We start from the raw sequence: 144,179 nt of genomic DNA on the forward strand, positions 1-144,179 counted from the left end.
AACGTCGGTCGAAGAACCCGAGACAGAAGCAAATAAGCAGTTTGTCAGTGTGATACTAATTTGTAAACATAGACAGTTATGCTACAAACTTTAATGAATGGGCAGGCGGATAAATGGCAACAGTAAATGCAAGACTTACGTGTGTATATTCATGGAGAGACGAGCAGAGGACAACCAAATACCGTCGTGCACACTATATAACATAGTTGGGAGTAACTGAGTATCTTTTTGGATCAATGTATGAACAATTAGATAATTGAAGGAAATAAGTACTCAGAGGAAATACCGCAGGAGGGGGAGACATTTTTGGATCGGAATAAAGTCTTCAGCTTCAGATGATGGCTCCCACAGTCGAACGCTTACGGTTTTATCCGAATCTGACGCGTTAAGTTACCAGAGTGCTTTTTACCTAAGTACACCGTTGCGTAGCGCTTCGTAGACAGACATTTCTACAAATGAAAAATGGACGTGTCAAATAGATGCTCTTTTGGCTTTATTATTTTGATGGTGTGACTAAATTCTGCTATTGGAGACCATGTAGTACAAAAGAGTGGCGCCCTGTGACGTCACCCTAAAATTCGGTGACACCTAATACAGCAGGATGTCGACAAATGCGAGGAATGGTGACAGCTCAGAAGTTCATGGGATGATATTACGTTGGCACCAAATATCCCCATAAGTCTACCAATCTCCACCATAGTCGTGTCACATGTTGGTAAGGCGGTCGCACCCCCTCTTGCCCAAATTTCACACCGTCTTCTGAGACCTCTATGATGCAGGTCAGACCGCGATATCCACTGTTGAAATCACGTAGTTTTCGTATGGGTGGCAGAGGAAAATGTTTCAGACACAGCGCCGTCCAAAATCTACAAGAAACGACACGAGATAGCGCGATAAAGGGCGTAAATGGAATCATCCCTTCACTTGGCGCGTTGGTTGCCACATTTTTCGCTGTCGGAAACGACAGTTCGCCGTGCAATGAGCAGCAGGACAAAGTTCTTGACAAATTTGCACACTGATGCCACTCCCTGTGCGTTTCAGTTCATCTCTTAGGACATAGCGGGTGGCAGCCTGAAGGTGATATAACCCCTTTAGAGTGTACCGTCAGAACAATTTTTGTAGTGACATAACAGATGGAAACACCAGGGACGATTCAAAACCATCTGACGAAATGTGAACGTCATCCGAAGCAGTAAAGCCTTTTCGTGTGTTTTCAGCAATCTTTTTTCTCACCATCCTGTGGCGTAATCACGGAAGTGTTCGACTTTGACACGTGCGTGAATAAAATGGCGATGTGTCTCTGTAAGACCACGAAGTTCGGCAATGTCATCTACGGCATAAGAAGGGTGGGTAGGCCACGTGGGGTAGTCGTGCAGTCTATGGGCGTCTAGCCACGGTTCGCGCCGGAAGTCCGAGTCCTTCCTCGGGCATGGGTGTGTGTTGTCCTTAGCGTAAGTTAGTTTCAGATTAAGTAATGCGTCGTTTCTGAAAGTATTTGTATGAAGTGTAGCCATGTATGGAAGTGAAACGTGGACGATAAACAGTTTAGACAAGAAGAGAATAGAAGCTTTCGAAATGTGGTGCTAGAGAAGAATGCTGAAGATTAAATGGGTGGATCACGTAACTAGTGAGGAGGTATTGAATAGAATTGGAGAGAAGAGAGATTTGTGGCACAACTTGACTAGGAGAAGGGATCGGTTGGTGGAGCATATTCAGAGGCATCAAGGGATCACCAATTTAGTATTGGAGGTCAGCATGGAGGGTAAAAATCGGAGAGGGAGACCAAGAGATGCATACACTAAACAGATTCAGAACAATGGAGGTTGCAGTAGGTACTGGGAGATGAAGAAGCTTGCACATGATAGAGTAGCATGGAGAGCTGCATCAAACCAGTCTCAGGATTGAAGATCACTACAACAACAATGTGTAAGCCAGGGAGCTGATGATCTCAGCACTTTGATCCCACAGGAAATTACCACAAATTTCAGAAAATTTCCAATGTGGGTAAGAGGGGGTGTGACGACCTTTCCCTCCTACGACATGCCATTGGTGGCAATGAGTAGAACTGTTGTGGAATTGCCTACCTTCAGGTTCACACGGACTTCTGAGCTACGACCCTTTCTCCATCTGTGTGGACACCTTGGCGTTTGAAGCGCCGCTGAGCCGGGTGGTAATCTCACAGGACACAACGCTTTCGTACAATTACAGTGGTTGTAAGCACGTTTAAGTCAAATTTCAGACTTATCCGTCGCAATGGAAAACGTTTAAGGGGGGTTTCGCAAAAGTGATCCTTCAGATTTGTTGCGGAGTGTACCTGCAGGAAGTTGATCCATCATCAGTATTGGAATCCCGCGTTGTTGCTGTGTATTTTGGGTACATATCAGCAATGTTGACTGGAACAATATTCAGGACAAATATTACCGTAAATAAGGCCAGCGTAAACGGATATGGGAGTGTTCTGTTGCTCGAGGACGTGTTTGACGTCGTTGGCTTCTAGCACATGACGTGTGTGTGAGTGAGTGTGTGTACGCCCAGCGCACGCAGGCGTTGCTGGGGTCCCACATACGCACTGTGCGTCGTGGGTCGCCAAAGGGAAGGCGGAGCGCGATAAGCGCGGAGCGCACAATGGCACGTGCTGCCGAGGCGGCGCCACCGGCTTATCTGCACCACGTGCCGCGCACGTGTCTGGTGTCTGCGCCAGCCGTCTCCGGGGACTCCTTCCACCCCCACATCCTCCCCTCCGATCGCTAGCCAACCCTCCGATGACCGCTGTCGCCGATGGGCAACCGGCTACTGATACCGCCGCATCCACCACTCCGGAAAACACCACAGATCCTATGATCACAGCAATTCTAGTAGACGTGACTAAGTCTCGTAGCATAGGTTTTTTTTTTCCTTTATTGAATTTCGATTTTCCCCGAAGGGGGTGGGCTGACAGCAGGGGTTACTACGCTGCTCTGCAGCCTACAGACTTTTTAAAACGTAAGAAGAAGAGGAGAAACAATAAAAGCAGGCGATAAAACGTTAAAACATAAAGCAAAGGGTTGGCAATGCTAATGAAATACACAGGAATCAGGCAAGTAACATAGCATACAGACAAAAAACATGGCGACAGTCTGGTTTCTGTTCGCAAGAGATATAAAAAGCACACCCAGTAACAGTATAATGTCCGTTCGAAAAGACACACAACACTGCACGAAAATGTCGGCACAAAGATAACACACCCTAGCCAAGGGCAGATGGGGGGGAGGCGGGAACTGGGATAGATGGGGGGGGGGGGAAACAAGGAGGGAGGGGAGGAAAAACGAAAGGGGGGGAACCAAGGGAGGGAGAGGACTCCTAAGGGGGGGAGAGGGGTAGGGCAGACGCGAGAGAGAATGTGAAAAGACAGAGGAGAGAAATGCAAAAGGACTCAGGGGAGGGAAGCGGGGGGCGGGGGGGGGGGCAGAGAGAGGGTAGGTGAGTAAAGAAGAGGATGAAAGGGGGTGGGAGAGGGAGCCCAGGAAAAGGACAGAGGAAAGGAGAGGGAGTGAGGATCAGAGTTGATAGGTGGGATAAATGGAGGGACAGAGGGCATCATCCTGGAGGGGGAGTTGACGGAAGCCACCTTGGGTAAGGAGATGAAGGGTATAGAGATGGAGGGTAGGGGGGCACAACAGTGAACACGTGGCAGGGGGGCGGGGAGTAGAACAGGTAGTCGCTTTTCTATATTTCACAGAGGGTGCCTCCAAGATGCTTTGATAATTATTTTTTGCGTTTCTTGTACGTGCCATAGAGATAACAATTTATTAAGTAGGTAGTACATCACACATTAAAAAAAGAAAAAAGTATCAGTAACTTCCTCAGTCCTAATGTACCATATACAGGGTGAAGCTCAATAAAACCGACAAATTGCAATGACGAATTTCTGACTGGAAATGGAGGAAAAATATTCTATGAACGTGTGTTCGGAAATTTATCGTTGCAACGCCAGATGGCGCTGCCGAATGAAAGTTCCTCTTAGCACGCGCTCAGTGTTCCTTGTGTGGTGCGGGCTGTGCGATTGGCGCAGTGTACTGTGGGCAGCAGAGTGGTCCAGTATTCGTGTCCAGAACAAGCCGAGACGGTGTTCGTGTACGGCCAAGCAGATGGAAACTGTCGAGAGGTAGCCCTGCTGTCTGTACCAAATCAGGTTCCCTCGCAGACACCAACCACATCACACAACATTTCAAGTACTTTTTGGGCGTTTATGTCTTTTCAGAGAGACGAACGTGCACAGAAGCAGCGGACTGCGCGCGTATACGAGATTTGGAGCGCAGGGTTCTACAGGATATTGAGACGAACCCTAGCACAAGCTCCAGGCAAGTGACCCGCCAACATGGTGTGAGCTAAAGTGAGATTATGTGTATCCTGAATGACAGCCGCTACTGACCCTCTCACCTGCAATACCATCGAGGCCAGTTTGAACATCTTTTGTGAGGTGGTTGCGATGCAGCTCTGTACTGTGTTCACTGACGATTTGATGTCATTGCACGCACATCATCCATTTACGGACACACGTTCGTAGAACCTTTTTCCCTTCATTTGTAGTCAGAGATCCGTCAGTGTAGTTTGCCGGTTTTATTAACCCTCTAACGGTAAGGTGAAGTTTGGTTCAAATGGCTCTGAGCACTATGGGACTTAACATCTATGGTCATCAGTCCCCCAGAACTTAGAACTAGTTAAACCTAACTAACCTAAGGACAGCACACAACACCCAGTCATCACGAGGCAGAGAAAATCCCTGACCCCGCCGGGAATCGAACCCGGGCGTGGGAAGCGAGAACGCTACCGCACGACCACGAGCTGCGGACTAAGGTGAAGTTTCCTGACATAAACGGTGAGGTGGGGTTGCATCAGACCCCACCCTCCAAATATCGATTTTTCGGGTTACAATATAAAATGAGTAATGGGAAAAAGTTTTAATATCAATTAAATACATGTAATGTTTTTTTTTATTTTTATAGTCAATAACTAAGAATATAAAGTACTTTGGAAAAAATAGGAACTTGAATACAAAAATATAACGTTGTAGATATATTCTATACAATATTATTGAAAACATAGTAAAAACCAATAGATTCAGCCGTCAACTAGGAACATGAGTGCTTCAGAAATTCTAAAGATAGGAACTAAATGAGAAACATCTCTTACTAATTGAAGAAAATAATTTTAGTGTGAGCAGTTTCTAAATATAAACTTCTCAATAATAAATGTCTTTGTACACATAATGTAACAGGAACAAACAATAGATGTATAGTGTTATCCTGGAAACGATCACATACAGCCCTGAAAATACATATTCGGCACAATTTATATCTCAGTTTCTTTACAGCCTGGGCATATAATAACTTTATGCTCCCCACATACAGAACGATTACACTTACTACAAAAAGTATTCCGCTTCCTATCTTTTGATCTGTCACAAAAATCACATTTTTTCTTTAGTGGCTGTGCTTGAGTAGGCGTGTCTAATTATATTGTTTCTTTTCCTGAAAGTTTTCTAATAGACGAACGGAGCTCACGGGGAAGATTTGTGTTATTTATTCTCTTTCCCATAAGTGGTTTTGTCAGAGAGAGCGCAAGATTTTTGAGAAATGATTTCTCGAGTCATTTTAAAAGCTGTCCATTTTGCTATTGCTTTTGTAAATGATAAAACTATTCATAGCAGCGATGTCTAAAATAGCATAAAAGTAACGCATGGGCCATCTCCTCGATTTTCTTTTTGTGGTCCTGCTGTGGCAAAGAATATCTAATACATCGACCCCTCCTTTAGTTAGATTGTAGACTTCCACAATTTCAGGCTTATTTGATTTTTCATTTGTCTTCTCCAAAGAAGTGTATAGACGATATCTGTAAAACATTTTTCTTTTTCTTTGGGGTTAATGACACCAAAGTTTTGTCGTCCTGATACATAAATGTTGAAGAGCGTACTGAGGCGGAAAGTATCATTGATGGTGGTATTTGCGGTTTGTTCCTCCTCAATGTACCTACAAATGTGAGTTTCTTTTGGAAGTGGGCGTTAGTCACCTCCGGTGAGGAGAACCAATTGTCCGCTGTAATGTTTCTATTAGAACCCATGATAGATTCCGTCAGGCGCAAAACATACTGGGCAGGTTTAGGCAAATCTCCAGGTCTCCTCTTTATTCTGTTGTCTTTGCTAGTGTATGAAATGCCACGGAAAAAATAGAGTGTTCTTGCGTCGCATAGTGACATTATTTTTAACCCAACTTTGTTGGGTTTCGATGGGATATACGTTTTGAATGGACAGGCACCCCGAAAACTCAGTAGAGTCTCATCTACTGTTACATATTCAGATGGACTATAATTTTTTTAACTGTTAGATTTAAACATGTCCCACACTTCTCTGAAAGCCGCAAATATGTGGTTGATTTTTCTGGCCTCTCTGGTGGCTTTATCATCGAAGCGAAGATTTTCTAGAAGAAATGCAAACCTTTTCTTGCACATAGTGCAACGGAATACCGGAGGTCCATAGGTTGCTGAGAACATGTCATTTACACAGAGGATAGAATTTTTTAGAACACCACTCATGAAGAGAGGGCCCATCAATCCTTTTATTTCATCGCTCTCTGTTGGTGAATGAAACCATTGGAACGTATTGTACTTTTGCCTAGAATTCTCGATTTCAAGATTTGTGTACAAAACAATTTTCCTATAATTTTCGAATCTATAAATAATAAAAATATTTCCGATTCACTAGTGACCCCCCTTGCTTCCCCACGTGGACCAGGGAGATGAGTTATAATATTTGACGCTGGTGTCCTAGAAAACTTTGAATGGATGGGTTTGTTGGTCCATATTGTCTCTAAGTCTTTACCTAGCTCAAAATTTCTCTCATCATCTAAGTCTGACTGAGAATTATGAAACTCGACTACTCCTGCGTCACAATGAAATACATCATCCTCGTCATCAGTATTAGATAATACATCATCCTCGTCATCAATATTAGACAGTACACCATCCTCGGTTTCTGAACAGTTTTCTGCATCGACATTGTCGCCATCCTCTGGCTCAGCCTCCGGTTGGAGAAACTGGTTGTATATCTCCTCAGGAGTTCTAAGGAGTTGATGCGCAATTTTAGTAAGATACTAGAAGAGAAAACAAAACTAAGATGTAATATAAACATCAATATGGGGTTGAATCCTCCCCACAAAAAACTAATAAGTGAGACGTAAACAGTAAGGTGGGGTCGGATCCAACCCTAGCGCGGGTAATGTAGGTTTCGGATAGAGAGGGTAGCTGCAGGTCACTCAGCAGACTGACGTGGCCTCATCGCCGTTCTCAGGACGACTGGCTGGTAGGGTAGCTGGAACCACAGCGCTCTCAGAAAACGGAGTGGGGAGTTATAAACAAAACAGACTCTCTGGGGTCGGATCGAACCCCACCCTTACCGTTAGAGGGTTAATGTTCACCCTGTCTGCTTCATTCAATTTTATTTCTTTGCAGTTCAGGGAATAAGCTCACTGTGCCTGAATGTGACATTCATTTTATACCATGTAAACGTGTTTTCGTTTCTGCATGGTCCCAGGAACTAGCAGTTCCCCCTTAAAAAAGCTGTTTCGCAGTGTCAGCGTGTCTTCGAGAAATAACCATAATTTGTGCTTGTTCTTAATAATTTTGAACCAGAATGCGTTTCTAACTCGCTATAAATGATAACATGCCGTACACCAGTGTTTCCCAATCTTTTTTTGTAATGGCACCCACAGTGTCTCTGTGAAAATTTTCGCTACCGAATGTACACGGGGTGTCAACTAAGAGTTATCAGGCGCAGATAGTTGTATTTCATAATGAGATTTTCACTCTGCAGCGGAATGTGCGCTGATATGAAACTTCCTGGCAGATTGAAACTGTGTGCCGGACCGAGACTCGAACTCGGGACCTTTGCGTTTCGCGGTCAAGTGCTCTACAACTGAGCTACCCAAGCACGACTCATTTTTGCATTGTGATACTCGATTCAGCTCTGGCAAATAGTGATCATCGGCTCCTTCGTGTGACGTCCATTATAGACGAAAAGCTTCGGTTAGCTTCCCGTTACAAACAAATGGCTTTAAAGCGTAACTTTACATGCTCTTTCCATAGAGCAGTCGCACATGACTCTAGTCTGCTATTTTTCTTTTAATCGACGCATACTGTCAGCCATGGGCGTACCCAGCGGGGGGCAGGGGGTGGGAGGCCACCCCCCCTCAGAAGATATTCGCAGTTTTTCACTAGTTTACTGTTTTATTTAATAAGAAATGCTGCATGTTTTCTCGGATTGTACAAGTGCATTCTTGTATTTAAAATTTTTATTGTAAGCAGTTTTTCACTAGTTTACTGCTTTATGTAATAAGAAGTGCTGTATGTTGTCTCGAGTCCTTGTTTTCTGAGACTAGTATGGCCTGCTCCCCCATCCCACCCTCTCTAGTTCAGATCCTGGGATCCTGGGTACGGCCTTGCTGTCAGCGACAGCAAAGTATGAACAATATCCAGTACTCTAGCAGCGACAGTACCACCTTGACCCACGCTGACCGCTTGTAACGTCGCGAGTCAATTCACAGTAGTCTTTTGATGCAGTACGGGCTCGTAGCTGTGCAGCGGGTGGCGGTGACAGCCGCTTGTGCCTCGGCGTGATTCGCTCTCACCTGTCGCTAGCACGGCCGGTGGAAGTGCTACTTGAGTCAGTTCCAGCGACAAAATATTCAAGCCCCTAAGAATCTAAATAAACGACACTAAATATTATTCAATTGTGATAAAACTTAATATGTTTTGTCGTGAAAAAGAAGCTGCTTGCAAAATCTCACATTTCTCGCTGGGGTATTTTCAAAATTAGAGAAAATTACCTAAAATACCAAAAACCTACACTTAGGGAATTAAGTTCAGTTAGGAACTATAATAGTTTGCCTTTTGGTATTATTTGAAAACATAAATAGTACTCTGTGTGCAGAATTAAATAATTGAGATATTCATACTAAATTTTAATTTTCGTTTTCGTAATATAAAATTCAGACAAAATTATTGTGTCTTATGTCGTTGTGGGAGCAAATGGCCGGCCGGGGTGCCCGAATGTTTCTAGGCATTACAGTCTGGAACCGCGTGACCGCCACGGTCGCAGGTTCGAATCCTGCCTCGGGCATGTGTGTGTGTAGCTTAGTTAGGTTTAAGAAGTTCTACGTTCTAGGGGACTGATGACCTCAGATCAGTCCCAAAGTGCTCAGAGCCATTTGAACCATTTTTTTTGAACCTGCGACCGTAGCGGTCGCGCTGTTCCAGACTGAAGCGCCTAGAACCGCTGGGCTACTTCGGCCGGCAATTAATTTTCGTTTAATTTCAGTTAATGAACATTATTGTGATAATTTGCTTGTCGAAGTGATGCCAATGAATCTGATGGATTAGACGAGAATATGATCTTGAAATATTCATCTGTTCATTTGATCAACCAATCAGAGTGAAGTCTTCCTTGCTCTCTATCAAGTAATATATGCACTGTGAGCAACGGCATTGAGAGAGCCGTGGACTACCTTTTCAGACGCGAAGGTCATGTTAAATGTGTCCGTCCGTAAAATGTGTAAGGTGAAGAAATGTTCGGTCCTTTGCGTTCAGATGGATTTGTAATGGTAGCTTTTCTTTGTGGAAGAAATCCGCTGAATGACTTATGTAAGAAATCAACGTTCTGTGTTGACAGTGACTGTATAGTCGCGAGATTATTCTCGGAATGGACTTAAGAGCATTTTGGCTGCTTTACGTGTGACATAAACTGGTAAATTATAATAGCAGTTTTGCGTACTAAATGTGGGCTCATGACACATGTTTAAGCAAAGAAAATAAAACCTACTGTTACCAGATTTCCGAACTTTCGATGAAGATCTGGACTCCGTTTTCCACCCGAAAATTTATTATGGATATTTACAGGAACAATCATAACGAGATTTACTCGCCCTAGTAATTAAAGATATTAGGAGCTGTTTTCATCAACGCTGGTTTTTATCACCTTGTAAGTATCTACGTTGCAGAGTGAAGGGACACTGAGCAGACGCCGATCTGAGGTAGGTGATTATCAATTAGCAGCTTGCTTCAGTGACAGTGAAACTCAAAAGGCCCCCACACACGATACTGCATGCTTGACAATCACGCTTGCACAAGCGTGCTTGCTCAAGCGTGCACAAATCCCTCGCGCCTCCACACAACTCAAGCACACACGTACAAGCATCAATTTGTTTACATTGGAAAATGTCGAGCACTACTCCGATGAGCTTGCTGTTGCAGCCTTTTTGATTGTTTTACGGAAAAAACAAAAGAGGAAACGCGATATGTGGAGTAAAGAGTAGCTTAAAAAACGAAAATCGTATTCTCATATAAATTTACTGAGTTAATTGAGGATATATCCTCATGATTGGCATAATTACCTCATGATGAATTGTATTTGAACCTTTGGTCCCTCGTAACGCCTTTGATCAAGAAGCAGGATACCTCTATTCCTTGTAAATTACTCGAAGAGCATATCGGTGTCTCCTGTTCATTTAAAAAGCTGAAAAGATCAAAGTACCACAGAACTGGTCTGCAAACTTCGTCTGCCGCAGCCCCTGATTTGTAAGTGCTGTCACGTTTCCTTTTTCTCGTCTGTAATTCGTTCTTAATGTATCTTTAGTTGCTGATGGCTCTATTTCTTTGTAATTTGTGAGAAGCACCTCATATGCCGCGCCTCCTTTCATTTTATCGTGCCATTCTTTACTTTTAATATTCCATAAACATGGGTGTCTTTCGTAGAACTTAATAAATTCCTCCAACACTTCCCAGTCCGACATCAGAACGAAGAAGGAATCAAAACAAAATCTAAATAAACGAGCCCTCTCCACAGTCTGTGTCCGAATGACAGATGCGTGCTTGTTCAAGCCTCCCTACTCTAGGCACACACGAGCAAGCACGGACACGCTTGGAGGCTTGCACAAGCACGCATAATCGAAATTCGGTCAAGCTGTTTGTGCAAGCCTGATGCTTGTGCTAATTTACCCTGTACACGGTCAAGCAAGCTTGCACAAGCATGCTTGCGCAAGCGTGATTGTCAAGCATGCAGTAGCGTGTGTGGGGGCCTAAAGACAGTTCCGTCGCACACTGCCGCCAAGCATGCAGAGCTACTGAGTCGCTGCTGGACTGCTGTTTGTTCTTCGTGTTTTAGTGTCCGTGTAATATATGTTGTTGTTGTGGTTTTCAGTCCTGAGACAGATTTGATGCAGCTCTCCATGCTACTCTATCCTGTGCAAGCCTCTTCTTCTAAAAAAAAAAAAATGGTTCATATGCCTCTGAGCACTATGGGACTTAACTTCTAAGGTCATCATTCCCCTAGAACTTAGAACTACTTAAACCTAAGGACATCACACACATCCATGCCCGAGGCAGGATTCGAAACAGCGACCATAGCGGTCGCGCGGTTCCAGACTGTAGCGCCTAGAACCGCTCAGCCACCTCGGCCGGCCCCTTCATCTCCCAGTACCTACTGCAGCCTACACCCTTCTGAATCTACTTAGTGTTTTTATCTCTTGGTCTCCCTCTACGATTTTTACCCTCTACGCTGCCCTCCAGTACTACATTGGTGATCCCTTGATGCCTCAGAACATGTCCTACCAACCGATCCCTTCATCTAGTGAAGTTGGGCCACAAACTCCTCCTCAATTCTATTCCTCCTCATTAGTTATGTGATCTGCCCGTCTAATGTTCAGCATTATTCTGTAGCACCACATTTCGAAAGCTTCTATTTCCTTCTTGTCTAAACTATTTATTGTCCATGTTTCACTTCCGTACATGGCTATACTCCATACAAATACTTTGAGAAACTACTTCCTGACACTTAAATCTATACTAGATGTTAACAAATTTCTCTTCTTCAGAAACGCTTTCCTTGCCATTGCCAGTCTATATTTTATATCCTCTTTACTTCGACCATCATCAGTTATTTTGGTACCCAAATAGCAAAACTCCTTTACTACTTTAAATGTCTCATTTCCTAATCTAATTCCCTCAGCATCACTCGACTTAATTCGACTACATTCCATTATACTCGTTTTGCTTTTGTTCATGTTCATATTATACCCTCCTTTCAAGACACTGTCCATTCCGTTCAACTGCTCTTCCAAGTCCTTTGCTGTCTCTGACAGAATTACAATGTCATCGGTGAACGTCAAAGTTTATATTCCTTCTCCATGGATTTTAATCCATGTAATAGATATCAATAAAAAAATATCGGACTAGACGATTTTTGCAGTGGTCTGTCGAAGAAGCACATAATATCACGATTAAAAAGAAATATTAGCAATGGGAAAAAACTGACACTATCAGGTGAGGCATAGCGTCTCAATAAAGACGTGACGAGCAGTAATTATGTGAGCTGACTTCACTACACGATGCAGAAACGGCGTTGCAAATATCTGCTGAAACACCAAATAGATTGCGCCTAACGACTGATAGGAAAGACAGCTGGTATACTATTTCAGCGACTTCATCGACTACACACCAATTAATAGTATTATAAAAATTATACTGAAAAACCAAAGAAACTGGTACACCCGCCTAATATCGTGTAGGGCCGCCGCGAGCACGCAAAAGCGCCGCAACACGACGGTGCCTGGATTCGACTAATATCTGAAGAAGTACTGCAGGGAACTGGCACCGGTAATCCTGAAGGGATGTCCATAAATCCATAAGAGTACAAGAGGGTGGAGATCTCTTCTGAACAGCACGTTGCAAGGCATTCCAGATACGCTCAATAATGTTTATGTATGGGTGTATGGGGAGATTCATGGCCAGCGGAAGTGTTTAAGATCATAAATGTGTTCCTGGGCCACCCCGTAGCAATTCTGGACTAGTGGGTGTCGCACTGTTCTGCTGGAATTGCCGAAGTCCGTCGGAGTCCCCAATGGACATGAATGAATGCAGGTGACCAGACAGGATGCTACGTACGCCTCACCTCTCAGAGTCACGTCTAGACGTATCAGCGGTCCCATATCACTCCAACTGCAGACGCCCACACAATTACAGAGCCTCCGCAACTTGAACAGTCCGCTGCTCACATGTAGTGACCATGGGTTCGTGAGAGTGTCTACATACCCGCATACGTCCATCCGCTCGAGACTACTGCGACCAGGAAACATGTTTCCAGTCATCATCAGTCCCATGTTGGTGTTTTCGGGCCCAGACAAGGCGTGAAGCTTTGTGTCGAGCAGTCATCAAAGGTAAACGAGTGTGCCTTCGACTCCGAAAGCCTATATCGTTGAATGGTTCGCACGCTGACACTTGTTGTTGGCCCAGCACTGAAATCTGCATCAATCTGCGGAAGGGTTGCACTTCTGTCCGTTGGACGACTCTATTCAGTCGTCGTTGGTCCCGTTCTTGCAGGATCTTTTTCCCAGCTGCAGCGATGTCGGAGATTTGATGTTCTACCGGATTCCTGATGTTCACGGTACACTCTTGAAATGGTCCAACGGGAAAATCTCCACCTCAGCGATAGCTCGATGTTGGTGCGTCCCGTCGCTCGTGAGGCCGACTATAACACCACGTTCTAACTCATTTCAATCGTGATAACCTCCTATCGTAGCAGCAGTAACCGATATAATAACTGCCCCAGACGCTTATACTCCTTGCCGACAGCAGCGTCGTATGTTGACTGTTTACACAACTCTGTATTTGCATTCGCATGCATGCCTATACCAATTGATTTGGCGATTCAGTGTATATGTAGTACGAAATTAAGATAATGATTATATGTGCACATTCTTTTCTAAACTACGCGGGGTAGCCGCGTGGTCTCAGATGCTCTGCCACGGTTCGCGCGGCTATCACCTTCGGAGGTTCGACTCCTCCCTCGAGCATGGGCGTGTGTGTTGTCCTTAGCGCATGTTAGTTTAAGTTAGGTTAAATATTGTGTAAGCCTAGGGACCGATGACCTCAGCAGTTTGGTCTCATAAGAACTTACAACAAATTTCCAAAAATTTCTTTGCCGAATAAATATTTTGAAAATGGGGAAGGGAACATTATTAAAGAAAATAAGCAATATTTTGTAAAACAAGAAATTTATTTTATACAAATCAAATGCTAAATTCAACGAGATTTGTGTATTGTTTAGACTTGATTGTAATGTTACTTTCTATATTTGGATTGAAACTTGTTAGTTTTAGGCGTGAGACGTTCTCCATGAGAAGATTTTATAAACATATACCAAACTAGAAAATGCACGCTCACATAAGTAACTAGTTGTGAATCCTATTAATTCCTTCAAAGCTATATTTGCAAGTACTCATTACTCGCCCCACATTTTGATCCAAAAATAAATTAGGCTCATGTGTTTAAAGAAAGTTTTCAAAGAAGATTCAAACGATAGTTCCTTCAGGGCGTCGTCCTCAGATGCTGAGAATTGTAGATTTTTAAAATTGTCCATTACAAATGGATTTCTTATCCATAACAACTCATCAGAAATTCTTAGAAGGTAACTCTTGAAACAAGAACAAAATTTAAGTAATATTCTTGCATAAACAAACAACCTTCAATACCCCTAACCTAAAAGTATCACCTCTACGAACATTAAACTTACTACATTAGCCCTTAACCATTATCTCATAGTCAGAGAGAGAGTAAATCAACTAAATGTTACTCATCTGGCACTTGTCGCATGTCGAAGGGGACGCGCCGTTGCCATATCGCAATTACAAAGGAATACTGTTACTGCACTATTTTCATAGAGTCCTCATCATGTTATTACCCCCTTACGTACCTTGCTTAGAATGGGTTTTTTACATCATTTTTTAGATTATAAAACTTTCCTCTTGAAATAGACTTTCATATTTTTTCCAGTTTGTAGACTATTTTGTTCATAAAACGACTCCGAATGATAAGAACGCACTGAGTATACAGGCTGGTCAGAAAAGGTCTGAAAAGCTTGTTAGGTGTTCCAGGGCAGGTTGTGGTGACAAAGATTAACAAAAGAATTCGATACATCGCACGGTTTCCGTGTTGGTTAGCCCTAAAGTTAGCCTGTCCGGTCGTTGCGAGCGTAAATTGAAGTGGCCTGCCAGATAAAAATTAATGTCAGTTTTTCTCATTGCGTAGATGATTGCTCACGCAAATGCTCAGCCCTGGGCTCGAGTTAGATCCTTAATACTGCCGCATATCCAACTTTAGTATCGCTCCCTTGTTCGGCTTTTGGAAATCAAAGAAGAACACGTTTAGAAACGTCGTCTCTGGGGGGCCTCTTGAATCTGCACGTGAAACGGCCTGATTGGATAACAGCAATGTTAATTAGCTAGGAAATGGTGTAATGTATCCAATTTTTTCTTAACAACTGTTTCCCAGCACAACCTGCCCTTCTATACCATTACAAGCCTTTCAGTTCGTCACTTCTGTTCGTATCATTGCGCATTTCTTTTGGTTACCTTTTGTTTTGTACTACAGCAGTACTTTATATATACGATCCACGTTACATTTAAGTTGCACACCAGTGTATTTCGAACATGTCTATTATATCTGATGACATATTCATCAGTATTTTCCATAGCAATACACGCTCAAATGGGAGTACTGCCTCTGTGTCGTCTGGTTGATACAGTTTTATGTATGTATAAAAGATGTACACTACTGGCCATTAAAATTGCTACACCAAGAAGAAACGCAGATAATAAAGGGGTTTTCATTGGACAAATATTACACTAGAACTGACATGTGGTTACATTTTCACTTAATTTGGGTGCATAGATCCTGAGAAATCAGTACCCAGAACAACCACCACTGGCCGTAATAACGGCCTTGATACGTCTCAGCATTGAGTCAAACAGAGCTTGGATGGCGGGTACAGGTACAGCTGCCCATGCAGCTTCAACACGATACCACAGTTCATCAGGAGTAGTGACTGGCGTATTCTGACGAGCTAGTTGCTCGGCCACCATTGACCAGACGTCTTGAATTGGTGGGAGATCTGGATAATGTGCTGGCCAGGACAGCAGTCGAACATTTTCTGTATCCAGAAAGGACCGTACAGGACCTGCAACATGCGGTCGTGCTTTATCCTGCTAAACGGTAGGGTTTCGCAGGGATCGAATGAAGGGTAGAGCCAATGGTCGTAACACATCTGAAATCTAACGTCCACTGTTCAGAGTGCCGTCGATGCGAACAAGAGGTGACCGAGACGTATAACCAATAGCACCCCATACCACCACACTGGTTGATACGCCGGTATGGCGATGACGAATACAAGCTTCCAATGTGCGTTCACCGCCATGTCGCCAAACACGGATGGAACCATCATGATGCTGTGAACAAAACCTGGATTCATTCGAAAATCTGACGTTTTCCCATTCGTGCATCCAGGTTCGTCGTTGAGTACACCATCGCAGGAGCTCCTGTCTGTGATGAAGCGTCAAGGATAACCGCAGCCATGGTCTCAGAGCTGATAGTCCATGCTGCTGCAAACGTCGTCGAACTGTTCGTGCAGATGGTTGTTTTCTTGCAAACGTCCCCAACTGTTGACTCAGGGATCGAGACGTGACTGCACGATCCGTTACAGCTATGCGGACAAGATGGGTGTCATCTCGACTGCTAGTGATACGAGGCCGTTGGGATCCAGCACGGCGTTCCCGTATTACCGTCCTGAACCCACCGACTCCATATTCTATCAGTCATTGGATCTCGACCAACGCGAGCAGCAATGTCGCGATAAGATAAAAAGCAATCGTGATAGGCATCAATCCCACCTTTATCAGTCGGAAACGTGATGGTACGCATTTCTCCTCCTTACACGAGACATCACAACAACGTTTCACCAGGTAACGCCAGTCAACTACTGTTTGTGTATGAGAAATAGGTTGGAAACTTTCCTCGTGTTAGCACGTTGTAGGTGTTGCTACCGGCGCCAACCTCGTGTGAATGCTCTGAAAAGCTAATCATTTGCATATCACAGTATCTTCTTCCCGTCGGTTAAATTTTGCGTCTGTAGCACGTCATCTTCGTGGTGTAGCAATTTGAATGGCCAATATTGTAGTTTCATTTGATTAAAGCACCTACGCCCGGGTTTCAGGCAGGATTCCCCATTTCGTTCGATGCGAATAAACCTCGAGAGCCTCTGCAATGCTATATGAGCTTACGGGAACACCAAGTGGGCTAAGGCGTGCCACTGTACCAGGGTGGCGTAGTTGTTAGCGCATCTGCCTGGTGAGCAGGATACCGGGGTTCGAACCCTGACCAACGTACAAATTTTCACGCCCACGTCCTGTGACTGCACGAAAAGCATTATTCGACATTGTGACGTTGCTGTCAGGATTCCTCCGAGCCATAATCCGTAGGCAGCGGTAATCCACTGCAGTAGTAGCCCTTGGGCGGCCTGAACGAGGAATACCATGTGATCAAAAGTATCCGGACACCTAGCTAAAAATGACAAGTTCGTGGCGCCCTGCATCGGTATTGCTGGATGATGTTGACCGACCTTTAGCCTTGATGACAGCTTCCACTCTCGCTAGCATACGATCAGTCATGTGCTGGAAGGTTTCTTTGGGAATGGCAACCCTTTCTTCACGGAGTGCTGCACTGAGGAGAAGTGTCGATGTCGGTCGATGAGGCCTGACATGAAGTCGGCTTTTCAAAACATCCCAAACGTCTTCTATAGGATTCAGCTCAGGACTCTGTGTTGGCCAGTCCATTACAGGGATGTTATTGTCGTTAACCACTCCGCCACAGGCCGTGTATGATGAACAGGTGCTCGATCGTGTTGAAAGATGCAATCGCCATCTTCAACAGTCGGAATCAAGAAGGTGCTTAAAACATCAATGTAGGTCTGTGCTGTGATAGTGACACCAAAACAACAAGGGGTGCAAGCCCCCTCCATGAAAAACACGACGACACCATAACACCACCGCTTCCGAATTTTACTATTGGCACTACACAAGCTGACAGATGATGTTCGGGGACATTCGCCATACCCACACCCTGACATCGGATCTCCACATTTTGTACCGTGATTGGTCACTCCACGCAACGTCTTTCGACTATTCAGTCTTCCAATGTTTACGCTGCTTGCAACAAGCGAGGCGTGATGTGTGGCTTATGAGCAGCCGCTCGGTCATGAAATCCAAGTTTTCCCACCTCCCCTCACTGTCATAGTACTTGCAGTGGATCATGATGCAGTTTGGAATTCCTGTGTGATGGTCTGGATAGATGTCTGCTATTACACATTACGAACATCTTCAACTGTGGGCGGTCTCTGTCACTCAACGGACGAGATCAGCCTGTACGATTTTGTGCTGTAAGTGTCCCTTCACGTTTCCACTTCACTATCACATCAGAAACAGTAGACCTAGGGATGTTTAGGAGTGTGGAAATCTCGCGTACAGACGTATGACACAAAAGACACGCAATCACCCGACCATGTTCCGCGGAGCGCCCCATTCTGGTCTCTAATGACGTCTAATGACTGCTGACGTCGCTGATATGAAGTACCTGGCAGTGGGTGGCAGCGAAATGTACCTAATATGAAAAACGTATGTTTTTGGGGGTATCCGGATACTTTTGATCACATAGTGTATCTAGTCGACAGTTCATGTATCTCTGCATCTCCTTGTCCGAACAATATCGCTTTGGTTCACTTCGAGACTAATGGACACTTCCCTTCTTAAGAGCCCTTCCTGACATGCGGACGCGATCGAACGCGGTACTGACCATCCAGGCATGGTTGAACTACGGACAACAGGAGCCGTGTACTTCCTTCCTGGTGGAATGACTGGGACTGACCGGCTGGCGGATCCCCTCCGTCTAGTAGGCGCTGCTCATGCATGGTTGTTTACATCTTTGGGAGGGTTTAGTGACGTCTCTGAACAGTCAAAGTGACTGTGTCTGTGATGCAATATCGACAGTCAATGTCTATCTTCAGGAGTTCTGGAAACTGGAGTGATGCAAAACTTTTTTTGATGTAATGTACCCATAAGTGATCGATGTCGCACACGCCGGGGACAGTGGCTAATAGATGCAAACACTCTGAGATCAGGAGTAGAAAGCTGCAGGTACTGTCTCTCAGGCTGACGCTGTGTTCATTGTCTTCCACAGTGCCACCTAATGAACAAAATACGCACTTACAGAATGTCAGACCAGGTGTATGAGTGGATTGAAGAGTTTCTACCGAACAGAACATAGCAGGTCATTGCGAACGAAGAAAAGTCTTCAGATGTAGAAGAAACTCCAGCGTACTCTAAGCCTGTGCTGTAGGACTATTACTTTTCACAAGGTATATAAATGAGCTGTCGGACAGCGGCACAGTCTCTATAAGAAAATGGTTCAAAAGGCTCTGAGCACTATGGGACTTAACATCTATGGTCATCAGTCCCCTAGAACTTAGGACTAATAAACCTAACTAACCTAAGGACAGCACACAACACCCAGTCATCGCGTCTCTGTAAGACTTTTCTCGGATGCTGCTAGTGTATACTGATAAAACTGTAGCGGATTGCAAGGAGCAGAGGATCGACACTTGGTGCGGGGACTATGCGTATAAACAGGTTACTCTGCTGCCGCGCGGGATTAGGTCAGCGGTCTGGGACGCTGCAGTCATCGCCTGTGCGACTGGTCCCGGCGGAGGTTCGAGTCCTCCCTCGGGCATGGGTGTGTGCGTTTGTCCTTAGGATAATTTAGGTTAAGTAGTGTGTCAGCTTAGGGACTGATGACTTTAGCAGTTAAATCCCGTAAGATTTTCACACACATTTGAACATCTTGACGTATTTTTGAGAAAACTTAAATCTGTCAGAGCAAGATATTTCCAAGCAACATTTATAAATTTCGTAGTAAGCATACCTTGATCTACTCATAGTCAATAGAGAAAATACCTTTTTTGGAAAACGATTAAATGTAAAAGAACGTCTAGTCACAATCATATTCATCATTTAGTTCTTAGATGTATGTTCTTCACATCATACTGAATTATCAAAGAATTCTTAGATGTACGTTCTTCACAACATTCTGAATTATCCAAAAATGAGAACACACAGTTTCCTAATCTTATATATTTGAGTGGCTTCCCAAAACCACTCCGAGCACAGCCAATTACCTCCGCTACTTCTGACGCAGTCCGAGCTTATGCCCCGTCTCAGATGACTACGATGGCCACGGATCGTTAAACTTTAATTTGTCTTCCTTCGGTAACTATTTCTTTATTGTTATCTATGTGACCTGGGGTATGAAGTTCATTTAAATCGCATATATCCTTCTTGGTGACTAGTATTAATTCTCTAATATGGTGGATAATACGTGGAAGTGACGACACATTGGTAGCTGGTTGAAATTTATGACAGTACGTGACATAGCGAGACGTTTTTATTACCCTCCACTGCTGTTTCCGAGGAGAGAGATTAAAATGCTCAACCAACCACCCAGGTTTAGGTTTCTGTGCTTTCATTCCACGGTTTGTCGATAAGGTTCTCAATATTGGCGAGGCTTTGTGTTTCTCTGCTTAGAGAGATAAGACTGATGCCATGCATGCACTGCGGGAAGAGCGAGGGGACCCAACGGGACCGATTCTGGGATAACGCGCTGAGGAACCACGTGCTTTCACCGTGGACGACTCTTCTGACAAGCAGCACTGCGCACAGTGCCATACTGTCAAGAGACGGAGTAACATTTCATACAAGGCGATTCAGTGATGATGTTACTAATTTTCAGGCATGATGGAGAACTTGTACCGGAACAGCCGAGCTGAAAATTATAAACGAAAATCGTTCTGATACCTCTGACATTAGTATACACGTCTCGGTATTGTTGCTGCTAATATTTTAGGGTAGGAAACTTTCAGAGGTGGTGCCATGGACCAACAAAGGTCTGATAAACATCAGCTCTAAAATGCATACCTTAAGAGCTATGGACCCTTATTTAATAGAAGAGATGCGTTCCACAGCATCGAAGACGAAAAAATGCTCACAGTACTCAGGATATGCATTTCAGCGCCCTTATTTACTCGACACTTTTTCTTGTTCTGGTCCTTACTACCTCCTGCAGTGAAACCGAAGAGTTTGGTGTGTTTCACAGTACCGAAGATGAACAAATTCTCATAGCTCTTAAGGTACACATTTTGAAGCCCATGTTTACTGCACATTTTTCTCTGGTTTTGGTCCATTCTATCACCTCTGAAAGTCGCTTACCCAACAGTCATAGTAACAACATGCCGATACATGTATTCTACTGTCGTCCATACGAAATGGATTTTCGCTTGTTAACTTTCGACGCGGTTGTTTCCGAACCAGGGTTCCTTACCTCAAATTGATACATTTACCGTCCTCCATCGTCCCTGAAAATTTATAATATCATAGCGGAATCACCTTGTAAAGTATTTGCTCATTTGCGGTGGGAAAAACTGCAGTGATCAAAACAACCTGGGAGAACTTACTATTCGACTCGGAAAGAGAGAGTCACAAGGCTGAATAAAGTTGTCTAGACATTTCAATAGCGTGTGGAAACGAATCTAAGGACGCACGCGTAATACCACATTTTACATTTACATTCTGTAAGTACTTCACATTCTGTGTCTGTTAATTAGTTACTTGCGTATTCCGTGGGTCACGGTTGCGAACTTTTGACACGGTACGGAACGAGTAAAATTTCCATTTGTCGTTCATCTTCTCAACGAAAAAGGTGGCAAAATGCTGAACATTTATCTTTCCTGCATTGGCTTTTACTTAATTATGTTCAGTCTCTCTCTCCCTCTCTCTCTCTCTCTGTCTCTCACTTTCTCTCACTGTCTATCTCTCTCTCTCTCCCAAAAACACACACACACACACACACACACACACACACACACCGTGCGACTTCCCATTTTGAAATTCTTTGGCGAAGTACGAGGAGTTATTAATGTGTCACGTCGGTTTGTGTTTGAGGTTAATATTAATATTTATTAAATTCATTACATACTGGGTAGATCGTCAAACATTTTTACAGTTCAAATGGCTCTGAGCACTATGGGACTTAACTTCTGAGGTCATCAGTCCCCTATAACTTAGAACTACTTGTTTGTTGTTGCGGTCTTCAGTCCTGAGACTGGTTTGATGCAGCTCTCCATGCTACTCTATCCTGTGCAAGCTTCTTCATCTCCCAGTACCTACTGTAACCTACATCCTTCTGAATCTGCTTAGTATATTCATCTCTTGGTCTTCCTCTACGAACTACTTAAACCTAACTAACCGAAGGACATCACACACATCCATGCCCCAGGCAGGATTCGAACCTGCGACCGTAGCGGTCGCGGTGTTCCAGACTGTAGCGCCTAGAAGCGCTCGGCCACCCGGGCCGGCAAACATTTTTATGGCTGAAGAGCTCTTGCCTTCCTCTGTCACCCCGAGGCAAAGTGATGAGTAATTTAAATGATTTCTCCTTTTAGCGTTATACAGTGCTCTGAAAAACTTTAGAATGAGACAGATAAAGTTACATAACAGGTCGGTAGAAATCAGTGTGTGCGGGAGCGTGGTATTGGAGGTCTCCGAGTCGCGCACAGAATGCTGGACGTCAAATGGCGCGAGATCAGCGTGACTGTAGGTCGAAGGGAGGCTGAGCACGCAATACGACGCACTTGATGGAACGGGGAAAGACGCTGTGAGTGACAGCGAGAAGTCATTGTCGTGCTCTTCATTACAACATGACGCGAAGACAATATCTGATTGACTCCATGTGGGGTACAATCATCGGGGAACTGGAAGAACAACCAAGTGTGACGAATGTAGCCGCTGTTACTTAATTAGTTAGTTCCTCGTTCCATGGATCATTTTGCACTATAAACCGCAATACAGTGGAATGAGGCATTTTACAATTGTATTGGAATTAATCTGCAAAATATGGCTGAATATGCTGAACATTTATAACCTTGCACCATCACAATAAAAGAAATTCTACTGCGGAATAGGAGTTGTCAAGGAGAAAATGTTTCAGTTTGTTTCAAAATTTTACTTTGGTATCTGTCAGATATTTTTTATCACTGGATAAGTGACTTGAAATTTTAGTTACAGCATTGTGCACCCCTTTTTGTGCCAAAGACAACCTTAATGTGAAGTAATGAAGGCCATATTTCTTTCTGGTATTGTAATTATGGACATCACTGTTTGTTTTGAATTGTAGTGTATTATTTACAACAAACTTCACTAGAGAATAATTTTGGAAATTCGTGGTAAGTTCGTATAGGACCAAACTGCTGAGGTCATCGGTCCCTGGGCTTACACATCACTTAATCTAACTTAAACTAACTGACACTATGGACGATATACACGCACCCATGCCCGAGGGAGGACTCGAACCTCCGACGGGGACAGCCGAGCGAACCGTGGCAAGGCACCTGAGACCACGAGGCACGAGAGAATAAACATACTGTGAAGCAGTAGTCAGAATCCACAACTCCTTCAATAGACGTTTACGGGAAGAAAGTGAGTGAGCATCGTATATGACTGAGTTTGGTATTGTTTACAGCATTGTTCGACGTGAATGAGGAGCTTTCTGAACCTCAGGCACCGTTAGCCGAAGATGAAGAGGTGCTTAGCCAACTACAGCACAACAACGCTAGATCGTTCAAGAGGCAGGAAGGGGCCCACGCCACACAACAGCGCCTCCACGAACTGCGGCCACATGCAACAGGAACGTATGTCACACTCCGCATTGGCACGGCGACTGCATCGAGGCGGTGTCTTTGCCTGACGACCAGTGCTATGTGTTTCGTTGACACCCGCACACCGATGGCAGTGTTGGTGCCAAGAGCGCAGGGACTGGAACACCGAGGAATTGGGATCGGGTGCTCCTCTGGGATAAGAGCAGATTCCGTCTGAGTGGAGATTGATGGTCCAGATATTTTGGTGTGGGGAGGTAAAATATTTCATTTGATTACTGACCTTCAAGTCTTCGAACACAGTACACTCATCGGTAACATTGTGATACTGTACTTCTTCCCTGTGTGCGTCTTTTCAGGACAGCATTCGGCGCTGGCTTCATTTTTATGGATGACAATGCGCGACCACATCGACCACCGCTGGCGGGAGAGCTCTTGGAAAGAGTGGAGTGTTCGTGATGCGTTGGGGAGACGCACTGCAGAACGAATACATGCGCCAGAGACCATCCAGCAATTGTGGAGGAATGAACACCCTACCACAAGGAGTCCCTACCAGGTTTGCCACCGTGGGAGCACGTCACGGTGCATCCACGCCCTACTAAAAATCATGTGCTGCCTTTCGTAATGTCCAGGGGACAATCGCAAATAACGGCTATTTCAATGTACTGAATTTCTTTGAAGAAAAGTGCCATTTTTCATTTCTGTTCGTCTCTTAGCGTATTTCTTTTGGTTACCGTACGTACATCAGATCATTCTATGAACGGTCCAGGTGCCATCGAGCTACACTATTTGTCGGTGACACTTTGTGGGCCGGCCGCGCTGGTCTCGCGGTTCTAGGCGCGCAGTCCGGAACCGCGCGACTGCTACGGCCGCAGGTTCGAATCCTTCCTCGGGCATCGATGTGTGTGATGTCCTTAGGTTAGTTAGGTTTAAGTAGTTCTAAGTTCTAGAGGACTGATGACCACAGCTGTTAAGTCCCATAGTGCTCAGAGCCATTTTTGAACACGTTGTGGGAAAGTTGCTTTCGTCCTTAAGTTTTGCACCCCCCCCCCCCAAGTATATTTGCGAATGTTATTGTTGTTTTGATTAATAAAATTCTTTTCCGGGCTATTATGCCGTGGTCTGATGGATTTCGCATTGTAACCCAACGTTTCGTCCCCATCTGATAAAGTTCTTAGAACGGTTACGCGGTTAATTAAGAAGTCCTCTATCGAACAGAACGTTCAGAAAAGTCTGTTCAATTCAGTTGCGCTGCCATCAAGACTCTATGGCTTGCCGAAGGTTCATAAACAACTTGTTCCTCTGAGACCTATAGTGAGTGCCATTGGTTCGCCCACCTATTCTATTGCCAAGTTTTTGACAACGCTATTACGGCCGCATGTGGGACGATCGGACTCCTATATCAAGAATTCTGCACATTTCATCAGTAAATTAAGCGGCATAGTGGTCCAGCCGGAGGACATGTTAGTCAGTTTCGATGTGGCATCGCTATTTACTATGGCTCCTCTCAATGAGGTGTTGCAACAGCTGAATAGAATTTTTCCTCCCGACATTGCAGAACTATTTAAATGTTGCCTTACGACCACATATTTCAAATGGAACGATGAGTTCTACGAACAGACTGATGGCGTGGCAATGGGGAGCCCCTTAAGCCCGGTCATAGCTAACTTTTTCATGGAAAAATTCGAGGCGCAGGCTCTAGAAACTGCCAACAAAAAACCGAATATCTGGTTCCGCTACGTAGATGATACGTTTGTGTTGTGGAGGCATGGCAGAGAGGAACTAGGCCGTTTTCACAAACATCTAAACGGTATTAATCCGAAGATTCAGTTTACCATGGAGGAGGAGGCAGAAGGGAGACTAAATTTTCTGGATATGCTAGTTTACAAGAAACAGGATGGTAGCTTAGGCCATACAGTTTACCGGAAACCCACGCACACGGATCGTTATCTACACCGGGATTCGAACCACCACCCACAACAAAAGCGAGGCATAATAAAAACGTTGGCGGATAGAGCGAGGAACATCTGTGAACCTGGGCTACTGGATACGGAACTGGAACACCTCACTGATACATTACTGACTCGGCTGCTGAGATAAAAAGAGCGTTAAGACCGCCGCGTGAAAATCATAGCAATGCACAAGCGCTTGCAAAATCGAAAGTTTTCCTGCCTTTTATTGAGGATGTCACTGACCGCATAGGGAAAATATTGAAAAAACGGAATATCGCGGTGATTTACAAACCTACCCGGAAGATACAAGAACACCTGAGATTGGCTAAGGATGCTCGTAAACCGCTGGAAAAAGCAGCAATTTACAGGATCCCGTGTAGTTGTGGGGAGGTATATGTGGGTACCACAAAAAGAACGGTCAAAAAACGACTAGAAGAGCACAAGGGCAATTGTAGAAGGGGAGAGATTGATAGATCAGCTGTTGCGGAACACGCTTTGCAGTCAGGAGACCACCACATTTATTTTGATAGAACTCAAGTACTGGCAGCCACAAGCGGATATCATGAAAGGCTTTACAGAGAGGCTATAGAGATTATGAAACACCCCAGGAATTTTAATAGGAAGGAGGAGGGCGTGAAATTGAATGACATCTGGATGCCGGTGCTGAAGAAGATGTGTACCAGTCTTCCGCCATGGGGTGATAGCAACAGCGGACGGCGGCAACCGACAACGGCCAATTGCGCTCGCGTATTCAAAACATGTGACGTCACGCCTATGCGCGGGAGCACGCGAAAACAAAAATTTGCTGCAGTCAGTAGTGAGACAGTGTGTGTTTCGGAAGTTAACAGAAGCCACGAACCCCCTTGAAGATGTCCTCCGCAGATGGGGACGAAACGTTGGGTTACAAAGCGAAATCCATCAGACCACGGCATAATAGCCCGGAAAAGAATTTTATTAATCATGACAGTTCCGGCCGTGAAAGTTTACATTTTACAATATTGTTGTTTTGAAACTAAGATAGACTGTCGACAACAAACATCATCGGGGGTAAGTGCAGTGTGAGGCTGTTGTCAGTATAAAGAGCTGTGTGCAAGAGGTTAAGGGTGACAGGAACGTGTCATCGTCATTAGATGCTTCTATGCAACAAGAAGTTTTCTGATCAGTGACGAGAATGTGATACCACGAGACGTCTGTGAATGAAACTGAGAACTATTACAAGTCACATTTTTGGTATGTTCACATCCCTCCCAAATATGGTGCCATCTGTAACCCAAAACTTGCACAGCATTGAAATTTAGGAAGATCCATAACCTGCGACTTCCATTTTCAGGTCATTATGAAATTAACTACTTAAGAATTTAGAATTGAGCCGTTAGTGGCCCATGTTCGTCCGTGTTTCACTTGATATCCTCTTTGTACTGTACTACCACCTCGTTATGTTAATTTCAATTACTGGTGTCACTGAGTTGCCGCCTCGCCTGCCTGTGAGCGGCAGCTGCGGCGCTTATCTATATAAGCCCTCGCGTATTATATTTGCTGCTATTACTTTCCGGTTGTCGTCTGTGGGGAGTTAGTGGGGATCTGCCAGTGGGTTAGAAGGTGCCTGCAGTTAGTTCGGACCTGAGAGTGTTTCAGTTAGTACCTGGCAGAAGTTCAGTTGGGGCGTGGCAGGAGTCAGGTCCAGACAGCCATGACTCGCTCGACGGCTCTCGACACATATGACTTGAGTAAGGACCACCTTGGTTAGTCGTCGGTCGGTCGTCTGGTGTATTTTGGGCGGCGATCGGTTATGGGTTGGCTGTGTGTGTGCCAACTCGTGATTCATCCGTGTTATTGGAGTGCCACTGCCGTTAGCATTGCCTAGCCCTTCGAGCAAGTGTTCGTCAAACTGTGTATAGTTTATGTGATTTCGACTGACAAGTTATTTCAGATGCTGTCGGCGTACTGGTGTCGGAGTGGATGGGAGCTGTTCCGATTGCTACGGGGTTCGTGGCTTACCGATCCAAGACATCACAGTTGAGTGGTGATTTAATTACCGAAGCCAGTCTGTTCACATTGTGCCTTTGGTTTTCATGGTTGACTGTTGGGGGTATTCCCGAGAGCAACAGCAAGTGTTCGAGTTCGTGAAAGTTTGGCCACCATCCGGTGGAGTTTAACAATATTTTGGTTATTTGACCTCCAAGTGCACCAGCGGAATTTTCTGCCGTTAGCGTTCCGGTTACCTGCCCTGGACGCTGATGTAAAATTCAGGCAGTATCTTTTCCTCGCCGAGTTGTCGCTGTCCAAGACGTGTGTGTAGTTTTGATAGCTTATGCATAGTTGGTTGTGGGCGGCTACGCCTTATATGCTTTGGCTTTGTGGTTCCTTGTGCACTGGTTGGGTGGAAACCAAGTCGTCTTGTCGGTGGGTCTGTCGACTGTCTCTTGGTTGGGTTGCCGGAGGATCGGATATAGTTGGGCCGACTACATGTCTCTCCTAAGCGAACGTTAATATTTCAACTGCAGACTGACGAACAAAAATAGCATCACCAAGAAGGAGTTGTATAACATAAATGACAGTTGGCGGGCTTTTTTCCACATCGGAAGATATCTATAGCGCCAATATGAAGTTGAAAATCAGGTTTGCTTCAAGCACACGCTGTAACAGTCGTGAGCAGCAGTTACTTTTGAGATTGGACGTGGGGAGTTGCTGTTAGTCAAGAATATCTTTAAGAGGACAAAGACGCCATTATCGGCACCTCACTGAGTTTGAACGACATCATCTAATGGGGCTACGAGAAGTTGAATGTTCCTTCTGCAATGTTGCAGAAAGGCTTGGCAGGAATGTAGCCACTGTACTTGACTGCTGGCAGCAGTGGTCACGAGAATGTAAGGTCGCAAGAAGACTGGGCTCTGCACGGCCACGTGGCCATCAAATGTCCAAAATTTTCAAACGGGTGTGAATTCGTAAGGAACCAAATTGCTGAGGTTATCGGTTCCTCGACTTACACACTAATTAGACTGACTTATGCTAAGAACAATACATACACCCATGCCCAAGGGAGGATTCCAACCTCCGGCTGGAGAGTTCATGCAAAGGGGAGACCATCATGTTCAGCGTATGGCTCTGGTTTGCCATACTGCATCTCCAGCAACAATTTGAGCAGCGGTTGGTACCACACCGACACTACAAGCTATTACAAATCGGTTACTTCAAGGATACCTCCAAGCCAAACATCGTGTAGTGTGCGTTCCACTGACCCCAAATCGCCGCCAATTGCGACTTCGGTGGTGTCGAGCGACAGCTCAGTAGAGGGGAGGAGCGAGGTCTGAAGGAAGACGGTACTGCCTCAGTGCCAATGGTGGCTGCGTGTTGGTAAGACGGAGGCCAGTTGATAGCAAGCAACCAATCTGTGTGTGTGGGGCGCGATTTCGTATGGCTGCAGGCCTACTCTCACTGTTATCCCACACACCGTCACAGCAAAATTTGTACTTTAGTCTGGTGATTCAACCGATTTTGCTGCCACTCATGATTAGCATTCCAGGGGGGCGTTTTCCAACAGAACAAATCTCGCTCACATACCGCTGTTGTAACCCAGCACGTTCTACAGAGTGTCGACATGTTGCATTGGCCTGCTCAATCATCAGGTCTGTTTCCAGTCGACCATGTATGGGACATCATCTGGCGACAACTTCAGCGTCATCCACAAACAGCATTAACCGTTCCTGGTTGACAGGGTTGGGATGTTTGGAGGAAGAGATCAAACAGCGAGGTCATCGCTCTCATCGGTTTAGGAAAGGAACTCGGCCGTGCCCTTTCCAAGGAACCATCCTAGCGTTTGCCTGGAGCGATTTAGGGAAATCACGGAAAACCTAAATCAGGATGACCGGACACGGGTTTGAACCGTAGTCCTTCCAAATGCGGGTCCAGTGTGTTAACCACTGCGCCACCTCGATCGGTCCTGGCTGACAGACCAGGTGCAACAGGCACGAACTCCGTCGCATAATAAGGCATCCGGCACCGTTACAACACAATGCATGCACGTTTTCCTGCTTGCATTCAACCTTCTGGCAGTTACACCGGTTGTTATTGTACCAGCATTTCACATTCGCGACGGCTAATCTCTAGCTTACATTAACCTGTGATCTAGCAATTTTAATCACATTATTATGTTACCTAGATAAATGTATTCAGAAATTTTAATACTTTGCATTAATCATTTTTTGGTGTTGCAACTTTTTTCCGTCAGAGTAGTAACACTTTTTGTGGTGTAAGAGCAGTAAATTATCAGTTGCGTCATTCCTTAGTGGCTTTGAAGCCGAAGGTAAATTAGAATTCTGCCCGTCCGACAGGTAAACGTATTTCCAGAGATTACCGACTGCGCGGCGGAATTGCACTCGCCGTTCCGTCTGTCAGCCCTCCTTTTGCGGTTTACTTTCAGGCGGGAACTCGTGTTAGAGAATGACGAGTGTGTCTGTCTCTGTACAGCTCGCGAATGTGCGGGCAGGCGTGTTTTGCAAAATATATTACGCAGTCGTGGGCAACAGTCGCAGCCAGCAGTAATGAGACGGGGTCAGGTGAGGGGGTGCTTTGTGTGAGACGTGCACGTGTGTGTGTGTGTGTGTGTGTGTGTGTGTGAGAGAGAGAGAGAGAGAGAGAGAGAGAGAGAGAGAGAGAGAGAGAGAGAAGAAGAGGGGGAAGGCGCGGCTTTCAGGAAAAGCGGAAAGTCCGGGAAATGAGGCGGGCCGCCTTGATGTCGACGCCACAACACCGCTGGTGGCGGGGAAGGGGGGGACGTCATTTGGGCTGCGGGGTGGCGCAGAGAGCAGCAGAACGTGGCGGAATACCGAGCGGCCAACACGTGGCGTTTCCCTCTGCCTCTTCTGTGGGGACGGAGGGGGGGGGGATGATGCACAAAACTGCGTTCCTGGCCTTTCAGACTTTATGAGTACGCTGGAAAAGAATGTTGACATGTAGAATGTGGAAATGGCGTTGTCCGACTTGACGAGATTGGAGTATGCTCCGCATACATGTTTTGCATGCAAGGTCTTTTGTAGACAAACTACATTTTCCAGAGTCCTGCCATTTGGACTTGCAACGACTCAGCTTGGATGGTTGTTCACTTCACATTTCTACACAGTGCTGCCCGTAAATATTCGTATCAAGCGACTTACCCTAGTTGTAACTCATCAGTACTCTAGTGAAACATTACAACGGTTTTACTGTTCATGTCACATTTCGTACATCAGGAGTTAGTTACCAGTGTCAGCAACATATCGAAATTATTTTTCGTCTGCAGTCCAAGGACTGGTTTCACACAATTTTACATCTGTTGTATCCTGTGCAAGCCTCTTCATATGTACATAGCCATTGCAAACTACATCCATTTGAACCTCCTTGCTGTATTCGAGACGTGGCCTCCGTCTATAAAATTTACTCTCGATGCTTTGCTTCACTACTGAACTAATAATTAAAGCCTCAGTGTATGTCCTATGAACTGATCCCTTCCTCTTCCCACATTCTGCCATAAATTCCTTAGTTCTGCAGTTAAATTCAGTACCACTTCGTTAGTTACTCGCTCTACCAATTTAATCTTCAGTATTACTATGTCACCATATTTCAAAACATTCTGTTCTCTTCTTTTCTGAACTATTTATAAAACATTACAGTCGAAGCAGATGCCGGCCGCTGTGGCCGAGCGGTTCTAGGCCCTTCAGTCCGGAATCGCGCCTCGGGCATGGATGTGTGTGATGTCCTTAGGTTAGTTAGGTTTAAGTAGTTATAAGTTATAGGGGACTGATGACCTCAGATGTTAAGTCCCATAGGGCTCAGAGTCATTTCAACCCCCCCCCTTTTTTTTTTCGAAGCAGATACTTTCAAAACAGACTTCCTAACACTTAAATTTACATTAGCTGCTAAATATTTCTTTTTTTTTTATAAATATGTTCCTTGTTATTCCCAGTCTCCATTTATGTCTTCTCCACTTGCACAACATTACTTATTTTTCAACAGAAATATAACAACATGTCTACTGTTTATAATATTTGACTATCTAATGTACTCCATTGTTGTCGTTTTACTTCTGTTGATGTTCACGTAACATCTCCTTCCAAGACATTATCTACCTCATTCAAGTACTTTACATGTCTCTGAATGAACTGCAGTGTCATCATCAAACCTTAAAATTTTTGTGTCCTCTCCCTTTCTTAATTTCTGGTTGGTTTCCTTTACTGCTGGCTCAAAGCTGAGAATGAATAACTTCGAGGTCAGGTTACAACTATGTCTCACTGCCTTGTCCACGTCTACCTCTCGTTCATGTCCTTTGACTCGTACAAGTGCAGTCTGGTTTCTGTACAGGTTGTAGATAATCTTTTCCTTTCTGTGGTCTGTTATTGGTACCTTCAGAATTTCAAAGAGTATATCCCTGTCGTTTTTGTCAAATGCTTTCTCCAAATATACAAAAGAAACGTAGGTCTGCGTTTTTCCAACCTGCCTAAGATAAGTCGTAAGGTGAGTACGGTACTACCTCGCTTTTCAGTAACAATTGTTAATGCTTAGTGAACGTACAAATGAATTTATGCGGAAGAGTGTGTACTTTAGTCCATTACTCATAAATATTCACCTGTCCTGGGAGGGAAGCAGCGCCATCTGTAGGAAAGGCATCGGGCCATCCTCGATCACTAACAATGCCACATGCAGAATGATATGCTGACCCCCCTGGCGACATGGGATAAGACGAGAAAAATAAATAAATAAATAAAAGAAATTTAGGACCGAAAATGGCAGATTCACAATGGGGTAAATACTAACAAACAATCTGTTTCATAAGTCTCAAAAGCATACTTCTGAATGTTCAGCTAGGTTCCATGACGTTTAGATATCCTATCCAGTCGTATTCTTCGGGTAATACGAGGTGTATTATTAGGAGCACCTTCTGCGTGGACGTCAACCACACGCTCTGGTCGTACGACATTGCAGTGCCTGTGTTGTTAGAATTAGTACCATGCAGTGTTCCTTCTGACACGGATGTATGTCCGAAGTAACACTGCACAGCACTTCTCAAGAACACAGGCTCTGCAGTATCAAATTTATCCGCGGATACCAGGCACCGACTGATATAAAAATGTCCTTCCCCTGCAAGAGAATTTCGTATGTATGTACGAGTACAGTCTCTGACACATGAACGACGACACCTGGAAGTTTGGTTCTGGCCGTGAGTTGTGCACGGATAGCCGAAGCTGTTAAGGCGACCACTCTCGTAAAGCGGGAAATTCGGTTTCGAGTCCCGATCCGACGACTCACGCCCGGTACTCACAGCTTTACTTCTGCCAGTATCTCGTCTCCCACCTCCCAAACTTTACAGAAGCTCTCCTGCGAACCATGCAGAACTAGCACTCCTGAAAGAAAGGATATTGCGGAGACATGGCTTAGCCACAGCCTGGGGGATGTTTCCAGAATGAGATTTTCACTCTGCAGCGGAGTGTGCGCTGATATGAAACTTCCTGGCAGATTAAAACTGTGCGTTTGAAGATCACTTTTGTACCTTTTTTTGAATATCTCGAAAACCGTGGTCTCCCAGAATTTAACTCTGCGCGTAGCGAGGGGGAAAGATTGTGAATGCCTTGCGCTTTGTTTCTGAAGGCAAATTATGTCACTGCGGGCTGCATAAAACGACGTCTGCAGGGGCAGCTGAATCACGTTGTGTGTGCGGCGTAATAGTGCAAGCAATAGATTTCAATGCATAATCTGAGACAACTCGAGCCTGTTATGTTTGTGTGCATTTGCCATCCGTGCTGATTAGACCATGTGTCTGAACAGTGATCTATATAACAAACAATAACTGTGAGAATGCTGTCCTATGTATTTACGCTGAGCGTGAAAGTTACATTGCGGTAATTAATAACTAATTAAGTGCATAAAATGTTCTTCAGTTAAAATTCCAAGCTTTGTTGATGATAGAAGCAATCATAGAAATATCCGAATTTGACTTGTCAAATAAACCGAGAACTTTTTAGGCAATGAATCCGTAGCGAAAAACTCCTTAGTGAAACTAATTAAATGGTTATCGCCCTTCGTAGAAGTAGATAATGCACGAGAGAAAGCGATCGATAGACTTGTGTAATTTTACTGTAAAAGTAATTCTGATTTCTGTGCGAGAATAGTGCATTAACAGTACGGCTCTGCGAAAGAACAATTTTCAGAATAGACTTAATACTAAAATTTTGTCGGATAAATACATATTTAGAGACCGAAGCTGTTATATGAAATAAACTGTCGATGGGCTAGAGCGGCCAGTCACCAACTGGTTTTAGGTAACTTTTTAAAACATCTACCGTTGCCATTTTAGAGGATATACAATTCCTCACCAGACGGTTTCATGGCTTCCTCAAAACATACGATACACTGGGTTACTGGCGAGTTACCCGATGATAACCAATAATTCACAGTTACGAGCGTGTAATAAGGATATTTGCGGTACAGGCTTGTGACCTAATGCGACTTACGTGAAACATGCATCTACAGTTTCCAAAATTGTCTTCCAGCGAGTTCTATCCGTATTGTTGTAGCCATTTTGCATTATTTAACACTTTCGTTTGGTCACAAAACGAATTTCCAATGAGCACCACATGTCTTGATTAACAACTCACTATAATACATTGAAGCGCAAAAGAAGCTGGAATAGTCATGTGTATTCAAATACAGAGACTGTAAACAGACAGGATACGGCGCTGCGGTCGGCAACGCTTATATAAGACAACAAGTGTCTGCTGCAGTGCTTAGATCAGATACTACTGCTACAGTGGCACGTTATCAAGTTTTAAATGAGTTTGAACGTCGTGCTATAGACGGCGCACGATCGATGGGACATAGCATCTCCGAAGCTACCATTTCACGAGTGTACCGTGAATATCAGGAATCCGACATCGCTGCGGTCGGAAAAAGATCCTGTAAGAACGGGACCAACGACAACTGAAGAGAATCGTTCAAAGTGACAGAAGTGCAACCCTTCCTCAAATTGCTACAGGTTTCAATGCTGTGCCGTCATCAAGGGCCAGCGTGCGAACCATTCAACGAAACATCTTCGATATTGGCTTTCGGAGCCGGAGGCCCACTCGTGTACCCTATATGACTGCACGACGCAAAGCTTTACGCCTCACCTGGGCCCGTCAACACCGACATTCTTGATGACAGGAAACATGTTGCCTTGTCGGACCAGCCCCGTTTCAAACTGTGTCGAGTGGCTGGACGCGTACGGCTGTGGAGACTACCCCATGACTCTATGGACCCTGCATGTCAGCAGGGGACTGTTCGAGCTCATGGAGGCCCTGCCCTGGTGCAGGTCGTGTGCTGTTGTAGTGATATGGGATCCCATGATACGTCTAGACACGTCCGGAGTGACTCGAGGAAAAACTCCTGACTTGGAACCCTTCTGCTGGCCTCCAGACTCCCCAGATATGGAGCAAATCTGGGATGCGTTGAAAAATGCTGTTTTGAAGGGATCTCCATTTCCTCGTACTCTTACGGATTTTTGGACAGTCCTGTAGCATTCATGGTGTCAGTTCCCTCCAGAACTACTTCAGATAATTGTCGAATCCATTCCATGTCGTGTTGCGGCACTTCTGCGAGCTCACAGGGGCCGTACACCATATTAGGGAAGTATACCAGTCTGTTTAGCTCTTCAGCGTAAATATAGAGTTTACAAAGCACATGAATGTCACAATTACTGCTATACAATGACATGTTACAAAAATGTGGTATTTTGGTAAAGAGAAAGAAGTTATTCTTAGGCTAAACTGATAAAGTATTTTACGTTAGATGCAGGTCATTAAATACACACAATGGAACGGACGTTTCTAAATTACAGGGTCAAAACTTATTTTACAAAGTGACAGAGAAATAAAATGCAGGTAAGAAGTTATGTATAATTCTTAGGTGCTATTTGAACAGTGATTACTATAGTACATCAAGATTTATTCATATTTAGTGCCTCGAAAATTATTGACTATTGAAGATACATACAACATTATAAGATTTGTTACTGCAAGTAACTATAGAAACATTCAAACTGAGGTGCGAATGTACTTACTGGTAGTTATTCAGGGAAGGAGCGTTAGCAAACTCTTCTCATTAATCTGGTATATCCAGGTTTCTGTTGCTTTGAATCGGGTAATAGCAACCATTCCCTCTGTGCCGAACATTTGCACTGTGTTGGGACATTTCAGCATTTCTATGAACACCAGACCACCGTTCCGTCGCCAAAAGAACTTTCTTTTCGTCTACGTGAACAGTGTCCAGACGAAATGAAACGGGAAAAAGTGCTTAAAATAACAGCAGCAGGAGGAAATTTCTCCACTATTCGTCCAGCCATGACGGTAACGGGGTGACAGCTTATGATGTCTCATCCGGTTTTCCGTAACATCAGATTTACTCTCAGTGTAAGTAGTAAACTAGGTTTTTTTACAAATTTCAGTATATGGGGTAATACCTGCATTCATTTACTTATTCGTATTTCCCAAACCTGTGGAGTCGAAGGTGCATCGGCAGCTTGCGTGCGCTGACCAAAAATCCTGCTACGATTTTGGTGTGATCAAAATCATCTGTTCAATCGACCAGTGATCGCACTGACAGCGAAATGTAAGGTGACGAAATACTTAATTCGGCCTTTATGCATCAGAATCGAAATAGAGGTTCTGTATTCACTCTCGCCATGATGAAATAACTGCACCATTTCACATATAGTGTTCGAATGACCTTGCTCCCCTTTGGGGAGCATTTTATTACCTATCGATAGAGGGATGAGGGGTTCCAGAACATTGGAAAGAAGCTGAGACCGTTCCCGTTCTCAACAGCAGTTGTCACACAGACGCATGAAATTCTGTTCCTTTGTCGTTGACGCCAGTCTGCTCTAAAAGAATGAATGCGTTCTACGCTCACATATTGTGACCATGGAGAATGAAAATCGTGCGTATGCCCCGAAGTGACGAAAGTCACAGGATAGCGCTATTCACATGTACAGATGGCGGTGGTATCGCGTACAAAGGGCACTGCACTATTTGTACTCAGGTGATAAATGTGAAAAGGTAGCCGCCGAGATTACGGCCGCACGACCGGAATTGACTGACTTTGAACGTGGAGTGGTAGTTGGTGCTAGACAATTGGGACATTTCATTTCGGTAATCGTTAGGGAATTCATTATTCCCAGATCCACAGTGTCAAAATGTTGCCGAGAATATCACATTTCAGGCATTACTTCTCATGACGGATCACGCAGCAGTTGACGGCCTTCACTAACGACCGAGAACAGTGAAGTTTGCGGAGGGGCGTCAGTGCAAGCAGACAAGCAACGCTGGGTGCAATAACGGCAAAAATCAATGTGGGCCGTACGACGAACGTATGCATTAGGCATGGCGTGGCTCCATAATGCTGTGCGCCTTATTTACAGGGAACGGCTGCCTGGAGACGTCATGTTCCAAAACAATGTGGAAATGTTATGGATGACAATTCATAAATTCCAATTGCGGCCCTGTGACATTAAGGATGACAATCCACAATCTCACTTGGCCACAATTGTTATTATCTTGAAGAATATTCTGGACAATTCAAGCGAATCGTTTGCCCAGCCAGACCCCACATCTATCCCATCGCCCATTTATGGAACATAATCGAGAGGTCAGTTCGAGATCAAACTTTCGCAGGTATGGACGTGTATATAGACAGCATGGCTCAATATTTCAGCAGGGGACTTCAAAGACTTGCTGAGTCCATGTCACGTTGAATTCTCCATCTACATCTACATCTATACTGCTAAAGCCATCTGACGGTGAGTGGAGGATCAGCACCTCTATCAGTTCTCCCTTCTATTCCAGTCTCGTATTGATCGTGGAAAGAAAGATTGTCGGCATGCCTCTGTGTCGGCTCTAATCTCTCTGATATTACCCTCGTGGTCTCTTCGTGAGGAGGTACTAATACTCTGCTTGACTCCTCGGCGAAGGTATGTTCTGGAAACTTCAACAAAAGCCCGTACCGAGCTACTGAGCGTCTCTCTTGCAGAGTCTTCCATTGGAGTTTATCTATCATTTCCGTAACGCTTTCGCCGTTACTAAATGATTCTGTAGCGAAGTGCGCTGCTCTCCGTTGGATCTTCTCTATCTCTTCTATCAACCCTACCTGGTACGAATCCCACACCGGCGAGCAGTATTCAAGCAGTGGGCGAACAAGTGTACTGTAACCTATTGCTTTGTGTTCGGACTGCATTTCCTTAGGATTCTTGCAATGAATGTCAGTCTGGCATCTGCTTTACCAACGATTACTTTTGTATAGTCACTCCACTTTAGATCACTCCTAATGCCTAGTCCCAGATAATTTATTTAATTAAGGGCGGGGGGGGGGGGGGGGGGGTAGGACGTCAAACGGGCCGACTTGGAGAACGAAAGGCACCACATGACATTTTAATTTCCACTGTCTATACTTTTACAAATAAATTCATAAAACTTTGTCAGCATCGCCAGGAAGGATTGAGGACTCACACTCATAGCAGTGGAAGTTCAAAAACATAGCAAAATACCTTTTTTTTACATGTGACATTTCATCATATTTTCACTTACTGCTGGCTTCATTTGTTTCTGTAGGTACACTTTTCTTCCTACATAAGAGAGGTTCCTCGATGAATTTTGCATAGCATACAAGCAGTTCTTACACGTGTATGAAACGCTAGAAGTTTCCAAATCTATTAAAAACTGTGGTAAAAATTGAGATAATTAACTATAAAATTTGAGTTTTTTCTAAACAAGAAGTTTAAAACGTAACAGTTCATTCATTTTTCATAAATTACATAAACTCTAGAGTTTCATACACATGAAACTATAGTTTGTATGCTGTGCAAAATTCATCGAAGAATCTCTCTTACTTAGGAAGAAAAGTGTACCTATAGCAACACATGCAGCCAGTAGTAAGTGAAAAAATGGTGGAATTTCACATGCAGAAAATGTATTTCGTTACGTTTTTGAGCTTCCACTATTATGAGATTGAATCCTGAATCCTTCCTGACCATGCTTTCAAAGTTTTATGAATTTATTTGTAAACGTATAGACAGTGGAAATTAAAATGTCCTGTTGTGCCTCTCCTGCTCCAAGTCGGACCGTTTGACGTCTTATCCCCTTTAACTGCTTCCAGTTGCTGACCTGCTATATTGTAGCTAGATGATAATGGATCTTACTTTCTATATATTCGCTGTACATTACATTTGTCTACATTGAGATTTAATTGCCATTCCCTGCACCATGCGTCAATTCGTTGCAGATCCTCCTGCGTTTCAGTACAATTTTCCATTGTTACAACCTCTCGATATACTACAGCATCATCCGCAAAAGCCTCAGTGAACTTCCGATGTTATCTACAAGGTGATTTATATATATGTATATATTGTGAATAGCAACGGTCCTACGACACTCCCCTGCGGCACACCTGAAATCACTCTTACTTCGGAAGACTTCTCTCCATTGAGAATGACATGCTGCGTTCTGTTATCTATGGCCTCTTGAATCTAATCACACAACTGGTCTGATAGTCCAAATGCTCTTACTTTGTTCATTAAACGACTGTGGGGAATCGTACCAAACGCCTTGCAGAAGTCAAGAAACACGTCACCTACCTGGGAACCCGTGTCTATGGCCCTCTGAGTCTCGTGGACGAATAGGGCGAGCTGAGTTGTTGCACTACGCCGCGCAAAAGGAGCTCCGACGCGGTTCAGGAGGTAACCCATGGCGTTTGTCATCTCAGTGTACGCTGTCCGGTGAAAAGTATCACTCAACTACGATTTTATTGCACATGGCTGTTGTCGGAACAATAACTACAGTAAGCAAGCACATTATTTGGCTCCAGCTCTTGGCTGATACACATCTATAGAGCGGCAAGTTAGGTGTTCGTATTTTCACGTGTTTTCTTTGTAATGTATTTACTAGGTCTCGTTTGTGTTTTTGGTGACTTTCTGTTGGAGAGGTTTAATTTCGGTTTTTTGTGGATGCGGCGGTTGTCATTTGTTTTCGAGCCAAGCACCCGTTCGTTTTGTAAGCCAGTGAGTGAGACTCAAGCTCTCGGCTGACACACATCCGAAGAGTGGCAGGTAGGGTGTTTATCTCTTCCTGTCTCTTCCCTGCAGTGTGATTCCGTGTTTCCGTTTAAGACGACTAAGCTTGCATTTTGCATGACAATTCGAGCAGTCTGTAGCGTACTTCTCATTTCTTCTGAACAGCCAGCTACATATCTAACTGAGACATCAGCGTCTATTGGTGACACATCAGGAGGGCAGCAAGTTGCATTTCTAGGATTGAGTCCTTATCTACAGTTCTTCAATTAGTCCTTCTAGGTTGCATAGAATGTGTGCGCGCTTAGTGGGGATGCATGAGCAGCTGGCAGCAGTTTGAAAACAGCTGAAGGTGCTCTTGACTATGGGCAGTCGCCTTCAGGCTACTTCCTGCGGGTGTAGCGGTGGCGGGGAATCCAGCATGTTGCGTCAGACACTTCAGGTGTTTTCTTCGCTCAAGGGCTCTCCTACCGAGGCACCTCCTACCGTACCCAACGTGATGGATCTGTCCTCACAATAGAGTGAGTGGTGAGTGATAACGCGTCCGCATCATTCGAGTTGGAGGCCAATGTGGAGACTGCGAACCCTGCAGAAGAGCTTCTGTATAGTTCGGAAGGTAGGAGACGAGCTACTGGCAGACATGAAGCTGTGAGGACTGGTCGTGAGTCGTACTTGGTTAGCTCAGATGGTAGAGCAGTTCCCTGCGAAAGGTCCCGAGTTCGAGTCTCGGTACGGCACGCAGTTTTAATCTGCCAGGAAGTTTCATTTTAGTAAGGGAACCGTGTCGGCACCGGCACCAGTAGTATCTCTGACACGAGTACGATCGATTTCATAGTACAGAGGTTTGTCGTGCGGGCTTGTGGCAGCTCGAATTACACTACTGGCCATTAAAATTGCTACACCACGAAGATGACGTGCTAAAGACGCGAAATTTAACTGACAGGAAGAAGATGCTGTGATATGCAAATGATTAGCTTTTCGGAGAATTCACACAAAGATGGCGCCGGTGGCGTAACCTACAGCAGTTGACCGGCGTTGCCTGATGAAACGTTGTGATACCTCGTGTAAGGAGGAGAAATGCGTACCATCACGTTTCCGACTTTGATAAAGGTGGGATTGTAGCCTATCGCGATTGCGGTTTATCGTACCGCGACATTGCTGCTCGCGTTGGTCGAGATCCAATGACTGTTAGCAGAATATGGGATCGGTGAGTTCAGGAGGGTAATACGTAACGCCGTGCTGGATCCCAACGTCCTCGTATCACTAGCAGTCGAGATGACAGGCATCTTATCCGCATGGCTGTAACGGATCGTGCAGCCCCGTCTCGATCCCTGACTCAACAGATGGGGACGTTTGCAAGACAACAACCATTTCCACCAACAGTTCTACGACGTTTGCAGCAGCATGGAATATCTATCAGCTGCGAGACCGTGGCTGCGGTTATCCTTGACGCTGCATCACAGACAGCAGCGCCTGCGATGCTGTACTCAACGACGAACCTGGGTGCACGAATGGAGCAATGTCATTTTTTCGGATGAATCCAGGTTCCGTTTACAGCATCATGATGGTCGCATCCGTGTTTGGCGACATCGTGCTGAACGCACATTTGAAGCGTGTATTCGTCTTTGCCATACTGGCGTATCACCCGGCGTGGTGGTACGGGGTGCCATTGGATACACGTCTTGGTCACCTCTTGTTCGCATTGACGGCACTTTGAACAGTGCACGTTACATTTCAAAAGTGCTACTACCGCTGTCCTACTCTTCATTCGATCCCTACGAAACCCTACATTTCAGTAGGATCATGCACAACGCATGTTGCAGGTCCTGTACGGTCCTTTCTGGATACAGAAAATGTTCCACTGCTGCCCTGGCCAGCACATTCTCCAGATCTCTCACCAACTGAAAATGTCTGGTCAATGGTGGCCGAGCAACTGGCTCGTCACAATACGCCAGTCACTACTCTTGATGAACTGCGGTCTCGTGTTGGAGCTGCATGGGCAGCTGTACCTGTGCACGCCATCCAAACTCTGTTTGACTCAATGCCCAGGCGTATCAAGGCCGTTATTACGGCCAGAGGTGGTTGTTCTGGGTACTGATTTCTCAGGATCTATGCACCCAAATTGCTTGAAAATGTAATCACATGTGACTTCTAGTATAATATATTTGTCCAATGAATACCCGTTCATCATCTGCATTTGTTCTTTGTGTAGCAATTTTAATGGCCAGTAGTGTATAAGCAAGTTGCGATCGAGAGTAGCGAAAAATAAAGCTTTGTGAACGGAAGGCGGCGGTGCACGAGTCGGTGATTGGTTGGCGGGCAGAAGTGAAGACGGTGTGTCTGAGGATGACGGAGGTTATCACGCGATTATACTGGAAGCGATGGGTGTTGATCGGCGATGTGCGTTCTCCGGCAGCTTCGTGAGCTGTGAATGTGCCCGCTTCCTTGGAGGGACACGCTGTTAAGGTCTTGCGCCCCAGCATCAAGACACCCAGTTAAGTACTCTAATTACTAAGAGCGCTTAGTTAACTGTGATTGTGGTCGCTCTTGGTACATTAAGACGTTGCCGGACGCGTGATGTTATGTGTGTTCGATTTCATTTGATCCCTCTTACTAAGCATGTGCTCTGCTTCCGCATAATATTGATGTATTTGAAGAATGTTAGCTCATTACGTATACTTAGCAAGTGTTTCATTTGCTTACGATATCGGTTAATCCATGCCAACATGTTCTCTGCGGGCAATTTGCGTTTTTATTTCTGAAGGTTACCGTGTTGAGCTTTGCAGGTCCGCTTAAGGTGGCCAATGTGTGTGTCATTAAGTTCTAGTGAGTGTCGGTTCTCGTGAGCCAGTTCATTTCCCACTCTTAGCGTTTGCTTATCAGGTACTGTGTCACTTAAAGAAAGGACTTGCGACTGATATTAGTTTTTGTTTAGTCTTGATATTATGGTGTTAATTTAGTGGTCAATCGTGAATGTTAATGCTAAGAAAAGTTCTTTGGTCTCCTGTTGTCGGGGTTCGTCTCTGTTTCAGTGATCTGAGGCAGCGGGCAACCGAAGCGCAGGGCTTCCCTTTAGATTACAAGTTTGGCTTATGGTTGGTGGACTTCGCCTGAGCTCGTGTGTTCCTCCTCGGCAGCGTTTGCTGGGTTCACATTTCGGTGGCCTACTCCTTGTTGGGTTGCAAACGGAGCCACGCCTTGGTTCGAAGTTAAGTATTACTTCCCTCAGTAGGTTCCGCCATTTGTGGTTGAACTTCGGCCTTACAAGCTTGGACCTTACTTCTGTTGTTACACATTTATGATTGTAGAAAGTTGTAACCTTCTATGCCCTGAAAGCCCATCTTACAAGCCAATAGGGATTTGAATAATTTCGTGGTTCGCTCTGCAAGGCTCTCTAGTCTAGTAATTTGTAAAATTGCCCAAGTTACGTTTTAATAAATATGTTCTAAGTATTCGTGTAAAACTTGAGGCTGTGTGTCCACTGTTATTTTACATGTAATGTAAAGTATTGGAATTGAAAGGGCCTTAAATAACGTGTCTTGAGTTGTTTTGTTAATGTTATGGTCAGATTCAGCCTTAGTGGCTTCTGTCAATTTTAATATGATATGGTTGCTAATGTTTATTAGTTTATTAATGATTTTATTCAATGAGAGAGTTTCTTAAGTACCTGTATTTTGCCTGAGAGGTGTTTCTCAGTGTTTATGGGAGATCGTCGGCTAATGGTTAACCTGCTTATGATTTTATGTAATGAGTGTTTCGTAAATAATCTTGCCTCGGTGGTATCTGTCAGTTTTTATATGAGATTGTTTTTGGTAGTTAATAAACACATTTGAATTGAAATGTTCACTTTATTGGGTCAGCCCTTCCCCTTCCTTTAGATTTAAAGGTTAAATGAAGCACGTGTTAAGTATAAACGTTCGAGTAAGTAGCCAAAGTTCAAAATGCAAAGTGTAACCAATGTTTATAAGTGGTAGTGTACTGTATGCCACGTTTGTGGTGTGTTCTACAAAGAAATGTCAATTGTGAGGTTAATGGCCGCTCTTTCCTATAGCTATACGAGCACTTGTGGGAGTGCGACGAGCTTCAAAGCAGCTTAAGTGACACCAGTAAGTTGACAGGCAACACAACAATGGGAATTTTCTGCTGGCTAGCACGCAGCCCAACACAGGAGAGCTTTACGTCAAGGTCACATACAATATACACCACTCAGAGCTCTCACAATGTCACAATGGTTCCTAAAGTATGCAGACAAAGTACAATTTCCTAAATGCAACGTAATTCCACTAAGTAATTACCTAAACACACGTCAGATACACAGCAAAAATGTTTATTTCTCTCTGTTATATGACCAGATAGCTGGGTAATTCTTTGCTAGAGTGGTACCTATGTATCAAACTGTATAAGCAAATACCATATTAATAGGGCTCCTTGCACTTGCCACATGCATGTTACACAAAGTAGGTGTACCCCCGTGAGGGATAATGTAATTATACCTCAGATCTTACAGAGGAAAACTTCTAAATAAAATGTATCACCGGAAACCTTCTCTGTATCATTGTAGTTCAAAAATATTTCTTAAAATATTCCAAGTACAAAAAGTAACCATTCAAATGCTTACCAAATACCTTTATACTGTACTTCTTGCTTGAAGAAAATTTCTGTCAATGCTTAACGCAAAAATGTGTAAAGTGTCGTAGTCCATAAGCAAAATTCTCTAAAAATCGATATACTTACCTTGTCATGCACAAAAGTAAAGTGCTACGCATATAAATGTCATAGTTATTATGTTCATTGCCGTGACCTTGAAAGTACTGTATTGTAACGTATTCATGTGAGACGGTGCAGACATAAAACAGATATAGCGTAAAAGCAATAATGAAAACTGTCTTACTCATAAGTAGCATCGTAATATAATCATTTAGCTGTCAAACAAACCAAATACTGTGTCCTCTGTGACCTCTCAGAAACTACTTTAAATAAAAAATGTTTCTTTTTAAGTAAACCAAAATGTTGCAGTAAAACCTCATTAGCAGTATATTTTCCAAGAATGTGAACCTTATGGCCATGATGTAATCGTGCAATTAACAAGCAAAAATGTACACACAATAAGAGTGTGTCGTCTGTTCCCTATAAAAGTGAACTCATAAAATAAGTTCCATAGGTTCTGGACTAGATAGTTAACTTCAAAACATCGCTGCATGCTAACCGTGATAAAGCGTAATAATATTGTCTGAAGCGATATTTTGTATGCTCACAAAGACCAACTTTATACTGAAATCCTTTTATTCTTCCTGTTTTGGGAGTAAAAACTGTGGGCTGAGCCTGTAAGATGTCAAAAAGGTCCTGCCTATCAGTGTCATTACAGTTCTCAGTTGTTTGAATTTTTCTTGAATTAAAATGTTAGCATGTAATACGTCATCAATTTCATCCCTGTCAGTACTTGCAAAGTGATTATTAGTGTCGAATCCCATCGACAGTTCCAAACCGTGATCTGACAAAAGGCGAAGCTGATTAATTTCCTCGTCATGGTTTGAATGCCAGTCTTCAAATTTCAAAGCTTTGACTTACCTTCTTTCTCTAAACTTATTTCAGTGTCGTCAAAGTTTAAAATTGCTTTATGCTCATTCAGAAAGTCTACACCTAATATAATCTCCGCTGACAATAATGGAATAAGCGTTCGACAGTAGAAAATGGTGCAAGCTGTTCGAGATACTCCAAAACGTAGGGGTAAGCTATAGGGAGAGATGGGTCATATGCAATATGTGCAACAACCAAGAGGGAATAATAAAAGTGGACGATCAAGAACGAAGTGGTTATATTAAGAAGGGTGTAAGACAAGGCTGTAGCCTTTCGCCCCTACTTTTCAATCTGTACATCGAGGAAGCAATAGAGGAAATCAAAGAAAGGTTCAGGAGTGGAATTAAAATACAAGGCGAAAGGATGTCAGTGATACGATTCGCTGATGACATTGCTATCCTGAGTGAAAGTGAAGAAGAATTAAATGATCTGCTGAACGGAATGAACAGTCTAATGAGTACACAGTAAGGTTTGAGAGTAAATCGGAGAAAGACGAAGGTAATGAGAAGTAGTAGAAATGAGGACAGCGAGAAACTTAACATTAGGATTGATGGTCACGAAGTCAATGAAGTTAAGGAATTCTGCTACCTTGGCAGTAAAATCACCAATGACGGACGGAGCAAGGAAGACATCAAAAGCAGACTCGCTATGGCTAAAGCATTTCTGGCCGAGAGAAGTCTACTAATACCAAATACCGGCCTTAATTTGAGGAAGAAATTTCTGAGGATGTACGTCTGGAGTACAGAATTGTATGGTAGTGAAACATGGACTGTTGGAAAACCGGAACAGAAGAGAATCAAAGCATTTGAGATGTGGTGCTATAGACGAATGTTGAAAATTAGGTGGACTGATAAGGTAAGGAATGAGGAGGTTCTACGCAGAATTGGAGAGGAAAGGAATATGTGGAAAACACTGATAAGGAGAAGGGACAGGATGATAGGACATCTGCTAAAACATGAGGGAATGACTTCCATGGCACTAGAGGGAGCTGTAGAGGGCAAAAACTGTAGAGGAAGACAGAGATTGGAATACGTAAAGCAAATAATTGAGGACGCAGGTTAGCACAGGAAGAGGTTAGCACAGTAAAGGAATTCGTGGCGGGCCGCATCAAACCAGTCAGTAGAGTGATGACCAAAAAAAAAAATAAATAAATAAATAAATAAATAAATAAAAAATAAATAAATAAATTCATAATCAAGATGAGGCTTTGACATAAGAATTCTACGTTAGTTTGTTGGTGTACATCTACACTTTTTTCAAAAATTAGACTTAGTAATTTAATCTTACGTATAGGAAGTGTGGGGAAATCGTTCGATTTGCTGCATTTACTGAAAGCTGTTTCACTAATTACTGCCAAAATCAAGTACTGCTTCAAATTTTATGTCATTTGTTGTGATGTGAATTAGAGGATATGCAATATTGTTCTGTTTCATGTCATGTTCCTGTCCCTAATATCTTCCATTTTCACATGATTGATAGTCACGGCAGCTACGTCGTCAGCTAAGTACGTTTTGTGGCTGCCTGCGGTGCAAGTCGTTATCTATTATCTCTTTGTTGTCGTACGTCGTTACTGGGATTTGGAGAACTAATTTCTAAAATTTCAACTTGTTGAGAGGACCCTCCCGTATTTGAATCAAGCCAGTTCTGATTAAATTCAGGTCTGTTGTCATGACTATAGAGTCTGTCGTCGGTAGTTTCTGTAATATCTTTCTTGTCGGTTAAGTTGTAGAGAATTTCTCCCAGAATCATATTTGCGAGGTGGACTGTTGCGTCTGAACTTATCTTGTCTCCCTCGATAATAATTATTCTGGTTCCCATATTGTCTATTTCTACGGTTGTCTCTGTAACTATTGTTATTGTGCCAATGGTTGTCATACGTGTGATATCTCTTTTGATTACGATTTGCGCTATAACAGTAGCCTTGTCGTGCTCGGTTATCTTTCCTGTGGTCACGGAATTGTGATGGATGTGACCTGTAACTGTTGTTGTTTTCCTGTTTTCGCATCACGCAATTGTCTGTGTCGATTTAAAATTCTTGCAAAAGTCTCTGAAAAGCTTCGATATCATCTTTACAACAACCAGCCAAAATAATGTGTATTAATTAAGCAAATCATCATAATGTGTCTTAATTAAGCAAATGCGAATGTTTTCCGAGGGGCCGTATGCGTCTGACAAATACTGATTCTTGTGTAACATATCTTCAAAATATATTATCGGGCAGGGAATGTCAGACTGTTCGAAATGCTTCATCATCATAATATTGTATTTTACTCGATCTTGAGTAGCCTGAGACAAATATTCAGAAAGGAAGGCATGTTAAAAATCTCCTTCAATATGGCAGAAGCGAATAACCGATCGCATTCTTACAGCTGATTCATTTTCTAAATAGTCACACATAAATTCTAATCTACGTTCTAATGACCAATTAGGGAGAATATAATGAGAAAATTGATGAAGCCAAGCTTATGAGTGTATGTCATAACTAGATTTCCTGAATGTTTTAAATTTAGACGTTGTGATGAAGAGCTTATAGTCAAAGCCATCCTGACGCCGAGTCACAAATCGGTCGTTCTTACGTCGTGTCGGCTTTCCCGTCTCAAGAATCGGTGTACCCTGCCGACTCCTTTCAAAATCTCCAAAATATCATGTATTGTTACTTTGTGACTTTTCCGTATTTCTAAATCTCTCTTCCCGTGTCGGAGCGCGAGTATCGTCTGAAATATGTAATTCGTGTATAACCTGTGCCAACTGATTTTGTACTTCCCGAATTTCTCTGTTGTATTGTGTATTAATTTGCTTCTGACTTTGTTTGAATTTCCTAATTTCCTCGTACTTCTCTGTATCAGTAAAGGCTACCGGTCTTGTATCATTCAAGTCATCTATCTTTGTAGATAAATTTGTTAACTGATCCGAAAGTTCGGCTACTTTTTCCGATAATGTGCTGATTTCCTCCATGTGTTTTTCTGAACCAAGTTTTAGAGTGTCCATTTGTGTCTTAATCGTACCTACTGTGTCCTTCAAGTTTTCCTGATTTTCTACAAGCTGGGTGACCGTATCGGTAGATGCAACTGAGCCAGTTTTAGCCTGCAAGGTGTCGTGATCTTCGTGTACAATGATCTGCCGTTCCTTTATGACTGCTTCATGGTTCTGTAAAGTGTTTTCATGTCGTGAAAAAACAGGCTTAAAATGCTCACAAATTTGTGTTTATACATTTTCAAGGATTTTGTGATATTCCAGTTCGATTTTGAGTAGCTCTCCTGCGAACCTTGCAGAACTAGCACTCCTGAAAGAAAGGATATTGCGGAGACATGGTTTAGCCACAGCCTGGGAGATGTTTCCAGAATGAGATTTTCACTCTGCAGCGGAGTGTGCGCTGATATGAAACTTTCTGGCAGATTAAAAATGTGTGCCCGACCGAGACTCGAACTCGGGACCTGTGCCTTCGCGGGCAAGTGCACTACCATCTCTTTTTTATGTATTTATTTTCCATAAAGATCACTCTGTTAAAAGGATCATTTCATGCTATAGTATGTGCATTACATATGGAGCGGTGAGAAAAGCGTGAGGTTCATTATCAGCTGTCAAATATGCACACCGACTGCACCCTGCACATCCCAACTGCGTGGGGGGGGGGGGGGGGAGGGTCGAGGAAGATTGCCTGAAGATAGTTGGAAAAGGTTTTCCGATAGTGTGACCATCTATGAACCTCATTGTGGTCTTGCTGCAAGAAATACCAAAAGTCGGGTCGCGACTTGGCAGCATCCCCATAGAGGTACGCGATCGTCCAACGTTTGACCCAGATGATCGAGTGTGATTTAGTGGCCGGAAAGTAGTCAGTCTCCGGATGTAAGAAGGAAGCAGGTGTAATATGTTGCGGGGTCACACGGAGGTAGCAAGCCACCATCTGTCTTCCTAGGAGCCATACGTCTTCCACCGCCATACAAGTTAAGCGGTGAGGGTCGTCATTCACTTGGCGACATTTCGGGCATAGTGGACTGTCCACTAGTCCAATTGCATGGAGTCGTTGGTTGGTGTTGAACTTGCCACACGTGATAGGGAACCACAGTGCCTGAACGAAGGTTGGAAGGAATTTTTGGTGCACATGTCTCCAAATCTTCGGCCAGTGCAACTTGGGGTGTTTGAGTTCAATGACATCCGTCGTAGCAGCAAAACATAAAAATCCTTCGCGAATGGCGGTCTCGTGCGCGGAAGCTCGTCTCTGATATAACTAAATGCCACGATAAATGTTGATACATGCGCAAAATGTGGCGTAATGTTGCCCACCGCCACCGGAGGTGTGAGGGACGCTGGAACTAGGAGATCCAGTAGGGAATCATGCCCGCTACGCCATTGCTTGTACATCGTGGCTAGAAGGAGCGCCGTCGCTCGGCAGGGAAAATTCGTAAGTCCGAGTTCCCACTTGTCCGTAGGGAGCGTGAGCGTTGCGTATCGCACCTTGAGGGGCGACCCAATCATCACAAAATAGTCTAGTGCTGATTGAAGTCGACGTCCGAGAGTGAGTGGTAGGGGCAGGATCTGCGAAATATGCACCACTCGAGAAACCACATAAGTGTTCAGATATTCGACTCGCTGCAAAGGATCAAGGCGCCATAGGAGATGTTGTCGGACCATGGTACGGGTTTTCTGTACAATATGTCGGTAGTTAACTGGCGCTGTATGTTTTACAGATGAGGTAAAGTCTATGCCGAGATAGCGGAATCGTTGCACATAAGGAAATGGACTGATTTCTTCCGGCGTAAGGCCCCTTTCAACGGGCATTGCCGCCGATTTGTTCGTGTTCACTGCACTACCCGCCGTCACACTGAGGTCCAACAACAGTTCAAGGACCGTCTTCACCTCTTCCTCAGAACGAACGAGCAGCAGGACGTCGTCCGCACAGGCACAACATTTGAAGGTGTAGCCCCGCAGTTCCATCCCAGAAAGAGAATTTGTTAGCCTCCCAATCAATGGTTCCAACGCTATCGCGAACAGCAGCATCGAAAGAGGGCAGCCCTGGCGAATGGATCGTCGAATTTCAATGGGCCCTGCTATACGCCCATTAACCTGTACCAAGGATTGTGCGCCCCCATAAATCCTCCTAATGAGACCAGTAAAACGGTCTGGAAATCTCATTTGTTCCAGTACAGCGTACAGATAGTTGTGGCGCACCTTAGCAAAAGCACTGCCAAAATCAAACGCCACCATCGCCGCTTTAAGCCGGCACTCCTCCGCCAGCGCTATCACATCACGGCATACGCCAGTAGCTGTTTGCACATTCACCGATCCACCCGGTGTCGTCTGTTCTGGAGAGAGAACGCTACGAATTAACATAAGACATCGGGACGCTAGCAACCGTGCAAAGATCTTGGCATTAAGCAGGGTGATGGGGCGATAATGAGTGACCGTAAGTCCTGGCTTCGGTTTATGTACTGGCACCAAGAGGCCTTCCATAAAAGCCGGTGGAATAGGCGCATCGGAATTTAACATCTCGTTGTACAATTCCGTCCATCGCGGTCCCATTTCGTTGCCAAATTCTCGATAAAATTCAGCAGGAAGTCCATCAAAGCCTGGGGACCGATTCAACGCACCCTTTGCGATCGCATCATGTACTTCCTCACGGCTAATTGCTTCCAGTAAGGTTCCCGCGGCTTCCACCGTCAGTGTACGGGAGACGGACGTGGCTATACGTTCGAGGTCATCGACAGCGGCTGCTTCTTCCCGATAGTTGTGTTGGTAATGGTCGACGAATTCAGAGACAATGTCCGCTTGACGCGTGACTCTTCGGTCTTTGCGGGTAATTAAATCCCGTACCAAAACGCGTCGTCGGTGCTTTCGTTCATTCACGACGTGGTGCATGGAAGGAATCTCGTGCCTTTTCGTATCGTGACATCTGGCGCTCACCATGATTCCTTGAAGATGTTTCCGAGCTAAAGCCACTAGTTTAGCTTTTATCCTTTTGCGTTCGATCCAGACGTCCTGTCACGGCGGACCATCGTCCAGGTCGCGCAGCGCTGCAAGATAGAAGTCGGTCGTACGGCGGCGTCATTGTGCCATCTCCCTGCTATATGAGATGAACGTACGGCGAAGCGCCGGTTTAGCACAAGGCAGCCACCAATCAAGCTTCGTCGCACACCTTCCAACCCTTCGCTCGCACATCGTCCATATCTCAAGGATCCGTTGGCGGCATTCATAATCATGTAGATGTTGAATGTTTAATTTCCACGGGGCCTTACTGTTCCACACCTCTCTACGGGGAAGAAGCACCGTACAGATGTAAGCGCTGTGATCGTAAAATGCCAATGGCCAGCGTTCCGCGTCCTGGACATCGTTGGAATGAGCCCGTGAGATGTAAATGCGATCTAATCTGCTCGCCGAATGACTTGTCACATAGGTGTATCCCGGTGCATCTCCATGTCGTAATTCCCACGTGTCACTAAGTACAAGGTCGTGGACAACGATTCGCAACTCTTGGCTGATGTTTGCTTGCGGCCATTGGTCTTTCTGTCTGAGAACACAGTTGAAATCTCCACCAATTATTACACATTCATAACGTCCATGGAAAAGTGGGGCAATGTCTTCTGCATAAAATCGCGCCCTTTCCCGCCGCCGATTGTTTCCCGACGGTGCATAAAGATTGATGATGCGTGCACTAAACGTCGTGAAAGCCATTCCCCTGGCCGACGGAAGGTAACACACGTTTTCCACTGGGAAGCCATCTCGCACGTAAACTGCCACCCCACTCCCATTGTGATCTCCATGTGATGAATTGGATTGGTAGCCTGCGATGTATGGGAGTGCAGCTATGTGGACTTCCTGCATCAAAGCAATATCCACTTCAGATGCCCAAATCGTTTCCTTCAGTAGGTGTATTTTGGGCAGTGAACGCACGTCATTTATATTTAATGTCGCAATACTATTCGCATGGCGTTGAATCCCACTCTGTCGAGGCGCAACAACATATCCCGGCATCGGCGCTGGAGGCAGAGTTAGAAGACTTCTCTCGCCCCTCTCCCTTCACCTTCAGCAATTATTAGGCCGTCTTCGTGAGAGCCGGCTGCCTCTTTATGACGTCCGGCGCCTCCTCAATATCGTCATACCACATCTTTGCAGGCAGTGATATATTCGTGTCCATAGCCACAGCATCTGCGCCTGGAGAGCCAACTGGTTGTGATTCCTCTTCAGCATCACCACGTCCCGGTACCGTCAATGTGACAGACCGCTGCGGGGCTGATCGAACAGTTTCCATTGCCTCATCCTGTTTCGTAGAGGCTGCGTGTCGTCTTGGTCCACAGGCACATCGTCGTCGGGACAAGGGGAGTCATCCCGAGGAGATATCGTGCGACGACGCCGTTTCCTCCTTTTCGGGGAACGTTGTTTGCGTGATCTTCCTTCCGTGTCCTCAGATTGTAGGGAATCACGGCTGCCCCACAGAAAAGCATCCGTAGGAACTGGAAGTGTTTCGAGTCCCATCGTTGTACTTGGCGGGAGTTCTGTCGAAACTGATGCTGTCGTCACAGAGTGCGTTCCAGACAGAACAGCATCCGTAGTGGCTGGAACTGCTTCGTGTACTATCGTTGTGCTTGGTGGGAGTTCGGTCTCATCTGATTTTGTCGCCGTAGATTGTATGCTCGATGGAGCAGCATCCTCTGTCATCCCGACGACTGCTACAAGGGTTCGGAGAGTGCCATCTTGATCTTCCACCGGGGCTGTGTCCTTTCGGTCATCAGCTGACGCAGTGAGGGCTTTGGCATAGGTGATCGGCTCCCGCACATCTGAGGGCACTTGCGTAATCCGCCGTTGCATACAGTTCGACCTGAGGTGACCCTCCTGGCCACAACCAGAACATGTACGTGGTTGACCATCGTAAATCACCACCGCCCGACAACCACCAATTGTCAGATAGGACGGTACATATTTCTGAAGATCAATAGTGATCTGTCGCACTCCGTTAAGAACGGGGTACGTGGTGAATTGTGTCCAGCGTTCTGCTGTGTGACCATGTACCATGCCGTATGGCTTAAAAGCCTAGATAACTTCGTCAGCCGGGAGCTCAAATGGCAGCTCAAAAACACGTATTGTCCGTACACCCGGACCAGTATGTTCTACAGTTACAGTGCCGACATTCCCGTCACTATGGCAAAATCGGAGACCTGATTTCGTCGCCTGTAGAATTCTCTCACACGCCGCGTCATTCACCATCTTAACATACACCGTAGGACTAACGATGGACAGGTTAATTCCGACAATATTGTTTGCCGGTATCTTGACGTCCTCTCGAATGTCTCGTTCCACTGCTAAAGCCTTTGGTCGTTCGTAGTCTTTGCAGAAATTGAACCGTAATGTAGTTTTCCTGTACTTGTTCGCCATGATTGTTGTTACTAGCCCGCGCGCAGACTTAAGTCCACAAGTAAACAAACACTCGCACACGCCGCACAGGCGGAAGTATTGGACCTCCACTTCGCACGGCCGCTAGCGCCGAATTTAGCCACAGACTGGGGGATGTTTCCGGAATGAGATTTTCACTCTGCAGCGGAGTGTGCGCTGATATGAAACTTTCTGCCAGATTAAAACTGTGTGCCCGACCGAGACTCGAACTCGGGACTTGTGCCTTCGCCGGCAAGTGAACTACCATCTGAGCTACCGAAGCACGTCTCACGCCCAGTCCTCACAGCTTTACTTCGGCGAGCGTCTCGTCTCCTACCTTCCAAACTTTACAGAAGCTCACCTAGGAGACGAGATACTGGCAGAAGTAAAGCTGTGAGGACCGACCGTGTGTCGTGCTTCGGTAGCTCAGATGGTAGAGCACTTGCACGCGAAGGCAAAGGTCCCGAATTCGAGTCTCGGTCGGGCACACACTTTTAATCTGGCAGGAAGTTTCATATCAGCGCACACTCCGCTGCAGAGTGAAAATCTCATCCAGGAGTTCCCTTTTCACTGACTGTTTCAATTTCCACCCCGTGATTTACTGCCCTATGCACTATTACCACATTATTGTCTTGAACATTTGTAAATTCGTTACTAGGTGCTGCTAATAAGCTACGCTCGTCGTCACTGTCATTTCTCACTCTGCTTCGCAGCCCAGTTTTACGCCTTTCACTCGGCATGATTATCACACTGTTTCACACAATAACACACAAGAAAACAATTTGAAAAGCAAGAATAGGAAGACACACTATAATAGCACTGAAAATAATATCTAATTAGTTACAAAAGCGACTGCGAGATACTTAAGTGCAAATCCACATGCATGCCGCAACAACATTGCTCATTACAATACAGCACAACAATACTAAACTACAACTGCAAAGGAAATTCTATGTATACATTTACGCGCTAGCAGTAAACAGTACCTAATTTCCAGTGATGCAATAATTATTCAAACTACAAGAAAATCAGATTACAGTGAAGTATCCTCGGCTAAGGATCGACAGGTGAAACTTCTTTGTTTGTTTGTCTACTGAAATAATGCAGTAGGTGAAACCACTGAATGCAGCTGAACCTACTGTCTCGTTACTTGTTTTTATCATTACAACACTGAAACACTGACCTACAGATTTTTCTCTGACAAGGACTATCCAAACTTAACCTATTCACTTATTACCCACAATATACAAGCCCAACGCAATTTGACTGCTGCTAAATGACAACCTGTCTTCACATAATTAACGCAAGAGACATTACTTGGAAGAAACCGTAACAATAACCTGCACTTTTTCAGAAGTGACTTACCTCACAGAAAATCTTCATAAAACGAACTACAGCAATTACAACAAGCAGCAACTACAGCCAGCTGAATAAAAGTATTCTAACGATTATAGGCTCTAGCTACTAGTTGGCATATGGTTAGCGAAAGAAAGATTTTGTTGAAGAGCAAACAATGTATTTAGCAGATTTTATCTTAAACATGTGACATCCAGTTCCAAAAAATATATAATCATCATTAATTCCACTGCCCAAACATTAGCAAATACATCAATCGTCATTTTACAATGCATGTTCTACCAACATTAAATCTCCATGTAGGACACATGTCTACATCTAGATATACATTCCACTAGCCACCAAGCTGTGTGTGGCGGAGGGCACAATTCGCGCCAAAGTCATATTTGTCCCCCTGTTCGACTTGCGGATCGCGCGAGGGAAAAACGACTGTGTGAACAGCCTCAGAAAGAGCTCTAATTTCCCTTATCTATGAATGGTGATCATTGAGGAATTTGAAAGTTGGCGGTAATAATATATGCTCTACATCGTTGGCGAAGATCGGATTTCGGAATTAAGTGAGCAACCCCTTCCGTTTAGTGCGTCGTCTGTCTGCAAGTTTGTCCCACTTCAAACTTTCTATGAGATTTGTAACGCTCTCGCGATGGCTAAATGTGCCAGTCACGAATCTTGCCGCTCTTCTTTGGACCTTCTCAAGCCCTTGAATCAGACCCAACTGGTAAGGGTCTCGTAGAGACGAACAATACTTTAAGAATGGACGAACTAACGTATTGTAAGCAATTTCTTTTGTTGAAGGATTGCATCGCTTCAGGATTCTACCTATTAACTCTTATCTAGAGTTCGCCTTGCCCGTAATCTGATCATTCCGTTTGAGATTATTTCCAATAGTCACACCCATATACTTGACGGATGTTCCCGCTTCCAAAGACTGGGCATTTATTTTGTACTCGTACATTAATGGGGATTTTCGCCTTGTTATACGCAGTAGGTTACACTTACTACTATTAAGAGATAACTGCCAGTCATTACACCACGCATTTATTTTCTGCAGATCCTCATTGATCTGTTCACAATTTTCGTGTGATACTACTTTCCCGTAGACTACAGCATCTTCCGCAAACAGTTTAATGCTGCTCTCAATACCATCAACCAGATTGTTTATGTAAATCGTAAAAAGCAGCGGACCTATTACGCTGCCCTGAGGCACACCTGAAGTTACGCTTGTTTCTGCTGAAGTCACCCCTTTCAGGATTACATACTGCTCTCTGTCTCTTAGAAAACTTTCTATCCAACCGCATATGTCATCAGATAGACCGTAAGCGCGCACTTTTTGGAGCAATCGACAGTGCGGAACTGACTCGAACGCCTTTCGAAAGTCGAGAAATATGGCATCAACCTGGGAGCCGTTATCTGGAGCCTGTTGTATATTATGCACAAAGAGGGCCAGCTGTGTCTCACATGACCGCTGTTTTCTAAAACAGCGCTGCTTTCCGTAGTTGATCTTCTCAGAGTCTAGAAAGGTTATTATGTCTGTACACAAAATATGTTCCATTGTTCTACAACAAATCAATGTTAGTGAAACTGGCCGGTAATTATGTGCATCCGATATTTTCTCCTTTTTATAGATTACTATGACCTGGGCCTGCTTCCACTCACGTGGAACTTTCCGCTGTTTCAATGATGTCTGATAGATGATGGATAAGAATGGTGCTATATTTGTATAATGTTACGGGGATACCTTATGGGCCTGATGCTTTCCTGGCGTCTAAGGATCTTAACTGTTTTACAATTCCAGATACACTAAACACTATGCCAGTCATCCTTCCGTTTGTTCTATAAATGAGAGGAGGAAACCGTAAACGAGTTTTTGAAAGTTAGGTTTAGAATTTTGGCCTTCTGTTTATCATCATCCATTACATTAACCGCACTGTCAGCAAGAGAAGGTATTGAATTATTTTGAATTATTTGTAGCTTTCACAGATTTTACGCACGACCAAAATTTTTTGGGGTTATTTTTAAAATCTGCAGATAAAATATTGCTTTCAAATGCGTTAAAACAATATCTCATTGACCTTTTGACAGCTGCCTTCATTTCGCATAATTTCTGTTATTCAGCGGGGCGTTTAAAACGACTGTGCAAAATTCTCTGCTTTCTGAACTACTTCCTAATATGTTTGTTGTACCAAGGTGAATTCTTTCACTCCCCTATAGTTTTGCTAGCACGTGGTGGACAATACCTTTAAATTCCGACCAAAGATGCTCAATATCTTCGTGTCCAGCGGTGAATGCCTGGAGCTGACTATGAAGATATTCATTAGTGATACTTTTATTTGCTTTCCCAAACAAGGAAAGTCTAGACTGGTTTTATTATTATTATTATTACGACGTTATGGTCGTTGATATCAAACCGTCCGCTCGCTAACAGCTAACCACCAACTGCTAACTGCGAGTCCGTCCAACCACAGAGCCTCTTACCAAGGGCGCAGAGCGCTGTCAGTGATATTAATACAGTCTACAGTGCTGCCAACATACAAACATATGAACAGCCTACTTACACCAGTGATGGTGCGGGGTATCTTCCGCCACATGCCGTTATCTGGCTCGCACTTCTTGTAGTAAATCAGTTTAGTAGTCATTTGAAAAAACCTGTGGAAGAGAAATTGAGACAGGGAAAACAGAACTTGCTGTTATTCGGGGAAGACTTAGTTCACAATTGCAACCTCCTGATGTCTCTATATAAAGCATTTAAAGAGCATGGGAGAGAGGAATGGAACAAATGGATGATGTATGAAACCCAACAAAAATTCAAGCCGGAGGGCGGTTTAAAAAATCAAATGGCTCCGAGCGCTATGGGACAACATCTGAGGTCATCAGTCCCCTAAACTTAAACCTAACCTAAGGACATCACATACATCGATGCCCGAGGCAGGATTCGAACCTGCGACCGTAGCAGCAGCGCGGTTCTGGACTGAAGTGCCTAGAACCGCTTGGCCACAATGGCCGGCAGGGCGCTTTAAAACGACCTACAATCAAACGTGTCAGTGGATTAAACAGTCGTCGCCTAGAGTGAGAGAAGACGTTATTGTGAAATCGTTCTAGGAGTGCGGCATAAGTAACGCTCTTAATGGCAGTGAAGCCGATTTTATATATGAAGAAGAGAACGATGACGATCAAGAGGAAGAAGAAGAAGAAGAAAGTTCAAATGACGATTTCCGGGGATTTTAAGAATCAGTTCGGGTTGATAAACTAAGATTTTTTTTTAGTCTTGCTTTGCAATCTAATAATAAAATTGGTAAAAATGTCATTTTTTAAAAATAAATTGCTTAAAAGTAGAGGTGCGTCTTATAGTCCGTATCGCCTTATAGTATGTAAAATACGGTAAATAGATTTTAAAATTGTTATTAGACCATATGGCAGAAGTTCAAAAGCGCAAAATGTGGAAAATATCATCTATTGTAAAATGTTAGTGGCAGTAAAACAATTAACTGAAAGAACGGGGCTTGCGATGGCATCGACAGGAAATAGTTTAAATTGCATGAAAACATACAATTTAGGGATGTAAAACCAGATTTTACTGTAATTGTACTGTGCACTGTAAAAACCAATAGAAGAAAATGGAGAGACGATAAGAATTCCTTGCTGTTTCTAAATCACGTGTACGGGGAAACGTTATCCCCTACAGCCATGAAAAACCGCGGGCGCCCCGGTTTCCTCAACGTGTTGCCAATATTATTTCCGTTGTAGTCTAATATTGCTCTGAGACAAGCGAGTTGCTGCCTTAAGCACGCCACTTCACACATTCTCTGTAGGGGTTCACTACTCTGCTAACTTGTAAGTTAGACACAAAAACGCGATAAATATGTTTAAATGCTACATGGGAAAGTCGGAGACCTGCCAGGTTAGCCGAGCGCGTTAACATGCTGCATCCTGGACTTACGGGGGCGCGCCGGCACGAGATGGAATCCAACCGTCGGATTAACGACGGGAGCCGGTATGCCGGTCGGCCTGGATGTGGTTTTTTCGTGGATTACACTAGTCGCAGATAGTTAGGCTACACAAATTCCTTCCCGGGAGGTATGGGGTGGCGGCAGGGAGGGCATCAGGCCACCCCTTCAACTAGCATTGCCACATTGGATTAACCAGGCCGACCCCGCGTATCCGCGGGAGAAACGGCACAAGCACAAGCAGAAGAGCTACATGGGAAAAGTCGGAATCTCCGTGGCGCCATTGTCTATTCGAGGGTAGCAACACCAGAAGTCTAGTGAAATGTAGAAAGGCCCACAGAGGCGTTTAATATTGTGTTACATGCAAGAGATCGATTACACTGTTGGCTAAATACGACAGTGTCCGCCTGTTTAGCTCAGTGCCAACGCACTTGCCTCCTATGCACTGAGCCCGGCTTCGATTCCCGGCCGGGTCTGAGTTTTTCTCCGCTCGTGGACTGGGTGTTGTGTTGTCCTCATCGTCATTTCATCCTCATCATCGGCCGCAAGTCGCCCAATGTGGCACCGACTGAAATAAGACTTGGCTGCCGAAGCCGGCTGGGACATCGCGGCCATCAACGCCATATGATCATTTCATTTAATTTACTGGAAACAGCAACAGCCCTAAAATATTGTGAAGTAACACTAAACTTGAGATTCCCTGTCGACTGCACTCATTACATTGAGCGAATAAAGAGGCAGTTGTGCTTCACAACAACGATTTTTTCTGAGTCTGTGCCTACATCCCCAGACAGTGATTGAAGACAACCTTGTAGGTGGGGCAGCCACAGCTATGACTAATTGTCTTGGGTATAAGTAACCGATTCAGTTGCATTTACTCCTTTTATTACTGGATCACTATCGGTTTCGTGGTACTAAAAGCCACATATTCAGACGAATATTAGTATAACAACAAATCCAGAACCCTGAGATATACACTGCTACGGTAGATTCTAAGATTTTATAAAGGTTTTTTAAATGTATTATAAACCTAGTTTTTCGTTCTGGCCCAAAATTAGGTCTTAATAGTTTTCTGTTATTTTCTCGTTACCAATTGGTCACTATGGTACAATTCGTTTAGGACGCTTCCACTATATTGGAACCCGGCTCTTCGGACAACGAATGTTGGGTAGAAAGATTCCGAGCTTTTCCGCTGTAATGTCTTAGTCTTGTCTTGTGAGTACTAACATTTCAATATCCTTATGTGAAAGTTTTTAATATATTTTTTTTTTAAATTATCAATCTTAGAATTTGCCATACCAGTGTATATATCAGGGTTGTTATTCATTCTGGATTTATTGTTATACAGATGTTCACCTAAAGATGCGTCTTTTAGTGTCACGAAACCGATAGTGATCCAGTAATAAAGGACTAAGTATAGATGGAGCGGGCATTGATACCCGAGAGTGATGGCAGAACACCCATTATTTCGATGTTTTGCTCGTGTGGCGCAGTGTTTTTGTTCCATAGTATTCGCAGTACTTTTCCGGGCGAGCGTCGCGGGTTTAACCACCGCCAGCTGTGCAGCCGTGTGTCAGCCAGCACCTGGTGAGCGGCGTGGCAGGGAAAGTGGTTTGCAGGGCTGTTGCGGCGCGCGACTCTCTGCGCATGCGCGGGTCGGCGGTGGGTGTGGGGGTGGGGAGCTGCAGGCAGCGGATGCTGCAGCCTGCGGCCGGGTGGCGGCGGCGGGGGTGGCAGGAGGGGGCGGCTGGGGGCGGGGAGGCGGCGCGGCACAGCAGAGCACGCCCGCCGCCGGTCGATATCTCATTTATAGCAAAATAATAGAATTTATGAGGAGGCCCGGCTGTGGCGGCTCTTCAAGGGGACAGACCAGAGCGGCTCACAGCACAGCGGCGCGGACGAGCAAGGCGCGCGGCCCGGGCAGAACGAGAGCGCCGTGCTGGTCTGTCCAGCTGTCACACGGGGAAGCACTCGCTAAAATAGCGAAACCTCACGTGTGTCAAATGGAGTACGGCCGGGGTATCGTTACCATAACAAACAAGCTCTTACACAGACACCCGAAGTCACACAACCAACACGCGGGGTTCTAAACTTCCTGGCGTGTACAGACGTTGTGCCGGACCGGGACTCCAAATTGGGACCTTCGCCTTTAGGGTGCAAGTGCCGTACGGAATGAACGATAGGAGCACAGCTCACCTCTCGCCCTCGCAGTTCTACATGGTGACACACGGGAGGCGGACGGTTTTGAACTACGAACTACTGAGGGCGCGGTGGTAGGAGACGGTAGTGGTGGGGCTAGTTCTGATCCAACTGAATCTATTATTGCTACGCAGCGATTGTTTCGTGCGCGATTTAATGTCGGTGCACATCGAGCTGTTCCGAGCCGTGACACAATCCTCAGATGGGTGGAAAACTTCAACTGGAAACATATTGGATGAGAAGCACCCTGGAGCGAGACGCAGAGTAATGACACCAGAACATGTTGAAAGGGTGAGGCAAGCGGCAGTCAGAATCCCAGGACGGTCAGCTAGAGGTTCAAACGCCCCCTTAAAAAAATCAATGAATTACTGCGCTGATAAACCTCTCACATTATTTGATTTTCAAACAGCTGAGCAGAACTGAACGTCCTCAGACATTTCGTTCTTTACCTGTTCTGATCAACACTAAACTGACACACAACGCAACGCAATCTGACTTTCAGTAATCCCTACAGAAGAATGGCCCTGACTAACATTAACCTACACCTTTCACAAATTAATTACCTCACAAAAATCTTCGTTACTCGAACTACTGCAGTACTGCGAGCGCCACTACTGCCAGCTAAATAAAAGATTCTAACTACTGAAGGCATTAACTACTAATAGGCTTAGTTAGCAAATGAAAGATTTTGATAAAGAACAATCAATGTATTTACCTTAATAGTGTTCAAAAGTCATAATATATATAGCAGTTCATGGCATCCAGTCTTACAAATTTACTGTCTTTGATGGACACACGTCAAGATCATCCGCTCTCAAAACTCGGCCATTTCTCTCCCCACAGCCACCACTGCTGGCGGCTCACCACCAACCGCGCAACGCTACGTGCTGTTAACAGCCAACTGCCCAACACTGCAGTAGCATATACTGCAACAATGCAAACCAACCACAGCCTTCAGACGGCACAGTCAGTGATTTTCATACAGAGCGCTACGTGGCGTTACCAACATAAAAACCTAAACAGCCTACTTACAACGTCATACTAGTGTGCTACGAATCAATCGTGAATCGGTTACACGAATTTTGCGTAAATAATTAAAATTCTCATTGTCCAACAAGTTAAGGAAATTGATTTTGCTGTACGAGAAGACTTCGCTTACAGAATGCAAGTTATTTTGGGATGGAATGAAAGTGACATTTTATTAATGAGCGATGAAGTTCATTTTCATTTAAACGGGACCGTGAATATGCAAAACCTTCGTTACTGGGCTCCAGAGCATCCACACCTGATCCACCAGCGTCCTCTACACTCAGAAAAAGTAACAGTTTGGTGTACTCTTGGCTCTGTTATCATTATTGGACCTTATTTTTTGAAGAGAACAGGACCACAGTTACTGTTAATTCGGTTCTTTACATTCGTATGCTTGAAACATTCTTGAAACCAGAACTAAGAAGAGGCCTGTCCCTTTAAAATGCTTTTGGTTCCAGCATGATGGGGCAACATCACACACCGCAAACACTTCGATGACAATTCTTAGACGCATGTTTCCTGGCCTGATTATGTCACGTTTTGGCAATGTTCCCTGGCCTCCCAGGTCTCCCGACTTGTCAGTATGTGACTTTTTTCTGTGGGGGTACCTTAAGAACTGTGTCTATAACCACAAACCATGAAATTTGGACGAGTACAAGAATGCAATCATTGAAGAAATTGCTGCCATCCCTGCAGAGATTTTAGTCCGTGTGATGGAGGATTCTAAGAAGAGACTTCAATCCTGCATTCGAAATGATGGACATCACCTGGACGTCATTATACATCACAAATAACTTTGGTAACTAAAATGGCCAATTAATGAGCTTTGCTTTTGTGTAAATAAACATGTATTAATTTTAAAGTTGGCTGAGTATTATTTCATTAAAAACCGTCCGTCTCCCGTGTGTCACCCTGTACTTCCATCAGTAACTCATCTCCTACCTACCAAACTTCAGTGTTAATCTTCCAGGAAGTCACAAAGCGAAAATTCTTTTTGAAAGTACACGGGGTATTTCCAGCATGTATGAGGGTTCTCAGAAAGTAATACACCGTACTTCTTTTCTTCAACAATTCTTTATTGAACACAATGAGAATTACTCACACGAAAGAACGGTGTTTTATCTACACACCCTGTTCTTCCACGAAATTTGCTTCGCATTCTATGGCCTTCTTCCGGCGCGAAAGCCGCGGTGGCCGTGCGGTTGTAGGCGCTTCAGTCCGGAACTGCGAGACTGATACGGTCACAGGTTCGAGTCCTGCCTCGGGCATGGGTGTGTGTGATGTCCTTAGTTTAATTAGGTTTAAGTAGTTCTAAGTTCTAGGGGACTGATGACCTCAGATGTTAAGTCCCATAGTGCTCAGAGCCATTTGAACCATATTGAACGAGCGCGAACCAAGAGTGTGGATGCCCTGTCGGCACCAATCCTTGTGATGGCGGAGCCAGTGCTTCCCTGGGTGGATCACTTCCTCATCATCCTCAAAATGTGTTCCGCGAATGGCGTTCTTTAACCTGTCCTAGCGAATTACAACATATGCTCGCTGCAGCATGTCAGGTGTGACTGGAGTCGATGGTCTCACCGACCGCTGCAAATAGTGGAGCTCCGACAAACCGCCTTCTGATGACCTCATCCTCCGTGATCAGCGACTAACTGTACTTCTGCCGACAGCACATGCTTCAGAGACTGCACAGTTCTTTGTGAATATTCCCCACAGTTTCTTTCACTGCAGTAAGAAATTCAATGACGGCAAGTTTCTTGCAACCTACATCACCTACAGACGCCATTTTGAAACTGTCCTCCAGCTACGCTAGCTGGCGAAAGTGACGGAAACTTGCCGCGTTCACTCAGGACACTTCAAATAATACACCTACATCTACATGTGCATCCATATACGGCAAGCCACCTGACGTTGTGTGGCGGAGGGTACCTTGAGTACCTCTATCTGTTCTCCCCTCTATTGCAGTCTCGTATTGTTCGTGGAAAGAAAGATTGTCAGTGTGCCTCTGTGTGGCCCCTAATCTCTCTGATTTTATCCTCATGGTCTCTTCGCGAGATATACGTAGCAGGGAGCAATATACTGCTTGACTCCTCGGTGTAGGTATGCTCTCGAAACTTCAACAAAAGCCCGTACCGACGTACTGAGCGACTCTCTTATAGAGAGCTCCACTGGAGTTTATCTATCTTCTCCGTAACGCTTTCGCGATAACTAAATTATCCATTTAACAACGCGCTGATCTCCGTTGGATTTTCTCTATCTCTTCTATCAACGCTGTCTGGTACGGATCCCACACAGGCGAGCAGTATTCAAGCAGTGGGCGAACAAGTGTACTGTAACCTACTTCCTTTGTTTTCCGACTGCACATTTTAAATCAGTCCTAATGCTTACTCCCAGATAACTTATGGAATTAACTGCTTCCTGCTGCTGATCTGCTATATTGTAGTTAAATGAAAAAGGATCCTTCTTTCTATGTATTCGCAGCACATTACACTTGTCTACATTGACATTCAATTGCCATTCCCTGCACCATGCCTCAATTCGCTGCACATCCTCCTGCATTTCAGTACAATATTCCATCGTATTAACATCTCGATATACTACAGCATCATCAGCAAAAAGCCTTAGTGAATTTCCGATGTTATCCACAAGGTGATTTATATGTATTGTGAATAGCAACGGTCCTACGACACTCCCCTGCGGCACACTTGAAATCACTCTTACTTCGGTAAAAACTTCTCTCCATTGAGCATGACATGCTGCGTTCTGTTATCTAGGAACTCTTCAATCCAATCACACAATTGTTCTGATAGTCCATATGCTCTTACTTTGTTCATTAAGCGACTATGGGGATCTGAATCAAACGCCTTGCGGAAGTCAAGAAACACGGCATCTACCTGGGAACCCGTGTCTATGGCCCTCTGAGTTTCGTGGACGAATAGCTCGAGCTGGGTTTCACACGATCGTCTTTTTCGAAACCCATGCTGATTTCTACAGCGTAGATTTCTAGTCTCCAGAAAAGTCCTTATACTCGAACATAATACGTGTTTCAAGATTCTACATACGTAACGTTTCGCGTTCGTAGTATTGTTTTCGACAGAGAAAAAAAAAACGCGTTGCATTAGTTACCGTGCAACCCTCGTAGCATCTAAACCAATGGTCGTCAAAATTCTTTTACTGAAGAGCCAATAGCAACATTGTAGGACGACATCTCGGACCACGTATGTATCGATATTTTTATTAAGCACGTAGTTTTGATTCCATGAGGAAGTAGTAAAGGTACATCAGTCAGTGGCAAATAATGTTCATTGCATATCCACATTTCGGTCACTCTGTGGTCATCTTATGAGCAGTAAATGTAAGTTGAACCACTTCAACCATTTACACCTGCACATAGTCGCACATTTAAGGACTATGTTCATATATAAGAGGGTATAATGTTGTAGCTTACATTTACTGCACTGGATATGGAATAAACATTATTTGCCAATGACTGCTGTATACTTTACAAAGTATGTTAACGTGTCCCCAATGTAACAGCTACGGTAAGGTCACAATACTGATCCTTGAAAGTCGGCACCTTTCTGTTTGAGATTACGGCGACCCAAGAGTTGTGGCACTGTAACTGACTGACAAAGTGTTGTTGTGTTGTCTTTGTGAGTGGATGATTGATTGATTAAGAGTAAGGTAAACGTTAATAAAACCGACAAACTGCAGGGACGAAATTCTGGCTGGAAGTGGAGGAAAAAGGTCCTTTGAAAATGCGTCCGGAAATGGGGCGTGCGTGCAACGAGAACAAATCGTCCCGGAACACAGTACAGAGCTACATCGCATCCATGCCACAACAGATGTTGAAAGTGGCTTCCGTGGGCTGCAATGCACGCGTCGACATCAAGCACTGCCACACTCTTTTGCACGTTCCGGTCTCTCTCCGAATAGCGGGGCATGAGACGTGAACACGCTGTTGAAGGGTCGGCACATCACAAACTGGTTCGCCATACAACAATGCTTTCCATATGCCTCCAGGTGGTTCCAGACCGGTGATCGAGTAGGCCATGCTACGGGGCCTCCAGCGTCCGGGAAAGGTGTTGAGGTGTCGGTGAACTTTAATGCGGCATTTGGGTTGGTGCTCCGGCATGCGGAAATCACATAACCTGTCGTACTGCCGAAGACACATTCTCAAGCAGCCCAGCAGAACTATTCAGCCGGAAATCAAGGCGTTGTGGAATAATAATGGGTCCAAGTATGTGGTCGTCAAGAATCTTTACCCACACATTGATACTGATGACAACCCTCATCCCTTCCCTGAAAATTTTCTGTAGCCCACAGATGACGCCAATGCAGACTGATGACGCCAGTTCTGATAAAGCTTGCTTCGCGGGTAAAGAGGACTGATGACAGAAATCTTACAACTGTGATGGTCCGGTGCAAAAACCATCAAGAAGATAATTCCCATAGAGGAAAATCCGCTGCTGACAATCCTTGCATCCTTTGCAGGTGATAAGGGTAGTAGCAGCTGTCAAGCAGGATACACATAATCGCGCTTTGGCTTACACCATGTTGGCGGACCACTTTCTTCGAGTTATAAAACCTGTCACTAATACGCGCCAAAATGTTGAGTGTCTTCTGGGCCCTTGCCTTCAGGTGTGGTAACCACGACACATTGGAGTAAAAAATGGGGCCAAAAAATAGCACAGAGCCTTTGAAAGGGAGAACCGGGCTCCACATACCCAATTCAGGTAAATTAAACTACGACGAGACTGAGTGAAATGAATACACCCACATCTGGGCAGAAAAAGTAAGACTTGCGTTTGAAGTCCAATCCTCCAGTCTCCTCAATGTAAATCGCAACTGACGAGTTGGCGTTGCAACACTAGAGGAGGAACAGAAAACGGCAAAATCGTCCACAAATGAGGAACATTGTAGAGGACTCCTCACCGTAGACGGCTATGGCAATGGGGGTAACACTTAAAATACTGCCCTGAGCAACACTATTCTCCTGATATCTCTGAAGCAGTAATAAGTTCAAACAAGGCTGTTCCAGCGCTGCCTGTTTCTATATTAGGCACGTCCGAGCACCAAAAGGGAGTGAATTGTTTCTCAGAGAATCTCGCCCGCCAGCGAATTTTTCTGCTGGCGAGGAAAATCCTTGCAGAGCACCGCGTTGATTTCACACGAGCACGTGCAAGACAGTATCCGGTTTCAGTTCATGCATCCACGGATATAACTGTTTTTCAAGTTAGGTGCATTGTGCTCAGTAGTCTTTAGACATAGTGAGAGAGCAGAATGGGAAGCTTCACGGAACTCACGGACTTCGAACGTGGTCAGATGATTGTCACTTGTGTCATACGTCTGTACGCATCCCTAGGTCCACTGTTACCGACGTGATAGTGAAGTGGAAACGTGAAAGGACACGTACAGCACAAAAGCGTACAGGCCGACCTCGTCTGTTGACCGACAGAGACCGCCGACAGCTGAAAACGGTCGTAGTATGTAACAGGCAGATATCTATCCAGACAGGAATTCCAAACTGCATCAGGATCCATTGAAAGTACTATGACAGTTAGGCAGGAGGTGGGATATTATGGTTGAGCGGCTGATCAAAAGTCACACATCACGCCGGTAAATGCCAAACGACGACTCGCTTCGTCTAAGGAGCGTAAACATTGGACGATTGAAAAGTGGAAAAACGTTGTGTGGAGTGACGAATCACGGTAGACACTGTGGCGATCCGATGGCAGGGTGTGGGTATGATGAATGCCCAGAATATGACATTTGCCAGCGTGTGTAGTGCCAACAGTAAAAATCGGAGGTTGTGGTGTTATGGTCGTATTTTACATGGAGAAGGAATGCACCTTTTGTTGTTTTGCTTCGCACTATCACAGCACAGGCCTACATTGATGTTTTAAGCACCTTCTTGCTTCCCCCTGTTGAAGAGCAATTCTGGGCTGGCGACTGCATCTTTCAACACGATCGAGCACCTGTTCATAATGCACCACCTGTGACGGAGTGTTACACGACAATAACATCGCTGTAATGGACTGGCATGCACAGAGTCCTGACATCAAACCTGTAGAACACCTTTGGGATGTTTTGGAACAACGACTTCGTGCTAGGCCTCACTGACGGACATCGATACCTCTCCTCAGTGCAGCTCTCCGTGAAGGACGGGCTGCCATTCCCCGAGAAACCTTCCAGCATCTGATTGAACGTATACCTGTGAGAATGGAAGCTGTCATCAAGGCTGAATTCCAGCAATACTGATGGAGGGCTCCACGAACTTGTAAGTCATTTTCAGCCAGGTGTCCGGATACTGTGGGTCATATAGTATATACGCACCCCCTCACAAAACCGCGAATTGGTCTTTGTGGTAATGCTACTTTCAAGGTATCTATTTGACGAAGTACAATTCAGTGTTGAACATGACAGATTTGAGGTATGGTATTCTACCACGAAGCCAACAGCCTTGCCGCAGTGGTAACACCGGTTCCCGTCAGATCACCGAAGTTAAGGGCTGTCGGGCTGGGCTAGCACTTGCATGGGTGACCACCCGTTCTTTCGAGCGCTGTTGGCAAGCGGGGTGCACTCAGCCCCTGTGAGGCAAAACTGAGGAGCTGCTTGACTGAGAAGTAGCGGGTCCGGTCTCGTAAACTGACATAAGGTCGGGAGAGCGATATGCTGACCAGATGCCCCTCCATATCCGCATCCAGTGACGCTTCTGGGCTGAGGATGACACGGCAGCCAGTCGGTACCTTTGGGCCTTGATGGCCTGTGCGGGAGGACAAATTCTACCATGAAGGATAATTCATTTTGTAGAACCATTTAGATCATTACAGTGCCTTTTGAGTACTTTCGCCGTTCGTGAGTTCGTTGCTTCACGTATTTGCCTTTGTCTATGGTCCTGACAGCGTGTTCTTCTCCTGTTCATATGTATATTTAAAGTGGAAGTCATGGACACATGTGCCATTCACCTACATTGTGTTACTTTCGTGGGTCGTACCAGGTGGTTACGTAGTGCGTTTGATACTGTCTTTCTTGGAATTTTCGCAGCGTTACAGGTAAGTCCACGCGCATTTCTTCGAGACATGCAGTTGCTCAAACGGTGGCGCGGGTTTCGCTGTCTACACAACATCAGGTAGTAGATTACTGGCTTTGCATGCATTAGAAACTGGAAATGGCAAGGATATTTTTCGTGAAAAAGCCGAGTCTATAAGGCAAGATTTATAACACGATTACAGTTTGCTATGCAATATTTGTAGTCCGTGTTCAAAAATAAATCTTTCAGAATCATTTTAGAATGTCGCTTTCCTGCAACTGCTAGAGTTCTGTCACATCAGGAATATAATTATTCTAGTCAGACTGTGTCACCAGGGGACCATGCTCAATAATTTGGGGGAAAATATCTGGGCAAACCATGTGCACTAAGTTCCATGAACATTTGTATTAGAAGGTGTGGTGGGCTTACATGTTCGCCATTTTGCAAACCAGCTCCTTGGATACAACCAATTGAAAGGGTGTCGTGTGTTACATCAGGGAGACAGAGAATTACACGAGAACAGCGACGATGCCTTTCTCTAGTTATAACTCATGATGTTTCCTTTCGGCCGATGTGCACTCTGGTGTTGACGCAATGCAGTGAGACCGTCCTGATATCAAAAGACAAGAACACCTATTTTATCACAAAAGATTTGGGCCGATGCCACCCAGATTTACTGGCCATTATCCACAGTGCAGCTGTGAAACTTGTCTCGAATTTCAGTGAAAAAACATCGTCCTAGAAACTTTCTGTGGTACATACCATGTGAGTACTCCAGTCATGCTTGGATACTTTGTAAGAGAGAGAGAGAGACAGAGACAGAGACAGAGAATGATGTTTCTGATCCCAGTTCTATTCGCGGATGGAGAGTTGTAACTCGATTTGGCATGAGCACGTGCTTACTACAGAAATGCTTGCTTGCAATAACCAACAGTCTTACTCAGACAGCGCGCTGAAACAGCGACACATCACCCTAAATACTCCGTACATACAGGAACCACCAGCAAGCGAAAGGTAAGCATTCCACTCACTTGTTCTGGCCTTGCCCGGAAAAGCAAAATTTGCCGGTCTGCCGTCTCGTTGAGCGGTTCCTTTCGTAGCATCAGAGCAGACTAAGACATGGAAGACATGGCACACTAGGCGGTATAAGAGTCTTTGCCGTTCCCCTATTGACTCCTTCAAGCGTCTTAACACACGCTTAACTTTGTGAATGAGTGACTCGTTCCGCGCGACCTACTGTGGCGCACAAAATGTGAATTATGAAGCAAATCGGAGCGCATAGCACCAGCGTGTTTCAACCTCTTGATTCGCATTAAGCTTCACACTTACATTATATCGTGTTAGAAATTTTTGATCGATTTCCGATTTCGAACCGATAAATATCTAATGTATTATTAAGGATTCTTCTTGTGATGTGTTCACCTGCAAGAAAATGGCGTTTTCGCATGTTAAAAATTCACTAACCTCATCTGGAAGGGCATTTTTGTAAATGTACCGTATATCATCCTACAAAATGGATAGAAAATAGCTGTCATATAGAGAGTAAAATGTAAACTAAAAGTGCATGTCTTCCGAAACACACTGATGTCAGCTTCAGCTTCGTACATTGAACATTTTCCGACATGAAACGACTTGAATGGAGACTACGTTTGTGATCAGGTGTCAGTCCTCAACCACAGGTTAATCCTTACAACAAACACAGCAAGTAGCCACTGTTAATATTGCTCTTTATTGGGGACAAACAGGAGCGTCACTTGTATCGAATCGCCAGATTCGTCATCAGGCGTCCGCTCACGTTTTAAACTTCACACATTCGTAACTTATACTGTACATGTGCGTTGTTACCTGATTTCCGTTGTGGCGAAAGTTCTTTGGTGTTATAGTGTCCTACAGAAAAGAGTAGTGATGTGGGTAACAGTGAATTTAGACTACGTAACCAATTTCCTAAGAGGAGAGCTGAGATAGTTTCGTGTTGCTTAATCGGTTCAAATGGCTCTGAGCACTATGCGACTTAACATCTGAGGTCATCAGTCCCCTAAAACTTATAACTACTTAAACCTAACTAACCTAAAGACATCACACACATCCATGCCCGAGGCAGGATTCGAATCTGCGACCGTAGCGGTCCCACGGTTTCATGCTGTAGCACCTAGAACCGCTCGGCCACCTTGGCCGGCATACCACCGAGACTGCGCTTCGCTGTTGTCCACGTGCTGCTTTGCAGCTGGCCGCAGTTTGCAGTATTTTGGGAATGATAGCATAATGTCTTTTGAGTACGGATGCGACCATTTTTAGTCCACTTATGACACTACGTCGCGGCTGGGCCGGACACCAAGTGGTAAGAAATCACGAAAACCATCGATCGTGATATCATCGATTCGGTACTGCCTTTGTAGCATAAAAAGACTCTCATATGGCTCCTCCCAAGTCCAGTACCATTGTTGGTTTTGTTTAAACAGCTGTGTAGTTTTCTATGAACATAGCCCTACTATTTATTTCTCTATCATGCTCCTATTGATGTACCCTGCGTTTCTCCATGTAACGTGAATGAAGGCTGCAAGTTTTGCTTTAGGCTTATTTTTGTAATTCTCTCTCAATGTCATTGTTAAAGAAGAAAAGGGTTCAACGTCCTGTCGAGATCATTATGACGGAGTGGAACCTTGGAGAGTTCCAAGGATGGGGAAGGAAACTGGGTGTGCTCTTTCAAACGAACCATCCCGGAATTTGCATGCAGCGATTTACGGAAATCACGGGACATCCAAATTAGGATCAAATGTTTTTTATTCCAGTCTTTGATTACAATATGAATTCTTTAGACGATGACCGGTTTCAGTCCGTAATGACCATCCTTAGATCCATAATATACAAATATATACATCTAGTGAGCAGTGTGTCTTTCAACATTATACAGCAATAAGTATCACAATATACTATCATATAACCAGCGGAATGTACAGAAAATACGGTAAAACGTACATTTTTTACACCATGTCCTGAAGTGTTAATTCCATAAAGCATCGTCAAAACATATAATCAGCATAGCATCGTCATACAGATCTAAAATAAGATGTAGAACAGGCCGCATCGTCCACACAGCCGTTCTTGCAACTGGCTACTGAAGTACGGTAGCTACCAGAAATCTGTTTGCCTACATCCTCACTACATGTCGCTACTGTCGGCTTAGATGTAGTCATCACTTATGGAAAAAAACATAATTTAATGAAACACATTACGTAAAATGCATGTAACAGACTTTAAAAATTGATAACTATCATAGAAACCAATTGTGATACATTAAAAGACGAATACAGTTACTCACATAAAATTATTAAAATGAATAAAAAACATTTGTCAGTATTGGATCACTGTTTGTCTACGCGACCATGTCGCAGTTGGTGAAGCTAGATTAGGATGTCCAGAGGCGGATTTGAACCATCGTCCTCCCGAATGAAGTTCTGTGTGTTAACCACTGCGCCACATCGCTCGGTAATTTCATTGTTAACATTTACCTGTATAACTGTTTGCAGGCCGCGGTGGCCGAGCGGTTCTAGGCGCTCCAGTCCGGAACCCCGCAACTGCTACGGTCGCAGGTTCGAATCCTGCCTCGGGCATGGATGTGTGTGATGTCCTTAGGTTAGTTAGGTTTAAGTAGTTCTAAGTTCTAGGTGACTGATGACCGCAGATGTTAAGTCTCATAGTGCTCAGAGCCATTTCAACCATATAACTTTTTGTTTATTCGAGTACTAACCTCTATCCATCTTTATAATTCTCCTAAGGTTGGTACTAAAGCGACGCTCTACACTGCCAAGACTGAACAGGAAGTTAATTTTATCTACCGTGTAGACAGCCTAAGCTCTTTACATACCGCATGCCACAGTCTGAGCGTGGACGCTAATTAACGGGAAAGTGGTATAATATTTCTTCTTAAAAACGGTAGTGTCAACAGTGGCAGGTTGATGTTCCTGCTTTACTGTAAAGGTTCCCCATTATTTTCACGCATCCACGGTCTCACCATGTCTGTTTCCAACATATTAGGCACTTGTAAAGTAACTGGGAACAGAAAACTGTCCCCAAAAGCCTGACGGACAATAAATGTGTCTAGGTCAACACATCGGGCCGCATTGGATAGGGTGGAGTAGAGTATGGTTTAGGATACGAAAAAAAAGTGACTGCTCTAAAAGATATTCAGTTTTCAACAAACCATGGCTACCGATACAAGCTTACTACTTACACATCTTGAATCTACGTAACATAAAGTATCACACCAGTTATTTTTAAGTGAAAATGAAAATAACATACTGGAACGTGATGCATTTTCTGAGATTATAAATTATATAACTTACTTCATTCAAAATTGCCACAAAGGCATACAGCTGTGGATGATAGCTTTGAATATGTACGAGATTAAAGCCAGTTTTATCTGCTGTATTATGCGTGTTTTTGTAGGTCAGTAACTGTTACAGAGGTGGAGGACACCTCGGTAGCTTTTCCCGACGGGTAGCGTGGCCACTTTTTTGCGATCGGGAGCCATTTCGGCGTTAGTGATCCACAGAAGATAAATAACAAGGTACTAGATAGATCTGCACGCCAAAAGACGTTGTAAGAAATTATTACTCTCCATGCTTATTAACATGAATTGGTAAACGACCTGTTGAAGAACCTTATATCATAACAGGACAAATCTTAACAATTATCAACTTTTCGTATTTCTTAATTAATGTCCATGTTGCAAACGCATGAGATAAGTTAATTAAGGAATAATAAGTTAATTCGCTTATGAAAAGCATATGTTTGGAAAACATAAAACCAGAAGTTTAACTCTTCTATTAACTTTTCTAAAAAAATTCACTAAATAAATGAGATAAATAAAATCTTTAAACCAACAAAGAAAATAAAAAATTCAAAGATAAAGGTAAAAAACTTGGTCAAGCTAAGTATATTAACTTATCACAACGGAACCGTGGTAATGTACCTCGAACTCATATAAAGCCAAAGGATATAATAGCAAGCTTAATAAAAAATATAAAAGAATAAAAATCACCTCCTAAAAAAATTAAAGCTAATAATATTCTTATAAAAACAATTCTAGTATACTCAGCTAAAAAAATTAAAGTAAATCCACCTGCACCATATTCAATATTAAACCCTGAAACTAACCCTCAGAAATAGAGGCCTCTCCATGAGCCTTAGGAAGCCATAGATGAGCTAAAAATATTGGCATCTTAACTAAAAAAGCCAAAATTATAAGTACATAAAACATAATATAATAAGAACCAAAATCAACCAATAAAGGGAAATATAAAATATTAGAAAAATGATAAACCTTAAATAAAACCAATAATTAAGGTAATCTAGCAACCAAAGTATACAAAATTAAATAAACACCAACCTGTAAACGTCCAGGTTGATAACCTCAACCCAAATTCAAAACTAAAGTAGGAAGTAATCTAGCCTCAAAAACAATATAAAAAGAAAGAACTCTTAATCTAGCAAATGAACAATAAAGCATAATTATTAAGATTAAAACCATAAAAACAAAAAATTTGAATGATAAGAACTTAAATAAAGTGAACCTCTAGCAGTAATTATTAAAGAGCAAATTCAAAAACTAAGCAAAAGTAACAGAAGAAGCTTCCACTGTCAGTGGGACAATATATATTGGAAATAACCTGACCATTTCACAGCAAGCAGAAGCTCTGTTCAGAGCAAAAGATATGCCGTAGCCGCTTTCCCCGTCATCGACTCTCTACCGCATCTTCCCCTAACGACCTTACTATTACTAGACAACCTACATAAGCTTGTATGTTAACCGTAACTGCAATATGCAAATAACAAATGTTTACTAAATGTTTTGAATGTCATTTTTTTTACTCGTTGTCTTACAACAGCCTAAATTTCGCAATATATTACTTGCTACAGACTTGTACCACGTTTGAACATGACCGTCTCTATAACGTGCATTCACGAATCTATCTTTGATATTTACACCATCATATATAGTTCACTTTCAGACCTCAGGTCCTGTATTGGTACATTTAAGTTTGGAGTGTGTAGTATCAGATAACTCAGTGCCCTCGTCTTATTTCCACTCACAGATGCTGAGACGGAACATAATCTTTATGTGAAAATACTTTTATCTTGTAAGTGCACAAAGTGGTATTCAGTAAGACGTGGCCGCGCGAGGTAGCGAGGTGGTGTTGGGCGCCTTGTCACGGTTCCCGCGGCTCCTCGCATCAGAGGTTTGCGTCCTCCCTCGAGCATGGGTGTGTGTGTAAAGTAAGTTAGTTTCAGTTAGATTAAGCAGTCTGTAGGCTTAGAGACCTATGAGCGCAGCAATTTGGTCCCATAAGAACTTAGCGCCAAAATAGCAATACGTCACAAGGCGCCCAACAACTGCGCCCTTTGGCTGATCGAGACACGCCTCTGTTCACTGCAGTGTCTAGAGCAGTGGTTACCAACCTGCGGGTAATTACACCCTAAGGGGTAACATGTAATTTTCTGGGAGATGAAAACTAAATGATACAATTTTGCTTCAGAATGCGATTTTCACTCTGCAGCGGAGTGTGTGCTGATATGAAACTTCCTGGCAGATTAAAACTGTGTGCCTGACAGAGGCTCGAACTCGGGACCTTTCACAGTATATTGATAATTTTTACTTATGGACCGTCAGACAGCAACTGAATAAAACACAATTTTAGTGCCATACGCGTTTCGCCTTTATTTTCTGCAAGGCATTGTCAGTGGCCTGGAATATGCACATGTGTTAGCTATTTAATTTACATTTTTGTCAGTGTGCCTATAGCTTGGTTGGTATTTCCTATTACGTAGTAATGGTTCAAATGGCTCTGAGCACTATGGGACGTAACATCTGAGGTCATCAGTCCCCTATAACTTAGAACTACTTAAACACATGTAACCTAAGGACATCGCATACATCCATCCCCGAGGCAGGATTCGTACCTGCGACCGTAGCAGTCTCGCGGTTCCGGACTGAAGCGCCTAGAACCGCACGGCCACCACGGCCGGCATATTAAGTAGTAATGTTTCGAACTGTACTTACAGGTTGCGTGGACAATTTCTTACATATTACGCTCCTGTTGCATTTTTGGTGTTGTTGACAATTTGCGGTTTTTCCCCACACTCCACTGCACTATGAAATGAACGCTTGTTTCAATGCAAAAGTTTTGGTTTCTGTTGCCCACTGTCAACTGTTTTTGCCAAAGATCGAATATTATTGCCAAACTTTGCCCCCGAAAGGCAAAAGGTCCTGAGTTCGAGTCTGGGTCCGACACACAGTTTCAATGTGCCAGGAAGTTTCAGTTCTGCTTCAGTCACGAAACTCAATTTTTTCAAAAAGATTATTAATATTTTTACAATTTTGTAAGACTCTAACACTAATTATGTAAGATACCAATAATAACTTTTTCTCAGTCAGTAGCTGCGGAGGTTACAGGTTCCTCACATCGTCCACCCACTACACATGTATGTTGTAATTTGTCCCGTACATCGCTGATGGTAAAGGTGAGGCATACATGTAACAAATGCATAACATCTAAAAAAAAAGTCTTCTTCTCTAAACTGTAGACAGTACGTGCAGTAGTCCAAAAATTGCTTCATTCCTCCCTACGAAAGAGATAAATGAATTAACTGACATCACGACACAGCAGTAACTACTTAAGGGCTGCTATAGTGCTGTAAACAGTTTTATTATTATTATTACAATGTCACAAATTTACAGCCATCCGGTTGCAAAAAGAATTAAATTCTATTTGCAACCGGTTGGCTGTAAATTTGTGACTTTATAATAATAATAATAAAACTTTTTACAGCACTATTCTATTTGCAACCGGTTGGCTGTAAATTTGTGACATTGTAATAATAATAATAAAACTTTTTACAGCACTATTCTATTTGCAACCGGTTGGCTGTAAATTTGTGACATTTTAATAATAATAATAAAACTTTTTACAGCACTATTCTATTTGCAACCGGTTGGCTGTAAATTTGTGACATTGTAATTAATTACGGTTGCTGATCATAACCATGTTCAAAACACTATTATTATTATTATTATGAGAGTGGTTAGACATAAAGCATTAACAACCCGATTTCGTATAATTTGTGCCATTTCAGAAGTAACGAATGCAGCAGTGAAGTGATTTACGAACAGTGAGTAGAGCGTACAAATCTGAACTTCTTTGAGCGGTTCTAGGCGCTTCAGTCCGGAACCGCGCTCCTGCTACGGTCGCAGGTTCGAGTTCTGCCTCGGGCATTGATGTTTGTGATGTCCTTAGGTTAGTTAGGTTTAAGTCGTTCTATGTCTAGGGGACGGATGACCTCAGATGTTAAGTCCCATAGTGCTTAAAGCCATTTGAACCATTTTTTCTTTAACTTGTTTGATTCCCTATGGCGTTGCAGTGTGCAGGTGAAGCAAGTACCGCGAATGGAGAGGAGTAATGCAGGGGAAGCTTATTTTCTAACAAGTGTGTACCTTCAATGTGGACAGTTAGATTTCTTTGCTGTGAAAGGGGAGTGGGTAGCACTGGTGATGTATCCCGAATATCTTCGTCATTCACTGTAACACATACACACACACAAACTAAACACCTTTCATCTATCATCACTTCAAAAATGAAAGTGTTGCAAGAAAAATCCTTTATTCTGCAGCTTAGTTACGTGCAAAAACTGGTGAAAATATGGGGGAGAGGGGCCAAAAGATGGCAAGCTTGGGTGAGGGAATAATGGCTAATCTCTGATTGCACTCACCAGTAATGCTCTATGAAATGTTGGGGACCACTGGTGTATAGGAAAAATTCAACTGTACGACTGGTTTGCTGGAATTAAAAATGGCGACATGACGTTTGCTGACAAACGTCGTTCTGGTCTGCCCGAATCGACGAAAATATTGAAAACATTCGAGGGCTTGTGCTCACATACCGTCGACAGACGGTAGATCAACTGTCGGAGATTTGCGGGTTATCTTGGAGCTCGATTCATGGCAGAGAGGAGGCTGGTTCTCGCACCACGACGTGGCTGTAGCGAGTTAGAAGAAATGGGGTACGACGCCACACACACGCCCGGAGCGATGGTCGAGGTGGCGCAGAGCGCGTACTGGGCTGGGCCGTGGGTGGCTGTAGCCGGTGGCAGTCCGATGGAAGGGCTTGGCTTCACTGAGTGCCTGAACAACCTTACTTGCCGCCACATGCAAATACCGAAGGACGGAGAGGGTGGTGTCGTGGTATGGGGTGGTTCTCGTAGTCACAACGTGGTCCTCTTGTTGCTCTTAAAAAAATGGTAAATGCGGAAAAATATGAACACACATTTTGCAGCTCAGTGTACTGCACACAGTGGAAGAACAGTTCAGAGACTACGATTGTACCAGTATGACAGTGCGCGCTGTCAGGAAACAGCATCTGTGGAGCAATGGTTTGTGAAAAACAAGATTCATAGAATGGACTGCCTTTCTGAGAGTTCCAACCCGAACTCAGTGCAACATCTTGAGGTTGGTTTACAGCAGCAGCTTCGATACAGATCCAGTTGTATAACAGCACTATTTCTTCTGGCTTCGGCTCTTTAGGACGAACGGACTGCTATTGCTGCACAAACATTATGACGCCTCATTGAAAGTGTCCCAGCAGAGGCCAAGCAGTCATTAAGGAGAAAGATGGATACACCTCATATTAGGGGAATGTAGGGAGACAGTACACGTTTAGTATTTAGCCGCCCATTTCCAGTAAATGAGAAGGTTAAAACATAATTTTCTTATGTCAAATTATTGTTGGTTTATCTAGGAACAATATGTCTCAGTTTGTGGTGTGCGTAATGCAAGACCTTCGGAACACACACCATCAGGTTATTTGAATTGTCGCTCTAACGAAGTAGGCGAGTGTCAGCAATATGTCTCGTGATCTTATCGTAGCGTGTTTATCTTGTGCCGTTAGGTCAGACGATAGAAATGTCACTTGCGCTCTTAGAGTAGCAGATTGACGGCGACCAACTTCAAACAGAACTTGATTAATTTTCACACATATTTATTACAATGATAACAATCATAAACCTTACTTAACTTGATTCCGGATGATATTTACAATTGACAAGTTCCTTTGGTCTTCGTACGTTAATCTTATTGTCACATATCTCTGATATGTGACAAAGTGTCTATACATTTCTCTTCATGGCTATGTACAGGGATATGGTACTCTTATTAGGTGCTGACTGAACTTGACTATAGACTGGTACAGACTAATGCAGAGTGACTAATCGGAGTTTCTTTTCGTTTATTGTTATTTTACTACCTAAACAATCAGGTAGGCTGTCAGCGGCATGCTACGCCGCTCTTCAGCCATAGTGTTGACAATAACAGAATACAGATTGGAGAAACAGAATGAACATAGTGACGGGCAAAAAATAGTGGTCACAGATACACAAAAAACACGGAGCGGTTCACACTCGACGATAACGACACTGAAAACACGTTGACACGGCTCACAGAACACTGATGAATCCGACGGCACAAGCGAACGTAGAAGCGTGATGGCGGACACTAAAAACACAAAACAACGTCACACACACGAGACACAGATGGCGATGATCTCCGGCGCGCGAAAGTTCACGTAGCGTGTGCGAGTCCGGGGACCTGCGAAGAGGGGAAGAAAGGTGAGGGGGGGGAGGAGGGTGGGGGGGGGGGGAGGAGACAAAGATGCCAATGGCTGAGGAGATGGGAGGAGGTCTGTACACTCGTTATAATACCTCGAGCGTTCAGGTATCACTGCGCAGGTGTGATCCGCGAGGAGAAAAAGTTCTACATTAGCAGCAATCTCATTGGCTGCGTTTCATATTAACACGCGGATCGGCGGAAGCAGAATTTGGTCCGTCTCTAAGGCAGCGCCATCTCATAGTGTGGAGACGGACGAGCGCTGCGCCTGCGCTGTTGTACATAGCGGGGCGCGCTGTACTGGGAAAGTTGTGTACGCGCTGACTACGCAGAACTATGTACACAACACAGTTGCAGCAATCAAATTTTAGCACACACCCTAAATGTTGATGCATGTAAGATTCTGCTCATATATATTCTTAGCTGCATCGTCTGATAAGAATATAAGACATGTAGTCGAAGAGTACGCACTAAAGAAATTCACAATGTCATTCATAACCCGTTTATTCTTCGTGTCACCATTAGGAGCAATCATGAGACTTGATCCAGTTTTCTGCAAGAGGCTCCTCAGAGAGTTCGCCACATCCTGGGCAGTTCAAAATGTCGGGCCGTCCTTGGATTTCGAACTGGTTGTTTCTTATGTCCATGGCATTGGTAAAGTCCAGTTTAGAGAGTCTGTACTGTTCGCTGCTGGTATTTCGTCTGATTTCGCTTGTGTTTCTGACAACTTCTAACAACTCATTTTTGTACGGAAATGCAGACAAATCGTCATCATTCGTCATCTGCTCAGACCATAAATTCTGGCGTGTAGGTCCTGGAAATGATCTCGTAATTTGGTTTTGGCGGACGTCACATGAGACCCCTTCAGGCTGATCGTTGAAGATTTCAAACACGCTGGACACACGCGCTGTCACTCCTACATCTACATCCACATCTACATCCGTACTCCGCAAGCCACCTGACGGTGTGTGGCGGAGGGTACCCTGAGTACCTCTATCGGTTCTCCCTTCTATTCCAGTCTCGTATTGTACGTGGAAAGAAGGATTGTCGGTATGCTTCTGTGTGGGCTCTAATCTCTGATTTTATCCTCGCGAGATATACGTAGGAGGGAGCAATATACTGCTTGACTCTTCGGTGAAGGTATGTTCTCGAAACTTCACCAAAAGCCCGTACCGAGCTACTGAGCGTCTCTCCTGCAGAGTCTTCCGCTGGAGTTTATCTATCATCTCCGTAACGCTTTCGCAATTACTAAATGATCCTGTAACGAAGCGCGCTGCTCTCCGTTGGATCTTCTCTATCTCTTCTATCAACCCTACCTGGTGCGGATCCCACACTGCTGAGCAGTATTCAAGCATTGGGCGAACAAGCGTACTGTAACCTACTTCCTTTGTTGTCGGATTGCATTTCCTTAGGATTCTTCCAATGAATCTCAGTCTGGCATCTGCTTTACCGACGATCAACTTTATATGATCATTCCATTTTAAATCACTCCTAATGCGTACTCCCAGATAACTTATGGAATTAACTGCTTCCAGTTGCTGACCTGCTATTTTGTAGCTAAATGATAAGGGATCTATCTTTCTATGTATTCGCATCACATTACATTTCGCTACATTGAGATTCAATTGCCATTCCGTGCACCATACGTCAATTCGCTGCAGATCTTCCTGCATTTCAGTACAATTTTCCATTGTTGCAACCTCTCGATACACCACAGCATCATCTGCAAAAAGCCTCAGTGAACTTCCGATGTCATCCACCAGGTCATTTATGTATATTGTGAATAGCAACGGTCCTATGACACTCCCCTGCGGCACACCTGAAATCACTCTTACTTCAGAAGACTTCTCTCCATTGAGAATGACGTGCTGCGTTCTGTTATCTAGGAACTCCTCAATCCAATCACACAATTGATCTGATAGTCCGTATGCTCTTACTTTGTTCATTAAACGACTGTGGGGAACTGTGTCAAACGCCTTGCGGAAGTCAAGAAACACGGCATCTACCTGTGAACCCGTGTCTAAGGCCCTCTGAGTCTCGTGGACGAATAGCGCGAGCTGGGTTTCACACGATCGTCTTTTTCGAAACCCATGCTGATTCCTACAGAGTAGATTTCTAGTCTCCAGAAAAGACATTATACTCGAACATAATACGTGTTCCAAAATTCTACAACTGATCGACGTTAGAGATATAGGTCTATAGTTCTGCACATCTGTTCGACGTCCCTTCTTGAGAACGGGGATGACCTGTGCCCTTTTCCAATGCTTTGGAACGCTTCGCTCTCCTAGAGACCTACGGTACACCGCTGCAAGAAGGGGGGCAAGTTCCTTCGCGTACTCTGTGTAAAATCGAACTGGTATCCCATCAGGACCAGCGGCCTTTCCTCTTTTGAGCGATTTTAATTGTTTCTCTATCCCTCTGTCGTCTACTTCGATATCTACCATTTTGTCAACTGTGCGACAATCTAGAGAAGGAAGCACAGTGCAGTCTTCCTCTGTGAAACAGCTTTGGAAGAAGACATTTAGTATTTCGGCCTTTAGTCCGTCATCCTCTGTTTCAGTACCATTTTGGTCACAGAGTGTCTGAACATTTTGTTTTGATCCACCTACCGCTTTGACATAGGACCAAAATTTCTTAGGATTTTCTGCCAAGTCAGTACATAGAACTTTACTTTCGAATTCATTGAAAGCCTCTCGCATAGCCCTCCTCACACTACATTTCGCTTCGCGTAATTTTTGTTTGTCTGCAAGGCTTTGGCTATGTTTATGTTTGCTGTGAAGTTCCCTTTGCTTCCGCAGCAGTTTTCTAACTCGGTTGTTGTACCACGGTAGCTCTTTTCCATCTCTTACGATCTTGCTTGGCACATACTCATCTAACGCATATTGTACCATGGTTTTGAACTTTGTCCACTGATCCTCAACACTATCTGCACTTGAGACAAAACTTTTGTGTTGAGCCGTCAGGTACTCTGTAATCTGCTTTTTGTCACTTTTGCTAAACAGAAAAATCTTCCTACCTTTTTTAATATTTCTATTTACGGCTGAAATCATGGATGCAGTAACCGCTTTATGATCGCTGATTCCCTGTTCTGCATTAACTGATTCAAATAGTTCGGGTCTGTTTGTCACCAGAAGGTCTAATATATTATCGCCACGAGTCGGTTTTCTGTTTAACTGCTCAAGGTAGTTTTCAGATAAAGCACTTAAAAATATTTCACTGGATTCTTTGTCCCCGCCACCCGTTATGAACGTTTGAGTCTCCCAGTCTATATCCGGCAAATTAAAATCTCCACCCAGAACTATAACATGGTGGGGAAATCTACTCGAAATATTTTCCAAATTATTCTTCAGGTGCTGAGCCACAACAGCTGCTGAGCCCGGGGGCCTATAGAGACATCCAATTACCATGTCTGAGCCTGCTTTAACCGTGACCTTCACCCAAATCATTTCACAATTCGAATCTCCGTCAATTTCCTTCGATACTATTGCACTTCTTATCGCTATAAACACGCCTCCCCCTTCACTGTCCAGCCTATCTCTGCGGTATACATTCCAATCAGAGTTTAGGATTTCATTACTGTTTACGTCTGGTTTCAGCCAACTTTCTGTTCCTAGTACTATATGGGCGTTGTGACCGTTTATTAATGAGAGCAGTTCTGGGACCTTTCTATAGACGCTCCTGCAGTTTACTATTAGCACATTAATATTGTTATTCCTTGTTGCATTTTGCCTACTCCTGCCTTGCCGCGTCTCAGGAGGCGTCTTGTCGGGCCTAGGGAGGGAATTCTCTAACCTAAAAAAACCCCATGTGCACTCCACACGTACTCCGCTACCCTTGTAGCCGCTTCCGGCGTGTAGTGCACGCCTGACCTATTCAGGGGGACCCTACATTTCTCCACCCGATAGCGGAGGTCGAGAAATTTGCACCCCAGCTCTCCGCAGAATCGTCTGAGCCTCTGGTTTAACCTTCCACTCGGCTCCAAACCAGAGGACCGCGATCGGTTCTCGGAACGATACTACAAATAGTTAGCTCTGATTCCACCCCGCGAGCGAGGCTTTCCACCTTCACCAACTCCGCCAACCGCCTGTACGAACTGAGGATGACCTCTGAACCCAGACGGCAAGAGTCATTGGTGCCGACATGAGCAACAATTTGCAGTCGGGTGCACCCAGTGCTCTCTATCGCCGCCGGTAGGGCCTCCTCCACATCTCGGATGAGACCCCCCGGCAAGCAGACAGAGTGAACACTGGCCTTCTTCCCCGACCTTTCCGCTATTTCCCTAAGGGGCTCCATCACCCGCCTAACGTTGGAGCTCCCAATAACTAATAAACCCCTCCCCCCGTGTGCCTGCTCGGACCTTGCTGAAGGAGCAGCCACATGTCCACTCACAGGTAGAGCGGGCGATGCCACACGGCCAGCCTCCACATTGACCCTCCGCCTCGTGCGCCGCGAACGCCGCTGAACCCGCCACTCCCCTTGGGGAGAGGGTGGCCCAACCGCGCCCGGTACCCGCGAAGATGTCTCGACAGCAGGGACAGTGGGTGAAGCATCTAACATCTGGGGTGCACCATGCGACGCACCAGACTCCCCACTGCCGCTACACTCCGAGGCAGCAGCCTGAAGACGGCTGACCGCGGCCATCAACACGCTCAGCTGTTCGCGAAGAGTGGCCAGCTCCTCCTGCGTCCGTACACAGCAGCCACACATCCTATCCATCCTAAGAAATCAATTTACTATAGAGTGTTAATCAACTTTTAACTAGACTGCTAATTCACTAAAGGCGGTTGATTATTGACTAAACTCTGATTGCTAACCACTTCTTGTAGAAACAAGGAAAATAGCACTACCTGTCTCTGGACGGTATTGAAAACAAACACTAGCACTACTAGCACTATGGCTGACTAAAGGGACTCTCTGACTGTATTCAAAACAAACACGAGATCTATGGAACACTTAATAGCACTCTACTGTTAAAGCTTCCTAAAAGCAAAAACACGCAGAAGAAAAAGTGACAAGTAAGAAAAATACAGATAATACTTGAATTAAGGTAGCTCGCTGCACAGCAGACGTGAAGCAGACGGCGGTTAGGGCGACACTGACACTACTGGCACTATGGCTGACTAAAGGGACTCTCTCTGACTGTATTCAAAACAAACACGAGATCTATGGAACACTTAATAGCACTCTACTATTAAAGCTTCCTAAAAGCAAAAACACGCAGAAGAAGAAGTGACAAGTAAGAAAAATACAGATAATACTTAAATTAAGGTAGCTCGCTGCACAGCAGACGTGAAGCAGACGGCGGTTAGGGCGACACTGACTCTACTGGCACTATGGCTGACTAAAGGGACTCTCTCTGACTGTATTCAAAACAAACACGAGATCTATGGAACACTTAATAGCACTCTACTGTTAAAGCTTCCTAAAAGCAAAAACACGCAGAAGAAGAAGTGACAAGTAAGAAAAATACAGATAATACTTAAATTAAGGTAGCTCGCTGCACAGCAGACGTGAAGCAGGCGGCGGTTAGGGCGACACTAAGCTAAGGAGGGGGACCGACTTTACCCTAATGTCCCAGCAATAGGTGTAGGCTAGAGATGGGTAATTCGCGAACTAGGAACTGTTCAGCAAGATGAACGAAAGGACCGAGGAACAAATTCCAAGGAACGATAGGTTCGTAGTTCACGTCGGTAGCGGCAGTCTACTTATAGTTCCCGGGAACGAGGAACGATCGGTTCGTAGTTCACTTCGATCGCGGCAGTCTACTTATAGTTCCCGGGAACGAGGAACGATCGGTTTATAGTTCACTTCGGTCGCGGCGGTCACTTGGGCAGTTCTCGTTCCAGCCTCGGTCGTGTGTCGCGTGCTCGTCTCATTCTCGGTCTCCCTCGGCCGCACTCGCCGTTCTTCGCATGACCACCTGTCTCAGTTCCACTGCCGACTCCTCCTAGTTAGTTCAGTATCCTGTTGTTCGTTTCGTTCACTGCGCTCGCCCATTTTAGATGTGTTCCGAACTGTTCTTGCACTTGGTTCTGGCTATTCAGAGTCCACGACCGGTAATCAAAAAGTATTTTATGGTAACGTAAATTACATAAAATTACGTTGTATCTAATAGCTACGTCTTTTCAGGTAACAAAAGGGCATATCAGCTCACTTCATTATATCGATGAACAGAAGAGAACATACTTATAAAACGGGTCTGAGCACTACGGGACTTAACATCTACAGTCATCATTCAAACATACTTATATCAAGGCAAGTTTTTTTTTGTTATTCATGTATTTTTTGGTTTTATCGATTTGATTTAGAAACTAACTTTCAATAATTTGCTTAATTTTTAGTGTAAGAAAATTCATATAAAACGATTTTCGTGTACCTTTCATATACAAAACATTACATTTAGGAAGGCACTAATTATTTTTTGTTTAGTTGTTTCCAATTTGCGTTATCTGCTAGTTTGGTATTTTTGAAAAAAAAAGTGGGTTGTGGGTCATTTTCGCTCAGTAGGAAAAGCGGTGCCTCTCCATTTGAAAAGACATGGATTGCCATAAAATTGTATTTACTTATGATCTCAAAAACATTTGTTCAGAAGGAGTTTTCTAACCAAAAACTTTATTACTGCGAACTTAATTATTATTATTATTGCTGCATTAACTTTAATAATGCAACATAAAAACACAATTTTTACGAAGCATTTGGCGCAAGAATGATGAGAAAACCACATTTCATTTTATACTTCCATAAAGTCTCCACTCCGCGTACGAAATCAGAGACTACGTGAAGTATATATAGGGTGTAAACGATTATTGTTTACAACGTAGCATAGCTATGTAGTAGAAGTCGAAGAATTTTATACAACACACTTGTGGTCTATAAAGTTGGGAAACAGCCACCAACGGGTTTACAAGACTAAATGAGCTGTAGCCTATGCGCGACGCGTGAGATTTTTATGTTCTCTTCTCCAGCTGTCTACACATCGTCATAGAATGTTGCTTGCATTAGCGTATTATTTCTTCACTGCCTAATTATTACATGTTTGTCTGTTTGTTGTGTCTCCTCGTAACGTGGAACACATCGTCCGTAATTGGCGATCAGTCTGTGTACTCTGGGCCGGTTTCCCGTGCACCACCCTATATTATTTCCCTGCGATCGCCACACAACGCTACAGTTGGCTAAACGAGAGGTTCTGCAGAATCACAGAAATTTCTTCTAAAAGTGTGTAAGAAATCTGTAATGAATAAAAACTCAATACCCTAGGGGGGAGGCAAGTGCCCCCTCTTGATGCCCTCCATCTTTCAGTCACCTACACTACTAGTTTTCAGTTTTTCATAAGAACCATATGTTGTTGTTGTTGTTGTTGTCTTCAGTCCTGAGGCTGGTTTGATGCAGCTTTCCATGCTACCCTATCCTGTGCAAGCTTCTTCATCTCCAAGTACCTACTGCAACCTACATGCTTCTGAATCTGCTTAGTGTATTCATCTCTTGGTCTCCCTCTACGATTTTTACCCTCCACACTTCCCTCCAGTGGTAAATTTGTGATACTTTGATGCCTCAGAACATGCCCTACCAACCGATCCCTTCTTCTTGTCAAGTTGTGCCACAAACTCCTCTTCTCTCCAATTTCTTCAATGCTTCATCATTATTTATGTGATCTACCCATCTAATCTTCAGCATTCTTCAGTAGCACCACATTTCCAAAGCATCTATTCTATTCTTGTCCAAACTATTTATCGTCCATGTTTCACTTCCATACATGGCTACACTCCATACAAATACTTTCAGAAACGACTACCTGACACTTAAATCTATACTCGATGTTAACAAATTCCTCTTCTTCAGAAACGCTTTCCTTGCCATTGCCAGTCTACATTTTATATCTTCTCTACTTCGACCATCATCAGTTATTTTGCTCCCCAAATAGAAAAACTCCTTTACTACTTTAAGTGTCTCATTTCCTAATCTATTTCCCTCAGCATCACCCGACTTAATTCGACTACATTCCATTATCCTCGTTTTCCTTTTGTTTATGTTCATGTTATATCCTCCTTTCAAGACACTGTCCATTCCGTTCAACTGCTCTTCCGAGTTCTTTGCTGACTCCGACAAAATTACTATGTCATCGGCGAACCTCAAAATTTTTATTTCTTCTCCATGGATTTTAATACCTACTCCGAATTTTCCTTTTGTTTCCCTTACTGCTTGCTCAATATACAGATTAAATAACATTGGGGAGAGGCTACAACCCTGTCTCACTCCCTTCCCAACTACTTCTTCCCTTTCATGTCCCTCTACTCTTCTAACTGCTATCTGGTTTCTGTACAAATTGCAAATAGCCTTTCGCTCCCAGTATTTTACCCCTGCTACCTTTAGAATTTGAAAGAGAGTATTCCAGTCAACAAACAGTGTCAAAAGTTTTCTCTAAGTCTACCAATGCTACAAACGTAGGTTTGCCTTTCCTTAGTCTTGCTTCTAAGATAAATCGTAAGGTCAGTATTGCCTCACGTGTTCTAATATTTCTACGGAATCCAAGCTGATCTTACCTGAGGTTAGCTTCTATCAGTTTTTCCATTCGCCTGTAAAGAATTCGTGTTAGTATTTTGCATCTGTGACTTATAAAACTGAAAGTTCGGTAATTTTCACATCTGTCGACACCTGCTTTCTTTGGGATTGGAATTATTAATTCTTGTTGAAGTCTGAGGGTATTTCGCCTGTCTCATACATCCTGCTCACCAGATGGTAGAGTTGTCAGCACTGGCTCTCCCCAGGCCGTTAGTAGTTCTAATGAAATGTTGTCTACTCCTGGAGCCTTGTTTCGACTCAGGTCTTTCAGTGCTAAGAACCATATACCAAGTACAAATAAACGGTGAACGAGTAAAAATGAACGGTCCCCAGAAAAGAACGATGAGCAGTGAACGTGTTCCCAAGGATGAACGAGTTTGCCTACCTCTAGCGTAAGCCACACAACGACCTACCCAAACAGGGGTTGTATCGCAGTGTATTACAGAGCTTGGAGGCTCCACCAGCGGGCTGCGTCCGGCGGCCCTCTGGCGCCGGCCATTATTTGGCGAAACAAAGCCGCTATGAGGTGAAAAGCCGGCCGGCTCCAGGCGCACCTGCGGCCGCGCCTCACCTGTTGCCACCGGCCGCTGCCCGCGAGATTAATGACGCGCCGGGAATCCCCGCAGCTCTCCATTAAGTGGCCGGAGGAGGCTCTGCCGCACCGCAGTCCGTCACTGTCAGGCTCCGGCTTGACGAATGCAAACAAGCTGCGCGAAAATACTGCCAGGGCGGCGCCGAGTGCCGATGTTCCAGCAGTGCGTAAGCAGATAGAGAAAAAGCAGCACGGATCTAAAATCTGTTTCCCTCCAGCAGATTCCCCTACTGCCACACTACGCTCCAAGCCCGGGCGAGGTGGCACACTAGTTAGCATACTGGATTCGCATTCGGGAGGCCGAAGGTTGAAAGACGCGTCCGGACATCCTGATTTACGTTTTCCGTGATTTACTTAATTCGGTTCAGGCGTACGCCGGGACGGTTCCTTGGAAAGCACTGCACTCCGTCTTCAGACCACGAGTGGCCTACCGGAACCATCCGACCGCCGTGTCATCCTCAGTGGAGGATGCGGATAGGAGGGGCGTAGGGTCAGCACACCGCTCTCCCAGTCGTTATGATGGTATTCTTGACCGAAGCCGCTACCATTCGGTTGAGTAGCTCCTCAATTGACATCACGAGGCTGAGTGCACCCCGAAAAATGGCGACAGCGCATGGCGGCCTGGATGGTCACCCATCCAAGTGCCGACCACACCCGACAGCACTTAATTTCGGTGATCTCACGGGAACCGGTGTATCCACTGCGGTAAGGCCGTTGCCTTCCTTAGAAATAGCACGGCCGATTTCGTTCGCCTTCCTCTCCTAACCCGAGCTTATGTTCCGTCTCTAGCGATCTCGTTGTCGACGGGACGTTAAACACAAATCTCCTCCTCCATGTTAATCTGTAAATCAAACAAGCGGTATTCAAAAAATGTGCAACAAAAATACGTTCAACCAAGAATATTTTGAACAGATTGACGGCGTCGCCATGGTTAGCTCTTCGTCTCCCTTGTTGGCCAACCTATTTACGGAGGATTTTTGGGAGAGAGCACTCGAATCAGCAGCCCTCAAACCAACTGTTTCTTGGAGGTACGTGGATGACACTTTCGTAGTTTTTAGATCACCTCAACGCCATTCATGAGAACATTCGGTTTACCATGGAATTAGAGAAAAATGGTTGCCTCCCGTTCTTGGATGTGCTAGTTAGACGGAAGAGTGATGGCTCTCTGGGGCATTCGGTTTATCGAAAGCCCACACATACTGATTTGCATTTAAATTCGTCCAGCTGCCATCACCCATCGCAAACAATGAGTGTACTCAAAACACTTGTGCACAGAACTCATGTAGTGTCAGATGCAGATAGTTTGCCTGAAGAGCTTGCCTATCTGAAGAGGGTGTTCAAAGAGAATGGATATTCTACCCGGCAAATTAGCAAGCACTTGCAATTAAGCCAAAGAAACAGGGAGTGGAGAAAGACGAGACCACGCCTACTAAATATTTAGCTTTTCTTCCCTTTGTTGGTAACATTTGCTTCAAACTGCAAGAATCCTCCACGGTTTCGAAGTGAAACTAATTTTCCGTCCTCAATCGAAGATTGCTGGGATCAGTGAGAGACGATATGGTATTGCGGAAGGCGGGAATTTATAAAATACCTTGTCAGGTTAGTATGTCATATGTAGGACAAACATTGCGAACAGTAGAAGAACGTTGCACTGAACATCAACGCTGTACTCGGCTTTTGCAACCCAGGAAGTCTGCAGTTGCTGAGCATTGTATTTCCACTGGACACACGATGGAGTATGACAAGACAATAATTTTGGCCGCAGCAACATCCTTTTGGGACTCCGTCATAAAAGAATCAGTGGAAATTCGCATGACAGAAAATCTTATCAACCGTGGCAATGGCTACCAGCTAGATAATGCGTGGAACCCTGTCATCTCTAAGATCTGCTCTACACGAAGACGTCAGAGTACTCCGATGGCCGCGGCAATTGACAGCGCCGAAGACAGCTGAGTTCTGCAGCTCCACCAGCGAGGGCGCTGCTGGCGGGTGGTGTGGTTCGTCTGTCGTTATGATTTTACGGAACCGAGGGGGTCTTCGTCACCCCCTCATCCAAAAAGCCACTGCCCACCCCCCCTCCCACTGACTCCACTATGGATACCACCCCAACTCCCTCCTCTCCAGCCCCCTCGCTGTATACCTTTGTCCTATCCAACCCTGATCCAAAATTCATGGATGTACATCCCCAGTGCACCCATCACCCAACTTATCCCTTGTATAGACTCTGTTCTTATCAAGTCTCCCTCTCCCTCCTTCCATACTGATCTCCCCCAACGCCTTCCCCACATCACCTTTGGGCCCCATGCATCCCTCACCCCCTCCCTTACTTCCTCTCCTCATCAGCCCCAACCGCCACATCGTCCACCAACCCTCACAGCTGTTATCACAAAACTCAGTCCCGTGGTCACGGAGGCTGAAGTGTTGGCAGAACTGAATGCCCACCCCGCCCTGGAAGTCCGCTCTACCCGCCGTATTTACAACTCCTCTGGCCCCACTTTCCTCGTGCATAACTTTACAGAGTCCGCCTCCTCCATCGACCACCTCCTCACGCAGGGAGCCCTGATTTTCAACTGCCGCCACCCTGTTGACCAATCCCTTTCCCCCTCCTCAATCCTACCGCTGCCAGCACTTCCTTCTGTACAACGACCACCTCACCCAAAACTGCAAGAACCCACCCACCTGCCCCCATTGTAAAGCCTCCCACTTCCTTAAACAGTGTCCAAAATCGCCTCCCCCCATCCTGCAACACCTGCAATGAACCTCACCCCACCTATTCCTCCAAATGCAAAGCCAAGCCCCCTCCCACCAACCCTGAACTCACTGTCCCTGTTCGCCCCATTGACCCACCCATCCACCCTAACAATTCCATCCGCCCTCCCCCTACAGCAGAAGACATCATCCAGTTCCTCACCATCGTCCTGCAGAACATCCGCACCTTCCAGCGCCCCCACACACTCCAGCAGATTTCCCTTGCTGCCCGCTCTGTTTTCCACTTAAACACCTATGCCATATACTCCCACAACCAGGCCCACTTTACCTTCACCCGCCTCGACACCCTTGTTTAAGCCCCTCTGTCCCCTTCCCACCCCCTTCCCACCTCCAACCTCCTGGCGCGTCAACAGTATTGTCTCATCTACCTCAACATTCGCTCCCTCCCTGCAAACAAATACCTCTTCATGCATACCCTCTCCCAGCACCAGGTTGACTCCTTCATCCTTAATGAAACCTTCCTCCAAGCCCACCATGTTGTCCGCACCTCCCCTTATCTCCTCCACCGCACTGACAATCCCCTTCCCCTTGCACGAGGCGTGGTCGCTATTGGCCACCTCCATCATCTCCCTGTCCGGCCACAACCCCTCCTCAATGACCCGACTGAACACCTTCTCCTCAACATATTTTTTCCCTCCCTCACCGTCACCTGTGCCACTATCTATATCCGCCGCACAGCTCCTCTCCCCTTTGACTTCATTTCCCATGTTGACCATACCTTCTCCACTTATGCGATCGCCACTGACCTCAACATCCACAGCCGTAACCCTGCCACCCTTCGGCGGTGGCATCAGTTCCTTGCCACCCTCCATGGTGATCTTGTTCCTGAAAATAACTCCATCCCAGATGTTGTCCTCACTTCCCCCAACATCCTTGGTCGCATCGCCATTGATGTCCTCGATCCTGTCGGTAGTGACCATCTTCCTGTCCTTCTCACCATCGCCTCTACCCATCCCACCACTGCAGCCACCTGCCCAGCTGCCCCTCCAAAGTCTGTCCATGACTACCACCGTAGCAATTGGGGTGCCTACCGGAAATCCATTGCCTTACAGGTCGAAAGCCACCCCGTCTCCTTTCACCACCCTGATGACATTACCCATGCCTCTTCCTTCCTTCAGAAGACCATCACTGACGATGTGGAGGCTCATGTCCCTACCAAACTCATTCACCCTCACCGCCCTACGCTTCCTCCACAGGCCGTCCTTCTTCTGCGTGAATCCCACAGGCTCTACCGCTCCTTCTTTCGCACTCGTGACTGGGATACTCTCACCCACCACTGGCAATTACAGCAACACATCCAGAACCTCCTTACAGCCAAGAAACGCTGGGACTCGCACCAGACATGCACACGCCTCAACTCCACCCTCCCTGTCAACTCCTCCAAGTACTGGTCAGCCTTCCACCGCCTTACTGGCAGCCATCCCACCCCGCATTACCCCATCCTCCATGACGGTCGACCCTTTCCTGACAACCTCAGTAAGGATAACCATTTTGCTTCCCACCTATCCGAAGTCTTCTCCATTCCTGATGATCCCCATTTTGATTACTCCCTCTTCCCCATCGTCATTGGCCACACTGACACGTTTGTCCCACCACTCGCCCCTAGCTTCCAGTACTTGGATCGGTTTCCCCCTCTGACATCAACACTCCCATCACTGCACAAGACATCACACTTGTCCTCTGCTCCAAACGCAACACCGCCCCTGGTCACAATGGCGTCACCTAATGTCACTTCAAGGAATCCCCTCCATCCTTCCTGTCTGTCCTTGCTACCCTGTACAATGTCCTCCTCTCCACTGGATTTTACCCTGGCCTGTGGAAGACTTCCCGTGTCCTGCTGTTCCCTAAACCTAACAAACCACCCTCTGATACCTCTTCCTATCGTCCAATCTGCCTCATCTCCGTGTTCAGTAATGTCTTCGAGGCCATCCTCTCTCGCCGTATTCACTGCCACCTTCACCAGCAACGCCTCCTTCCTCTTACTCAATGTGGCTTCCAGCCTTCCTTCTCCACTGACGACCAGCTCCTTAACCTTACCAATCTTCTTTCCCTCCAACTTAACTCCCGTCGCTCCGCTATCTTTGTTTCCCTTGATCTCCAGAACGCCTATGACCATGTCTGGCATCCCAGGCTCCTCTTCAAAATTCAGACCTATGCTCTTCCCATCAACTTCATCCATCTCATTGCTTCCTTCCTATCCCATCGTCCCTCATATGTGGCTATCCACAATTCCACCTCCTGTACTTTCTACCCTTCTGCCGGCGTGCCCCAAGGTTCTGTCATTTCCCCTCTCCTCTATCTCCTGTGCACAGGTGATATGCCCAAACCTCCCCCTCCTGTTCATCTTCTTCAGTTCGCTGATGACACTGCCTTCCTATCCCTTTATCCTACCCTTCAATGGTCCCAATGTACTCTCCAAACACACCTTGACCAATTCACCACTTGGTGCAATCAGTGGTTCCTCTGTGTTAATCCCTCCAAGACCCAGGCGATCATCATACGCCGCACCACCTGTTCCTTCCGCCTCCATGATTTCTACCTCACCATTTATGGCGGTCCTAACCTTCTCGCTCCTACCCTGAAATACCTTGGCCTCACACTCGACCGTTACCTCACCTGGACTCCCCAAAACAAAGCTCACAACCGCCTCCACCTCCTGAAACTCCTATCGGGCCAGACGTGGGATCTGCATCCTTCCACCATCCTTCATACCTACAAATCCTTGATCCGCCCCATCCTCTGTTATACCAGCGTCGCTTGGATTTCCGCCCCTCCCCAGTCCTATCAAGCCCTCCAAATCCTCAAATTCCATGAGCTCCACCTCACCGTCCACATACGCCTTCCATCTCCCACACACATCCTCTACGACCTCATCCCCTTCCCCCACCTTCTCCTTTTCCTTGAACACATCTGCACGCTCTATATTGTCCGCCGCCTTGATCCCCCTCACCCCCTGGTTTCTCCCATCCTCTCAACCCCCAACCAGTTGCAGCGCCTTTACCGTTATGTCCCACCCTCTCTCCATCTCAACACCCTCCAGCTCCTTTCCCAACACAACTTCCACCGTCTACCCATCCCGGATGATGAGCTTCGCCCTGACATCTACCTTTCCTACCAACTCTAACCCCTTCTTCCTGCCTCCTCCTCTTGGCTCCCTTTCTTTCCCCTCCCTCTTCCTGAGCGGCTTCCCTATCCTACTCCCCCTCCATCTCTTGTGCCTCCTTCCAGTCTGCGCTCCCTCCTGCCATGTCTTCCCTCTTCCTCTCTCGCCCCACGTGTCTCCTGCCTCTTCATGAACCCCCTGATGCCCCTCCTCTCTTCATCCCACCGTTTCCCCAGCTGCCTCTTGCTCTCCCCTCTTTCCATACTCTCTGACCTTTTTCTTCGGTGGGTCCCACCTGGCAGTTTTGTTGTTCGTCGTGTGTGCACAAAGTGGGTTTTAAGTGTGTTGCTCCGGAGTGTTTTTACTACTGTGGCCGATTTTTAACTTGTGCCTGCGCATTCAGCGTCTTCTCTGTGTTTTAAGAATCGCCAAGTTTTTCAACTTTCTGGTGCCTTTTTTTAAACTGTCCCCCATGAACGTCTCCATGTCACTATATTTTACCTCCATCTTCTCCCCTTACTGTTTTATGTTCCCCTTTTTATCTCCTTATGTATGTATCATTTTATTCTTGTTTTAGTTGTTGTGTCACTCGGCTGCAGAGCGGCGGATTGTGCCGCTGACAGCCGTCCCCTGCCCACATGGGGCAGGGAATGAAATCACAATAACGAAAAAAAAGCGTCTTCGTCGGTCTTCGATGGCTCACCTGAGGATGGCTGGCAGTTGTCGAAATATCGTGGATGGAAGCTAACGACGACCGGCTGCAGGCCCGAAACCTTTTTGAATATTTACTTCGCCGAGAAAATTTTAAATTACACATCAAATAAGCGGTGTCAACAACGATGTTGAAATCTGCAAGCCTCTTCACGTCCGCATAACTACTGCAACCCTACATCCATTTCAACCTACTGATAGGTCTACCCTTACAGTTCTTATCGTCTACATCTTTCAACCAAACTATCAAACTCAAGATTCGCTGATGCTTCAAATTGCAGTACTTGAGAAAAATTTGTCTTGCTATTCTCAGCCTACCCCAGACTGTAAACGAAGGTACAAGAATACGGAAGAGGTTCCCAGATATGTGAGTGACTTCCTAAGTAACACCATCCAGCTCGTTGTCCTCGACGGCAAGTGTTCGTGAGACACAGAGTTGTCATTAGGAGAGCCCCAGCCAAGTCCGATAGGAGCACAGTTGCTCTCTATACACATAAATATGGCGGACAGGGTGAACAGCAGCCTCAGGGGTATTTACTGATGATGCTATGGTGTACGAGAATGCGTTGTCATTGAGTGACTGTAGGAAGATACACGGTGTCTTACACAAAATTTATAATTGGTGTAATGAATAGCAACTAGTTGTAAATGTATAAAATGTAATTAATGCGCATGAATAGGAAACACAATTCTTAAAGTTAGAATACAACACTAAGAGTGGCTGGTTGATATAGACACGTCTATTAATTAACTAGGTGCAACGCTGCAAAGCGATATGAAATGGATCGAGCACATGATGATAGTATTTAAGGCGAATGGCAGAGAGAGAATTTTGGGAAAGTGTGGTTTATCTGTAAAGGAGACCGGTTTATGGGACGCTGGTGCGACCTATCCTTGAGTACTTCTCGAGTTTTTTGAATCCGTACCAGGTCGGATTAAAGGAAGACATCGAAGCAATTCAGACGCGAACTGCTAGGTATGTTACCAGGAGGTTCGAACATCATTTAAGTATTAGGGAGGTGCTTCAGGAACTCAACCTGGAACCACTGGTTTTTTTCGAGGAACACATTGAGAAAATTTAAAGAACCACCGTTTGAGACTGACTGCACAACGATTCTATCCAACGTAAATTCCGGGTGGAGACGAAAAGATAAGAGAAATTAGGGCTCATACGGAGGCATGCAGACAGCCGTTTTTCCCTCACCCTGTTGGCGAGTAGAAACAGAAAGAAAATGACTGGTACTGGACCATGATACTCTCCGACACACACCGTATGGTGGCTCGCGGCGTATCTATGGAGATGTAGTTGTAGGTATATTATCTCTAATTTGGATGTCGTCAGTAATTGTGCTGCTCAAACAGCAAAACCTACGCACTACTGCTAGTGTCACTCCCCCAGCTAATTCCGCCGTCATCCCGTGATTTGACTATTTTTCATTACCCGTGTTTTACGATTGTTGACATTCATTCCTGTAACCTTTTTTCAGCACACTGTGTATTTCGATCAAGTGATCTTCCGTGTGATTTGCAGACTCTTGCGCAAGTGTCATGTCATCAGTTAACCACAAAGTTATTCTTTCTTCTCCCTCAATTCTAATTTCCCTCCGAAGTTCCCTTTATTTCCTTCGCAGCTTCCTCAGTATACCGATTAAGCTATATCGAGGACTCCTTTCTCAGTTACCATTTCTCTTTCATGTCCCTCGATTCTTATAAATTTAATCTATAAAAGTTTTATGTAACTTTGTGTCATGACACACTTTGGCCCACTAACTGTAACACCCCACCCGTTGCTTGTCCGATTTTTTTGCGTGTGTTAGCCCCTGACAAACAACTTACAGAGAAATTGGGAGTAGAACTGTACTCAAACATGAATATCGCTAGATTTAAATGTGGCCCTGTCACCCCTAATTAATCTGCGGTGGTAGTGTTGACAATAAATCACACCCATTTTTACTTCCCAACATGAACGATCACAAACGCCTAGGGTGTTCAATGGCATCAAGCACATACACAAAAATAAAATAAAGGAAAAGATTGAATTCAGGATCAACTACTGAAAGTAAAGGCTCTACTGAATCACAATAAATTTATTATAACCTTCAGATCAATACTGAATAAAACACAATGAACAATTTACAATTTATCCTCCTAACTGGCATTGGCAGTAACTGTTAAAATCGGTCCAAAACGCGATCTCTTGTAACATATATACAAAGAACCACTACACTCCAAAGTACCGTGAAACCTCTGTGGAAACAGCAATTGCAATTGATCTAGCTATTTAACGTTACTCGTAACACAGGCCGAAGCAGGAGCGATCTCGCCGTAATATTCCTGTTGTAGCGGCGGTCTCCGACGGCGACGGCGCGGCCGTGCGACCGGCGTGTGGCGTCTCGGAAAGTACAATCCAACAGTATTCGAACACCAGACTGTTGTCTGCAAACTTCTCTAATTACGACAGTGTTCCCGTCAGCAAAGAGCTGGCGCGGCTAACGTCCACTCAGAACGAAAGACCAACAGGGGAGACGACTTGGCTAACGTCCTCTCAGTACGAGAGCCCAGAACGGAAGACCTCTACCGAGAATCCAGCAAGATCGCTCTTCACCTTTGTTTTCTCACCTCAATTTTTACTGAACAAATCACATCACTAGAAGCTCTGAAAATACCCAGTTTGCCAGTGCCGACCAATGTATGGACTTTGAATATAAATCTTTTCCACAATTCTTTTATTTCTACAAAATTTCGCAAGTAAACTCCGCCCCCGTCGGCTGGGAAGAACCAAAGCTGTGGGGTAATAACACGTTTACTGGAAGGTTCCTCCCAAGAGACCACTCGAGATTCCCCATCGTAACGAACACAGATTCTTGCATTGAAAGTTTGTTATTCGCAGTTCCTCGCCTGCCCGAGTTACTCGAAGGCGTAAAATTAGTGGGACGTAGGCGAGAGCACGCAAGGAAAGCCCGTCCAGCTATCCACTGCTCTGTTTTGGTAAACACTTGAACACCTGCAGCCGCACGTCCCTCAGAGGTTTGCGGCCGCTGTGACCCCTCTGAACGGATTACAGAAATCCCCCGGTTCAGCATTCATACCGTCAGCCTGCGGCCTTCAGCGGCTAGGCGGGGACGTAGCCGAGCTCTGTCTCGCGCACTGCCTTTCCCCAAAGTCTTATAATTACAAAAATCGCGTAATTCTCGCGTGCCAATGCGCTTCCACATAGATTTCCTACACCGTAATTTAGAGTACTACTTTAACAACATCTAACGTGTCGCGTTAAATGGACTCATGTTCGATGTAAGGCCACCTTACGTAACAATTGCTCTCATTAGCGGATCATTGGCAGCCGTACACAGAGAATACTATTGCTGCCGGTCAATACTAGAAGTTTAATACTACTTGTAATCTTCCAGATGCAGTTCCCACTTTGAGGCCTTGCTGCGCTGTGTATGCTGCATCATCTTCTAGGAGAGACTATCGTGAAGGCTACGGACAATGCTTCTAGGGCTCGTAGCTTAGAACTGCTATAGCGTAAAGCACCGATGTTCATACTACCTGAACAGTGTCACTCATGTATTTATCTGCCGAGAAAATGACGACAAATTCTTGTCAAATATGTTGGGAGTGACTTGTTCAGAATAATGAAAAGAAATTACATTTGCGTCTTCCATGTGAAAGACCTGCGATTGTACTAAGATATCCCCTGTGTCGTTACTTATAACGCTTTTTTATGGGCATTAATGTTGATTACATTCAGTTAAAGAGAGTGTGGAGCACAAATCGTTCCGGTAAGGAGCTAAGAATTTGCATAGTTTAAATGTAATTATTGACGAAACACGTGACAGTTTTGCTGTGTAGATATTTGCAGTATTGCAAAAAATACCTGTCTTGTGAAACTGTGATCTTGTGTTTGCTGCTCATTCCATTTTAAGAAATTCCAGCAAATCTGTAAGAAGTTCTTGTATGTTAAAATTGCTTTGTCTGTCTAGAATCTTCCCCATAAATGTCATCGCTGAGCATAATCCGCACACATTTTTCAGGTTAATTGTCCAGAAAAGTAAAATTCTCAGTGTAGGGCAGGTAGTGTTGCATCTTAGTGGACTGTGTGGCTGGTCCCGGCGGAGGTTCGAGTTCTCCCTCGGGCATGGGTGTGTGTGTGTTTGTCCTTAGGATAATTTAGGTTAAGTAGTGTGTAAGCTTAGGGACTGATGACCTTACCTGTTAAGTCCCAAAAGATTTCACACACATTTGAACATACGTTTAGTTGGTCGGTGTTTGAAAGAGAAAGTGAACAAGGAATGTGAGATTATGAGACAGGTTATCTCTCGCCCGCCCCCAGTTCGCTACTAGATACTGCCCTCGACATCAGCTGCACCAGACGACTGCCCTGCTGCTTAACCCCTCAGTACCTGAATAAATTTCCAGATGAAAGATAAGAATCAATAATCGAGGCGCTTTAGAGATACCCGAAGCACTCAGGAGAATGCAGCAATTGTTAGAGGCGTTCGTAACTTCATGAAGATTCAACAGCTGTCGGCACTGGCTCCCAAAAGCATTTAACCTACCAATATTAGCACAGCATTGGTATGATGCAAATTCGTAACAGCCGTCATTAAGGGGCTGGCATGCAATTGCAAGTCTGGTGTGTACTGCGCCGCATCGTTTCAAATTCAAGTAGTGAAAAAAATTGTTCAAATGGCTCTAAGCACTATGGGACTTAATATCTGAGGTCATCAGTCCCCTAGACTTAGAACTACGTAAACCTAGCTAACCTGAGGACATCACACACATCCATGCTCGAGGCAGGATTCGAACCTGCGACCGGAGCAGCAGCGCGGTTCCGGACTGAAGCGCCTAGAACTGCTCGGTCACAGCGGCTGGCTCAAGTAGTGAAAGAAAATACTACCGGCAGTTCGGTATGGTTGAATCGCCACAGTATTTGGTGTCCACTCTGATGAGGGCTCTGGCTAACTGCCGGAATCAGTCCTGATGGAATCGACTTGTGGGGCACAGAACCAGACAGCCGTCAGGGAGCTGCTGTCCTACGGGATACCAGTGCCGCCGTCACCGCGGACGTGACACAACTGATCCATTTTACTGCTTTGCCGATGGGCCATCAGCCGGCCGGAGTGGCGGAGCGGTTCTAGGCGCTTCAGTCTGGAACCGTGCGACCGTTGCGGTCGCAGGTTCGAATCCTGCCTCGGGCATGGATGTGTGTGATGTCCTTAGGTTAGTTAGGTTTAAGTAGTTCTAAGTTCTAGTACTCAGAGCCATTTGAATCATTTTTTTGATTTGCCATCAGTCTCAAAAGCAATCTCTGCAGTCGAAAATCACGCCACCAAGCTCTGTGGATCTCACGTGGTGAACTCTGTAGAGCGTTAGTTTGTGGTACGAAGGGTCCCAGGTTCGATCTCTGGTGCTGCAAGCTTTATGTCCTGTAGTACGTGTGAAATTGTTATATGGTACAGCATGTTCCTGACATGTAAAAGGTATGTTCGGAGTTTATAGCAATATTCTACTGGCAGTCCGCTTTAGATTTGTTTATTTGAAAGTACCATACGTATTTCGTACATTTTTAGCTTTACATAACAAACACAAACAATCGGAACAGAAGAACAAAGAAACAATGACATCACAGGTGATGAAGTATTAATAGTAATAATAATAATAATAATAATAATAATGACAACAGAATAGTAATTGACTGCTAGATGGCAGCATCACCGTACACCTATGAACTCGAAACAGTACTTTTACATGTCAGAAACATACACTGATCAGCCAGAACATTATGACCATCGATCTGCTAGACCTGTATAAACCAGCCCAGCCAATACCAGCGTCACCGGGCAAGGAATGACTGCTAGTCAGACACACACTCGTTGCATGTAGTATCAGTGAGTGTGCTGTCCGTAGGTAGAATGGGGAAGGCGCGCAATCTATTGGAGTTTGACCGAGGGCAGATTGTGATGGCCCAAAGGCTCGGCACGAGCATTTGGGAAAATGCACGTCTTGTCGGGTGTTAGAGGAGTGCTGTGGTAAGTGTCTTCAACACAAGGCGAAACCAAGGTAAAACCACATCCAGATGTCATGGGGTGGGGCGGCCACCCCTCATTGCAGATGTCGTATGTAGCCTGAGCAGTCTGAAGAGACAGTACACGGGGCATTTCCTAACATTGAGCCACCGCAGCCGACGATCCATGCGACTGAAATGGGCATGTGGCCATCGGCACTGGACGTTGGCACAGTGGCACAGCTTTGCATAGTCACAAGAATCCCGATACCTTCAATATCCGATGGGAGGGCGCAATTCCATTGTCTTCAGGGAACAGCTCCTTCACAAATGTACTGCAGACCGAGACTAGCTAACAGCGCCTCCATTATGCTCTGGGGAACACTCACGTGGGCATCCACGGGTCCAGTACAGCTCGTGCAAGCCACCATTGACAGCCAAGGAGTATCGTACACTGGTTGCATACCACTCGCACCCCTTCATGGTGATCATGTTTCCCGACGGCAGTGGCATTTTTCAACAAGATAATGGGCCATGTCACAAAACTAATACTGTGATAGAGTCGTTCGAGGAATAAAGTGGCGACCTGCAACTCATGTGCTGACCCGCCGTACTCGCCCGATCCAAAACAAGTCGAACACATCTGGGATGTGACCGAAAGTGGTTTCAGAGCTCATCTCCCCCCCCCCCCCACCTCCCTCCCCCCGCGCTACCCGGGAATTTACGGGAATTAGGTGACATCTTCCTCTAGCGACCTACGAAGACCTCATTGCAGCCATGTCATGATGCGTCGCCGCTGTTATACGTGCCAAAGGTGGACATATGGACTATTAGGTAGGTGGCCACAATGTTCTGCCTGATCTACCCTTCAATAAAACGTGCATCAGCAGAGGTAGCCCCCAGACTGCATGAGCACTTCCGCATCCCTCAGTGGTTTACATAGAAGTGAAACACGAACGGTGCTCGACTGTACATTGACACCGCGGATGGGCGCATTGAATTGTGACTAGAGACTCTGGAGAAGTTCGCGCACAATTCTACAGGGACTGAGACATTCGAATAATCGTTTCACTGTGTATCTTCGGAATTAGTATTACAACTATAGGTGAAACGTAACGAGACGAAAACACTTTTTTTTCGTATGGAAATTTGACTACATACGTCGAGCTCAAGTCCAGTTGCGCTGATATCATGTCGGCGAGCTCTTGAACATTACTGAATTTAGACTTGCTCTTCCTGTTACTCTTATACAGCATAGTATCCAGCTACAACAGGACAGCTGCTAACACGTTAATGGCAGACGAAACCCACATAGCACTCTCTACTGAGGGTTATGTTTTACAGTCAAGTTGCCTTATCGTGTCACAGGGTCGAGACCACTACGGTTCACCTAGGAGATACCGTTGGCGTCCACCAACAGTGCGATCTCCGTTGGCGGCGTTATACATCAGTGGCTTAACTACAGTACTGGCCATTGAAATTGCTACACCACGAAGATGACGTGCTACAGACGTGAAATTTAACCGACAGGGAGAAGATGCTGTGATATGCAAATGATTAGCTTTTCAGAGCATTCACACAACGTTGGCGCCGGTGGCGACACCTACAAAGTGCTGACATGAGGAAAGTTTCCAACCGATTTCTCTTACACAAACATCAGTTGACAGGCGTTGCCTGGTGAAACATTATTGTGCTGCCTCGTGTAAGGAGGAGAAATGCGTACCATTACGTTTCCGACTTTGATAAAGGTCGGATTGAAGCCTATCGCGATTGCGGTTTATCGTATCGCGACATGCTGCTCGCGTTGGTCGAGATCCAATGACTGTTAGCAGAATATAGAATCGGTGGGTTCAGGAGGGTAATACGGGAACGCCGTGCTGGATCCCAACGGCTTCGTATCACTAGCAGTCCAGATGACAGGCATCTTATCCGCGTGACTGCAACTGACCGTGCAGCCACGTCTCGATCCCTGAGTCAACAGATGGGGAAGTTTGCAAGACAACAACCACCTGCACGAACAGTTCGACGACGTTTGCAGCAGCGTGGACTATCAGCTCGGATACCATGGGTGCACTTACCCTTGACGCTGCATCATAGACAGGAACGCCTGCAATTGTGTACTCAACGACGAACCTGGGTGCACGAATAGCAAAACGTCATTTATTCGGATGAATCCAGGTTCTGTTTACAGCATCATAATGGTCGCATCCGGCCGGCCGAAGTGGTCGTGCGGTTCTAGGCGCTGCAGTCTGGAACCGCGAGACCGCTATGGTCGCAGGTTCGAATCCTGCCTCGGGCATGGATGTGTGTGATGTTCTTAGGTTAGTTAGGTTTAACTACTTCTAGGGGACTAATGACCTGAGAAGTTGAGTCCCGTAGTGCTCAGAGCCATTTGAACCATTTGGTCGCATCCGTGTTTGGCGACATCGCGGTGAACGCACATTGGAAGCGCAAATTCTTCATCACCGTACTGGCGTATCAGCCGGCGTGATGATACGGGGTGCCATTGGTTACACGTCTCAGTCTCCTCTTGTTCGCATTGACGGTACTTTGAACAGTAAACGTTCCATTTCTGATGTGTTACGACCCGTGGCTCTACCCTTCATTCGATCCCTGCGGAACGCTACATTTCAGCAGGATAATGCACGACCGCATATTGCAGGTCCTGTATGTTAGTTCTTGTCTTGCTAGAAACGAGATAATTTCCCGACTCTGCGGTGTCGTCGAATATCGAGAGCAGCGCAAGAATTATCGACCATCGAAGAGGTGCTGCGCAGCAAAGCGGTATCGGGAGGCGCAAGTGAGGTGCCAGGAAGAAGCCATGCCTCTCGTAGTTCCGAGGTGCCACTGCAGCGCCTCTATCCTGAAGTAGCGTCACCAGAGGCCAGGAGGGTAGTTCTGTTCGAGGTCAGACCCTGCCCAATTCCGATACGTTCGTGTCGGAGTAACGAGCCCGTGTGAACGGTCGGGGAGTAAAGAGACAACAGTCTCCTGTGAACTGTGCCTTCGCGCCAACGTTGTCAGAACTGTGTCAACAAGTGTCTCCGAACTTGAGTTCTCTAGTGAAGCCGCAGTACGGCCATTTCGAACTTGTGACGATTCGCCCTCTGTAATCGTGGCTGCGGGCCGGAGTGGACGATCGGTTCTAGGCGCTACAGTCTGGAACCGCGCAACCGCTACGGTCGCAGGTTCGAATCCTGCCTTAAGGCATGGATGTGTGTGATGTCCTTAGGTTAGTTAGGTTTAAGTAGTTCTAAGTTCTAGGGGACTGATGACCTCAGCAGTTACGACCCATAGTGCCCAGAGCCATTTTAACCATTTTTTAATCGTGGCTCATTTAGTGTATTCTGAACCGCAAGTCGATGTGTGTAGTTTGCCAAGCAATGATTTGTTGTAACTGGTAAAGCATTACTTACTCAGAGTGTTCTAATTAACAGTATTATTGGTAGCCACCTCAGGTTCCCAGAAGCCGGATGCAACAATCTACTTGACGTGGCTGTGCGATCCTGTTCAGTTGAATGAGCAGTATGCCCGCGTTGTCGGTCACTACTCGAGACAGGTCATTGATATCCTGCACAGTGTAGAGGACTGCTCTCCTGAACCCATAGGACTTATATTCGCGTGACAGTGATGGAAACCGGACCATGCAGTGCCGTATAAGAACGAACATCAGTATCGGTAAGTCACTAACGAATTCCTCAATGTGCAACTATTAATTTCTCCTCTTACACGATGCGTAACATGGTGATGTGAGAAAAGACCAACATTCGCAAGCCGTTTGTTAATGAGAAACCCTCTGTGCAGTGTGTCCTCTTGTACAGAATGTAGGTGGTATCACTTCCGCCTTCTTTTTTGCGGCTGCGCTGAAACTAAATTTTCTTATCTTTGTTGTATGGCGCGGTCGTATCGTTGCAATTGTAAAGACCAGCAGTCTTGTGTTGGATTCTGTTCTGTTGCCTTGCGAGCATTCTCGCGACGTGTCTGGTACCGACTCGACGATATCGCAGAATTGCCAACGCAGTGCTGAACGCATTACGCCGGGCTGTAAGCCGGTTACACAGTTCCCTGGACGTAATCCGCCGACCGATCCGTACGGATGACGCCGTACATGCTGGGTGGGAGGGGGGGAGGGAGGGAGGGAGGGGGTGAGAGGCCCACAGTTGTGTAGCGGGAGGGGCTGCTGAGGCGTGGGAGGCGCGGGACACAGCCGCAGCTTCGCCGCCACTGGACAGCTAAACAAGGGCGCAGCCTCCCTGTGCTCAGACCCTCTGCATCGGCGAGAGGAAGGCGTCTCTGCCGTGTTGTTGACATTCTTGATCAGAACTGACTACGCACAAGGCGCCGCTTGTACGCGTTAAACATATGGATAGAAGGATGGAGTTATCTGCAGATACCTCTGCGCCTTATACTAATGAAATCTGGTTTAGCAGGATAGAGCGAATCAGGTTATGGTTTTGGAGTCGGCCGTAATCAGTTACTGTCAGTTGTACAAAACACACAAACTTTTATTTTCCTAAGAACCAAGACTCAAAATAAAACAATATGTCTGAAGGCCTAGTTAAGGAAATTTGAGATACCTTGAAACGTATCTGTGAAGTCGTTTCATAAGACGCTTGTCGAATTCGCTACTACTTATTCACTTTACTACCTGATTTTAGCTCAATTCATGAACTCTACCTGAAAGACTGAGCACTCAAATAAGGCCTATTGAATATTATATGCGTGTTTTAATGTACGGTGTCGGTTTTATTTTGTGGGAAACGCTGAAACTTAGGTTTGCAATACCTGAACAGAGAGGTTTACCCATCTTAGTCGAACGCTGTGTCGAAGGCTGTTTTTGTGTGTGAGGTTGGTGACGGAGGGCTACCCCTCTGGTAGCTTCCGCTGCACGGGGAGCTAGGTAATCTCGAAAGAGAAAGCGGCACTCTTCGGTGAACGCTTGGTGAGTACGGATCGTAGCTCTTAAGGGGTGGTTTCAGGTGATAGGAAGCAGGTTGAGTTAGGAATTCGTAATGTTTAACTGTTGAAATACTTAAGAACTTCAGCGTAACTGAAGCGTGTGAAGCGAATTATTTTTCCAAATGTACCATAATTATATTGCTATAAATAGGCGATTTTTGGGTGGTTGACTTAAAAGTGTGGAAGTTACTTTGTGAATTTTGAACATCGATGAAGTAGAATTTTAAACGGTAAATTTGATTGGGAAAAGCTGGTTAGGATCACTTCAACCGTACGTGAGTGTAATATTGTATCAAAGCGAGTATGATTTTTAATCTTATATTTTGTGGAAGTTGCTTTTGTCTCTGTGTGTCGATTTTGTGCCACGTGTTTGGTAATCAGTGACTCTTCTGGTCCACCACGGCACCGCAATAGGCATTATTTTAACAGTTTGCTTGTTTAATGACCTATAATTTCTGCAAGACTATTTGGTCTTTTGTGCGCTCTCTATAAAGTAGCACAACAGTTTGATTTGGAATGCACCACGGGCTCTAGATTGACCTTTGAAAGGAGCAGACGCAGTTAGTATGCTGAATAATTATCGCACAGCCTCGTGCATTGGTTAAACCCCTGTCCAGAATAGTGCATGCGTAGAATCGTAATGCGTACCTCACTGATATTTTTATGGTATGAATGCAAAGGAGATCATAGTATGATTGTCTCCCACCCCCGTTTTCTGTGATTCTTTTTGCTCTACTTAAATTGTGCTCTGTTTCATTCTCACGTAATTCTTACTTAAATATTTCTAGTCACGTACCAGTTGTGTATAGTAAGGATGTGCAACCAAATACATACATACAATAACTAATCTACGTGAAAGATAAATTATGTGGTGTTCATCTTACCCACTTACTCCGATTTCCAATCGCGAATTCATCAAGTTGCTTCATGCACGACATGGAGTGCTATTTATCTGCCTACTTATAGAAATTTGCGTACTTGTGATTAAATTATTAAAGTAATTAAACTAATAATTTTTCAGTTCCGTTTTTTTTCCTAAGTGGTTAGGAAGGGCTTGGGCTGGTGGACACCCTGAATTTCTGAATTTTTATCATTATCTGTGCGAGAGAAGCCGCTAGAAATGCGAGATAACGTATATGGCTTGATGAGAAACGTAGTAAAGATAGCAATACGTTACAACCTCCTGGTCTGAAGGCCCAGAACCACACTAAAAACAAGAACGGCTGAAGGCGTGAACACAAGTTATAAAAAAATGCTTTAAAGAATACACGCAGCTGAAGGCCTTATTTTAAAAATATTTCACGTAAATACTCGGCTGACGGCCACACACGAGACATTGAACAACTCATGGCTTAGGGCCTGGATAACAAGAATTCCAAATAGACCAAATTAGAAAAAAAAAATCGTTTTAAACAAATAAATCTTAAAATTTTAATTTAAAATGGCTTTATCTTTAAAATATTTCACATAAAAGCTCGGCTGAAGGCCATACAGTGGTCACGAGTCCTAAGGTGTTCCGTGTCCAGTGTATGGCCTTACGTCCTAGATAACAAGAATTTCAGATACAACAAACTTTCAAAATTTTGTTTATAAACAAATCAATCTTCAAATTTTAATTTAAGACCCCTGAAGGCTTTATTTTAAAATTAAAAACATTCGAGGCCTCGCACAGTACTTCAGTCTAAAATGAAAATCAGAATCTAAAACCAACAGAACAGTGGTGCTCCGAAGTGTCCCAAGGGGCAGCCTGAGGAGGTAGCTCTAACGTAAGGTGAGGTGGGACAGGCAGCCAAGAGTAAAGATGGCAACCCGACCCACAGACGGCTGAAGGACCGACATACAACCTAATCAATACCCTTCCACCCAACCAACGGCACGACAACGGAAAGTATCAGCCGAGGATGAAGGTACCAGCATCACTACGTCTTCAAAATTGGCGTCTGAAAAGAGCCGAGGCACAGTAACCACTCTGAGAAAAAAAAATGAACAAACAACTAAAAGGCTGTCGAATTACACGCCGTGCCGGCCAGCATCAACACGGTGAGGAAAAACACACTGGCGGAAAACTATGCTAACTACGAGGGCAGGTAACCAGCACGTTAACGGCCACAGGGCAGAAAATACCGCTGGTGCACTTCACTCATAAGTAACAACCAATTTAATAGTTAAAGACCGTACAGGAAGACAGCTGAAAAATTTCGCCGACTCCAACACACTGTACGTTGCTGCTTGCCGGAACAGCCCAGGAAGCAACAACGGGCAATAATCAAAGAGATGTCACAGCCGTTGACGTTTTGTAACAGGTTAACTGATTACTCAACTTCAGTGTCTACGTTTGGTGGGCAACGAACTTTGTAGCTCTCACAATCTGACCACACGTGCACGCCACCAGCGGTCCCTGCCTGACCTCGCTCCGTGGAGACTTCCTCGCTGCTTTGTCCCAACTGACCGACTGCCACACACACCACCATACCGAAATACAGCAGTCACACTAAACATGGTACAGCAGTGTTAGTATCGACAAACGCTGCTGCTGCCATTGATGGAGGCAAGTCAGCAACTCTTTATGGTAGTAACTCAGAGAGAAATAATATGCCACTCGAAACTTCCTGGCAGATTAAAAGTGTGTGCCCGACCGAGACTCGAACTCGGGACCTTTGCCTTTCGCGGGCAAGTGCTCTACCATCTGAGCTACCGAAGCACAATAGAAAATAGGTGTGCCCGACCGAGACTCGAATTCGGGACCTTTGCCTTTCGCGGGCAAGTGCTCTACCATCTGAGCCACCGAAGCACAACTGACGGCCGGTACTCACAGCTTTTACTTCTGCCAGTATCCGTCTCCTACCTTCCAAACTTTACAGAAGCTCTCCTGCGAACCTTGCAGAACTAGCACTCCTGAAAGAAAGGATATTGCGGAGACATGGCTTAGCCACAGCCTGAGGGATGTTTCCAGAATGAGATTTTCACTCTGCAGCGGAGTGTGCGCTGATATGAAGCTTCCGGGCAGATTAAAACTGTGTGCCCGACCGTGACTCGAACTCGGGACCTTTGCCTTTCGCGGGCAAGTGCTCTACCATCTGAGCTACCGAAGCACTTGCCCGCGAAAGGCAAAAGTCCCGAGTTCGAGTCTCGGTCGGGCACACAGTTTTAATCTGCCAGGAAGTTTCATATCAGCGCACACTCCGCTGCAGAGTGAAAATCTCATTCAAGATGCCACTCGATTGTGACAAAATACCAAAGAACAAATAGCATCAATGTGAGCCGGCAATGGCACAACTACTCTCTATACTCTATACTACTATACAAAGACAAATTGTTCATTGATGTTTGTGTGTGTGTGTGTGTGTGTGTGTGTGTGTGTGTCTCCAGTCACACCTATCAAAAGCCTGAATCGCTACCATACATAATCACCACAGACCGTTGCGAGGCAAGAAGGAAGAGAGTCAGTGATATGGTTGATTGGTTGGCGGTAACGACGAGGAGTCCTGCCGACTTCTGTGTCGTGCTAAGCTGTGCTAAGTTTCTCAGTTGAAGATGCGTGGTGCGAAGAGCCCAATCGTGGTAGTTCCACACATTCTCGACTGCGTTTAAATCCGAGGAGTTTGGTGGCTAGGAGAGCGCGATAAAATCACCCTGCTGCTCAACAACACACGCACACTACGAGCTGTGTGACTCGTTGCATGGTCCTGCTGATAGACAGCTATCACGCCGAGGAAAAACAAGCTATATGTAGGTGTCGACATAATTTCCAAGGACTGATGCATACTTGTGTTGATCTATTATGGCTTCCACAATGACGAAATCACCCAGGGAATACCACGAATGCACTCCCCAGACCATAACACTCTGACAGTGCTTGTAGGGCTTCTGCTTTCATAGCTTTTACACGGTACACGCCAACGGAGCATAAAAGTGATTCGCCCGAAAAGGCCACCTGTCGCCTCTCAGTGGATGTCCAGTCGTGGCACTGGCATGGAAATTCCAGCCTTCGCAGTCTGCACGGTCCAGGCACTTACTCCAGATTCCTATACACAGCAGCGTTCGCTGAATGGTCGTTGAGGAGAGACCCTCGGTTCATCTAAGAGGTCAGTTGTTCGATATTAGCACGGGTTTTCGACTGTACACGTCTCAGTCCTGCTGTGTATGGCCCGCGGTGTACCATAGCTACCTCGGCGCCAGTTTTGGTTAGCGCCATTTTGCTATCCACGGTATTCTTTAACCACAGCGGAACGTCACCAGTTTACTAACTTCGCCGTTTCGTAAATGCTTCTACCCTTGGCCGGAAAGAAAATGATCAAGCCCTTTTACACATTCGATGAATCGCACAGTTTCCGCATTACGACAAAGACTGCACTATTTTGGGGTTCGTGCGTCACCCTCTATATGTCCTCCACAGCTAGTGCTGCCAAGTGACTAGAAGTCGCGCAATGACGTCGAAGCACACAATGAGAAGCCGCCGAAAATTAGTCCAGTGAAACTGTCAGAAAAAAAGCCTGTACCTTGCAAAAGGTGGGGTAGAAGATTTTATTTTTTTAACTCGTTCATGTTGTTGGAAAGGTTAGAAAACCGAGTTTTGGCAACAAAATTTCTGTTGGTAAAACTTTCTGCAGTCAAAAAACTTCGAAAATCTCAGACTTTTTTCAATTTTTTCAAAATATTTCAGTTTCATTTGATCCTATCGCTTTGACGTCTATTTTCTTTTTTAAAGAGCACGAAATTCTCTACAAACTTGATTCTTACCATTATTTCTACTCCCAGTATCTCAGGCGCTACAGCTCGTCAAAAATACCAATTTTTCAAATTTCGAGCAAAGAATAGTTGGTGACAATTTCCACGTTGAAAAGTTCCGTAGAAAAGATAAAGTTGTGACTCTCCTTTCTGCGTTCAATTCTGTAAAAGCTGGGAGCACTAAAATTACTCCGGTTGATCCTTTAACTCTTTTCCAAAGGATTTGTTTAATGAAACAAAGTGAAGAAGACTTAAAAGCCTTTCTGAAATATGAACTTCTTCCTTACCCAATGTACCTATTCTCAGAAAAAGGAACAAAATCTTCATTCTACAATGCCTTCGTTCCAGTGGAAGATGTGAAGTCAGGTGGACCTTGTAAATTTTTTGTCATTGATGGAGGGTACCTTACCCACACAGTTACTTGGACTCGAAATGTTCGCTTCAAGTCAATAGCCCAAAGCTATGTTTCTTACCTGCAATGTCATTTTGTATCTCAGTCTGCTATTGTATTTTATGGGTATCTATGTGAGGGAGACAAATGTAGCACAAAGAGTGCTGAGAGGATTCGTAGGTCCAAACAGCATTCTTCGGTTGACGTTGTGGTTGAATCAGAGATGGTGAACCAAGTCCCTCAGGACAAGTTGTTGTACAACGAACGAAACAAGATGCGTTTGATCATACTTCTTAAATGGAATTCCTGGAGTGTAGCATTGAAGTGCACAAGAAGATGCTGACGTTATAATTTTAACATCTGCCATTTCAAGAACCAAAGATTTTGGAAGTGTTGTCATTGTAGGAGAAGATGTTGACCTGCTTGTGCTCATGACCGGTTTGGGGTAAGGCATTGAAAACTTATTTTTCTTGAAGCCAGTAAGAGGAAATGCTGAAAACAAGTGATTTTCCACTGCATCTTTCAAGTTTGACAATGAATATGTTCTGTTCACTCACGCCTTTAGCGGATGTGATACAACATCTGCTTTTTTTGGTCAAGGAAAAATTAAGTGCTGCAATATTGTTCGAAAAATGAACAGCTAACCTCAGCGCTTTGCACGTTCAATAATCCACATGCTACCTGTGAAGAAATAATAACTGCAGGAGAACAGGTTACTATCGCATTGTATAGTGGAGGTGTCAGCAGTTCCCACACACTAGACCATTTGCGGTACCAGTTATTCGCCAAGTCTGCCACAAAAAGCAAACTGAATCTTGCACGGTTGCCACCTACACAAGATGCTGCACAACATCATTCGTTGCGCACTTACCAACAAGTCCAAAGTTGGATGGGAAACTGGGAACCTCCTGAGAAATGGGGCTGGAATCACAGTGACCATGGTCCAATATTCGTTATAATGAGCCAAGATCCAGCACCTGAAGCACTTCTTCACATTGTTTCACGCCCATGCAAGATGAACTGTGGCGGAGCGTGCTCCTGCAGAAAAGTGGGTTTGAAATGTTATTCAATTTGCAAGAAATGTATTGGGGTCAACTGTGAAAACGTGCCTAAATTTTTATATGGATGTTGAGGAAACCGCTGACGAAACCAACGTACTTGCTGAGGCTGACTCGCTGTTTAAAGAAGAGGTGAATCTGGGATCAACTCTATGTACAGATCCTGAATCCGTAACTCAAGGTATTTCTGGTGACACTGAAGAACGTGGCCCATCAAAACGTTGGAAGTGATGCTCATATCTGTCTCAAGTGCGCGTAAGTGCAATATTACAAGTATTACACACCCAGAACTGTCAACAGTTTTAGTAACCGACAATGCATTTTAATTGTAATAAAGCTACTTGTTTTTAATGTCACCTCTGTGGCTTTTATACACAAAAATAATTACCTATCTAATTAGGTTGCCTATTGCAGCTAATAATAGTTCAGTTTCAGGAGACAATTTATTTTGTGTGCGTGTATATATATATATATATATATATATATATATATATATATATATATATATGTGTGTGTGTGTGTGTGTGTGTGTGTGTGTGTGTATGTGTGTGTGTGTGTGTGTGTGTGTGTGCTTATGTCTCTTAATGATGTATTTTTATATTTATAGTTTTACAAATACCAGGGATGAGGTGGCCCATAGTGAACTTCAGGTAGTGATCTAAGAATCACAATAGTTGGGTGTCCAGCAATCCTCATGTTGCATACAGAGAAATTGATTACCAGAAAGTGAGGTGGTAAATTCAAACTTATAACATGATGTGTAATGTATTTATACTACACAAACAGAAACTGAAAAAATAGTGTTCAAAAATAAGGTATCTTGCCACTATGCTCAAAATTTGAAAAAAAATTGTATTTTTTGAGGCGCTGTAGCGCCTTAGATATTGGGAGTAGAAAAAAATGGCAACAATAAAATTTGTAGATAATTTTGTGCTCTTTAAAAAAAATAGACGTTAAAACGATAGGAGCAAATTAAACTGAGATATTTTGAAAAACCTGAAAAAGTCCGAAATTTTCGAAGTTTTTTGACTACAGAAAGTTTTCCCAAGCCAAATTTTGTTGCCAAAACTCGGTTTTCTAAGCTTCCAACCACATGAACGAGTTGAAAAACTAAACCCTTGTACCCCACCTTTTGCAAGGTACATCTGCTATCTGACTGGACTAAAGGGGAGCTGGCAGACGCCGCGGCGCCGCCACAAGCCACCAGCCAACTATACCTCTTAAGTGTCATGTGCCCTCTGCGTACTCAGCTGTATACAACTGATTAACGTTGATATCGCTCATTGAAAATTAGTACCACGTCCGAACATGAAAGTATTTACAATACGCTTTCGCAAGTCCTTGTCACTCTCGTGTGTAACGTACAGCTGCTGGTCGGATGGGGGCGTGTGCCCGCTGACGTTTAGGGCACTGACACGCATGCAACTAAACATTTCCCCTCTCACGTCCCTGCTCCACGCGCAACGTCGTTACCATCGGTCAACTTATCGTCTAAGACTGTTTGTGTCAGGGAAAATAATCACATTTGAGCCACACGCCCGGGGTTTTCGAAGCTTTTGTCTGGGATCGACGATTTAATTGATGGCAGGCCACTCCAGCGATAGATCTGGTTACTTAGTTACGCGTTAATGGCATCTGGAACAATTCAGTCCACAACAATACATGAATTAGTTTCAAATGACGAAAAAAATTACTGCATTCACTACATAATTAAATGAACATGTATATTGCTTATTTCACTTTTAGTATATGCCTGAGATACACAGGACCACCTTTTGTCAGTATAATGTAGCACTGCTTTCGTTCAACTAATTATACACTCCTGGAAATGGAAAAAAGAACACATTGACACCGGTGTGTCAGACCCACCATACTTGCTCCGGACACTGCGAGAGGGCTGTACAAGCAATGATCACACGCACGGCACAGCGGACACACCAGGAACCGCGGTGTTGGCCGTCTAATGGCGCTAGCTGCGCAGCATTTGTGCACCGCCGCCGTCAGTGTCAGCCAGTTTGCCGTGGCATACGGAGCTCCATCGCAGTCTTTAACGCTGGTAGCATGCCGCGACACCGTGGACGTGAAACGTATGTGCAGTTGACGGACTTTGAGCGAGGGCATATAGTGGGCATGCGGAAGGCCTGGTGGACGTACCGCCGAATTGCTCAACACGTGGGGCGTGAGGTCTCCACAGTACATCGATGTTGTGGCCAGTGGTCGGCGGAAGGTGCAAGTGCCCGTCGACCTGGGACCGGACCGCAGCGACGCACGGATGCACGCCAAGACCGTAGGATCCTACGCAGTGCCGTAGGGGACCGCACCGCCACTTCCCAGCAAATTAGGGACACTGTTGCTCCTGGGGTATCGGCGAGGACCATTCGCAACCGTCTCCATGAAGCTGGTCTACGGACCCGCACACCGTTAGGCCATCTTCCGCTCACGCCCCAACATCGTGCAGCCCGCCTCCAGTGGTGTCGCGACAGGCATGAATGGAGGGACGAATGGAGACGTGTCGTCTTCAGCGATGAGAGTCGCTTCTGCCTTGGTGCCAATGATGGTCGTATGCGTGTTTGGCGCCGTGCAGGTGAGCGCCACAATCAGGACTGCATACGACCGAGGCACACACGGCCAACACCCGGCATCATGGTGTGGGGAGCGATCTCCTACACTGGCCGTACACCTCTGGTGATCGTCGAGGGGACACTGAATAGTGCACGGTACATCCAAACCGTCATCGAACCCATCGTTCTACCATTCCTAGACCGGCAAGGGAACTTGCTGTTTCAACAGGCCAATGCACGTCCGCATGTATCCCATGCCACCCAACATGCTCTAGAAGGTGTAAGTCAACTACCCTGGCCAGCAAGATCTCCGGATCTGTCCCCCATTGAGCATGTTTGGCACTGGATGAAGCTTCGTCTCACGCGGTCTGCACGTCCAGCACGAACGCTGGTCCAACTAGGCGCCAGGTGGAAATGGCATGGCAAGCCGTTCCACAGGACTACATCCAGCATCTCTACGATCGTCTCCATGGGACAATAGCAGCCTGCATTGCTGCGAATGGTGGATATACACTGTACTAGTGCCGACATTGTGCATGCTCTGTTGCCTGTGTCTATGTGCCTGTGGTTCTGTCAGTGTGATCATGTGATGTATCTGACGCCAGGAATGTGTCAATAATGTTTCCCCTTCCTGGGACAATGAATTCACGGTGTTCTTATTTCAATTTCCAGGAGCGTATTATCGCAGGCTGGTCTCACTCAGAAGATTGAATGAGTAGTCCAATCGACTAAATAGAATGTTTTCATTCGGTTGCTCCCAGAGACTAGTTTCACGCAAAACAATGGATGAATAATTCAGATGATACTACAACCGAACGAGTGGACTGTTTTCGAACAACCGAGTGAATCGATTGTTCTCATTCGGTTGTTGGCATCACTAATGTAAAAGCAGTTAGTCTGATTAACGGTATTCACCCATGAAAAATTTAGTCCCGTATGTGAACACTGGTCAATATATTACATTGAAGTAGAGTTGCGACGATAATTTCTTTTCCACTTCCCTCGTCTTTCCATGTGTTCCATAACTTCATATCAATTCACTCGTGAGCTATGTTCTCGAAACTTACCCCATTCACTTTTAATCGTATTTAAAGCTGGGCTGGAGTAACCTGCATTAAGCAATGAACAGTATTATGTTATGCAAGAATTTTCAACTGTACAGGCAAGTAAGTCTATGCCGCTGTGGAACTTCGAAACGTATGCTTACGAAGACGGAATTAAGGGCATCATTTCCGCTACCTCACAAGCTTTTGATTTTTCATATTAATTAGCATGTGGCATAAATGACGAAAACACTGTGTAATGGGATACCCTCCTCTAACATTACCGTTTTTAATAGAAATAACCGATACCATTTATACTACCGGTTCTTGTATACGTGAACATTATCTCAGTTGTTTAACTAAAATAAATTCATATCATACATTGTACAATGTATTATAATTCAGACTAAAATGTATAAAAAGAAAATAATTTGGTAGTACTGTGTACGTACACTTAAAATTAATCTTCTTTTAAAAATATTCGAAATTACGAAATTTCTGGTATGCTTAAAAGTCCTATTATAAATTTCACAATATGACGATAATCATCAAATTTCTTTCTGGACATTTACAATATAATTATATATTTTAGTGAATATTCTTCTCTTGTCAAGAACCACTGTAAACTCTTTTGTTTTGTAAACTATTTGGAATATTGTGAATACCGCAGAATGTGAGTAGTAGTGGGGCATGCCTCTGATGGAGACAGACATATTTGTTCTTTACGATCGTCACTAACAAGGCAATGTGGAATATTAAATGGAAATCGTAAAGACGTTGTTATATTTTATAATGTGACGAAGAATAAAATTAAAGAAATGTACAGGTAAATCTTCATAAGTTATTTAGTCAAGCACAACATTAAATCAAAATTTCAGCCTCTGGAATACTTGGGGCCAATACCAAGAAGTGAAAATGAAGATAAGTAAAAAGTTTTTCTTTTGTATATCTTACTTTTGAAACTAATGAATACACTAAAAAAAATTAATAGTGATGGATGGGAGGGTAAGATTACAACTGGCATTGCGCAGATTCTATCAGTAATACACAAATTATTTACACACCCAGTCAATAGTGCATGAGATCTTCAGCGGTCTGCATTTTTACTTTCGTCTCTGTTAATTCTGCTAAACCTCCTTTTTTGTGTTCTGCTTTGCGAAAACCCTTGGGACTCCGGAACTAATCTTTGCAGTCAGACCGCATTTAATCACACGTGGGTGACATTTGATATATAAGTAGTTTATTTCAGCGCATGAAACCAGGGGCATAATCTTATATGAACTCCCTGGTTAAAGTAATTAAAGGAGTGTACGCTTCCGACCTCCTTTCCTTCTGATCCCCACAGCGGCCCGTCTCCCTACCGTTTCTTAACTTATACTCTCAACACCAAAAAACGTGACAGGAAGTCGTGCAGTGGGGGAAGCCTCATAAATCAAAACTCCGGCGACGACGCTAACACCGGAGAAGCCAGAATGTCACCGTGCACGGAAAAAAACCGCCTTTCCCTCCCCTAATTGCCTGAAGTCCCGCAGCGTGAAAGGTAAAAACCAATCAGCGTTGCTTTAGACATCGCTGGGGTCGAGTCGTCGAATGTTGTGACAAACGAGGGAATCCTTGCAACGGAGCAGAAGTGGATTTCTTTATGAGATGCCGCGGCACGTGGCTGTCACGCCGCTGCGTTAGCGTGCGAGATCGTGGACAAAACAAGCACCCCACAAAGCAGGCGAGAGAGCAATCGAGTTTCCAAGTTCTACAAGTGCGGCTTGTTCCACGAAATTGAAAGCTGTCGACAGTAAATTCGAGAGCTCGTCACAAACTGTTGTCACAAACAAGTTGCTTTTGTGTTTACTTCTCACGCATTTCGCTACACAGCATCTTCAGGTCTTCGTACAAAAAGGATCTCAAGTCCAAAGAAATTAAACAGCCGTTAAGAAACAAATCATGAGCAAACAGTATATGGTCATCGTTTTTCTCACAAAAAGACCATTCTGTTTCATGATAGATAGCCAATAGTTAAGTAAAATGTGATACACTCCTGGAAACTGAAATAAGAACACCGTGAATTCATTGTCCCAGGAAGGGGAAACATTATTGACACATTCCTGGCGTCAGATACATCACATGATCACACTGACAGAACCACAGGCAACAGAGCATGCACAATGTCGGCACTAGTACAGTGTATATCCACCATTCGCAGCAATGCAGGCTGCTATTGTCCCATGGAGACGATCGTAGAGATGCTGGATGTAGTCCTGTGGAACGGCTTGCCATGCCATTTCCACCTGGCGCCTAGTTGGACCAGCGTTCGTGCTGGACGTGCAGACCGCGTGAGACGAAGCTTCATCCAGTGCCAAACATGCTCAATGGGGGACAGATCCGGAGATCTTGCTGGCCAGGGTAGTTGACTTACACCTTCTAGAGCACGTTGGGTGGCATGGGATACATGCGGACGTGCATTGTCCTGTTGGAACAGCAAGTTCCCTTGCCGGTCTAGGAATGGTAGAACGATGGGTTCGATGACGGTTTGGATGTACCGTGCACTATTCAGTGTCCCCTCGACGATCACCAGAGGTGTACGGCCAGTGTAGGAGATCGCTCCCCACACCATGATGCCGGGTGTTGGCCCTGTGTGCCTCGGTCGTATGCAGTCCTGATTGTGGCGCTCACCTGCACGGCGCCAAACACGCATACGACCATCATTGGCACCAAGGCAGAAGCGACTCTCATCGCTGAAGACGACACGTCTCCATTCGTCCCTCCATTCACGCCTGTCGCGACACCACTGGAGGCGGGCTGCACGATGTTGGGGCGTGAGCGGAAGATGGCCTAACGGTGTGCGGGTCCGTAGACCAGCTTCATGGAGACGGTTGCGAATGGTCCTCGCCGATACCCCAGGAGCAACAGTGTCCCTAATTTGCTGGGAAGTGGCGGTGCGGTCCCCTACGGCACTGCGTAGGATCCTACGGTCTTGGCGTGCATCCGTGCGTCGCTGCGGTCCGGTCCCAGGTCGACGGGCACTTGCACCTTCCGCCGACCACTGGCCACAACATCGATGTACTGTGGAGACCTCACGCCCCACGTGTTGAGCAATTCGGCGGTACGTCCACCAGGCCTCCCGCATGCCCACTATATGCCCTCGCTCAAAGTCCGTCAACTGCACATACGTTTCACGTCCACGGTGTCGCGGCATGCTACCAGCGTTAAAGACTGCGATGGAGCTCCGTATGCCACGGCAAACTGGCTGACACTGACGGCGGCGGTGCACAAATGCTGCGCAGCTAGCGCCATTCGACAGCCAACACCGCGGTTCCTGGTGTGTCCGCTGTGCCGAGCGTGTGATCATTGCTTGTACAGCCCTCTCGCAGTGTCCGGAGCAAGTATGGTGGGTCTGACACACCGGTGTCAATGTGTTCTTTTTTCTATTTCCAGGAGTGTACTATACGAGGGCTGTCCAGAAAGTAAATTCCGATTGATCGCGAAATGGAAACCACAGTGAAAATCAGAAATGTTTTATTTGCACAGTTAGCTACCCCTTCCAGCTACTTCTCTACGTAGTCGCCGTTCTAACTAAGACATTTTTCACAGCATTGTACCAACTTTCCAATATCCTCATAATAGAAGGCAGCTGCCTGTGCTTTCTGCCAATTCTCTACGCTGGCCTACAGCTCGTTGTCTATGCCAAACTGTTGTCTTCATAGCTGTATTGTGGGTAATCAAACATTTCCCATTGAATAGGATGCAGGAGCATCTTCATTGCTCCTGCAGAATGTGGCTGAGAATTGTCTTGAAGAAGAAACCGCACGACAGTTATGTAATGTTGGCTGCATAGCTTCAGGCGAAATTTCTCACCAGTTCCTCGTACTTGGCGGGAGGCACTATTTTCTAGACATCTTTACGCGCTCACTGTGCGCTTTGAAATTAGAAGAGCGACGTGACGGTATCTAGGGTCGTACTAGAGACACTACCCAACTCATCTGTGTAAAGCTTTATCGGATTTTCATTGTCGTTTACATTTCGCGACCGATCGGAACTTACTTTCTGGAGACCCCTCGTACATGCAGTCTTGCTGGTAAAACGTTCAGCGTCCATAAACAGTAGAGATAAGGGGCGAAATTTTTCCGGGCTACAACAACAGTTATCTGTGCAGTACTACACGGTCCACAAACATCAATGCGACCACCGCCTATCTTCGACTTCAACGTGCAATGACCACTTACAGACGGCAGATGGCAGCCCTGGCACTGGAGGCTAAAACAGCGTGTCGGGGGACGCGGAAAACAGTGCAGTCGTTGTCGTAACGTGGAAACAGAGCGGTTTATCTGCCGTCTGAAAGGGCAAGGTATTTGGCTTTTGTGGCCAAGGGAGTAAGAACCCCGAGAGGGCTACGTTTGTTGACTATTGGCATACTGCTGTGATTAACCCTTAACGTACCAGATGCAGTCCTACAGACCACTAGGGTTTATTGTTACTCTGCTGCTAAGGCAGAGCGGTGGATTATGAGATTTCAGCATTATCTAGTTGCTCTTTCACTTTAATGAGACGTGAACTGTAGTATTACTGCTTCTTTAGTGCTAGCGGTCGCTGAGATTCAGCAGCCAAGTCTTCATGTTACGGACTCTGACTTTGATGATACTGCTTTAAAATGATTGGAAAGACAATTTAGGAAGTGTTATTGGATGAGATAGTGACAAAGAAACTGGAAGTGAATATAATTCAGAGTAAGAACAGTGCGAAAGTGAAGACAGATTTATTTTGCCACCCATACTTACTTACTTTCCGTGTCTGGAACTAGACTTCAAACTTCCGAAAATCAGTAGCCAATATGGTCTTGTCATTTGCCTCCCATAAGTCATTCATTGTGCAGGTCTGGTCTAGATATGGACAGATAAGCAGGTGTTGAGGATCCTGGACAGAACCACACAGAGAGTGTTCTCATTCTCTTTTAGGAAAACCCATTGCTGCAGGTTTGTCTTCCACTTTGGCACTTCTACCCTCATACGGTTTAGGGTTCTCCAGACTGTGCATGATAGGTCTCCAACAGGCGCCAGTTCTTCTTTTACATCTTTATGGGTGTTTCTCAGGTCGATTTCCCACGTTTTCAAACGATTCTCTGCAGCCGACCCCTCCAGGGCTCGGGTACGTGACAGGAAACTGTTCCTCGAACAAAGCCGTCGGTCAGCAGGCTGGTGTCCATACAAAGGGTGACGCATGTCCTTTTCTTGCTTGGTTTTTTCGGCTTCGGCAGCGATGTCACGTCTTATGTTGGGCGGTGCGATCCCCATGATTCAGTACATCTTGTGCACTGGGGTTGGCCTCAAGCATTTGGTAACAATCCGTGCCATTTTCTTCAACGCGACATCGACTTCCCTCGCGTGTTTTGATGGAGACCATACTGGAGCGGCGTATTTCGCGGCTGACACACTGAGCGCAAGGGCTGAAGTTCTCAGGACTTTTGGGTTTGCACCGCAGGATCCGTTGGTTAGTTTCCTGATGACGTTTCTTGTTGAGACTTTTTCCGTTGTGGCATTACAATGATGTTTGTAGGTCAGTGTGCCATCCAATGTGACACCAAGGTATTTGGGCGTTTTACAATGCTCGAGACGTTCACCTCTCCATATTATATTTAATTCACGATTTGCCTTCTTGTTCTTTAAATGGAATGCACAGCCAAAACGCAGTTCTGTGCATTCGGCCTTAGGTGGTTTGTGTCACAAATCTGGGAGAAAGCTTATAAGGTACTGGTTAATTTCTCCTCTGCATCCATAAAATTGTTACCTTGGGTTGCAACTGCAGCGTCTTCGGCATACAAAAATTGGCGTGTTATGTTTGGCACTGGTTGGTCCATTGTATATATATAATACAGAGCTGGGGCGAGGACGCTTCCCTGAGGTAGACCATTCCTCTGATTTCTCCACCTGCTCCTCTTGCCCTGGAGACAGACGAAAAATCTCCTATTATCTAGGAAAGTACCTATCAGTGATGTTACATGGTAATCTCTTGTCACATTATATACTTTCCTAAGGAGCCTCCGATGGTTTAGAGTATCATATGCAGCTGATAAGTCTATGGATGCCTCCAGTGATCTCTTTCCTCTCAAACCCATCCTCGATATGTTGGGTCAGGCTCAGGACTTTACTTGCCTGGTCGGAAACCTGCCTGCTGTGCGATGATCTGTTGTTCCAAGACGCTTTCTTTGCGACTTAGCGTCAGGCGTTCCAAGATCTTAAAACAGTGACATAAATGAGACACAGGTCGGATGCTTTTTGGATCATGAGAGTCGTTTCCTAGTTTCAGAAGTGCAACCACTCGGGCTTTCCTTCACATCTTTGGAATATGGAGCCTTTCTACACATGTGTTTATCAAATCTAGCAGCCACTGTAGGGCATTACTGCCAAAGTTTTTAATTTGATCGACTCTAAGTTCATCGATACCAAGAGCTCTGTTAATCTTCAAGCTGGAAATGGCTGCAGTAAGTTCTGACATTGTAAATGGTGCCTTAAGGTGATGATTTTCCTCTGCCAGGTCACGTGCTAATAATTTCTGGTACTTCCTGCCGTGGGTTTTGCCATTCATAAGGAGTGTAGTAGTGACTTGGTCTGCCATGACGTTAGTAAATTTATCATCTGACTGTGGCGTCACCGTTAAGGTTCTTTAACAGTTTCCAAGCCCGCCAACTGTTCACTTTCATGTCCAGGTTCTCCACGAGGTCACACCATTCGGCTTTGCGGATCTCAGCTATGACTGACATGAGTTCATCGCCTGCTAGAAGTGTCTCATCTTCAAATGGGTCGGTATCGAAGAGCTTGTGGTATCTTTCCAGTAGTGGCTTTGCGTCCGCAGACAGTCCCGTAATATACTGAGTTCTGCATCCTTGCAGTATTGTTTTCCTAGACACCTTCTGAACGAGTTTGACAAAAGAGTTGCACATCCCAGGTTGTGAAGGGGATTTTTGTCATTTCTACATCAATGAGCTCTCTGGCCTTTTTAAAGTTGAACCTTCTTTTGAAAGGAATTTTGATCAGGCTTAACAACTGCATTGTCCGTGAAAATTATGGGCCGATGCTGCATATGGGGAATTGGCTCCCCAATCAGTTTTGGCCAGCGAGTTTCTTGCTAACAAAGATGTTATCGGGACTGTACCCTTTCTTCCATCTGCCACTATTAAAGGAGCTTGGCAGTTTCGGGTCACGATGAGCAGTAGATCGTTTACTTCAGCCCAGGTCTCTAGTTGCACTCCGCTGCTATTAGTTTCTTTATAGCCCAATGTTGTGCTCTGACAGTTTAAATCGTCCAATACAAAATTAAAGTCTTGGTAACTGAAATTTCCAGGCTCAGTGAAGACAAAATCTGTCTCTGGGGGTTTGCCACCCATGGCATCTTTGAATGAAACAAGTGAACAAAGTGATGAAGACAGAATTCCAGCAATATCTACCAAGAACTCTAAAAAAAAAATGCATATTTCTCGAAAGTCGGGTGCAACTTCACATGACTGTGGAATTGGATGTCTCATTGCTGCAATTATTTCATAAATTGTTACCTGTACAAAAAATGTCATTAGGGGTTTCCGTTGAAGTCTTGCGGAGCTATTCAGAGTTGTTATTACTAACTGCTTTCGTAAACTTGGCAACAGATTTTTTTTTTTTTTGCACAAGACTAAAATTTTCCAATTTTTACTGTTTTCTTTGCGAAAGTCTACTCAAATTTTAAACCGATCACTCTAGAACTATGGCACACCTATCAACTATCAAGAACTCTGTATGTGTATATTTGAAGATCAGGTGCGAACTTCAAACGTCTCTCACTGGTTGTGCGCACACGCGAGAATTTCAGCAGCAACGGGCCGGGCTTCGTTCAGAAAATCCATGGCTTTTCCCGTGTTTTTCTGATGAGAGCAAGCTGTAGATGTTTCCCGTATGGCTAAGGCGTCTACCATAGAACACATCGAAAAACCTGTAAAACTGTAGCGCAGAAAACCTCTTTTTTACAATTCTGTGCCTCAGTTAGATAAAAATGTAAAATTTATAGGATCACTTCGTTCTCCGTCTGTTTGTCGGCCTGCGTGCCTGATCGACTGTTAAAAATCCCTTTCCCTCAGGTATTTGGAGATGTATCTAGCTGAAATTTATGTCACGCACTAAGCTCCGTGGTCCCTTGGCGATGTACAGAACTGTAGTCGATGCAATCCAAAGATAATACCATTTACGACACACATTTTGATATTCGCATACTCTTCAAAAGATACAGAGTATTTCCCGGTGAGTTAGAAGCATGAAATTTGACATGAAACAAGGTCTCACAGTGCAACCAAAGGGAAAAAATTTGAAAATTTGTAGTTTGTAATTATATCACCCCATTATTTTATTTTATTTTTTTTATTTTTATTTTTTCCAGACAGTCTATCTGTCCGTTCGTCCGTTGAGCTCCCATTATCTCAGGAACGGTTGTACGTACCATATTGAAATTTATGTCTCATGCTTAGGTCTATGGTTTCTTGGCCGTATAATAAACGTTAGCTTCTAAGTGAAAGCAATAAGTGCATATGGCCATTTGTGTTATATAACTGACAGTAGCAAACTCACTCACTCGCTCACCTATAGGCTACCTACGTTGACCTAATGAAATTGGGCAGAAACAACGCGTCACAGTAGAAGTACAGAAAAATAAATTAGAAATTTTTAGTTACATCATACCAAAAAATATTTCTTTTTTAATTTGTTATAAGGCGTGAAACTTGAAATAAACATTCTCGAAAATCTTGGACTCCCTGGGACCGATATCTTGCAAATAGCATTATACATAAAAGACAAAACTATTCGAGGATCTCGAGTCCCGGAATTAACGAACTGTCCGTATATATACACATCAAAAAAAGTTTTGCATCACCCCGGTTCCCAGAACTCCTGAAGATACACGTTAGTTGTAGATATTGTATCACAGACACAGTCCCTTTGACTGTTTAGAGTCACTAAACCCGCCCAAAGATGTAACCAACCATACATGAACAGCGCCTATTACACGGGGGGGGGGGGGGGGGGTGTCCTATTGCCCATAAGTTCCATTTTTCACCAGGAAGGAGGTACACAGCTGTTGCCTGTAGTTCAACCATGCCTAGACGGTCAATACCGCGGTTCGATCGCGTCCTCATTGTTACTTTGTGCCAAGAAGGGCTCTCAACAAGGAAAGTGTCTTGGCGTCTCGGAGTGAACGGAAGCGATGTTCGGACATGGAGATGCAGAGAGACAGTAACTGTCGATTACATGCCTCGTTCAGCACGCCAAAGGGCTACTACTGCAGTGGATGAGCGCTACCTACGGGTTATAGCTCGGGGGAAACCTGACAGCAACGACACCATATTGAATAATGCTTTTCGTGCAGCCACAGAACGTCGTGTTACGACTCAAACTGGGTACAATAGGCTGAATGATGCGCAAATTTACTCCCGACGTCAATGGTGAGGTCTATCTTTGCAACCACGACACCACGCAGTGCGGTACAGATGGGCTCAACAACATGCCGAATGGACCGCTCAGGTTGAACTTCCGACCTCGTACCGAGTGGCTGTCTTGTCGGGGAAGCTCCGATGATTCAGAAAACAAACCCGCTCGTACGTGGCTAGTCATTTGCGCCTTCCTAGCACTGCCCGCTTCCTGTTGGACTCATCCCTGCTGCGTCCGCGGATAACAAAAAGGAACGGTCGCCCGCAAGCAGGCAAATATCGCGAGATGCACGTCTGTGCTGCCATGTAAACAGGATTTCTTGCACTTATTTTTGAGACACCAGCAAGCTCAGATATGTCATCGAGAAACAGCACACCGAGGAATAAGAAGAATCGGAGGTTGCCTATTCAGGATTTCCGCTTGACAACCTTTGTTACGTTGGAGAAGTAGTCTGTGGTGTCACCGCCAGACACCACACTTGCTAGGTGGTAGCCTTTAAATCGGCCGCCATCCGGTAGTACACGTCGGATCCGCGTGTCGCCACTATCAGTGATTGCAGACCGAGCGCCGCCACAGGGCAGGTCTAAAGAGACTTCCTAGCACTCGCCCCAGTTGTACAGCCGACTTTGGTAGCGATGGTTCACTGACTTCTACGCTCTCATTTGCCGAGACGATAGTTAGCATAGCCTTCAGCTACGTTATTTGCTACGACCTAGCAAGGCGCCAGTATCCGTACTATTGATATTGTGAATCATGTACCATAAAGAGCAACGTACTCCATTAATGGATTAAAGTTAAGTATTCCACCAGCTACGTCCGTTTTTCTCACTTCTAACTCCCTTGTCATGTTCCAGACCTCACGCCAGCCTGTGTGAGCTGAGACGCGTGCATTTCGGCCTCCTTTAGTAAAACAGTGTTGGCTCTCCTGCCAACCACAACATTGGCGACGAGAGTAAAAGTGTTCTTATCTAAATTGCCCTGATTTACTTGTGTAATGGCTTCGCCACAATTTCCAGACGTACTGTCCGAATTTTATCGCTTACAGAATCAGCAGACGCAGGCCTTACTGGATGCCCTTGGACAGCTCGTCCAGGTCAACGTGCATTGCAAAACGATGCGGCAGCAGACGCTTCACCGCTAACGCAGCCACAACACGCTGTTGCACCCACTTTTCGACCTTTTGATGCTGCACTGGAAAGCTGGACGGAGTGGTCGCGCCAATTTGGATTCCATCTCGCCGTCTACAGAATTCAAGGTAACGAGCGTCAGCCCTTTTTGTTGTCCTCAGTAGGGGTACAAACGTACTGTGTGATAGTCAAATTATTTCCCCGACGCGACGTAGCAACTCTGTCCTACGAAGAAATTTTGTCCGCATTAGATGCATATTTCAAAGAATCAGTCAATGTAGTTGCCAAACGGTATACCTTCTTTCGTACAAAACGTACGGCAGGTCAGACTAATCGGGAGTGGGTTGCAACCTTGCAAGGCCTTACTAGGGATTGTGCTTCTCAGTGTCAATGTGGACTCCCTTATTGAGATACTATGGTACGTGATGCAATTGCACAGAACGTTTTTGATGTTCGTATAAGGCAAAAGATTTTGAAACTAGTAAATCCCTCCCTTCAACAAGTGATGGACATACTGGATCGGTAGGACACACTTGACTTTGCTCAGGAATCATTTGAAACTTCGCCAGCAGTGTGTCAGGTTAACCGGCCCGCCGGGTGAGCTGCACGGAGCAGTCAACAGCTCTCGCGCCCGGCCGCGCCGCTGTCGCCAGGCTCTCAGCCACGTGTGCCGCGCCGGCACGCAATTGCAGTGATCAAATCATGCCCGCGGTGCGCTACCAAACATTCGCGTGAGAATTGCCCGTCACGCCAAGCTATTTGCTTTTATTGTAATAAAAAATGACATGTTCAGAGTGTTTGCCAGAAATAGCTCAGATCGGAAGCACAAAACCGTTCCAGGCCCTTTGCTTCGCCCCGGAATCGAAATCGAACCAAGGATACTCAGGCTCGCGAAACTTCGCCCATGGAAATTCATGTAGTTCATTCCACTCCGCCCAGTGGCACTCTCTCTAACAGTGACTGTGATCGTCCCAAAAATAGTGTGCGTCGACATCGCCGGAACCCCGTCAAGTCGCAAGTGATTATGTACCAGTGTCAGTTCACGTTGCACGAGACAGTCGCTCTTGTCGTCAGCAGGACAAACTTTTTGTAGACTTGGAGATTAACGGCAAAGTGATACCATTCCAGCTCGATACTGGAGCTGCCTTTTCACTGATCAATCAAGACCGTTACAAACTGCTGGGCACACCTCCGTTGCGTGCCGCAAATGTTAAATTAAGTAGTTAATCAGGTCAAGAGATCCCTGTGTTGGGACAGTGCAGCCTTCTTGCAACATATAAAGGACAAACAAAACTTGTGTCGTTTTATGTCCTTCGTTCTTCTTCTGCAGTGAACTTGTTTGGTTTCGATTTATTTTAGTTGTTTAACTTGTCTATAGCGAATCAGGTCCTATTAGTGAACCAGACTGTGCCTTCAGACAGTGTTTCTCGTCTATGTGAAGAATTTGCAGACATTTTTGCACCGGGCCTCGGTTGCGCTAAGAACTATAAAGCACATTTGGAACTGAAAGTAAACGCGCAACCGAAATTTTTGAGCGCGTATGTTCCCCACGCATTGCGTGATGAGGTCGCAAATACATTACACGATTTGGAATCACAAGGTGTGATTGAACGTGTGCAGGCTTCTCTCTGGGCATCACACTCAGTAATTTTGCCAAAACCTTCCGGAAAATTGAGACTGTGTGTGGACTTCGAGGCAACAGTGAATCCACAACTAATGATTGCAACTTTTCCTTTACTCCACCCGGAAAATCTTTTTGACAAACTGTGCCTGGTAACTATTTTTCGAAGTTGGACCTAGCAGATGCGTACTTGCAAATACCGGTGTCGAAGAATCCCAGCGCGTTTTGGTGGTTAACACGCATCTTGGTTTGTATCGATTCAAACGACTGCCATTCGGGTGTGCATCCGCCCCTGCGTTGTTTCAGCAATATCTACAAACTGTTTGTGCGTCGGTCCCTACTGCACCAAATTATCTGGACGATACTGTGATCTCCGGAAAGACGGAAAAAGAACATTTGGCCAATCTCAGAACATTATTTCAGGTCTTGCGACAAATGGTCTTCGCTTGCGGAAGGACAAATGTGTGTTTTTTGCTCGGGACTTGCCATACTTGGGACATGTACTCAATGCGCAAGGCATACATCCCAGTCCCACGCACCTTCGTGCCATACAAGACTTGCCTTCGCCGCAGAATTTGAAGCAGCTACAGAGAGTGTGCTGGGAAAAATTACGTATTATAATACACTCCTGGAAATTGAAATAAGAACACCGTGAATTCATTGTCCCAGGAAGGGGAAACTTTATTGACACATTCCTGGGGTCAGATACATCACATGATCACACTGACAGAACCACAGGCAACAGAGCATGCACAATGTCGGCACTAGTACAGTGTATATCCACCTTTCGCAGCAATGCAGGCTGCTATTCTCCCATGGAGACGATCGTAGAGATGCTGAATGTAGTCCTGTGGAACGGCTTGCCATGCCATTTCCACCTGGCGCCTCAGTTGGACCAGCGTTCGTGCTGGACGTGCAGACCGCGTGAGACGACGCTTCATCCAGTCCCAAACATGCTCAATGGGGGACAGATCCGGAGATCTTGCTGGCCAGGGTAGTTGACTTACACCTTCTAGAGCACGTTGGGTGGCACGGGATACATGCGGACGTGCATTGTCCTGTTGGAACATCAAGTTCCCTTGCCGGTCTAGGAATGCTAGAACGATGGGTTCGATGACGGTTTGGACGTACCGTGCACTATTCAGTGTCCCCTCGAAGATCACCAGAGGTGTACGGCCAGTGTAGGAGATCGCTCCCCACACCATGATGCCGGGTGTTGGCCCTGTGTGCCTCGGTCGTATGCAGTCCTGATTGTGGCGCTCACCTGCACGGCGCCAAACACGCATACGACCATCATTAGCACCAAGGCAGAAGCGACTCTCATCGCTGAAGACGACACGTCTCCATTCGTCCCTCCATTCACGCCTGTCGCGACACCACTGGAGGCGGGCTGCACGATGTTGGGGCGTGAGCGGAAGACGGCCTAACGGTGTGCGGGACCGTAGCCCAGCTTCATGGAGATGGTTGCGAATGGTCCTCGCCGATACCCCAGGAGCAACAGTGTCCCTAATTTGCTGGGAAGTGGCGGTGCGGTCCCCTACGGCACTGCGTAGGATCCTACGGTCTTGGCGTGCATCCGTGCGTCGCTGCGGTCCGGTCCCAGGCCGACGGGCACTTGCACCTTCCGCCGACCACTGGCGACATCATCGATGTACTGTGGAGACCTCACGCCCCACGTGTTGAGCAATTCGGCGGTACGTCCACCAGGCCTCCCGCATGCCCACTATATGCCCTCGCTCAAAGTCCGTCAACTGCACATACGTTTCACGTCCACGCTGTCGCGGCATGCTATCAGCGTTAAAGACTGCGATGGAGCTCCGTATGCCACGGTAAACTGGCTGACACTGACGGTGGCGGTGCACAAATGCTGCGCAGCTAGCGCCATTCGACGGCCAATAACGCTGTTCCTGGTGTGTCCGCTGTGCCGTGCGTGTGATCATTGCTTGTACAGCCCTCTCGCAGTGTCCGGAGCAAGTATGGTGGGTCTGACACACCGGTGTCAATGTGTTCTTTTTTCCATTTCCAGGAGTGTATGTTCCGCATGCCTCTTCCATTTCAGCTCCGCTTCATCGCTTACGCCGTAAGGGTGTTCCGTTCGTCTGGACGACGGAATGCGATCGCGCCTTTCACCAGCTGAAATCGGCGTTGCTTTCCAATACTTGCCTTACGCTATTCGATCCCCAGAACCTCTCTTTGTTTATGGTGGATGCATCGGATTTCGGGATCGGTGCTGTGCTTGCGCACAAAGATGGATCGCACGATCGCCCTATTGCCTTTGCGTCCAAATTGCTCTCGTCTGCTCAAAGAAATTATTCACAGATCGAGAAAGAAGCATTGGCTCTCGTATTTGGTGTTACAAAGCTTCATGATTTCTTGCATGGTCGTCACTTTACCATAATCACAGACCACAAACCTTTGACATCGCTTTTTCATCCGACCAAGCCTGTACCTCCACGTACAGCGCAGAAATTCATTCGCTGGTCTATTTTCCTCTCACAGTACCGCTACGATATCTTGTATGGGTCGACTGTTAAGCACGGAAACGCCGATGCGTTGTCCCGCTTGCCTGTTGCTGAGGATAGGGCATTCGATTCCTCCGAACTTGCTTGCATGTTCATTCATGCGGAAACTGATGACGTGGTCGAATCGTTTCCGATTGACTTTCGTGGTGTAGCTACAGCCACACCTGCCGATCCTGTCCTCGCTCCCGTTCTGCGTTTTGTTGCTACGCAATGGCCCTTGTCAAAGTCACGGATCGGGGACCTGTTGGTTCGCCGATTTTTTCTTCACAAGGAGTGACTTTTTGTACGACGTGGTGTTTTGGTGTTGCGTTCTGATAATGATCAGTCCAGGGTCGTGGTACCACGTTCGTTACAGTCCTCTGTCTTACAGCTTCTCCACCAAGGACATTGTGGTATAGTGAGAACGAAACAACTTGCTCTTCAGCACTGTACTTGGTTCGGAATCGATGCCACGATTACGAACATGTGCTCTTCTTGCATGGTGTATGCCGAACAACAGTCAACACCACTGCGGAAATTCTTTGCATGGCCAAAAGCCACGTCCCCTTGGCAACGCTTACACATCGATTTTGTTGGTCCATTCTGGAATGCTCGATGGTTGGTTGTGGTAGATTCATTCAGTAATTTTCCTTTTGTTGTCCGGATGTCTTCCACGACGTCATCGGCACCATCCAAGCGTTATCCGCTCTCTTTTGCCTTGAAGGTCTTCCACAGACTATTGTTTCCGACAATGGCCCACAAATCATGTCCGTAGAATTTCATTCATTCTGCAAGGCCAATGGTATTCAACATCTGACGTCCGCGCCGTTTTCGCCACAGTCAAACTGTGCCGCTGAACGATTGGTCAGGACTTTCAAGTCACAGATGTTGAAGTTGAAAGCGTCGCATTCTCGGGAGGACGCGTTATTGCTCTTTTTGTCCTCTTATCGCTCTCAGCCCCGAGATGGTCGCTCGCCGGCTGAGTTGTTCCACGGTCGTCATCATCGAACCTTGATGTCTTTGCTACATCTGCCGCATCAGGTTCCTGTGCAGCGGCAGACACCTCCTTTTGCTCCAGGCGACGTTGTCTACTATCGCCACTACCGAGGTTCACGGCGTTGGCTCGAAGGGCGCATTCTTCGCTGCCTCGGACGCGCTATGACCTGGTTTTGGGGGCCTCTGGTGAGGTGCGCCGGCATCTCAATCAGCTGCGCCTCTGTCGTCGCACGGGATCTGCCGCTCGCCGTCTGATTTCAGCGACGGTGCCGTCCAGTCAGCGCCCCAGGGACCCATCTACTGGCTCGCCTCAACCCCAGGTGTTACCGACGCTGCCTTCCATTTTGCCCCATGGTGACGCGCCGCCGCCGCCGCCGCCGCCGCCGCCGCCGCCGCCGCCTGTTCTCCCGCCGGCGACGCCCGCAGTGGACGCGTCGCTGCAACCGCCGGGCGCCTCCCTGGGTCACGCGCCGCCGATCGCTTCCCGTGACCAGTTGTCCTCCGACATGGAACTCTGGCCCGCTCCGGACCATATGTCGTCTTCGCCCGTCGGGTGCCCCGGCCCGATGGAGGTCGACCCTTCGGCCCCTCCTGTCTCTCTACGGGCGGATACACCGCGTGTTGGCGTGCACCCTGGAGCAGGTTTTCAGGCGCTTCCTAGCTCCTTGCGGTCCGAATGGCAGGGTGCGTGTGGCACAGTGTCGCCTGTTGTTAGGCTCCCCACCTCGTCGCATACGTCAACATGGGGTCCTCCCCACTGCGGGCGAAAGCCTTGTGCCACAACCGTACGCCGATTTGCGGGGGAGGAATGTGGTGACACTGCCAGACAGCACACTTGCTAGGTGGTAGCCTTTAAATCGGCCGCGGTCCGGTAGTATATGTCGGACCCGCGTGTCGCCACTATTAGTGATTGCAGACCGAGCGCCGCCACACGGCAGGTCTAAAGAGACTTCCTAGCACTCGCCCCAGTTGTACAGCCGACTTTGCTATCGATGGTTCTCTGACAAAATACGCTCTCATTTGCCGAGACGATAGTTAGCATAGCCTTCAGCTACGTTATTTGCCACGACCTAGCAAGGCGCCAGTATCCGTACTATTGATACTGTGAATCATGTACCATAAAGAGCGACGTTCTCCATTAATGGATTAAAGTTAAGTATTCCACCAGCTACGTCCGTTTTTCTCAATTCTAATTCCCTTGTCATGTTCCAGACCTCACGCCAGCCTGAGTGAGCTGAGACGCGTGCATTTCGGCCTCCTTTAGTAAAAAAAATTGTTGGCTCTCCTGCCAACCACAACATAGTCAATCACGCAAAATCTGCAGGTAAACTTTTTTCACATTACTGTGTAAATGGCACAACCCTCGAGTCAGAATGATGACATACGTTGTGAGGTGATCCGCTGTGGAGAGGGAGGAGGAGTACAGAAGTAGTGAGTTTTCGAAGGGTAGCTTTTCCATAGAGCACACGTCGGCCGAAAGAATAGGTAATTTTGTCTCTACGTACGCTCTTTTGTATAGATGCGATGAGTGACAGACAAGTAAAGAGTGTCGCATAACCTTAATGTAGTATGGAAGAGCAGGACATTTTGTTCAGACTGAAGCTAAGAGGCTTATTATTTGTTTATTATTTGTAGTATAGAAAGCAAAGAAAGTATCACTGTACAAAACTTCCCATGCACAGTAACAAACTTTCAAATTCTCCGACAAGATAAAAGACATTTGGTTCCAGAATTCTTTATTGACCCACGAAATATCGCTGTCGGACATTCGGTTAGCAGCTTTAATTACAGCTTCCTGAATGTCACTCCATTTTCCGCGGTGTCTACTATTGGAGTCTCTATACTTTGTACACTCTGATGAATGATACATCTGTACACGATCCTTCATGGAAATGAAGACACCCAACACAACACTTCAAATTTTGCTCCAAGGCGACAGTTCACAGAGACATGAACAACCAAAATTTATCGAGAATCCAGCCTTATCATGCGGTTAAATATCCACGGGCCTTCGACTAGTACTCCTCAACTGCTGTGAAGTGGTCACACACCTTGACAAAGGCCAAGGAAGAAATGTAACTACTTGATTCGGCTAGACTCGAATTTTTCCAGTATCGTTCTGTTACACGCAATATAATAATGCATATATCAGTTGGCAGGCTGAAGACTGGACCTTCATCACGGGGCATGCAGCTCTCGCAAACACCACTGATCTTTCCAGTCCGATACAGTTTCATTTTATCATGAAGCTTAATGGGATATATGGAAACAGCACGCAGAGTGAAACATGCACCCATACAGAAGTGTGAAACGTGAACCCAGTATTCCTGGCAACTGTCTGCTCATCACATCGCGGCCCACCGGCACCCTGGGGTAAGTCCTCCTCCACCGAAAACCTTCGGTATGTCCTCAGGCAGTGATGTGCTGTTCTGCCCCGGCCGGGACACGTCGCTGCCGCTGTCGCAGTGACCAAACAACGTAAACTTCCTGCTTCCGGAAGAACAGCGTAACGAAAAGTCGACATAACGTTGTACTGTATACCCCCTGACATACGCATATTACACTTGTATAGTTTTAACGCTTAAACCCATCAATTACATCAATTTTTTACATCAATTACTGTATGATGCATACTCCTTCGTTTTACAGTAGTTTTAACTTAATAAAAAGTTTTACACTTCTCACATATCTTGCACTTGGGAGTAAAGATTATTGTATGCAGAATTGCACAGAGTGAAGAAAAAATTGTGCACTCGGACTTCGCAGCGCGATTCCTCACATAATGGCAATACAGAAATGTCTCTCACAAAATTTAGTCCTGTGCATATTTCGGGCAGTAAATGGACGTTAACAGCTGGAAATCTGGCAACACTGTTCATATGTTCGGTAACTAACTCTGTCAACAATCAGAAGTACTGTGCAGTTATTTAATGTCTAGCGTTATGGGTTAGCATGCAGGAGGTGGAGGGTTCCATTCTCGGGTGACGGTTATTTGTTTTTATTTTTTGAAATCAGTCTGCGTGGTACTATATCTGGCGCCTTAATCGTCATATAGCGATTACAGTGAGTCTCCTGCAAAACATTTTCAGTTACGTAGTACGAACACGGAAAAGGAAGTAAAATCGTTTTTACTGGTCGGCTTTTAAAGAAGCTTTTTGCACGTCGTGGACGCAAATTGCTTCGCGTCACTGTATCAATTAGATACCAAACGTGTTTTCTATGTACCCTCCCCGAATGGGTCCGTCGAAATTATTTGCAATGCACGTTGCTAGCCCTACTGGTGACATAAGGTCCTAACGAAATTTAATGGAGTTGACAGTGACGAGAACAATAGTTCATAGTAACCGATGGAACGGTTGGCGAACGGTACACACAAGTTTGGAATCTAGTAGATGCAACGGTGCGAAACAATTCGCGTCCGCCGGCCGGTGTGGCCGAGCGGTTCTAGGCGCTTAAGTCTGGAACGCCAAGACCGGTACGGTCGCAGGTTCGAATCCGGCCTCGGGCATGGATGTGTGTGATGTCCTTAGTAGGTTAGTTAGGTTTAAGTAGCTCTAAGGTCTAGGGGACTGATGACCTCAGATGTTAAGTCCCATAGTGCTCAGAGAAAATTGAAAATTGAATTCGCGTCCACGACGTGCAGGGGGTTTCTTTAAAAGCAGATCAAAGAAAAATACTGTATTTACAATTCAGTGTTCGTGTTAAGTAACTGCAATTTTTTTTAAATAGGAGACTCACTGTGATAGCTATATAACGATTAAGACGCCACGTATCGTATCAAACAGACTACTTTTAGCAAATAGAAACAAATAAGCCTCAAACCAGAATCGAAACTTCGATTTCCTGCATCCTAACCCGTAAGCTCTCTCCACTGCACCAATTGCATAACACTACCACCGTCTCGTGACAGAGGTATACCGTAAAGTGATTACAGTGTTGCCAGTTACCGTACAAGTGATTACAGCGTTGCCAGAGTGCGTATCTCTAACTACAATTTTCTTCCCGAAATATGCACAGGACAAATTTTGTGAGACATTTTTGTATTGCTAGTATGTGAGGAATCGGGCTGCGAAGTCAGAGTGCGTGAATTTTTCTTGACCCTCTATGAGCCAAATGAAAACCGGACCGTGGAATGGTTCCATTCAGAAGTAATCACTTCCACTGGGAGAAGAGATGACCAGTTCCTGTTTCGTAGAACACAGTCGGCCGCTAACAGATCCACAACCACTCGCAATCTCGCATTTCCTCTTCCGACTGGAAACGAAGGCCATGCATGTCTTTCTTCAGGCCGCCAGAGACGTGAATATCACAAGGTCAAAGATTCGGGCTGCAATGATTCTCGACCAAATAGCCGAAGGGTAGCCTTCGTCATAGTGGCAGCGTGAGGGCGAGCGTTGTCGTACAAGAGAACGCCTCCTCTGGTAGTCGGGGTCCACGAGCGTGGAAGCACAATCAGAGCGCAGCGCATGAAGCCGTGGCGCGCGATAAAGCCAAAACGCCGAGGAATGCTGTCGAACGGAATCACCCTGTTGCACGAAGATGACCGCCTACACTCTGCCAGTCTGACGAAGGTTATGCTTCAGGATTTGGTTGGAACATACTGCAACATTCTCCATACAGCTCGGGTCATTCACTATGTGACCTGAAGAAAGACATGAGTGGACGTCCGTTTCAGTCGCAAGAGGGAGTGCGACAGTGGGAGCGGCTGTGGATCCGTCAGTGGCCGACCGTGTTCTACGGAACAGGAACTGATCTTCTCGTGTCCCTGTGACATAAATGTCTTAACGCATGTAGTGATTTATTTTGAATGGAGTCTTTCAATGCCCCTCATAATTACAAAGCAAATTGATTTCATGCTTCGTCGTCATGCATAATCCTTGCAGACTGGTAGGACGGTACCGTCGTGGCCGGTTGAAAAATTAACAATCTTTGGCATGCATATGACACTCTCATAACAGCAACAGATTATCACCAACTGCAGACAATGATCTGACGGCTGGCAGAACGAAGGGGAGATTTTGGTCTTCAAATCTACGTTATAAAGATGGTCCTGACAAGAGCAGAGCTGACATCACAAGAATTGCTGGCTACGAGGTCGTCGGGCTCTTCGAGTATTTAAGATCTGTTGCCCCTGATAATGGAGATTGTAAGCCTGAGATCCATAGACCCGTTTCGATTGCGAGAAGTACTATAGTAAAACTTGTTCGCACCTGGACGACAGCTCCATCATTGCCCGAGACAGAACTCACTCTTGTCTGAACTCCACTTCTGCTTGTAGGGACCTATGCAGCAGGAACTTGGACGATGAAGACGGCGGATCGTCGCAGCATGTATGATTTGGAAATGGGGTGCTATAAAATATTACTCCGAATAATATGGACAGCACATCAAAAATGGCTCTGAGCACTATGGGACTTAACATCTGAGGTCATCAGTCCCCTGGAACTTAGAACTACTTAAACCTTAATAACCGAAGGATATCACACACACATCCATGCCCGAGGCAGGATGCAAACCTGCGGCCGTTGCCGTCGCGCGGTTCCAGACTGAAGCGCGTAGAACCACTCGGCCACTTCGGCCGGCGACATCATATCGATCTACTGAATCGATACTACAGGAGCTACGCGTCAGAAGAAGACTCTGAACTCAGCCAAAATCAACTGAAATATTTAGGTCACATTGCCAGAAGGCAAGAGGCAATGAAAAGAACAATCACAGGGGAAAAAGTAGACACCCGAAGACCGACAGGATGCACACGAATACGGTGTACAGACCAGAATAAGACTTCAACGAAGATGGGCTTGCAGTAAGCAAGTTACCATCCCCAAGACTGAGCTTCGTGGAGGCAGGTCGTCATTGGGCTTACCGCTTGATGCCTCTACATCACTGCATAGAGTCACACCAAAGAGAGCGACGATCACGTATAGAGGACGAGCGCACCTGGCCCCAGGGGTGGGAAGGTTCGCTGGCACGAGTTCTGGTCGCTGCACTAGAAGTTGAAGACACACCAGTGGGATGGAGAGACAGGACCGCGATCGGTTCTGTGAACGATACTACAGATAGTTAGCTCAGATTCCACCCCGCGAGCGAGGCTTTCCGCCTTCACCAATTCCACCAACCGCCTGTACGAACTGAGGATGACCTCTGAACCCAGACGGCAGGAGTCATTGGTGCCGACATGAGCAACAATTTGCAGTCGGGCGCACCCAGTGCTGTCTATCGCCGCCAGCAGGGCCTCCTCCACATCTCGGATGAGACCCCCCGACAGAGTGAACACTGGCGTTCTTCCCCAACATTTCCGCTATTTCCCCAAGGGGCTCCATCACCCGCCTAACGTTGGAGCTCCCAATAACTAATAAACCCCTCCCCCCGTGTGCCTGCTCGGACCTTGCTGAAGAAGCGGCCACATGTCCACCCACAGGCAGAGCGGGCGATGCCACACGGCCAGCCTCCACATTGACCCTCCGCCTCGTGCGCCGCGAACGCCGCTGAACCTGCCACTGCCCTTGGGGAGAGGGTGGCCCAACCGCGCCCGGTACCCGCGAAGAGGTCTCGACAGCAGGGGCAGTGGGTGAAGCATGTAACACCTGGGGTGTACCATGCGACGCACCAGACTCCCCACTGCCGCTACACTCCGAGGCAGCAGCCTGAAGACGGCAGACCGTGGCCATCAACACGCTCAGCTGTTCGCGAACAGTGGCCAGCTCCTCCTGCGTCCGTACACAGCAGTCAGACATCCTATCCATCCTAAGGAATCAATTTACTATAGAGAGATAATCAACTTTTAACTAGACCGCTAATTCACTAAAGGCGGCTGATTGTTGACTAAACTGTGACTGCGAGCCACTTCTTGTAGAAAAGAATGAAAATAGCACTACCTGTCTCTGGACTGTATTGAAAACAAACACTAGCACTACTGGCGCTATGGCTGACTAAAGGGATTCTCTCTGACTGTATTCAAAACAAACACGAAATCTATGTAACACTATAACTATCACCTTACCATGTAAGGTGCATCGGTTTTTGCCCGATCAACGTAGTACCCGGATGGGGTTTGGATGGGTGACCGCCTGGGAACAGGACGTGCCGTCCAATTGAAAGACTTACGTCATATGACATTTTAAGTTAGCGTGGCAAGGTTCTTGCGCACTTCCCAACTTCCATATGGTGATCCAAGGGTATGGGATATATTTTATTTTGTACTTCTTTGAAGTATATATACGTCGTCAAGTATAAGGAAAACGATTTTTAGATTTCGTATTTGTTATGTTTTTGATGTTTTCTATTGTACTTTCTGAAAATTCGCTGAAAATCCGGTCATAGGTAAAAACTATGTAGTTGTATACGACAGAAAGTAAAATAAGTTGGACCACTTCTGGCTGTAAAAAACCACGCCCGGGTGGCCAGCCGCGTTAAACCGCCGTTTCCGGGATAAGGGAAGCCGAGCCTGCTCTGGATAGAATCCGTGAAATGTTGGGAATGGTGACTTGCTTACTGGAAGCCCATTCCTGTCTTGGTCTTAGTCGGGTCCGTCCACCAAATGGTTCAAGTCCTCTGCGTCGAGTTTTCCCTCTGTGATTGTTCTTTCCATTGCCTCTTGCGTTCTGGCAAGGTGACCAAAATATTTCACCTGATTTTCGTTGAATAGAATTGACAGTTTTCTTCTGATGCATATTTGCTTCTGTTTCGATCCAGTAGTTCGATGTATTGTCCATGGTATTCGAAGTAATATTTTACAGCACCACATTTCCAGGTCATCAATCCTTCGACGATCCACCGTTTCCATCGTCCAAGTTTAGGCTGCATGGGTCGAGACAGGCAGGATTGAAGTTCGGACAAGGGTGACTTTTGTCTTGGGTTAGAGATGGAGGTGTCCTTCCAGATGCGAGGAAGTTTTGCTATAGAATTTCTCGCAATCGAAACGGGTTTAAGACCGCAAAATCGCAAATCTCCGGTATCAGTGACAACAGATCCTAAATACTCAGCCGTCCAACTCGTTGCCAACAAATCTAATTTTGTCACGGCGATCTGCAATCGTCACTTTGGTCTTTCTATTGTTGATCGAAGACCATATTCTCTGCTTCGTCTGGTCAACATTCACATGCTGATTTGAAGTTGATGTTCATCTGCTGCATTTTCAGAATGTCATGTGCATGTCTAAGACTGTTAATTTTTCAGCCGCCGACAACGATGCCGTCCTAGCAGTCTGCAAGATCTGGGTCTGACGACGAAAGACTAAAACAGAAGGGGGTAAATTATGCTGCCACAAAAGTCTTTGGTCATCTACCAAACAGCATCAAAAACCTGACAGATAGTCAACCAACATTTAAAAATAAATTAAAAGAATTTCTAGATGACAACTCCTTCTACTCATTGGCTGAATTTTTAGATATGAATTAAGGGAGGGAAAAAAACTAACTTAAGCATTAGTGTCGTGCAATATTTTGTGTAATGTAATATCTTGTACAGTCATCTTTCATTAACCTGACACGTTCCACATCATTACGAAGTGTCGTATTCATGATCTATGGAACAAGTATTAATCTAATCTAATCTAATCTAATCTTTGTAACTATGAGGGGCAGTGAAATGAAAACCTAACACCAGCCACAACGGGACCATGGAATAAGGACGCGAGCTGATGAGCCGGCAAGACTGGATGTGGTTATCAGGCGGTTTGCCACATTCAACTTCATCTGCATCTACTTCTACACCTACACACACACCCAGGTCACCTAATGGTGAATGGGGAAGTGTACTGTAACCTCCCCCTTACTAATCGATATAAAATATGACCGTGGATCGAGTGTATACGTAATGGAATTTGCTAATTGGATAAGGCTACCTTTCCCGAAGAAGTAATACCGATAAGTTGGGAGAAAGTGTACAACCGATCTTTCTGATAGAAAATTCTACTAAAAATAAAAAAGTAAACCGAACAGGGCTACACTTTGTAAAAAAAGAAAGTTATTTTGTGCATTCACTCATGAACAACACTGAACAGAAAAGGGGTACCACTGATCATGTATCCAAGAGGTACCCTAATGAACGAAAAGGAAATAATTACTGTCGCCAGCCCACTAGGGCGATTTACATCCAAATTCCTGTACAAGATGGTCGGAAAGAATAAAATTTAAACACTGAACTGGGAACTGAACGTTGTCACTTTTTTTACACTAATTTTAAGTATGTAATGATACAGAAAACTGTGAAGTCACTTTTACGTTTGATATTAAATATTGAAAAAGGCAATCGAGTAATGATTTGAAAATATCCACTTAAACTTTATGTTAGTACTGAACTTCGTTATTGAACAATGACTTTCACAGACCTCAACATAACGTCATCAAAGAAATTTACAGAAAGGCAAGCACATTTTACTCTGCAGTCACTTAATTTTCAAATTGGATTTCATATTATTGTCTGAACAACTGAGCCTTTTCTACTGACTTGAACGGAGTTAAATACTATAATACGTACCAAGCTATATGTATAATAAATAAAACATCCGCATTCTTAATTTGTGCATTTTCTGTAGATTAGGATTTTTTCCAGTGGTAGATTCTCAAACTTCGGTTAGCGTATAAGAAAAAAAATGGAACAACGATCCTGCTTGATAAGAATGTCTGGGGGCAAGGAGGACACAATCGCCCTGAATTTAACTGATTATTGTTTAAATAAAGTTCATTAATCGAACCACATTCAGTTGTACTGCTGGGTCAGCCGTTAATAGTTTCTACCAATGAACAGTCTTACTTCAGTGCTGTGCGTGCGACGAAACTCGGAGCCGACTACGAATCTGTGTTCCTGGAACTGCTGCTGTTGTGGAAGACGGTAGCATCTTGTGGGGCCGCGGCTAATTACAGGAACGGGCCGTCGTAATTAACACAGCCTCTTCCGCCCGCCCACTGGCCTTCCCCCTGCTACTAGTCATCTGGCCGGCGCGCGTACATGATGCCGCCGAAATGACACTCTCTACTGCGAGAGCGTCAACACCACGCTTCTGCACACTACAAGTGCTGGAGCCCGCCTTCCGCTCTCTACGCGCGCTCTGCGCAACAGCCCCCTGCCCAAAGGTTTTGCAACGCGCACTGCTATTGTCATTGATAGTCGACGCAAATAACAATTCCTTTGGCTATTTCCCAGAGCTTATAAGTTTCACAGTAAAACACAGATAAATACAATAAAACGTCAACAGACTTCTACCTAAATGTACACATACAGTGAGGCAATGCCCTTACTTATTAAAAGAAAGCATTTAAATTATAAACATTTACATTCAATTAAAAAAAATACATTGGTAGCAGGTGCCATGCATCCTATTTTTGGTGTTACAGTACCCTGTACCACTACTATTCATTTCATTTCTTTTCTTGTTTCTGTCGCGAACAGAGAGGGAAAAAGAAATGTCTGTAAGTCTCAAGAGTTCTAATTTCCCTCAGTTTATCTTCACGGTCCTTACGCGAAATGTAGTTGGCGGCAGTGCAAACCCTCTGCAATCAGCGTCAAATGCTCTCTAAATTTTCTCAGTTGTACCCTGGAGCGCCGTCTTCCCTCCAGATAATCCCGAGTATTCTCCGTAATACCTGCATGTTGGTGGAGAGAGCCGAAAGCTGATCTAGAAACACGTCACTGAATTCCTTCCTTTGGGGATCGCAAACACTGGACTAGCACTCATGAATTGGTCGCAGTGGTGTTCTATACACACCTTTCTCTCCAGATGAACCACTCTTCCCAAAAATTCTCTCAATAAGCCGTAGTCGACCAATCGTCTTCCCTACTGTCGTCTTTACGAGCTCATATCCCTTAGCAGCGTTACACCTAGATATTTAATCGAAATTAATGCGTGAAGCGGCGCACAGCTAACGTTGTGTTAGAGAGTTACAGCATTGGTTTTCCTACTCAACCGAATTAATTTACATTCTTTTACATTTAGAGCAAGCTGCCATTCATCGTATCAGCCAAAATTTCTGACTATGTCGTGTGTTACATTTACTCTATGACGACACCTTCGCCCACCCAAAAGCGTCGTCAGCAAACAGCCCCAGATAGCCGCTTACCCTGTCCGTAAGATCATTGATTTATATACGGAAGAACAGTCGTCCTACCACACTTTGATGGCACACCTCTGAAGATGCCGGCGTCCCTGATGAGGATAATGTACTGGATTCTATTACTTAAGAAGAAGCCGAGTTACTCACATATCTGGGAACCTATTTCATGCGCTAGCACCATCGTTAAAAGTCTGCAGTGGGCCACTGTGTAGAATGCTTTTCGTAAATCTAGAAATATGAAATCAATATGTTGTTCTTCATTCGTGGTTCGCAAGATACTATACGAGAAAGGGGCAAGCTGAGTTTGACACCAGCGATGTTTTCTAAACTAGGTACCAGGCTCTTACCCACTAGTTGCCTCAGACACACGCTACGCATACATTTAAAAAAACGTTGTCGCACATCGACATAGATTTACTGTTCTAGCAGACAGATGGGGTACGCAGACTCCGCCTCGGACTGAGAACACACAAAAGAAGAAGATATCCGCTTGTAAATATTTTTATATTACAGCTCTTTTTCGAGCGTCTCCGGCCCTCTTCACTAGCACATCACGTCTGGGCCCTCAGCTCTACTACGTGACGGGGAAACAGCTGAGTTCGCACAAGGGGATTAGTGGACCTTTCATCGACCGTATCCTGGCGCAAGTTTCTCTGGGCGTAGTTTACAGTACACCGTGAAGGCTTAGAACCCGTCTTGCTTGCGTCCTCCCGTTAAAAAGCTAACGCTGACTGCTCCTTGTAAAGATTGCAGCTGGGCGGTACAGACGACTCTCATCATTTTACTTACACTACTTTGCATTAAAATTGCTACACCACGAAGATGACGTGGTACAGGCGCGAAATTTAACCGACAGGAAGAAGATGCTGTGATATGCAAATGATTAGCTTTTGAGAGTATTCACACAAAGTTGGCGCCGGTGGCGACACCTACAACGTGCTGACATGAGAAAAGTTTCCAACCGATTTCTTATACACAAACAGCAGTTGACCGGCGTTGCCTGGTGAAACGTTGTTGTGATGCCTCGTGTAAGGAGGACAAATGCCTACCATCCCGTTTTCGACTTTGATAAAGGTCAGATTGTAGCTTATGGCGACAATGCTGCTCGCGTTGGTCGAGATCCGATGACTATTAGCAGAATACAGAATCGGTAGGTTCAGCACGGTAATACGGAACGCCGT

The 144,179-nt window shown here is 45.3% G+C and overlaps 1 pseudogene; it reads left to right on the forward strand.

The window, feature by feature from the left end:
* The first annotated feature begins 68,544 nt into the window (after positions 1-68,544).
* Positions 68,545-68,662, forward strand: LOC126285530 (5S ribosomal RNA; annotated as a pseudogene).
* The last annotated feature ends 75,517 nt before the right edge of the window (positions 68,663-144,179 follow it).

Source organism: Schistocerca gregaria, chromosome 8, assembly GCF_023897955.1.
Source record: "Schistocerca gregaria isolate iqSchGreg1 chromosome 8, iqSchGreg1.2, whole genome shotgun sequence".
Classification (NCBI taxonomy): Eukaryota; Metazoa; Arthropoda; class Insecta; order Orthoptera; family Acrididae; genus Schistocerca; species Schistocerca gregaria.